We start from the raw sequence: 144179 nt of genomic DNA, 5'->3' as shown, positions 1-144179 counted from the left end.
CAGTTGTCATTTTTTTTAAGCCCTCTTTGCTGACAAAGCAAGGGTATATATGTGTGCACACTAATCCATATATGTATATATTTATAATCATCTGTATCTATATTAAGTAAAACACCAGTTCTTACTGATCTCTTCAAATCTTATCTATTACCCTATGAATAACTCCAGCCTTCTCCTATTGTTTTTCCCACACAGCAGTGAGAAACTTTATTCTTACCACCTGCCATTCATTTATTTAATAGTTCAGTTTCAGCATGCATGTATATCAGTGTCTGAGTTGTTAACCCACAAGACCTTTAGAAAAACTTTATCCAGTAAAGTAAGGTTCTTGTGTGCAGTTACATTTGTCTTTAATCTTACTCCACTTATTTCTAGAGTTTACTAGGTCAGCACATTTCCCCCAGCCCCTTCAATAAGGTTGTTTCTCATATTTATAACACAGTTAGATTCTGTCATCTTAGTGTGCATTCTTTCCTGGGGTCTTGTAGCCTTCTAAACAATTTTTTTAAGAAAATTCATATATTGAGTCATCCCTCATGTTATAAAGTTCAATTGGTTTTCAGAAATTAATATTTTTATAAGTCCATAATTATAGTATCATACAGAAGAGTTACATCACCTTAAAATCCCATGGGTTCCCTCTTTTCATCTCTTCCTTCCTCCCTTCCCCAAATCCCTTCCATCCACTGCTTTTATAGTTCTGCTGATTATTTTCCTTTTACTGATTCTATAATTTTGCTTTTTTTTAAGAATGTTATATAATGAGTCATACCTTAAGTATCATTTTAATACTGATGGCTTTTAATAGAAGTATGCATTTGAGATTTATCCATATTTTTTTACCTGTCTTTATAGCTCATTTCTTTTATTGCTGAATGTAGTTTTGTTGTATGAATGTAACATCATTCTTTTAAACCATTCATCTGTGGAGGACATCTGTCTATGGAGGTTGCTTCTAGTTTGGAGTACCTATGGAAAAAGTGGCTGCAAGCATTTATTTTAGGGTTTTTTTTTTGTGTGTGTGTGCGGACATAAGTTTTCAGCTCAATTGGGTAAATACCTAGGATTGTGTTTGTTGGATCATATGATGATGCTATATATAGCTTTGTAACTGTCAAACTGTCTTCCAGACTATTCAAGTTTGCATTCCTACTGGCAATGGATGAAAGTTCCTGTTGCTCTGCATGCTCACTAGCATTTGGATTGTCAGAGGATTTTTGGATTTTAGCCATTCTGACAGTTGTGTAGTGATATCTCTGGTTTAATTTTCAATTTCCTAATAACAAAAGATAAACATATTTTCATATACTTATTTGACATGTACATATATTTTAGGGGAAGTTTGGTTCATTTTTAAGTTTGGCTGTATGTTTTCTTATTGCTAAGTTTTTAGAGTTTTATGTAGACTTTGAATGCAAGTCCTTTATCTGATATGTGTCTTACAAAATTTTTTTTGTCTTATTATCCCATGATAAAGACTTCCTAGTACAGCAAAACATCTCTCTCTAACTTTACTTAAGTAACAGGAAGCCTCGGTACATTTTTTTTTTTTTTTCCTAAACAAAATGGTCTATTCCAGATGATTTATAACATCCATCACTCAACATAAAATAAGCAGCAACCATTTGATATAGAAACTAATAGAAGCGGAAGAAGAAAATGTTTAAAATGAATGTTGGTGTAAATCTTTATATTGAATGCACCATTTGAGTTTTTACTAAGGGAAAAAAAGCTTAGCCATTTGGGGGAAAATATTACAGGCTTCCCAGGTGGCACCACAGATAAAGAACATACCTGCCTATGTAGGAGACACAGAAATCATAGGTTAGATATTTGGGTTGGGAATATCCCCTGGAGCAGGGCACGGTAACTCATTCCAATATTCTTGCCTGGAGAATCCCATGGATAGAGGAGTGTGGCAGGCTACAGTCCACAGGGTCACACAGAGTCAGACTTGCCTGAAGTGTCTTAGCACACACTAAGGCTTAGTTTTTAAGAAGATAATAATAGCTCTCTGTGAATATATTTAGGTGGCATTTAAATATAGAAATGAAGCTCACAACATGATGATAATAGAAATGTACCTTAGGGTAATCATCTCTTTAAAGGTGAAATTTTTAAACTCTTCTTTTTAAATTTTTAAGCTCTTAGTTTACATCCTGTCTTAAATTTCTTTCTAAGATCTACTTAAAGAATCAACAATTAAAACTTCTCAAGTAGCTTTGTATCATTTATATTTTAAACTATTTTCCATAGACTGCAAGTTAAAAATCACAAAAAATGAGTTCATCTTTTCATAAAATCCTTTTGATAATTTTCTTATTATGAATCATAATAGAATTCTATTTTTAAATGTTTCTTTTTCACAAAATAATATTCATTTTATAAAGGCTTATATGTATACTGGCATATTCATTTGAGCCAAAAGGGAATTATGTCAATTTATGCTTAGCTTAGGTAATTACTTCACTTACTTTATAATTGTTATTTTGAGTATGAAATATTCATCCTCCAAGAAAAAGTTAAAGCCCATGAAATTCAATTATTATTTGAGCTTCAGATATGCTGCAGCTAGTGGATTGAAGCTGTTTTCTATTTCATGGGTTTGTGTGTGTCTAACTGAATTTTACAGAGAGGAAATACTAGCTTAGTATGTGTTGTTAATTCTCTTTGTCTCATTTTCCTAATGACAACAAATTAATATCCTCAAGGAAAGTGTATAGAAAAGTGCCAATATTTCAAAACATAAATAATAAATACAACAAATGTGAGGCATATAAAACCATACCAGTGTTTTTGAAAATGGATGTTACCTGTGTTTACTGGACCAAATTAAATAACATGGTAGTCTCTGATTTAAGAAAGAGAATTTTAATGCAGGAAGTACAGAAAGAATCATAATCAACCTCCTTTTCACTTCGTATAGGGGTTCTCAGATGCCTTCAGTTATGCTTTGTTTGGCCGGGAAAGTAATGTCTTGATTCTGTTATCACTATAAAATTATTAGATGTGTGCAACAAGATTTCCAATGGCTTGAGCATTCTTCTTATCTATGTGGCTTCTTCAGGCATAAACTTTGCCTTTTTGATGACTAGACACAACTGGGATAAATCTTACATAATCCCACATGAGAATTTTTCATCTTCCATTACCGCATTGTTTATTCCTCCTTTGCTTCCCAGGTGGTGCAGCTGGTAAAAATCTGCCTGCCAAAACAGGGAATGTAAGAGACACAGGTTCGATTCCTGGGTCAGGAAGATCCCCTAGAGTAGGAAGTGGCAACCCACTCTGGTATTCTTGCCTGTGAAAACCCATGGACAGAGGAGTCTGGTGGGCTACAGTTCATGAGGTCACAAAGAGTCAGACACAACTGAACATGCATCCATACCTCCTTTACATTCTATTTGAGGCTTCTTTTTTGTTTTAAAGGATGTCTTGGAGCAGAAAAGAAAATTATCTCTTCTAAAATTAAGATTTTATTCTTTAGTCTTCCACCGTTGAAGTGGTTTTCTTATTTTCTATTATTTCTGCATCTCCTCTTTCCTCTCAATTTCTTATGTTGAAATGAACCACAAACTTTTTTCTTACCAACTTCATACCCATCCTATCCTCTGTATTCTATTTCTCCTTGCTTTAATGAAATTGCCAAACCTTTGGATAAATTAAAAATCTGCTCTCATTTTCTTTGCATTCCATGGGTTTTCATGATCTACAGGTGCTTTCATAATACTAGCACAAATATTTAAAACTTGAAACATTAGCTACTTTAGTTTTTCATATAACTTGAATTATAATGAATACTTTTACTTAAAATCAGTAAGGAAAAAAGGTAGGAAAAAACAGTTCATAACTTATAAGTTGACTATTTCTCTGAGGTTGTTGGTATAGTATAAGCTTCTTACTTGTGTTTACTATTGAACGATCTCTTGCCATCCATAATGTACAATGAATATAACATAGCATTTTTCCTCTTACTCATTATTAATATCAGTGTATTGAATTAGAAAAAATGATCTCCTCTTACAACCATATCTCCCCTGGCACATCCACATTTTTTGTCAGGGGCAACCTGCACTTTATTGTGCAGAGGGCAGCTAAGATTGCACACATGACAGCACTCCACACCCTATTGTTTTGCTGCTGTTGTTCATAAGGAGAGGAGAGAGAGAGAGATGCCAGATTCAACCTGGGTGATTCCCTCTCACAGGAATATAAAGTCCACAGATGAAGAAAATGGGTTTGAATGCGGTAGGTTCTACACAGACAAAAATCATGCAGACTTAGGGTCTAAAGTTAACATTTTGGAGCATGCCTGGTGAATGTTTCCCCTCAAGTTGTCTATGAGACTTACTTGTCATTTCTTCCCTTATTTGGGTTGGATATTTCTTAATTACCACAAATCCTCAGGAAGAGGGGTATCTAGGAAAACAAAATTGTCTGAAATGGATTATCACAATGCTCACTTAGTTTAAAATTGAAACTGACAGTTATAAAATTGGAAATCACTGTTAAAATTTTGGAAAAAAATAATGTAGATGATACTTATATTAGAATTTATTCCCTATCTCTAGTCCTGAAATATGCCCTCCTTCTGAAAAAGTGGGCACTTTACTTAAATCAGTTAGGAGATGTTCTATGTCACTCCTAGAGGCTGTAGGATTGAAACAGACATGATGAGGGATCACCACCTGGGAAAACTCCCTTTGCCTTCAATCACCTCTGCCTTTTATTTCTTTGTATATCTCCTAACATTCAGGGAATTTTGAGTTGTAACAAACCACAACACTTGCCTAAACTGTACTCAGGAAAACTCCATTCTGATGCTTATTGAGATCCTAAGCAAATAGTAATAAAACAGTGATAATCCTAAACTGTGGTTTAAAGTCAAACATGGGTTCAGTTCAGTTCAGTTCAGTCGCTCAGTCATGTCCGACTCTTTGCGACCCCATGAATCACAGCACACCAGGCCTCCCTGTCCATCACCATCTCTTGGAGTTTACTCCGACCCACGTCCATCAAGTCCGTGATGCCATCCAGCTATCTCATCCTCGGTCGTCCCCTTCTCCTCCTGCCCCCAGTCCCTCCCAGCATCAGAGTCTTTTCCAATGAGTCAAATTTCGCATGAGGTGGCCAAAGTACTGGAGCTTCAGCTTTAGCATCATTCCTTCAAAGAAATCCCAGGGCTGATCTTCTTCAGAATGGACTAGTTGGATCTCCTTGCAGTCCAAGGGACTCTCAAGATGGGTACTTAAAGTAAAACTGCAAGGACATATACTCAACTCTTCCTCATCCTATGACGACCTCGCTAAATTCACTAGTTGTTCACATTTTAATGTCTTTTACTTCGTATGTACTTATGATTTCTAAGTAACAAATGTGTCATCCAAAAAATATATATATATATAAATGTTTTAGTTCTTTCCCAAATTGATGTGAGGCATGAAGATAGACATTTTAATGATGAAGGAAAAGGAGTTAAATGGTTTAACAGTAAAAGGGACCTTTCTTAGTAGAAATATATAAAATATAATGACATTTTATAAAAAATATATACTGCTCTAGGAGACAACACATAAAATAATTCTTGGTGGTTTAATCACTAAGTTGTATCTGACTCTTTGAAACCCCATGGACTAGTTTACCAGGTTCCTTTGTCCATGGGATTTTCCAGGCAACAATACAAGAGTGGGTTGCCATTTTCTTCTCTAGTGTATCTTCCCCACCCAGGGGTTGAACTTGGATCGCCTGCATTGCAGGCAGATTCTTTACCAACTGAGCCACCAGGGAAGCCTTTTTATTGACTCTTTATTGTGTTTATCAACCAGTGATATGCTGCTGATATCTACAAGGAGAATTCCTAGATCTATGTGGTAGTGTTTATTACTTTAAAAAGCAAACAAAAAATCATGAAATAGTAACTTCATTCAGAGCTTTTAATCTAAAAGCACTTGCAGAAGTTAAGGAATTTGAGAAATAGGAAGTTGCAAATAGATCTATTTCTCATATTGGGTCAGAGGTAAAAACATTCTCTTATCTATGATTCCACCATAGATAAGTTTCAAAGGGATGACTTGTTAGATAATTCTGATAGTTTTTAAGTAGACTTAAAGTTATTCCTTTTTATGGTACCACATTTGGTGGTGGAAAATGCAATTAAACTGAGAAGCAACAGGGAATGATAAGAACACTCCAAAGTCAATGAGTGATGGACTCTCCCTCCCTCACCCCATGGTATTATACTGCCCTGTTGTGAAAATATGAATTGTCTTTTCCCATTGTTGTTCAGTTGCTCAGTCATGTTTGACTCTCTGTGACTCCATGGATTACAGCACACCAGGCTTCCCTGTCCTTCACCATCTCCCAGAGATGTCTTTTCCCATGGGACCTTTTTTTTTTTAATAGGATTTCTCTGTGAGAAAATGATTCTCTTCCCTACTGGTGTCAGGCCTGGGCATGTTACATGCTTTAGGTAATAAAAAGTGAAGACAAGTCATCATGTAGTTCAGCCCTATTGTTCTCACATTGCCATTTCTCTTATATATGCTGCTCCCTGAACTCTAGGCCCAGCCTGAAGATGCTGTGAGGCAGAGCTAACCAAGAACTAGAATAACCCTTCAATGTAGAAAAGAAATACTTTTTTTATGGGTGCACCAGTAAGACTCTGAGTGTAAACTATAGCAGGTAGAGTAAATAGACAGAGACATGCCCACTTCAGTTAGTTAGCTTTGTCATAGCAGTGGTTAGTTTATGAATCCACATCTGAGTCCATTCAGAACCACTGCTGGAAGCCTCCTGGGGAAGATCCCCTTGTTTCAGGAAAAGACACTGAAGAGAAAGGAGTCAGCCCTCTGTCCTTTTGGTGTTTTTGGTGTAGTTCCTCAAACAGCTTTGACTGCCTCACATAAAATGGAGGATGGCAAAACCAGAACCAGAGCCCTAATTTGCTGGCCCTGAGGTCCATCTTATCTCTTGACATATTTAAAGTAAAATAATCAATCTTTTTATTTTTTAAGCCAATTCAAGTTTGATGTTTCTTTCTTAGAGTACAATATGAGAATTACATATATTCTAAGTCTACTAATAGAAATTTTTTATATATGCAACAGAATACATCTTTAAAATGTCACCTTTAGGTCTATTGTTATATGCTATAATGTAAAAATAACAACAACAACAAAAACACCAGTTTTTACAAAATACCACTTTACCTCAGTTCCTATGGTTGAGGGTTTCTTGTTTTCATTGTTGTTGGGTTCATAAAATCTAATAACTAAGAGAAAGCAGCTTTCAGAGAAGTTTTGCAGCATTGCCAGACCATTTATTTCTGAAAATAGTGGGCAAAGCCACTATGTCTTTCTTTTTTTTTTTTTTTCATTCTTTTTTGAGGTAAAACACTAAAGGTAAAACACTATTTCATAATCAGAGCATTATGGATTTTGTTGGTAGAACTGTTTGTGAGGGCTTTCAATTTTGCAGCAGCTTACAAGGTGTTGGCAATGAGTCTTTCAGAGCCCTACAACTCTGAGAAGAACATACAGCCTTGCACTTGGCAGAGGTTGACACCATACTTCAAATAAATTTCCTGAGTTAAAAATGCAAATTAGCATAATAGTTTTCTGACTTCAAATTAGTTTAAAAAGTTCTTGAATATTCAAAAAACAGATAAAATGAAGAACATAGTTTTGTCTTCAACTTTTAAGCACAGACTTCATCTAAATTATGGCTTTGTATATACCATCTAATTTGTTTTATATTTGTATAACACATGGTTGCTGGTGAAATTGGTGTTTGCATATAATATACACATTCATGCACATTCCCTATGGGAGAATGAATATGGGTAATTTGGGCATTGCTAAGACCCTGGAGAAATAAGATGTAGTTCTTTGTGAAAGGATGCTTGTTCCATTATATTTAGAAATGTGTTGCAAGGGATATTATGCTGGGAAATGCACCTTGGAGGGAATTAGCACCAGTCACCAGCAGGCTGGGGAACCATCAGAGAAAAGAAGCCCACTGCCAATGGAGAATAAACCATAGGTTATGTTTGTCTTAGTCCATAACCATGGGTCTTTAATGTCAGCTTCAAGGGCATGTGAGGTGTGCTGTCACACAGGTCTCGCACTCAGAAGACCCTGTGCTTGACTTACTGCCCCACAGTTACCACCTTGAAATTCTTTTTATCTTTTTAATTGTTGGCTGCACTGGGCCTTCATTGCTGTGCACAGGCTTTCTGTAGCTGCGGTGAGTGGGGCTGCTCTTCATTGCCTTGTCTAGGCTTCTCACTGCAGTGGCTTCTCTAGTTGAGCACAGGCTCTAGGAGCTCAGGGTTCATTAGCTATACTCCTAGCCACTGCAAGGCATGTGGGATCTTCCCAGACTAGGGATGGAACCCGCATCCCCTGCACCACAAGGTGGATTCCCACCCACTGGACCACTAGGGAAGTCCAATCTTGAAATTCTTGATGCTTTTTGTCCATGGAGCCCCACATTCTCACTTGCACTGGGCCTCTAAAACTTTGTAGCTAGAGCAGTCTGATTTTGACATGCTTCAGAGTCTTAAAATGTAATGTTCAAGCAAAACAGTCCAAGGTAATACTTTAAAGTCTAAAGGATAAAAAGATTAATGTATTCGGTGTTGTCCATTAGGTAAGACAGAGATTAAATGATGTTTGTATTATAATAAGTGACATGAACTTCTAAGAAAGCATATGCTCCAGGTTTTTAGATGCCATTCTAGTCAAGAGGAGTGATATATTTCTGAAAACTATCCTGATTTTGTTTTACTATTATGTACATTTCCAATAATAAGTTTATTTACTTTTTTTGCTGTAGATATCCTCTCAAGTAAGGAATTTTAGTAAGCATTTTATTAGCTAAATATTTATTAAATTATTTTTGAATTAATTTGGTAGAACTGCCATGACAAAATACAACAGATTGAATACTTTAAACATCATAAATTATTTTTTCACAGATTTGGAGGCTGAATGTCCAAGGTGAAGGTCGGGGCAGGTTTGATTTCTCCTGAGACTGCTCTCCTTGGCTTACAGAAGGCTGCCTTCTAGCTACATTCTCACATTATCTTCCCTCTCTGTGTGAGAGCCCCTTGTTTCTCTGCGTGTGTCCAAATACTTTTTGTTAAAAGGACTCTAGTCAGATTGAATTGGAACCCACACTACTGGCCTCTTAACACCTCTTTAAAGGCCTGATTCCCTAAAACAGTCACATTCTAAGATACAAAGATGATGGTTTCAATATATAAATTTTGGGGGAGGGGCACAGTCAGCTCATAACAACTTTTATGTGGCAAATACTTTTGTATGCCCTAAAAATAGAGAATAATAGTGGAAATTGACCTATAAGATAATCATGACTACAGAAAGCTTAAACACTCTGTAAATTGAGCATACAATGGAAGAAATAATTCTTTTTTCTTGGTGAATCTAAACAAAATAGTTCCTGAAGATGGATGAATACAGATACATTGAATAGGAAAATCATTCATGTAGTAGAATTTATAGGAGAAAAAGTAGTGTGTGAAAGCACTTGAGTTTTTAAAAGTGATACTAGATTCTCTTTGATTTAAAAAAAAAACACTGTAGAAATATGAATACAAATATGGTGAGATGAAAGCAAGGAAGAAATAAAATATAGGTTAGAATAATTTATTAAAAATTTACCTGGAAATATGAGATTACATACTGTAAAAATAAGAGCAAGTTTGTGTAGTCAGAGCTTCCTCTATTCAAAATGAATTGTTACCACTCAGTTGTGTAAAATTGCACAAATATTTGAATATCTATGAACTTTTGTTTCCTTACTTTAAGAGAACAAAAAGTACTGTGGCAGAGGTGCCACTCCTTTCAAACATTCATTCTCCTACTTCTGTATCAAGAATTTTATTTTTTAGATTAAAAAAATCACTGCCCAAGTGAAATACTGCTTTCTCTAGGTTCTCTTGCAGCTAGTTTGATCCATGTTTAATTTTCAGCAGCTCCCATGTAAGGGAAAGTGCTTTTTGCAATTTTCTGGAAGATCTCTTAAAGAAGGGCTTATGTTCTTCACCTCTGCTTCTAATTTTATAAGGCAGATGTAATGGCTGGCACTACAGCAGTCATATTGGACTATGAGGATAAAAGCCATATTTTCAAGATTATAGATTGGAGAATTGGAAGTGTAGGTGATCCTTGAATGATAGAGTTTGAATTATGTAGGTCCATTTATATGCAGATATTTTTCTCATAGTAAATACTACACTACTGCTTGATCTACAGTTGGTTGAATTTGTGAATGTGGAACTGTAGATTTGGAAGAAAGTTGGATACAGAGGGCCCACTATTAATTACGTGTGGATTTTTAACTGTGCAGAGGCTTGGTTCTCCTCAAGTTGTTCAAGAGTTAATCATAGTCTCAGTCCTGTAGAGTTTGTGGAGCCAAGCCAATATACCACACTTGTCTACATCTACATTTCTTTTTAGTGTAAGATATAATATGTTATTTGTGTTAAGGCTGTTTTTTGCATTTTCTAACACTTTCAGTAGTATTGACTCCTCTTTTGGGGTTCACAGTGTTGTTTTTAATACATGAGTATATTAACAACAAAAATGGCTAATACATAAAGTCTTTTTTAGGGTCCTTATTGGTAAAAGGAGCCATCAAATTCTGAGTTTTATTTTGCTTTTATATTTTTTAAGGTGGGATACCAGCATGATAGTAAATTAGTTAAAGAAAATTACTTTTGTAATTGTCAAATATATATCTAGATGGAAAAATAAGAGGCAGTGATTTATTTAAAATATCTCAAAGACATAAAAATATAGAATAACATTTCTAGATGGATCACTCAGGAGATGAATTATTGCAACCACATGATATAGAAATAAATAGGAAAATAAATCAAGCAAGCAACAACTAAACATATAAGGTAGGTGGATGAAGGAGGGAAGGAACCAGCAACACTCCAACTCCTGTGGCAGCAGGGATAAGGACCTAGCTAGGCGAACAGCAGCATTCAAGACTAGCTGCACCCATTTGGGATTCAGATTTTGTAATCACTTTTAGGTAAATTAGGAGGCTTGTTTTATTTAAGGAACAGTAAACATTTTTCTATTAACTCAAGAAACTCTTTTGAAATATTTACAGGTTTAATTTTCTATCTGAATAATAGTTCTTTTTTGATAATCCAATATTCTAGAAGCTGCCTAAGTATCATCCTTATTACCTCTGATTATTTAATATATGAGAAAAAGTAATACTCAATGTTTGATTGGAAACTCAAAATGAAATTTGTTGTACATTCATTTATTTAGATGCCTGGGTAATTTATTGCTACTCAAGAACCCTAAGATTGCCCTAGAAATTGAAATATTCCACAAATAACTTCACAAAATCAGTAATAGGATCAACAGAGACAGTCAGTGAAATTGCCTGGCAAACTGGAAAGTACTAAAGCAAATTAAAATATGTCTATCTATTGTCTATCTCTCTGAAATGCGGTTTCCTCATTGTAACCATTGATTAGTCCACTTTCCAATTGGAAATTCATGATTGTCAAATTATTCAATGCTTATGAAAGTGAGATGAAATAGTATGAGATGTCATGCAAGTACTTGGAATGCTTTTAGATATGTTGATTGTTATTCACTCTAGTAAAATACAAATTAATTATTTTGTTTTTCTTTAATGCAATATGCTATACTCAATAAGCTTGAAAAGGGAGAATGTCAGTTAATCTGTTCATTGGTAATCATTTACAATATTTAGGGTAAGATAAAAATATTAATACAATAGTACTTCTAGACCTTGGTCTAAAAGAAAGACATTTTATCAACCAGCAAAAATAAAAGGAATAGTTCTATCACTCCTCAAAGGAAACTACTGATTAATCTTTCTGTATTTACTGAAAGAAGAAAGAGTCATTGAGAAATTATTTGTAAAGCAAATAGAAAGATTACACTTTGCCTGTGGGATCCACATTCAAAAAACCTCTAGAAAAATAACATGAAAAAAATCAAGACATAATACTATTAGTAAACTTTGTAAACCTAAGATTCTGCACAACTTATATTAAAATAATTTTCAAAAGTACTGAAGGAAACATATCAGTTTTTCTTCAACAAAATCAAAGAGTCCTGTGCTTCAAAAAACGTAAAGAAAGTGAAAGGGCAATCTATAGATTTAGAGAAAATTTGTTTGTCATATATCTGATAAGGACCTTACATCCAGATTGTAAAAAGGACTTTTGCAACTGTCTTACAACTAAACACGAAAGAAAGAAAGAAACCTCAAAATTTTTAAATGGGTATATGATCCAGACAGATATTTCTCCAAATAAGATATCCAGATGACCAATAAGCATATGAAAAGAAACTCTACATCAGAAGCCTCAGGAAAACGCAAGTCAGAACTATGAGAAAACACCACACAGTCTAGAATGACTGCAATCAAAAAGGCAGATAATAACAAGTTCTACAGAGAATATGGAGAGATGGGAACCCTGGTTGGATTTTTTTAAGTGGGTGAGATTAAAATTCTAAGCATTCAGTGAAAATAAACCAAGAGAATCTTATTTAAGTGTGAAAGCATGAATAGGAACACCAGTTTTAAATGACTTTAAGACTAATTGGCAGCTAGTTTGAGTTACAAAAAAAAAAAAAAAAGGTTTTAATTTAGATAAATAATGGAAATGATATATATGAAGAATATTCAAGCTAAAGATATAGCCTCCTCTCCAAAAAGTGCAGGATTGAAAAGAAAACATATTTAAGAATACAGAAATTGGAGGTAGAATCATCTCAGATTTCTCCTATCTGTAGATGAAAGATTTGAAAATAATTAGTCAGGCAGCTGTTAAGAATTTTGTTTTCCTGAAACAAATTGTTGGTAACAGGGATATATCTGCATATTTGGTGAGGTTCTACAAGGTAAACTTCAGGAACATGGTAGCAAAGATAATGGCAGGGTACTGCTGTTTCTGTTTATTAAGAGGATGTTTTAAATAAAAAATTCCAGCCCTCATTTTCCATAAACTCTCATTTGCAAGAAAGCACTGTCTTTCTAAAACTCTTCCTTGGCCAGGCTGGAACTTTTGTGGATTCATAGCCTCACAAACTATCCAGTTTCTCTGCCTGGTTCTTGATTATATGTCATGGCTCAGAGCCAAAAAATGGAATAATAACTAATGAATCATCTTGACAAGTAGAAATGCATACAGTGATTTATAATGATATTTGTTTATGACAAATTCTTCCCAGATTTGTCCCTTACTCACTTGTTTTGATTGAGTGTCAAATTTCATGAAGAAAAACAGCACTGCTTAGAAACATTAAATTTCTTTGTAGAGAATGTTGATGTCATCCTGTACTTCATTATAAGACTGAAAAGATTTGGAATTTATGTTACTTATAACTTGATTAAGATGCACAGTTCAAGAAACTATCTTCAAAGGAAGGGCAACTAACAATTTTTAGTTTATTAATATATCAGGGTAATTAACAAAAACGGAGCATTTATTATGTTGCAACTCTTGTGTTATAATTAAATTTGAAGTATTTTGGACCTGAGTGTTACTAGTACTAAATAAAGATGCTTTCTTCACACTTCCCAGGTGCCAAGTGAAATTAAAAATGAGATATACACATAAGGGAAATCATAAAAATGTGTTTGTAGTAACTAGAAATACTTTTGCTTGAAAAATACATCTTGAACTAAATTAAGCAATAAAAAGGAAAATTGGGTGACTCAGCAAAACTAACCCATGAAAAGGCAGAGCTGAATGAATCTGATTCAGTTGGTTGAGAGGCTATGAATAGTTACAGAATTTCCCCTTCATTTTTTTTTTTAATTTTTAATTAATTTATTTTTTAATGGAAAGATAATTGCTTTACAGAATTTTGTTGGTTTCTGCCAAATATCAACCTGAATCAGCCATAGGTGTATATATGTCTCTCCCCTCTTGAACCTCCTCTCATCTCCCTCTATATCGCCTCTTCGTTTTTTGTCTGTGTTGTTCTATTTTATCACCTTTCTTTCCTGTTATTGAGAGATAGTCCAGTTTTTATTTTTATTAATAATATGTATAACAATGGCAAGTGATAGCTCTGGATTTTATTAACATAGCTTTTTGTTGTTCAGTTGCTCAGTAGTGTCTGACTCTTTGAGACCCCATAGACTGCAGCACACCCAGGCTTCCTTCATCATCTCCCATGTTTGAGTTGACATGCTCAAACTCATGTCAACTGAGTGGGAGATGCCATCCAACTATCTTGTCCTATGTTGTCTCCTTCTCCTCCTGCCTTGAACCTTTCCTGTAAGGCCTTTTCCAATTAGTCAGCTCTTTGTATCAAGTGGGCAAGTATTAGAGCTTCAGCTTCAGCATCAGTCCTTCCAGGGAATATTCAGGACTGACTTCTGTTAGGATGGACTGGTTGGATCTCCTTGCCATCCAAGGGACTCTCCAGAGTCTTCTCCAACACCATGGTTTGAAAGCATCATTTCTTCAGCACTTAGCCTTGTTTGCGGTCCAATTCTCACAACCATACATGACTACTGAAAACACCATAATCTTAATATACAGACCTTTGTTGGCAAAGTATTGTCTCTGCTTTTTAATATGTTATCTAGGTTTGTCATAGCTTTTCTTCCAAAAAGAAAGTATATTTTAGTTTCACGGGTGTAGTCACTGTCGACAGTGATTTCTGAGCCCCCCAAAATAGTCTGTCACTGTTTCCATTGTTTCTCCATCTATTTGCCATGAAGTGATGGGACTGGATGCCATGATTTTTTTCTGAATGTTGAGTTTTAAGACAGCTTTTTCGCTCTCTTCTTTAACTTTCATCAAGACACTTTTTAGTTCTTCACTTTCTGCTATAAGGGTGGTATCATCTGCATATCTGAGGTTATTGATATTTCTCTTTGCAATTTTGATTTCAGATTGTGATTAATCCAGCCCAGCATTTTGTATGATGTACTCTGAATATAAGTTAAGTAAGCAGGGTGACCTGATTAAGAGTAGGAAAGAATCTTCCATTTCTGTTCTCCCATCTACTTGTCTATATACAGTTGCTATCTTAAAATTATTTGCACTTATTTTTCTTTCATTTGCCCTGTGCTTAGCTATCTTTGTGGAGCTATTTGGTTGTCAAGCTTTTTAAATTCATATCTCAACTTACTTTTTCAGTCTGAAAAGTAGCCCAATAAAAGTTTGTTGAGAAAGAGAAAGCTGATTTAGGATTCCCAGCAGGAAAGTTTTAGATACAGAATACTGCTTGATTGTATTTCACATACTTTTGTTGAGATGATAGGAATCTGTGCAGAAAAATCTGGTGTCTTGAAAGGTGCCAAATATAGAAAAATTTGCTAGTTACTGTTAGGGTTATAAAGATGATACTGTAAATAATAGTTTCCTTCTTAATTCCTAGTGACATGCAAGAATTAAGCTGAGAGAGTTTCCAATACTTTTGGAAATTATATAAACCATATTATCTTACTTATTTGGCGAGAGCATATTAGCTCCCTTGTTAAGTATAAAAATTCAGGTGAACACTTAGGATGACTTTTTGAGGCTCTTAGCAGATTTGTCAGAGAAGGCAATGGCACCCCACTCTAGTACCCTTGCCTGGAAAATCCCATGGATAGAGGAGCCTGGTGGGCTGCAGTTCATGGGGTCGCTAAGAGTCAGACACGACTGAGCGACTTCAGTTTCAGTTTTCACTTTCATGCATTGGAGAAGGAAATGGCAACCTGCTCCAGTGTTCTTGCCTGGAGAATCCCAGGGATGGGGGAGCCTGGTGGGCCCCCATCTGTGGGGTCGCACAGAGTCGGACCTGACTGAAGTGACTTAGCAGCAGCAGCAGCAAGCAGGGTGACAATATACAGCCTTGACATACTCCTTTCCCAATTTTGAACCAGTCCATTTTTCCATGTCCAGTTCTAACTGTTGCTTCTTGACCTGCATACAGGTTTCTCAGCAGGCAGGTAAGGTGGTCTGGTATTCCTATCTCTTTAAGAATTTTCCAGACATCATTGTGATCCACACAGTGAAAGGCTTTAGCATAATCAATGAACCAAAGTAAATTTTTTTTGGAAGTATCTTGCTTTTTCTATGATCCAGCAGATGTTGGCAATTTGATCGCTGGTTCCTCTGCCTTTTCTAAGTCCAGCTTGTACATCTGGAAGTTCTAAGTTCATGTAATATTGAAGCGTTGCTTGGAAGATTTTGAGCATGTGAAATGAGTGCAATTGTGTAGTAGTTTGAACATTCTTTGGCATTGCCTTTCTTTGAGACTGGAATGAAAATTGACCTTTTCTAGTCTTGTGGCCACTGCTGAGATTTCCAAATTTGCTGGCCTATTGAGTGTAGCACTTTAACAGCCTCATCTTTTAGGATTTAAAATAGCTTAGCTAGAATTCTATCACCTTCACTTGCTTTGTTCATAGTGATGCTTCCTAAGGCCCACTTGACTTCACACTTCAGGATGTGTGGTCCTAGATAAGTGATCACACCATCTTGGCTATCTGGATCATGAAGATCTCTTCTGTATAGTTCTTCTGTGTATTCTTGCCAAGTCTTCTTAATCTCTTCTGCTTCTGTTAGGTCCATACCATTGCTTTTAGGTATGGACCATACCACCATTTTTGTGCCTGTCTTTGCATGAAATATTCCTCTGCTATATCTAATTTTATTGAAGAGATCTCTAGTTTTTCCCATTCTGTTGTTTTTATCTATTTCTTTGCACTGTTCACTTAGGAAGGCTTCTGTTTTTCTCCTTATTCTTCTTTGAAACTCTGCATTTTCTTAGATATATCTTTCCTTTTCTTCTTGCCTTTTGTGTCTCTTCTTTTCTCAGATAGTTGTACTGCCTCCTAAGGTAACCATTTTGCCTCTTGGCACTTCTTTTTCTTGGGATGGTTTTGATGATCACTGCCTAATGTACAGTGTTATAAACCTCCATCCATAGTTCTTTAGGCACTCTATCAGATCTAATTCCTTGAATTTGTTTGTCACTTCCACTGTCTAATAACAAGGGATTTTATTTAGGTCATACTTGAATGGTCTGGTGGTTTCCCCTACTTTCTTCAATTTAAGTTAGAATTTTTGCAATAAGAAGTTCATGATGTGAGCCAGTCAGCTCTTGATCTGTTTTTGCTGACTGTATAGAGCTTTTCCATCTTTGGCTGCAAAGAATATTATCAATCTGATTTTGGTATTGACCATCTGGTGATGTCCATGTGTAGAGTCCTCTCTTGTATTGTTGGAAGATGGTGACCAGTGTGTTCTCTTGGCAAAACTCTGTTAGCCTGTCTCTTGAAACATTGTAATAAAATCTGGGATAGACTCTGATTAGTTTTGTAGGAGTCATGCTACTCACCCTGTGCTGATCTCCACGGGTTGTATGTTTGTCTCAGACTAGATTAAATGGAATCCATCTGAAAAGGCAAGGAACTCAGAAGAAGAAAGGAAAACTAGAGGACTTATATTTCCTAGCTGCATCACTTACTACAAAGCTGCAGTAATGAAAGTAATATGGTCGTGGCATATGGACAGACATATGATCAATGATACAGAATTGAGAGCTGAAAAAGAAACCCTCACAATTATAGTCGGCTGACTTTCAACAAAGATGTTAACAGAATTCCGTGGAAAAGAATGTCTTTTCAACAAATTGTGCTAATGCAGTTGGCTATCCACAGGCAAAATATAGTAGAGATTGAAGCTGAACTTTACACTATACAAAAAAAGTTAACTCAAAGTGGATGTCAGATCTAAATATAAATGCTAAAATAATAAATCTCAGAAGAAAATATAGAAGTAAATATTTATGATCTTTGGTTTGGCAGTAGCTTCTTAACCTTGATGACAATAGTGTAAACAGTAACGGAAAAGAATGATAAAGGAGACTTCAGAAAAAAGAAATATGTTTTCCATTCTAAGCAACCATCCAGAAAGTGAAAAAATGACCCACAGGCTGGGAGAGAATAATTGTACCATAAATATATGTGTGTGTGTGCATATATATATACATATATATATATGTATATATATATATAACTATATATATATATATATATAGTTGTTGTTTTTGTTTTTCCTGAGGAGAAAAGAAAGAACTCTAGTTTTTTATTCTCAGTAGGAATACACCAAAATCACTAATTGGAGCTGTTGAGGTGAAATACAGATAAAATGGAAGATATTTTGTTGTCATAATCTCCCCCTTTTGAATACCACTTTACTATGGAGGCTATTTTGCTTGGACAAACACAAGATTAAATACTATATGTATAATTAATTTGGAGTCCCTAGCTTTTGTAAAATAGGGAGTACAAATTTTCTACTCAGTAAACAAACCAAAAAAAGCAGCAAAAATCCCCAGTAAATCTCTACATTACCAGGAAAAAAAAAAAAAAAAAGATAACTGTAAACAAAGTAAAGGGTGGCACCTTTGGTGCTTTTATGCAACTTTTTTCATAAAATAATTTTTCAGTATTTTTAGTATTTATAAACACTACTATAATTTTGCCTTATATCCCTAATTCATGTCTACTTTTCCATTTCTCTTCACTTCTGAGAAACACAAGCGAAGCATACTTATATCTGATATTTGTCATATAATATGTACATATATCACATATATATCAAGTATACAACTGAAGTATATCTAGATTTAGAAACCTCTTAAAATTTAGAAATAGTCACCTTAATTAAAAATGAGACATAAATATAATTCATTAAAGTACACTATAATTTCCATAGCCTGGCACTTCTCTTTTATCTTTTCCTCTGGTTTCTTTTACTCTATAACCCACTGTACTTTTTCTTCAGTGTCTTATCCCAAAAAAAGTTATAAAACATTTCTCACAAACTCAAAAGTTGAAAAATTTTTTTATGCCATTCCACATTCTCATTCCAAATTTTGGAAAAGCAATTTGCCTACATTCACTTCTTCAGAAATTTGCCTTGAAATTCACCATGAAAAATTCTTATGCAGAGAATTAAAGTGTGATTATCAGGAAGCACTAATCATCTTTATTACATATTTTGTCACCACCTAAAATTAAAAAATCTTAAATAAACCTATAAAATAATTGTATAATAATCTAATGTAAGTCAAAATTCAAACACAAAAATAAGAATTAAGGCCTTTAGAGGTTACAACACTATTATCTTCAATTATTGTTTTAAAATATTATATTCCAGTAAGCTATAAACACTAATTTCTGTGCATTGTTTTAGAGATTTCACTTTATATTTATAATGTTGTTGGGAAAACCTGATTTTAGTACCCCCAAAATAATGCAATTTTGTTTCCAAATGTTATATAAACCAACAAAACTTGTTAAAAATCCCTTCACATTGTGTTTATCCATTTCACTTTTAGTACTATCAGTAAACATAAAAAACTATTGTCTAGAAATAAATCTGCTAAAAACAGATGATGTAATAAAATATATTTATATTGACTATCTGTCCATCGAATTTCACTGCTCTATAAATCTGTAAATAAAAATCTTTTGTGTATTAGAGCATCTTCCTTTATGACAGCTATTTTTATCATGACTTTTATTAAATTTTACCAAGTACTTGATGCACATAAATATTAATATGAATTTTATGTACACTTTTTAGAGATTCTTATAGTGATTTATATTGATTTATATAGACTCTTTAAGACATTCATTTTATAGTATTTAATATGGCTAGATTTTGAGGCTAAGATGTTCTATTTGTAGAACAATTGTTGCTGAGAAGTGCTATCAAATAAATAAACTAAAGTGGATTTTTAAAGTATAACACATGTATTACACATAATATGGCTCTGAACTAAAAAGAGATGGAGAGGGAATAATCAAAAGAGAGAAAATATCATAGTATCCATATTTCTGTACATTCTTGAATACAAGGATGAAACTGAGCAGGACCCTATGGGGCTCCTGGGCACAAAAGCCTGTATGTGTCCCTGTTTCTTGTTTGTAGGAAATAGGCTTCAACCTCCATTGCCTTCCCAGAGTTCCAGAGATCAGAACCAAACATTTCCTAATCAGGGAAGGGAAGGGATGCAGAGACAATGGAGGAACAGTAAAGAAACTATAGTGCAAACTTGGGGTAATGTCCTGGTTCCCCCTTTAGGGAAACACATAACAATATGATTGAACTCCTTTCAGTTCAGTTCAGTCACTCACTCATGTCCAACTCTTTGTGACCCCATGGACTGCAGCACCCCAGACTTGCCTGTCTATCACCAACTCCCAGAGCTTCCTCAAACTCAAGACCATCAAGTCAGTGATGCCATCTGACAATCTCATCCTTTTTTGTCCCCTTCTCCCCATGCCTTCAATCATTCCCGGCATCAGGGTCTTTTTTAGGAAGTCAGTTCTTCACATGAAGTGCCCAAAATATTGGAGTTTCAGCTTCAGCATCAGTCCTTCCAATGAGGATTCAGGACTGATTCCTTTAGGATAGACTGGCTGAATCCTCTTCCAGTCCAAGGGACTCTCAAAAGACTCTGCTAACACTACAGTTCAAAAGCATCAATTCTTCAGTGCTAAGCTGTTGTTATAGTCCAACTTTCTTTTCATATCCATATGTGACTACTGGAAAAACCACAGCTTTGACTAGACATACCTTTACTGACAAACTAATGTCTCTGCTTTTTAATGTGCTATCTCAACTGATCATAGCTTTTCTTCCAAGGAGAAATGGTCTTTTAATTTCATGGCTGCAGTTACCATCTGCAGTGAATTTGGAGCCCAAGAAAATAGTCTCTAACTGTTTCTGTGTTTGCCCATCGATTTGCAATGAAGTGAAGGGACCAGATGCCACGATCTTAGTTTTCTGAATGTTGAGCTTTAAGCCAACTTTTTCATTCTCCTCTTTCACTTTCATCAATAGGCTATTTAGGTCTTCTTTTCTCTCTACCATAAGGGTGGTGTCACCTGCATATCTGAGGTTATTGATATTTCTCCTGGCAATCTTGATTCTGGCTTGTGCTTCATCCAGCCCAGCATTGTGCATGATGTACTCTGCATACAAGTTAAATAAGCAGGGTGACAATATATAGCCTTGGCATACTCCTTTTCTGATTTGGGGACAGTCTGTTGTTCTATGTCTAGTTCTAACTGTTGTTTCTTGACCTGCATACAGATTTCTCAGGAGGCAGGTCAGGTGGTCTGGTATTCCCAACTCTTGAAGAATTTTCCACAGTTTATTGTGATCCACACAGGCAAAGGTGTTGGCATAGTCAATAAAGCAGAAGTAGATGTTTTTCTGGAACTCTCTAGCTTTTTCTATGATCCAATGGATGTTGGCAATTTGATTTCTGGTTCCTCTGACTTTTCTAATTCCAACTTGAACATCTGGAAGTTCACAGTTCACATATTGTTAAAGCCTGGTTTGGAGAATTTTGAGCATTACTTTGCTAGTGTGCGAGATGAGTGCAATTGTGCAGCAGTTTGATCATTCTTTGGCATTGTTTTCTTTGGGACTGGAATGAAAAATGAAGTTTTCCAGTCCTGTGGCCACTGCTGAGTTTCCCAAATTTGATGGCATATTGAGTGGAACACTTTAACAGCATCATCTTTCAGTATTTGAAATAGCTCAACTGGAATTCCATCACCTCCACTAGCTTTGTTTGTAGTGATTTTTCCTAAGGCCCATTGACTTTCTTTCCCTGATATCTGGCTCTAGGTGAGTGACTCTTCACACAATTGCACTCATCTCATAAACTAGCAAAGTAATGCTCAAAATTATCCAAGCCAGTTATCAACAGTACGTGAAGTGTAAAATTCCAGATGTTACAGTTGGATTTAGGAAAGGCAGAGGAATCAGAGATCAAATTGCCAACCTCCATTGGATCATTGAAAAAGCTAGAGAGTTCCAGGAAAACATCTACTTCTGCTTTATTGACTACGCCAAAGTCTTTGACTGTGTGGATCATGGTTATCTGGGTTGTGAAGACCATTTTTGTATAGTTTTTCTGTGTATTCTTGCAACCTCTTCTTAATATCTTCTGCTTCTGTTAAGTCCATACAATTTCTGTCCTTTACCGTGCCCATCTTTCCGTGAAATGTTTCCTTGATATCTCTAATTTTCTGGAAGATCTCTAGTCTTTTCCATTCTATTGTTTCCTTCTATTTCTTTGCATCGATCACTGAGGAAGGCTCGCATCTCTCCTTGCTATTCTTTGGAACTCTGCATTCAAATGGGTTTGTCTTTCCTTTTCTCATTTGCCTTTAGCTTCTCCTCTTTTCTCAGGTATTTTTAACACCTCCTTTGACAGCCGTTTTGCATTTTTGCATTTCTTTTTCTTAGAGATGGTCTTGATCACTGCCTCCTGTACAATGTCACAAACCTCTGTCCATAATTCTTCAGCCACTCTGTCCTTGAATCTATTTGTCATTTTCACTGTATAATCATAAGGGACTTGATTTAGATCCTACCTTAATGGTCTCGTCATTTTCCCTACTTTCTTCAATTTAAGTCTGAATTTTGGCGATAAGTTCATGATCTGAGCCACAGTCAGCTCCCGGTCTTGTTTCTGCTTTCTGTATAGAGCTTCTCCATCTTTGGCTGCAAAGAATGCAATTAATCAAATTTAGGGATTGACCATCTGGTGATGTCCATGTGTAGAGTCTTCTCTTGTGTTGTTGGAAGAGGATGTTTGCTATGACCATTGCGTTCTCTTGGCAAAACTGTTAGCCTTTGCCCTGCTTTATTCTATACTCTGAGGCTATGTTTGCCTGTTACTCCAGGTATCTCTTGACTTTCTACTTTTTCATTCCAGTCCTCTCTAATGAAAAGGACATCTTTTGGGGATGTTAGTTCTAGAAGGTCTTGTAGGTCTTCATAGAACCGTTCAACTTCAGCTTCTTCAGCATTACTGGTAGGGGCATAGACTTGGATTACTGTGATATTGAACGGTTTGCCTTGGAAACAAACAGAGATCATTCTGTCATTTTTGAGACTGCATCCAAGTATTGCAGTTCAGACTCTTTTGTTGACTATTATGGCTACTCCATTTCTTCAAAGGATAGTAGTAGACTTAATGGGTATCTGAATTAAATTCACCCATTTCAGCCCATTTTAGTTCACTAATTTATAAAAGGTCGATATTCACTCTTGCCATCTCCTATTTGACCACTTCTAATTTGCCTTGATTCATGAACCTAACATTCCAGGTTCCTAGGCAATACTGCTCTTTACAGCATCAGACTTTTCTTTCATCTCCAATCACATCCACAACTTAATGTTGTTTTTGCTTTGACTCCATCTCTTCATTCTTCCTGGAATTATTTCTCCACTGATATCCAGTATCATATTGGGCACCTACCGACATGGGGAATTCATCTTTCAGTGTCCTATCTTCTTTCCTTTTCATACTTCTCATCAGGTTCTCAAGGCAAGAATATTGAAGTGGTTTGCCATTCCCTCCTCCAGTGGACACGTTTTGTCAGAACTCTCCACCATGACCCATTTGTCTTGGGTGGCCCTACATGGCATGGCTCATAGTTTCATTGAGTTAGACAGGGCTGTGTTCCATGTGATCAGTTTGGTTAGTTTTCTGTGATTGTGGTTTTTATTCTGTCTGCCCTCTGATGGATAAGGAGAAGAGGCCTATGGAAGTTTCCTGATGGAGAGACTGAGGAGGAAACCAGATCTTGTTCTGATGGACTGGGCTATCTTTGCTGAACAAAAACCCTGAACAAAGGAAGATGTTAACTATTTGATGGATTGTTCTTCATTCCAGAGAGAAGATCACAATTTGATAACCTGGAGAACCACAGAAGCTACTTCACTCAAAACTGTGTCTCTCAGATTTGCATTGGCACCAGTGCACAGAGGATGAGTTTCAGCACTAGGGAGAGGAAGAAGGAAATCTCATCTTAACTGGGATTTCTATTTGGAAATTACACTCACTGTCTTGGAGGAAATATAAAAAGAGTTCAGAGTGAATGAATATCCCTCTTAGAGATCAGGGCCATGAACATGCAGAGTATATCAGCAACAAGGGAAAACAAAACAAAACAAAACAAAAAACCAAAACACTTTACTGAAGCAATATAGCAAAATAACTGGTGGAGAGGAAGAAATATATTTCAAAGAGCATGTTAAAGAAAAGTAAAACCTGTTTAAAAATAATATTCATGAAGATACCCTGGTTGAAGTGTTCTATGGGGAATTTGAAACACCCAGAAAGAATTTTTCAGTCATAACTATGAATGTCCTACTTCAAGGTATCATTTTTTACAAAGATAATTTGGTATGAGGAAGAAAATGTGGGTAATATAGAAGAAGACTGACAAAAGTTGAGTAACACAAGATAAAGAAGAATCATGGCCACACTGGAACAGAAAGATTCTCTCAGCCTCACTGGCCTCAGACGTTTCATGATTTAAATGTGAGAAATATGTATCAAGACAATAATTCATCTGTCATTTGTAGTTGAATTTACACAATCATCTTAAGTTAAACAGATGAAAACATTTACAGATCTTTCTTCCCCAAAACACTAAGATTAAATTGATCATCTACTATGTCCCTGTTCAGCTCTCCCAGTAACAGAAGGCCCTCTCTGTTTCCCTCATTTCTTGTTTATAGAAAAAATATTTCAGCCTCCTAATCCTTCTCTGAGTTCCAAAGGTCAGATTCAAACAGTTACCAATTAGAGGAGTAAGGAGATGCAGAAACAAAGGAAAGTCTGTCAACAAACAGTGGGACAGAGACTTCCAGATGATCCATCAGTTAAGAATCTGCCTTGCAATGCAGGATTAAATCCTGGTTGGAAAACTAAGATCCCACATGCTGTAGGGGCAATTAAACCTGTGTGCTTAGTTGCCACAACTACTGAAGCCTCTGTGCTTTGGAGCCCACAAGCCACAACTACTAAGACTGTGTTCCACAGCTAAAGACTCTGCACTACAGCAAAAGATCCTGCATGATGCAACAAAAATCCTATGTGCTACAACAAAGACCAGATGCAGCCAAGTCAACACATATTAAAAAATAAAAAAGACCTATGGTGCAGTGATGGGGCAGGGTTCTCATTTCTTCTCCAGGGATGTGGATAAATATCTGATATATATCTCTTCTACAGGAGCAAAAGCCCCCACCCAGGGAGAAGATGGTAACTTCTGGCTGAGCATAAGCACATAGAATCCAAAAAGCTTGGAACCAGAAGGTTGATGATTGAGATTACTTGAACACCATGCTGTTAGTCATAAAGCCATCAGTCAGTGCAACATTCTCCCAATAATACCCTCCCCCAAAGTGTGTGTCTGAGAGTAATTCAGGCTGGAGAAAAACATGTTACTGGACCTAGATAGTTCAGATGCATATCAAAGAAATAAAATCATTAGCCGACTCTTGCATTCTTACATCTTCCCACACAGAAAAACGCTAAAATCACTAACTTGAGATGTCTATGTTTTATGATTAGCAATAATATTTTGATGTTCAACTATGTGTGCTTTATTTATTTATTTTTACAAAAACCCCTATATATTCTGGTTTCTCCCTTGCCTCATAGCTATATAAGAGGCTGTTTCCAGGCTACAGACTTCAGCAGCACCCTCAGTAAAATGTAATTATCAAATTTTAAGTTGTACATTTTTTCACAGTTCATTTCAGTTTATATATGTATACACACAAACATATACACTATACATTTTACTATCAGTTCAGTTCAGTTCAATTGCTCAGTCATGTCCGACTTTTTGCGATCCCTTGAATTGCAGCATGCCAGGCCTCCCTGTCCATCACCAACTCCCAGCGGTCACTCAAACTCATGTCCATTGAGTCGGCAATACCATCCAGCCACCTCATACTCTGTCATCCCCTTCTCCTCCTACCCCCAATCCCTCCCATCATCAGAGTCTTCTCCAATAAGTCTACTCTTCACATGAGGTGGCCAAAGTTCTGGGGTTTCAGTTTTAGCATCATTCCTTCCAAAGAACACCCAGGGATGATCCCCTTTAGGATGGACTGGTTGGATCTCTTTGCAGTCCAAGGAACTCTCAAGAGTCTTCTCCAACGCCACAGTTCAAAAACATCAGTTCTTCGGTGCTCAGTTTTCTTCACAGTCCAACTCTCACATCCATACATGACCACTGGATAAAACCTAGACTTGACTAGATGGACCTTTGTTGGCAAAGTAATGTCTCTGAATTTTAATATGTTATCTAGGTTGGTAATAACTTTCCCTCCAAGGAGTAAACGTCTTTTAATTTCATGGCTGCAATCACAATCTATAGTGATTTTGGAGCCCCCAAAATTAAAGTCTGACACTGTTTCCACTGTTTCCCCATCTATTTGCCATGAGTAAGGCAGTAGGTTTTGCAAGAGGGCATCAGAGGGCAGACACACTGAAGCCATAATCACAGAAAACTAGTCAACCTAATCACACTAGGACCACAGCCTTGTCTAACTCAATGAAACTAAGCCATGCCCTGTGTGGCCACCCAAGATGGGCGGGTCATAGTGGATAGGTCTGACAGAATGTGGTCCACTGGAAAAGGGAATGGCAAACAATTTCAGTATTCTTGCCTTGAGAACCCCATGAACAGTATGAAAAGGCAAAACGATAGGATACTGAAAGAGGAACTCCCCAGGTTAGTAGGTGCCCAATATGCTACTGGAAATCAGTGGAGAAATAACTCCAGAAAGAATGAAGGCATGGAGCCAAAGCAAAAACAATACCCAGCTGTGGATGTGACTGGTGATAGAAGCAAGGTCCGATGCTGTAAAGAGCAATACTGCATAGGAACCTGGAATGTTAGGTCCATGAATCAAAGCAAATTGGAAGTGGCCAAACAGGAGATGGCAAGAGTGAACGCCAACATTCTAGGGATCAGCAAATTAAAATGGACTGGAATGGGTGAATTTAACTCAGATGACCATTATATCTACTACTGTGGGCAGGAGTCCCTCAGAAGAAATGGAGTAGCCATCAAGGTCAACAAAAGAGTCCGAAATGCAGTACTTGGATGCAATCTCAAAAATGACAGAATGATCTCTGTTCGTTTCCAAGGCAAACCATTCAGTATCACAGTAATCCAAATCTATGCCCCAACCAGTAATGCTGAAGAAGCTGATGTTGAACGGTTCTATGAAGACCTACAAGACCTTTTAGAACTAACACCCAAAAGAGATGTCCTTTCATTAGAGGGGACTGGAATGCAAAAGTAGGAAGTCAAGAAATACCTGGAGTAACAGGCAACTTTGGCCTTGGAGTACTGAATGAAGCTCAGCAAAGGCTAATAGAATTTTGGCAAGAGAACACACTGGTCATAGCAAACACCCTCTTCCAACAACACAAGAGAAGACTTTACACATGGACATCACCAGATGGTCAACACCAAAATCAGATTGATTATATCCTTGCAGCCAAAGATGGAGAAGCTCTAACAGTCAGCAAAAACAAGACTGGGAGCTGACTGTGCCTTGAATCATGAACTCCTTATTGCCAAATTCAGAGTTAAATTGAAGAAAGTAGGGAAAACCACAGGACCATTCAGGTATGATCTAAATCAAATCCCTTATGATTATACATTGGAACGAGGAATATATTTAAGGGACTAGATCTAATAGACAGAGTGTCTGATAAACTATGGACAGAGGTTCGTGACATTGTACAGGAGACAGGGATCAAGACCATTCTCAAGAAAAAGAAATGCAATCAAGCAAAATGGCTGTCTGAGGAGGCCTTACAATACACTATACATACATACATTTGAATGTTTGTGTGGGTGAGCTTGAATAAGCATTGTGACAACATAAAATGCTTTCCTTACTATGGATAGTATTATAATTTTTTAAATGTTTGAAAATCATTTATCAAAGCCAATAACATTGTCTTTGACCACAGACAGAAAATAAAATAATCTATGTCATATTGACAGATAATTGTGTATTGACTTCAAAGATAATTTACAACAGTTCAGAATGAGCCAGTAATAACTACTATAAGTTTAGAAAAAAGGAAGAAAAAGGCAGGAAGACACAAAGCAGAAGACTAGGAAAACAAGAAAAAAACAATCTTAGATCTTGATTCTTTTGCCTGGGAAAGAGGTGTGGATTCATCAAATATAAAAATGAATAGCATGTAAATATGTGTAGGTCTCCGTCAACATTCTCATACTCTGTACAAATATCCTGAAGGTATTTCTGCATGTCTCCATCATGCCCAAGTGACTGGGCACATGATTAGAAGATGTTTTCTGGCAGCTTCTGGCCAACACCTAGAAAATTTAATCTCCAAGAGACTTAGACTAACAGAGGGACTAATGAGATTCAAGAGGAGGAAGGAACTTGGTTGAGGAAAGGGGGAGAGAATAAAGACATAAGAGGTGTTCATAATCAGAAAGGGTCTCACTCTGTGTGACAGCCTCTTCAGTAACTGCTGTCCCATCAGCTATGCTGAAAGCTATCTGGCCCTTCAGTAAAGAGCTCTGAATAATTCCCTTTGCTGTCATGTTATTCTCAGGGGGAACATGGTAAGACAAATAGGCCCAACAACAGACATTCATTGGAGATAAGGGTAAAGGGATTCTAGGAAACAGAAAGCCAGAGTCACATGCACCTGTTTGGTTCATGAGCAGAGAAGAAACTCCAGACAAGAAAAATAATAAAAACATATTCCTGAATTCTTTATGGTTTAGTGAGTTCCATCTTTTGAAAAAAATTAGTCTATCTGTGATTAAATACTCATTCTTTATTATCTTTACATAATAAATAATTGTGAAAACAATATTTCTCAAAGATGAGGAAAATGAGAAGAGGCTATATTCATGTTATCATATATAAAATAAAGTCTAGGATATTGAGATACTGTTTTACATTGAATAACTCTATTGCAAAAGCATCTGCATACATCATTTAATATAGTTAGTGTAAATAACTATACTTGAGTGAGTGCTCAGTTGCTTAGTAATGTTAAACTCTTTGTGACCTCATGGACTGTAGCCTGCCAGCTCCTCTGTCCATGGGAGTTTCCAGGCAAGAATACTGGAGTGGGTTGCAATGCCTTCTTCCAGGAGATCTTCCCAACACAGGGTTCAAACCCACATCTCTTGCATTGGCAGGTGGATTCTTTCCATGGAGCCACCTGAGAAGCTCTAAATCACTATACTTCAGTTCAGTTCAGTCGGTCGGTCATGTCCCCATGAACATGTGGCCTCATGAACTGCAACACACCAGGCTTCCCTGTCCTTCACCAACTCCTGGAGCCTACCCAAACTCATGTCCATTGAACTGGTGATGCTATCCAACCATCTCATCTTCTGTCATCCCCTTCTCCTCCTGCCCTCAATCTTTCCTAGCATCAGGGTCTTTTCCAATGAGTCAGCTCTTTGCATGAGGTGGCCAAAGTATTGGAGTTTCAGCTTCAACATCAGTCCTTCCTTATATACTTATATATTTGAATGATACATTAATAAGGATTTACTAACACCTCTTCTTTACATTTTTTTTTGTAATTATAAAGTATCAGGGTTCAATTCTATTTTTGGAAATTGTATATATAATACATTTTTACTGACTGTTTAAAAAGCTTTATTTTTAACATTTTAATAAATAATATTGCAAGTATTATATAACCAAGCAGTTAGTTGAGAAATTATGTAAACATTACAAAAATGCAAAGTCTTGAAGGCAGGGGAAGGTTACTGAGAGACCCAACTAATATTTTCCACTCAAGCTGCAGAAGAAACCATGAAGAGAAACTGTGTGGAAACTTGACAAATGGTAACCAAGCACCATAAATCTGTGATCTTGTGTCCAAAGGGGAGGCATGGATGCTTCCAGTAAAAGTTGGTCTATCTTTGATGAACAAAAGCAAATGCTTATTCAGGGCATACTTTTTGCAAAAAGTTTTTCTAAATACTTTACATATATTAAGCCATTAACATTAATAATATTTCTCTAAAATATTTCTATTATTGTTTTCATTACAAAAATTATGGAATTAAGGCACAGAGAGGTAAAAGAAGTTGCCCAGGATCACATAGCTAATAAATGATGGAACTACTAAGGCATTAAACATATTAAAAGAAGCACAGCACTAAATTAAAAACAAGATGTTCATCTCTAATTCACCTTGATTTATAAAACACAATATTCCTGTTTAATTGTAATAGAAAAGAGAGCAACTCCACATATATATGATTAAAAATTCTAACAATCTAGGTCATATAAGCTAAGAGATTTAATTTAGAAGGATAAACAACTGCATTTTTTTTCTTGGACCCAAATGTCATGGAATAATTCATATACATGAGTGATATAATCCAACAAAATTTGTTATTTTAAGTGTTAAATTTGTATATTTATACAATTGACTTACAGTGAGATATCTTTTTAAGGACAGAATCAGGGCAAAGATTTGTTTCTTAGTCAGTAAGTCCTGTCCAACTCTTTTGTGACCCCCATGGACTTCAGCCTGCCAGGCTTCTCTGTCCATGGGAATTCTCCAAGCAAAAATACTGGAGTGGATTGCCATTTCCTTCTCCAGGGGATCTTCCCAAACCATGGGTTAAGCCTGTATCTCCTGCACTACAGGCAGATTCTTTACAGCTGAGTCACCAGAGAAGCCCCAGAGGGAGGCAACCTCACAATAAAATGAATGCTCATTGAGCCTAATGAAAAACTCTAGGGGATATTAGAATCCTTCACCCCCATACCCAGTGCTGTGAAAACGATCACTCCCAACAGGTTTTCTCCAAATCAAATATTCTGTAGATTTATTTACCACTATAGGACTTTTCTACTTAAGAATCTTATTGCAAGTTAATATATCATATGATAGAAACTTGCTGTAAGGTAGTGATTATAAATCTTTTGGATTTCTGTTCATAAATAAAGATATATGAGCAAGAGTTACATTTTTCTTTTCTTTCATGTATAAATTAGCCTCAGGATTTTATGAATAATTCAGTATGAAAAATACATCTTTCAAAGTTATGGTAAATAGTAAAGTTGTGTGTGATTTTGTGCAAGGGTTTCTATGTGTATACATCTAAATAAAACAAGGTAAAACACATATAAAAATTAGTAAATCTTACTTTAATGCTTCCTGAATTTTTGAGTATTTTCTTAAAATATTATATGTCAAAATACATCTTCTGGTCTTAGAAAACTACCTATAGGGTAGGATGATTTGTGAAGTAAGTATTTTAAGATATTGAAACAGTCATTTATGTGGTATGTTTCTGTTTGACATATTTTACAATCTAAAAACATTAAGCATAAACATCTTTAAAATAATATTTTTAGTTTCAGTTAAGACTGCATTTTTTGAGGTATTGATGTCAATTCTCTTGAAACAGAAAGAATATTAAGGAAAACAAAGCAGAATTAGTCCAATCAATCAAATACTTTCTTTAAAATATCTTTTGATTTGATAGAAAACATTTATGAATCTAGGTCAGATCTGGAATACATTAAAAGATTTATATAATAAATTCCTTATCCTTTGGTAAATGTGCACTAATACACTATACTAAGTTCTAACTATACTGAATATTTTTTACCCACAAACTTAAGATCTTTTAATAGAAGGTGAAAAATACTAGAGAACATTGTTAATTTCAGTTAATTCTCCACTCTAATTAACTCCAATAATAAATATTTCTAATTATTTTAAGAATTATTACTAAGTACTGTTGCAACTTAATTTCTGAGCCAGCATTGCATGTAGACTATGAGAGCACAGGATTTGAAATCCCTCAGGACTGTGTTGGGAGTTTCACTCTGGATATGGACTTAACATTTACAAGGTCAATATCTTCATCTTTAAAATGAAGATAACAATAATGCTTATTTTGTTGGTGTTTATAGGAATTAAATGAATTAAATGATTTAATGGAAGTAAATCGCTCTGCCTGGTTGCTGTTGGGCTGCATTCTACATGCCTGCGTGACCTGTGCTTTCTCAGTGTTAAGATAGCCCAAATAGGAAAAGAAGTACTTCAAGGCTGTATATTGTCACCCTGGTTATTTAACTTATATGCAGAGTACATCATGAGAAACGCTGGACTGGAAGAAACACAAGCTGGTATCAAGATTGCCGGGAGAAATATTAATAACCTCAGATATGCAGATGACACCACCCTTATGGCAGAAAGTGAAGAGGAACTAAAAAAGCCTCTTGATGAAAGTAAAAGAGGAGAGTGAAAAAGTTGGGTGAAAGCTCAACATTCAGAAAACGAAGATCATGGCATCCGGTCCCATCAACTCCATGCCAAATAGATGGAGAAACAGTGGAAACAGTGTCAGACTTTATTTTTTTGGGCTCCAAAATCACTGCAGATGTTGATTGCAGCCATGAAATTAAGAGATGCTTACTCCTTGGAAGAAGTTATGACCAACATAGATAGTATATTCAAAAGCAGAGACATTACTTTGCTGACTAAGGTCCATCTACTCAAGGCTACGGTTTTTCCTGTGGTCATGTATGGATGTGAGAGTTGGACTGTGAAGAAGGCTGAGCACTGAAGAATTGACGGTTTTGAACTGTGGTGTTGGAGAAGACTCTTGAGAGTCCCTTGGACTGCAAGGAGATCCAACCAGTCCATTCTGAAGGAGATCAGCCCTGGGATTTCTTTGGAAGGAATGATGCTAAAGCTGAAACTCCAGTACTCTGGCCACCTCGTGAGAAGAGTTGACTCATTGGAAAAGACTCTGATTCTGGGAGGGATTGGGGGCAGGAGGGGAAGGGGACGACCGAGGATGAGATAGCTGGATGGCATCACTGACTCGATGGACGTGAGTCTGAGTGAACTCTGGGAGTTGGTGATGGACAGGGAGGCCTGGCGTGCTGCGATTCATGGGGTCGCAAAAACAGACACGACTGAGTGACTGAACTGAACTGAACTGAATAGCCTAGAATCAGCAACAGAGGTATCAGTGGTTTAATGGATGGGGGAAGCTTACATGTCTGAAAATGTCCTGGGGCAACACCCCACCATGTGCTGTTGCTAGCAGGCAGGACATGGTGTCAGTCTTCTCTTCCCATGTCAGAAGAGGGGGAATTGACATCAGGTTGGTTCATGGATTGCCAGGGAAACCAGCAGAGGCACTGGCCTCCTACCATCCCTTTGATAAGCTGGGGCAGAGGCAAGTATGTAGGAAGGTCAGCCCTGTGAGTGGGACGTAGGTGAAGCAGGCACTGGTCAAGGAGAGGCTGTACAGAAAGCAGGAGAACAGGAACCTTGAGAGACCTGAAAATACAGTGCACCATCATTACAAAAGTATTAATTATTAAAATTAAATATTCATATTATATTTAGTCTGGAAAAATTATTAAGTAAATTTTGTAACTATTGGCAGATAGAAAAATAAATTATATCCTTTAATTGTTTTGCTATTTTGTCCAGCTTTATTAAAATATAATTGTCATATAACATTGTATTAATTTAAGGTATTCAAATATTAATTAGAGAGGAAAATGCTTACCACAGTAAGTTTATTTACTCACATACTTACAATATTTTTTGTGTGATAAGAAGCTTTAATATATACTCTGGTAGCAAATTATAAACATACAATTGTTTGCTTGCTATTAATATATAATTAGAATAATAATAACATTAATAATGAAAATATTAACTTTTATTAAATAGCTACCTATCTCATTTCACTAAATCATTACAAGCCAACTTTGCAGATTATATTAATATTCCCATTTCACAGATAAGACTATAGGAATTTAGAGACAAATAGTAAAACAGAAAGAAATTTGAATTAAAATCTTTAGAAAGCCTTTCTTCAGGATTTGGTTTTAACAACTATATTATTCTTCCTCATTCACCAGTTATATATGCCAGCGTGCGCACACACACACACATACACGGAGCAGTACTGAAAATAAATGATTATATGAGATTGAGGAGAATTTTATTAAGAATGCCTACATGGCTCCCTCTATTCATTTAATATCCATCCCTGCCTAGTACATCTGATTCCAGTGGTAAATGTTTAACAGCCTTCAGGGACTTCCCTGGTGGCTCATTTGGTAAAGAATCTTCCTGCAATGCTGGAAATCTGGGTTTGATCCTTGGATTGAGAAGATTCCCTAGAGGAGAACATGGCAACCACTCCACTATTTTTGCCTGGAGAATCCCCATGCAGAGAAGCCTAGTGGGCTACAGTCCATGGGGTTGCAAAGAGTCAGAAACTACTGAGAGAGTAAGCACACAACACACAGGGAACACTAGAGGAAAGAGAAGTCCCTGATTTGTAGTTTTGCCAATTTCCAGATCTGCAAGGTGTAAAATAGTTTCACTATAACTGACTTTAAGCTACAGGTGGTTGAAATTGAAATACCTTGCAAAATTCCTGAAAACATAATAATTAATTAATAATCAATTCTAGAGAGCTGTCACAAACCACCTCCAGATTAGCACAATTCTATTTTATTTTTCATTAAAATATTTTATATCATCTAACAGATATCATACTTACTGATTAATTTTAAAATATTTTATCTCCACACTTGCCCCTAAGTAAAATGTATGTTCTACAGAATAATGAGAATAGAGATGTAATCTGTTTTGTTGACTGTTCAATCCTTAGATATATCTAGAAAACTGTATAGCATATAATAGGCTCTCAAAAATATTTTTGAATGAATGAATAAATTTTCAGTTATTTTAAAATTTAATTATGTAAAAATCATCACTTATCCTGATTTTCCTACTCAAACTTCCTGATGTATTTAGACTGGCATCATAATTTTATTCAAGTTATATGTGTTTCTAATGTAATTTATTAGAATTATTAACTAATTATGCTAACATTAAAGCTAATTTATTTTCTGTACCTATTATATAGAATCCTAGAAATTAAAAATTTAATATGGGCAATTAATGTCAGATGACTATACTTACCTCTGAATATTTGTAATATTTACATGTGTCAAACTACAGGGAAGGAACATACCCCCATCCATCAGCAAAAACTTGGATTAAAGATTTACTGAGCATGGCTAACCTGCACAACCAGAGCAAGACCTAGTTTTCTCCACAGCCAGGCTCTCCCATCAGGAAGTTTCCACAAGCCTGTTATCTTCATCCATCACAGGGCAGACAGAATGAAAAACACAGTCACAGGAAACTTACCAAACTAATCACATGGATCACAGCCATGTCTAACTTAATGAAACTATGAACCAGGCCATGGAGGGACACCCAAGATGGATGGGTCATGGTGGAGAATTCTGACAAAATATGGCCCACTGGAGAAGGGAATGGCAAATCACATCAGCATTCTTGATTGAGAACCTATGAACAGTATGAAAAAGGTAAAAAGATATGACACTGAAAGGTGAATTCTCCAGGTTGGTAGGTGTCCAATATGCTACTGGAGGAGAGTAAAGAAATAGCTACATAAGGAAGGAAGAGGCTGAGCAAAAGCAAAAACGATACCCAGCTGAGGATGTGTCTGGTGGTGAAAGTAAAGTCTGATGCTGAAAAGAACAATATTGCATAGGAACCTGGAATGTTAGGTCCATGAATCAAGGTAAGTTGGAAGTGGTCAAACAGGAGACGGCAAGAGGGAACATCGACATTTTAGGAATTAGTGAACTAAAATGAAGAGGAATAGGCAAATTTAATACAGATGACCCTTATATCTACCACTGTGGGCAAGAATCCCTTAGAAGAAATGAAGTAGGCATCATAGTCAACAAAAGAGTGTGAAGCACAATACATGGGTGCAGTCTCAAAAATGACAGAATGATCTCTGTTCGTTTCTGAGGTAAACCATTCAGTATCACAGTAATCCAAGTCTATGCCCCAATCACTAATGCCAAAGAAGTTGAAGCTGAATGGGTGCCATGAAGACCTACAAGATCTTCTAGAAGCAACACCAAAAAAGCATATACTTTTCATCATAGGGGACTGGAATCCAAAGTAGGAAATCAAGAGATATCTGGAGTAACAGGCAAGTTTGGCCTTGGAGTACAAAATGAAGCAGAGCAAAGGCTAACAAAGTTTTGCCAAGAGAACACACTGGTCATAGCAAACACACTCTACCAACCACACAAGTGATGACTTTATACACATGGGCATCACCAGATGGTCAATATCAAAATTAGACTGATTATATTCTTTGCCAAAGATGGAGAAGTTCTATACACTCAGTAAAAACAAGACCTGCAGCTGACTGTGGCTCAGATCATGAGTTCCTTATTGCAAAATTCAGACTTAAATTGAAGAAAGTAGGTAAAAACACGATGCCATTCAGGTATGACCTAAATCAAATCCCTTATAATTATACAATGTCAAGTGAAGTCGCTCAGTCGTGTCTGACTCTTTGTGACCCCATCGACTGTAGCCTATCAGGTTCCTCCATCCATGGGATTTTCCAGGCAAGAGTGCTGGAGTGGATTGCTGTTTCCTTCTCCAGCGGATCTTCCCAACCCAGGAATCGAACCCGGGTCTCCTACATTGCAGGCAGATGCTTTACCATCTGAGCCACCAGGGAAGCCCAATTATACAATGGAAGTGACAAATAGATTCCAAGGATTAGATCTGGTAGATTGCCTTGAAGAACTATGAACAGAGGTTCATAACACTGTTCAGGAGGTGGGGATCAAAATCATCCCCAATAACAAGAAATGCAAAAAAGCAAAATGATTATCTGAGGGGCGCTTCTGTATAGCAGAGAAAAGTGAAAAACAAAGGAGAAAAGGAAAGATATATCCATCTGAATGTCGAGTTCCATTCAGGAAACATAAGAAAGCCTTCCTAAGTGATCAATGCAAAGAAACAGAGGAAAACAATAGAATGGGAAAGACTACAGATCTCTTTAAGAGAATTAGAGATACCAAGGGAACATTTCATATACAAATGGGCACAATTAAGGACAGAAATGGTATACACCTAACAGAAGCAGAAGATCTTAAAAAGAGGTGGCAAGAATACACAGAAGAACTATACAAAAAAGATCTTCATGACTCAGATAACCACGATGGTGTACTCTCTCACCTAGAGCCAGACATCTTGGAATGCAGAGCCAAGTGGGCATTAGGAAGCATCACTAAGGACAAAGCTAGTGGAGGAGATGGAATTCCAGTTGAGCTATTTCAAATTCTAAAGATGATGCTGATAAAGTGCTGCACTCAATATGCCAGCAAACTGGAAAACTCAGCAGTGACAATAGGACTGGAAAAGTCGGTTTTGTTTCCAATCCCAAAGGACAATGTCAAAAGTGTTCAAACTACTGCATACTTGCAATCATTTCACATGCTATCAAAGTAATGCTCAAAATTCTCCAAGCTAAGTTTTAATAGTATGTGAACAGAGAACATCTAGATGTTCAAGCTGGGTTTAAAAAATGCAGAGAAACCAAAATCAAATTATCAATAACCGTTTGATCACAGAAAAAGCAAGGGAATTCCAAAATAAATTCTACTTCTGCTTCATTGACTATGCTAAAGCCTTTGACTGTGTGGGTCACAACAAACTGTGGGAAATTCTTAAAGAGATGGGAATACCAGACCACCTTACCTGCCTCCTGTGAAATGTTTATGCAGGTCAAGAAAGAACAGTTAGAACAAACATGGAACAATGGACTGGTTCTAAATTGGGAAAGTACATCAACATTTATTTATATGTTACAAAGGAATTGTTCAAAGCAGAAAAATGGATTATACTACCATAAACTTTGGGGCTTCTATGGTGGCTCCGACAGTAGAAAATTTGCCTGCAATGCAAGAGACCTAGGTTTGATCCGTGGTTTGGGAAGATCCCCTGGAGAAGGAAATGGCACCCAGCATCATTTTTGTAGTACTGCATTAAGGAGAACATATTTATTACTGGAGACATTTATTTACAGTTTAAAAAATTAATGTTTGCTTATTTGGGGGGTACATTATATTACTTTTTTTGATTCCATAACATTTCACCTAAGAATTACTTCAGTTCTTGTAACTGAATGGTGTGTTAATAAAGTCATTAGGTAAATGTTATATGTATTTGCATCTTGGTGATATAGATAATATTTATATAAATAATTTTACTTTCATCCTTGATGTTATTATGTAAATATATTCAAGTGAATTGAATAGGGACCAAATAATGCCTGCATCGGTACTTTAATGAGCAGATGATCTTTTTGAAATCATTTTTCTTGGTGAATTGCTATAGTATAATATGTATGTTTGGGTTTCTTTAATGAGGATTAATTGGATAACATATAAATGAATAAATGACTCAATGCCTGGCTCACTGTAAATTTTCAGTGAGTGTTAGTTCATCCATATGCTTTTTATACTTCATATCAGTCATAGATTTTGCTATTCACAATTATGATAGAAAATATTTCTTTCAATTTCTCAGTATTTGCAAGACATTTCTGGAATTTAAAATAGTGAAAGAATTTAAAATCTCATACTCTTTTGGTTGAAACAATAAATCAAATGAATAAAACAATAAGTAAATAATGAATCAAGATGAATTCAAATTGGTACTTATGTGTGGCTTCTTGCTCAATATTTGCTTGGTATAACTCTAAGAATATAAAGGAAAACTGGCTATGCATGTTTGCAAATACTTTTTAGCTACTCATATGTTTGCACATAACTGTTAGTTTAATTTTCTGTGCATATTAAATGAAATGAAGGTGAAGGTGGGATCTATAGAAGGACGATAAATCTTGAAAAGAGAAACATGCAGAGTGTAAGCTCCTACACCAAGCACCATCACAAAATGCAAGAAACTGGCCCAAATGCTGTATTTGACTTTTCTTCATAGTGAGTGCTTATTTGCTGAAATTCCTAAGTACACCTTCACACATATAGCACTTATAGGAGTAGTTTCAACAGGACTGGAAAGGGTCAGTTTTCATTCCAATCCCAAAGAAAGACAATGCCAAAGAAACGTTCAAACTACTGCAGAAATGCACTCATCTCACACACTAGCAAAGTAATGCTCAAAGTTCTCCAAGCCAGGGTTCAACAATACAGGAACCATGAACTTCCAGATGTTTAAGCTGGATTTACAGAGGAACCAGAAATCAAATTGCCAACCTCTGTTGGATCATCAACAAAGCAAGAGTGTTCCAGAAAAACGTCTACTTCTGCTACATCAGAGCCTTGGACTGTGTGGATCACAACTAACTGTGGAAAATTCTTAAAGAGATGGGAATACTAGACCGCCTGACCTGCTTCCTGAAAAATCTGTATGCAGGTCAAGCAGCAACAGTTATAACTGGACATGGAACAACAGTTCAGTTCAGTCGCTCAGTCGTGTCCAACTCTTTGCGACCCCATGAATCGCAGAACGCCAGGCCTCCCTGTCCATCACCAACTCCCGGAGTTCACTCAGACTCACATCCATTGAGTCAGTGATGCCGTCCAGCCATCTCATCCTCTGTCATCCCCTTCTTTTCCAGTCCCCAATGCCCCCCAGCATCAGAGTCTTTTCCAATGAGTCAACTCTTCACATGAGGTGCCAAAGTACTGGAGTTTCAGCTTTAGCATCATTCCTTCCAAAGAAATCCCAGGGTTGATTTCCTTCAGAATGGACTGGTTGGATCTCCTTGCAGTCCAAGGGACTCTCAAGAGTCTTCTCCAACACAGACTGGCTCCAAATCAGAAAAGGAGTACGTCAAGGCTGTATATTGTCACCTTGCTTATTTAGCTTATATGCAGAGTACATCATGTGAATCATCGGGCTGGATGAAGCACAAGCTAGAATCAAGATTGCCAGGAGAAATATCAGTAAACTCAGATACGCAGATGACACCCATTCCATGGCAGAAAGCAAAGAACTAAAGAGCCTCTTGATGAAAGTGAAAGAGGAGAGTGTAAGTGTTGGCTTAAAACTCAATATTCAGAAAACAAAGATCATGGCATCTGGTCCCATCACTTCATGGCAAATAGATGGGGAAACAATGGAAACAGAAAGATACTTTATTTTTGGAGGCTCCAAAATCAGTGCAGATGGTGACTACAGCCATGAAATTCAAAGACACTTGCTCCTTGGAAGAAAAGCTATGACCAACCTAGACAGCATATTAAAAAACAAAGACATTAGATTACCAACAAAGGTCCATCTAGTCAAAGTTATGATTTTTCCAGTAGTCACATATGGATGTGAGAGTTGGACTATACAGAAAGTTGAGCACCAAAATACTGACACTTTTGAACTGTGGTGTTGGGGAAGACTCTTGAGAGTCCCTTGGACTGCAAGGATATCTAACCAGTCCATCCTAAAGGAAATCAGCCTGAATATTCATTGGAAGGACTGATGCTGAAGCTGACACTTCAATACTTTGGTTACCCAATGCAAAGAACCAACTTATTGGAAAAAACCCTGTTGCTGGGAAAGATTGAAGGCAGGAAGAGAAGGGGACAACAGAGAATGAGATGGTTTGATGGCATCACTGACCCGATGGACATGAGTTTGAGTAAGCTCCAGGAGATGTTGATGGACAGGGAAGCCTGGGCGTGCTGCAATTCATGGTGTCACAAAGAATTGAGGATGACTGAGCAACTGAACTGAACTTAGGGGTGGTTTCATCATAGATAAAAAAATAAATGATAAAGAAAATCAAAGAGTTTTCTTCCTTTAGTGAATAATTTAAAAATGGTATGTTAAAATATTATCTTTGGTTACTCAAATATGGAAATTATCAAAATTGTACTGCTATCTTAGCTGAGACAAAATGATTAAATTATTCTATGCTATTACTCTATTATAGATGATATGGCAAAAAAAAAAAAAAAATGTTGTTGGCAGTTGAACCAAACATGAAGTCTGTAATATTCCTTATTATTCAGTAGAATACTTCTTCCCTTTCTCCAAAGTTTACAATAATACTAATTAATTCACCAATTAAACTACTCCCCTGAAATGTCAAGTTTGTAGTGAATTTCTATAATACAAACATCTTATATTTAACACTTGTATCACTATATATTCTCAGAGGTGATATGAACAAGAAACAGGTCATTTAAGTTATGACTGTTTCATCTGCACTGGATTCACAAATAAACAAAATATTATAACATTTTAGCATTATTGGTGCCATGTAACCAACTGATTAAATAAATGAGTATTTTGAAAATCCCATTTAATTGACCATCTAAGCACTGAATTCGGACCTTATATCAGTGGCTTTCAACCTGTCTTGGCAAAACATTTATTTGGGCTGCTGGCTTAAAATGATTTCTAGGTTGGACCTTGAATCTCTTCTTAGTACATGTGAAGTCACTTCAAGAAACCTGCATTTTTAAGAAGACCACCCCTCCCCCCACCACCACACATAGGAGATTATGGCACAGGAGATTATGTACTCACAGCTCACACTTTGGAAAACACTGTCCTTCTCCATTGAAACTAGAGTTGTAGCAGAATAAAGATGATTGTCATGGATGAGTGACCAAATCACATTATGAGAAATTTCCCTGGAGATTTTGTGCTTGTATCAGTGTGAAGACCATTGCATGTGTCACCACAGACATAAAGAAGATGACAAAAATATGTGAAATCTCAATATAAATGAACCTCGAGGCTTAGGAATTTGTTTTAATATGTGCAAATTAGCATCTAAAAGTGGCTTGAAAGATGACCAATTCATTCACATTCTGCAGAGCTGGAAAGATAGCACTATAAATTTACTCCAGAATCTTTTTGTAAGCTTGTATACTACACACAAGACAAATCATTTTGTAGCTTAAAATCACTAATTTATATAGGGTATAATAAGTTTTCATAATGCAAAAGAAAATGATAGATTGTTAATATAAATGCATAAATGGTATTTTGGATAATTTAAACCTTAAAATATAGACTTTTTTCTTTGCAAATCTATTTTTCTCTTAATTTGCCTCGTATTGTGTTAGTTTATCCTTAGGTAGCAATCAGGTATTCTTTTAAGAAAGAGTATAGCCTTTTCCTGAGAAACTGGTTAAATATAGCTACTATCGGACAGTCTGATTCAAGGGCTTGAAGATTCTGCATGGGTGAATAGCATTGCGATGGTAGGAACATAATGACTGTTCCCACCAGAAGAGCAAATTTTAGCTACTAGATAAAAGATATAAATTCAGGTCAGTGCTTCAGTACATACACACAAATGGTTATTAGCAAGCTACCAAGTTTTCCCTTCCCTACTTGAGATAATCGCTTCTCTCTTTTGGTAAATTTATAGTTTTAAAGGACAGAATTTATCAATTTTAATTCAACACAATTATACATTAAACTTTATATATTTTTCAAATCAACATAATGAAAACAAGTGGAAAGCATATCCATGAATCAGAAAATTAAGATCATTCCTTTTATATTTTTGAAAACAGAGCCTCATTAAATTATGATCAATTATAATAATATTTACATTATTTACAATTTTTAAAAGCAGAATAGGCAAAACTCTGGAATCAAAATCATTTAAAAATCCCCAAAGATAACATAATTCTATTTAAATATGCAGTTTTTTAAGTGAAGGAGATTCCCCAATGTAAATATATATCAGCCTCCACAATTTTACATCATGTCGACACATCTTATGACAGTTTACATTGTTTTATTCTAGACAGGAATATTCAGGGAATTTTAACGAGCCCTTCAAAAAAGTCCCCAGTCCTTCTACTGTTAGACTTTCATACATTTACAGCCTAAAAAAACCACAAAATCAAAATGCAAGCAGAGAGGTATTTAAACATTCACAAAGTATTGATTTATTTAACTATTTTAAGGCTATTTTCTGCTTATGAATTTTCTTATTCATAAGTAGTAAATGTAGATGAGGATTTCTAGAAGATTACAAAATAAAAATTTTATCTAAAAGATTTTACCAAATGTAGTGGCTATGAGAATGTTCTTCTTTCATCTCTGAAACCAGGTAAGTAAACTGATCAGGCCCTTCTGCTGCTTTCTGTGATCTATGTTGGCCCTGAAGGCTGGGGCCAAACTTCCCACAGTGTGTTCCCCATTGACACCCAGCCAGCAGGGCTGCTGTGGCAAGACTGTGCCTGGAAGAAGCAGGAGTCCTCTGATGGATGACTTTGTCTCATAGACTTCCTAATGGTTTTGCTAAATTACTTTAGAGCTGAGGGCAGTCTAAGATGCTTTCAATCAATCTTTCCCCTTCCCTTCCTCCCTCTCTCTCTCCCTCCCTCCTTTTTCTCCCTTACTTGGTGACCAGCTTGAATTGTGGCCTCATGGCTCCCCAGTATTCCTAGGCTCCCTTTCTATTCTCTCTTACAGATATTTCCCTTAAAACTCTTTCTGCATATTTAATCCCAAAGTGACATCTATTTTTAAGAGGGCCTGAAATAACACTCATAAAATAACAGTTGGTTTTGGATAATATGGACAAATAACTGTCCATGCTTTCCCAGTGTTTCACCCTAAAGGAAGCCAAAATTAACCTGAGAAGTAACAAAGCAAGCTTATCCAGATAGGCACATAAAATATGCAGTGATACTGAACGTGTAAACAACATTTTTTTTCATCTGTTAGTAATTCTGCTCCCAGATTTGAAACAAGGCACCCAGGTTCTTTAAAACAGTACTATGATATTTAGAGATATTTGCTGTAGTGATCTAGCCATCAAGAGTGTCTGCTAGATTTTACTGATTAATTTTATTGTGTGTCACACACTAATAGCCTAACAAAACACACAAAAATTCTGGTCTTGTTAATCTTGCCTTCTGTAGTGCAAATAGTAACAGGCAATAATAAGTAAAAGTAAAGTACACAGAGTAAGTGCTCTGGAGAGAATTAAAGTATAGAGAGCCCTGACAAGGGAGTGAGATGAGGTGGGATTTTTAATAGTCGGGGAAGATCTCACTGAAAAGGTGAAATTTGAACAAAGAACTAGAAGAAGTGAAAGAGGAAGTCATGTGGATATCTCACAGAACATTCAGGGAAAAGAAAACAAGTACAAAGACTGAGACAGAAGTAAATATGCAGTGCTGTAGGCAAACAAAGAACTGACTGGAGGGGTGTGAGAAAGGGGAAGTGTGGTGTAGCTTAGAGATCTGGAGCTTCAGAAATGTCTTTTCGAGGTTTCTTACTTTCTCTAAATGGGATGGAAAGCCATTGGAATGTTTGAGTAGAGATTATAGATGTGTTCTAAAGATAAAATATTAATTCCTGTATATTATATAAGCATTAAGTATTAGTCACTCAGTTGTGTTTGACTGTTTGTGACCCTATGGACTGTAGATAGTGAAGTCGCTCAGTCGTGTCCGACTCTTTGCTACACCATGGACAGTAGCCAACCAGACTCCTCCATCCATTGGATTTTCCAGGCAAGAATACTGAAGTGGATTGCCATTTCCTTCTCCAGGGGATCTTCCCATCCCAGGGATTGAACCCAGGTCTCCCACATTGTAGGCAGACGCTTTACCACCTGAGCCTCCAGGGAAGTATGGACTGTAGCTCACCAGGAATTCCATGGGCTACCTGGAATTCTCCAGGTAAGAATACTGGAGATGGTAGCCATTCCCTTCACTGGGGGATCTTTCCAACCAAGGGATCAAACCTGGGTCTCCTGCACTGGCAGGCAGATACTTTACCATCTGAACATTAGAGGGTAAAAAATGAAAGAAACAGAGCATAGGAAGCTACTTTTAAAACAGAGGTGAGGAGATGGAAACCTGGAGATATGTGAAAGTGGTGTTAATGATGAGAGGTTGTATTGCTATATGTGTTTTGTTAGTAGAGATGACAGGATTTGTAGACCAGTAGGATATGGAATATGAAAGAAAGAGTAGAGTTAAGGATCACTCTGTTTCTGGCCTGCCCAACTATAAGACAGCATGGCCATTTATTAGGGTGGGGTAGGAGTAGGCATCTGTGTATGGGGGATGAAGGGTTAAGATAAGCAGATAAGGGTTTAGGATATTAAGTTTCATTATATGAAACATCAAAATGAAGTTTTTTAAACCAGTGAAACAAAATTTTGGGGTTATTCCTGGACAGACAACACTTAATCCTTAAGACAACCAAGCAAGATAAGTGTGAACAAAAGACAGAAGTTCAAAGTATGAGAAGTAAAGAATCCCAATCTTTAAATATTGTAAATGGAAGAGAAACCTTTAAAAGACACTGCAAATGAGTGTATGCTGAATTAAGCCAGGAAAATGAGGCATCTTGAATTTCAAATAAAGTAACTGTTTTGAGAAAGTGAACAACTGCAATAAACAATAAAGGGTAAATTAAGATGAGAATTGCAGTGTATTCAGCTCTATGGATAGTGGCATAGATTTTTTTTTAGGAAAAGACTTTGTTAGAAAACACATGAAACCACAAGGGTTGACAAGTCTTTCAAACTTTTTTTTTTTTTCTCTTTGAAAGAAAGAGGAGAAATGGGTGAAACTGGATTGCTAGGAAATAAAGAGAAGCTCTTTTTATTTATGAATGAGGAACTAAAACTCAATTTATGGAAAAGGTCAGTTTTCATTCCAATCCCAAAGAAAGGCAATGGAAAAGAATGCTCAAACTACTGCACAATTGCACTCATCTCACATGCTAGTAAAGTAATGATCAAAATTCTCCAAGCCAGGCTTCAGCAATACGTGAACCGTGAACTTCCTAATGTTCAATCTGGTTTTAGAAAAGGCAGAGGAACCAGAGATCAAATTGCCAACATCCGCTGGATCATCAAAAAAGCAAGAGAATTCCAGGAAAGATTGCAGCCATGGAATTAAAAGATGCTTACTCCTTGGAAGAAAAGTTATGACCAACCTAGATAGCATATTCAAAAGCAGAGACATTACTTTGCCAACTACTGTCCGTCTAGTCAAGGCTATGGTTTTTCCTGTGGTCATGTATGGATGTAAGAGTTGGACTGTGAAGAAGGCTGAGCGCCAAAGAATTGATGCTTTTGAACTGTGGTGTTGGAGAAGACTCTTGAGAGTCCCTTGGACTGTAAGGAGATCCAACCAGTCCGTTCTGAAGGAGATCAGCCCTGGGATTTCTTTGGAAGGAATGATGCTAAAGCTGAAACTCCAGTTTTTGGCCACCTCATGTGAAGAGTTGACTCATTGGAAAAGACTTTGATGGTGGGAGGGATTGGGGGCAGAAGGAGAAGGGGACAACAGAGGATGAGATGGCTGGATGGCATCACTGACTCGATGAACGTGAATCTGAGTGAACTCTGGGAGTTGATGATGGACAGGGAGGCCTGGCATGCTGCGACTCATGGGGTCGCAAAGAGTCAGACACAACTGAGTGACTGAACTGAACTAAACTGAAGGAAGATCTAACAGAAAGGAAAAAAGGTGTCTAAGAAAGAGAATATAGGGAGGATTGGAGAGACTCCTCTAGATACAAAGTATAAGGAAGGGAGTGGGCTTGTAGCAGACTTTGTCAGGTCTCAACCCATATACCTCAGAATAACCCACCTCTATATTCAGAAGCAGAGACATTACTTTGCCGACTAAGTTCCATCTAGTCAAGGCTATGGTTTTTCCAGTGGTCATGTATTGATGTGAGAGTTGGACTGTGAAGAATGCAGAGCACTGAAGAATTGATGCTTTTGAACTGTGGTGTTGGAGAAGACTCTTGAGAGTCCCTTGGACTGCAAGGGAATCCAACCAGTCCATTCTAAAGGAGACCAGTCCTGGGTGTTCTTTGGAAGGAATGATGCTAAAGCTGAAACTCCAGTAGTACTTTGGCCACCTCATGCAAAGAGTTGATTCATTGAAAAAGATTGATGCTGGGAGGGATTGGGGGTAGGAGGAGAAGGGGACAACAGAGGATGAGACGGCTGGATGGCATCACCAAATCGATGGACGTGAGTTTGGGTGAGCTCTGGGAGTTGGTGATGGACAGGGAGGCCTGGCATGCTACGATTCATGGGGTCGCAAAGAGTTGGACACAACTGAGCTACTGAGCCAAACTGAACTGATGCCCCCACTAAACAACTTTCATCTCTCCTGATATTTGTGTCTATGCCTAAAGACTTTCTCCTATGGTTACATCCAGATACTTTCATTACCAATAACTTCCCTTCCACCTTAATCTCAACTCCAAAGTATCTCATTCTCAGACTAACATCCTTAATTCCCACTCCCACCTCACTCTAGTCAGTATTCTTACTTCTGCAAGTTATTCAACACCAAAGACTATCAATCTTACCACTTTTTTTCTTTTACTATCCATCACACTTTGTTTGTCATTGTTCCTTTTCTATTTTTCTGAAATCCTATGATTCTTTACTATAATCAATTCTTTATTTGCAGCCTAAATTCTATTCTCTCTGGCAATTAGTCATGCTTAGCTTACAGGATTAGTCAAGGTAAAGAATAATAAAGAAATCCACAGATATTTTATGTGTAGGTTGATAAAGGTAAAACTATAGAAAATAGTTTTCTCTGTATTAACCTGTCTACCTATATTTTAAAGAATGATTGGGTGCATGCACTATCCTAAACTCTGTGAAAAGTAATAAATACAAGAGGTAAATCTTCTAAGGAGAAGCTTGCCTTTGGTTTGTGTGTAGGTATGGGTTATTGACATATTTAAAAAATATTTTTATGAAAAACTACCTATTTACAAAATTATTCTTATGAAAATGTAAAATATGAATATCTGTAATTTAGTCTGTGTATATAAGAAATGACTTTTTGAAAGTTTATAGTTGGGACAAGACTGTGAATACAGAATATCACCAATATTAAGGAAAAAGCAGAGGATGAGGAATATTTTCAGTAGGCTGAGAAATTTTCATCAGGGAAACAAGAGGAAAACAGATGAAAAAGAATGGAAAAGGGAGAAAAAGCAGGGGACAGTTTTAAGAGTGAGAGAGTATTAGACATAGATGAAATGATGCACATAAATAAAGAAGAATGTGTATACATTTTAATTTTGCAGTAGGAGATCATTGATGAGTTCTGCAGAAAACTCTGTTGAAAGCTAATGTTGGAAGCAAAATTGTATTGAGTGATGAAAAAAAATGGAAAGAAATGGGACTTGCAAACATAAACTATTTTATCAATATATTTGATCATGAGGAGGAGGATCGTATTTATGGGCAGGTAAAGAAGGATGAAGTATATTTTATGATTGGCAGGAGTGTCGGCTCAGTTTCACCAAGTAGGAGCCTTGGTAAAAAGCAAGAGATTAAAGTGTAAATGTTTTTTGCTTTGCTCATTCCCTGGAAGCCAGATGATGACACTTAGTCATTTAATGTTGCTAGGGACTGCATTGTGAGACAACATTTTTTTTTTTAATATGCAGACAATCCTTAAATCCCAGTACTTTCACATTGCCAATGTTGAGGTTTTTAATCTTCTCCTGGGAAGACACGTGTTTGGTAGGCTGTCACAGTATTTCTAGATCTTGCCACAGCAAAATCCTTACAGTATTATCGCAAGAGATGATTTATATAAGTTACCACAAGGGAAAATAGTAAGTAGAAACTTATAATATGCCTCAAAAATTTCTTGCCTTATTTTCTGCGTGGGAGGAGGGATACACATGGTTATTTGTAACAGCTCTTTCAGTTAAAAGATAAAGTTGACCAATTGTATCCCAATGGGGAGAAAAGTTTCACTGATATGTCATAACTTCAGTCATCTACGTTATAAAGGAGAGTATCAGAGCATTCTTCAGTTTAGGAGGAATTACTAATCACATCCATATAATATGGAACTACTCATATAACACAAGCAAAATAAAGTTTTGCTTTCTTCCCCACTCCAGGTTGTATGACACAGAATTTTTATTTTGAGATTAAAAAAAATAATAAACCTGTTTAGGTGATACCTATCATTTAATATTACATTTGCTTTTACTGTTTAGTTGCTAAGCCATTTCTAACTCTTGAAACCCCATGAACTATAGCCTGCCAGTCTCCTCTGCCCATGGGATTTCCCGGGGAAGAATTCTTGAGTGGGTTACCATTTCCTTCTCCAGGGGATCTTCCTGACCCAGGGATTGAACTCAGGTCTTCTGCATTGGCAGGTGAGCCACCACAGAAGTCCCAATATTATGTTTAATAGAAAATTAAAAAAGAGATTTGTCAAGTAAAATCTAATGGAAACTAAAATCTGTTTGAACTGGTCTCTGTTTCTTTTTGTTGTGGATGTCCACATCATGCTTTATATACCAACTTGTTAAATAGGTCTTAGCAAAGTAAAAGGATCTATTCTGGTACTTGAGCAAAGTTTCTAAAAATAAAATTTAGTGTGTATCAGAAGCAAACAAAAATAATGTAAGTGGTCTACCAAGTGAACTAACAGCATAACTTTTTAGACAACTCTTCAGCTGATGCCTTCTTTCTTTCTTCATTGTTTCATCAAGTGTGTGACTTTAAGGAAAGAAAACTCTCAGAAGCACCATTTTCTCATCTTAAAATAAGGACTATTACAATACCTATATCTTAGATACTATATACAACATCACCAGCTCATGGTAGGTATTTATAAATAGTTGTTCCTATCATATTTCTTCCATCTTTTAAAATAATTTTATAGACTTTCTTCATACATTATATATTACATTATACATTGACAAAAAACAAAATAAAATGTCCATTCAGCCAAGAAAAAAAGATGAAAGTACCATGTAGAGCAGCATGAGGAAGAATTAATAACAGCTTTCAGATCTAAGAGCTTACCCTAAGAGAACCTAAACTTGTTTCTTTTCTTCAGGTTAATAGTGTTTTCATGGAGACAAAGAAGAATGCTCTAATTTAAATTCTTAGCATGCTATTCTGTATTAGATCACTAATGGTGTGGTTTGCCAATTTAGCATTTTTATTTCATAGCTTCCTTGAATAATTAAAAAGTGAGACATTGAAGACATATAAACATTTTGTTAATACACATCCTAATAGCATCTGCTGATTCTAATTGCCAAGCAACATCTTTACATACCTACTACATTTCAGAGCTCATCATCTTCAGGAAGTTTTCTGCAATTATACTCACCCACAATTTCAGTCACCAGACACATAAATCTCCAAGTTGATTTAATAAACTAACATCATTCATATGCTCTTTCATTTCATAAAAGTAAACAAAAAATTACTAGAAAAAAATGTAAAGAAGTAAATTAATACACTGGAAAAGAAAAAAAAAAAAAAGGTTACAAAGAAAAAGAAAATAGTCAGATTTTCCCTTGTCTTACCCCAGTGAATGTAGACAAGGAGCAGGTAAAAGGGGATGGAGAGGATGGACCTTTATGTAACAACCACTAAATGCGAAGCTTTTTATGAAGGGCATTTCACTTTAGCATCGCCACTCTGCTGGAAGGTATCACTTAAGTCACTCCCTGTTTTAAAGATGTCAAATGTAGTGTTAGTGAGATTAAGCAGATCAAAGGGGTAAGCTTTAAGTAGTGGAGCTGAGAGTCAAACCTCAAGCTATCTGACCTTGGTGAATCTAAAGTACAATCTATTTTACTAAACTGGAAAGTGGTCATAGGAGCAGTAATATGTCACTAATGTAGGACTTACAGATAGTATACAGTCCCCAACTATTACTGCTTTATTGTGAGGGAAAAAATCATGAATAAGTGGTCAGGAATAAATACATTTTAGCAGCACATTACTGAGAACAAATTATTGATCATATTTTAATGGATCTAATGTTCATTCTTCTTTTTTCTACAGGAAACTTTGCATCACTTACAAAACCACTCTACATATCACCATTTTGTAATTATTTTTTTATCTTATTTGTCTTAAGATAAGGGATGAAAATTTGACCTCTTTATATAACTTAACACTTGGAAATTAATATACCTTAACTTATTTCAAGTTACACTTTAATTATGTTTAACCAGGTAAATCACACTAACACTTTTTGTGTGAAACAGTATATAGCGATTTGTAATCTTATGCTCTTCAGGCAATAATATCATAGGTGACAAGCATCCTAATAACTCTTTGAGTGCAGGTATATTTTTTGTTTTAAAATATGTTTCATTCCAGCAATATAAGAGGACTAAGAAGTTCCAAACCTGTAGTCAACAGAAAAGACTGAGAAAAAAGGACCATGAAGTTCTACTGTAGTAGGTCTTTCATTACAAAATTCAGAATACCCAAGAGAGTTAAATTCCACCTGAGATTCCATAGGTATGATTCAAATCAGATCCACATTTCAGTACAAAACAGACAACATTTTAAAATATTTTTAAAGCTTTCAGAATGGAAAAAAAAGCAAGACAAAAAAAAAAATTCAGCCTAATTTCATAGGAAAAATAGGTTGATTTTAAGCTTCTCATCTGCAATGGAATATCCTGAGATGTAAAGGAAAAGTAGCTTCAAATAAGAAGGAAGAAAATTACATACGAAGCCTAAAAGTTATATAAGTGTGAGACCAAAATAAAGCATATTGGCCTTTAAAGCATTTAAATATCTACATACATAGTTGGAAAAAAAATTTTAATTATTTCAACAAAGTAAAAAGGTAAAAGAGGATGATGCAGGAGATGAGAAACCATTTTAGATGATTATTGTCCACATAAAGTAAAGCAATATTAATAAAGACTTTGTTTTCTGCAGAGCTTCCTTTAAGAAAAGATATAATTACACATGATAATATATAACAAATATAGTAAATAATAATCATACAATAATACATAAATATTGCTTTTATATTCAATATATAGAATCAAGCTATAGTAATAAACTACTATATTGTGCATAACTAACACAAAGTAAATAAAGTTGACAAGGCAAGGCAATAATACAGGTAACAAACTTTGTTAGTAAGAATGGATGAATTCTGGAAGAATAATCACCATGTGTTTCATATTATGTCTGTTAGAGAGCAAGATATTGACATAGTTTCCAATACAGGAAATGTCAAAAAAATTTAAACACTCTTTTTTTTTGTAAAATAAAATTGCATGGTTCAAATTTTAAAATTGAGAACTCCTTAATATTCAGCAGTTTTATTACCCATTAACCCCACTAAAGTACAAGAAATGTTATCATCACCTTTTCAATTCAGTCAGTTCAGTCGCTCATTTGTGTCCAACTCTTTGCGACTCCATAGACTGCAGCATGCTAAGCTTCTCTGTCCTTCACCAACTTCCAGAGCTTACTCAGATTCAAGTCCATCCAGTTGGTGATGCCATCCAACCATCTCATCCTCTGTCATCCCCTTCGCTTCCTGCCTTCAATCTTTCCCAGCATCAGGGTCTTTTCTAATGAGTCAGTTCTTTGCATCAGGTGGCCAAAGTATTGGAGCTTCAGCTTCAGCACCAGTCCTTCCAATGAATATTCAGGACTGATTTCCTTTAGGATGGACTGGTTGGATATCCTTGCAGTCCAAGGGACTCTCAAGAGTTTTCTCCAACACCACAGTTCAAATGCATCCCCTTTTACTTTTTAATAATAAAAATTAACAGGAGTTGAGACCTTTCTATGGACCAGGTACTGTTCTCAGTACTGTACATGTATAAACTCATTTAGTCTTCACATCATACTAGTACTATTAGAAATAAGTACTAGTACTTATTAGTACTAGTAGAAATAAGTACTATTATCATTCCTATTTTGGAGATGAGGAAACTGAAGCACAGACAGGTATATTAACTTTCTCAAAACTGCACAGATGCCATCTGAAAGTCAATGTTTTGAACACAAGCAGTTTAGATTCCAAAGCTCATACCTCTAATCAAGATATCAATGTCTGCTATATATGGTAATTAAACTTATCTATTCAAGTAACTAGATAAAAATGGAAGAAACTGCACTGAATTTGGCTAGGAAGAATACATAAATGAGGGAACCAATGTGAATCTCCACAAAAGGTAAGTGGAATCAGCGAGTGCTGGCCAGTCTTGTAATTGTGCTATAAATAGTCTTAGGATGTTTCACTAAAAATTTTAATAGCTGGGCAAAGAACTGAAGGAAAGAGGGAGTTATTCACGTGATATATGTGAGAAAACCTTTGTGGGCAGAAAGGAAAGCTGAAATGTGGGCCTCCAATTGGAGGATGGAACCTTCTAGACATGTTTATGAATATGGATGTCAACCTTTGGTTAGGATGAGTGGATGTGAGCTTTTATTATTATTATTATTAAAAATAGTCCATTACAAGAATTTGGAAAGAGTTGCAACATGACTTACACATTTATTTCTTAAAGACCGCTCTTGTCAAATGCTTTGAAAATAGACCATACAGAGGCAAAGATCTCAGTGAGGAACTAACACATTAATCCAGATAGGGAAGGATGGCAACTCAGAGCTAGGATACAGAGGTGAAATGCTTGAATTCTAGACAAATTTTAAAGATAGCTAATAAGAATTGCTGCTAGATTGGATGTCAAGTAAGACAAGAAGTACCTAATCAATAAAATCGCAAGGATTTTGTTCTCAGGAAACAATAGGATGGAGATGCCACTTACTGAGATGTGGAACTGGGTAAAGCAGATTTGGAAAGGATGAATGCAAGGTTTTGTATATATATATATATATATATATATATATATATATATATATATATCAAACCAGTCAATCCTAAAGGAAATCAACCGTCAAAATTCCTTGGAAGGACTGATGCTGAAGCTGAAGCTCCAATACTTTGGCCACCTAATGAGAAGAACTGACTCTTTGGAAAATATCCTGATGCTGGGAAAGATTGAGGGCAGAAAGAGAAGGAGGTGCAGAGGATGAGATGGTTACATGGCATCACCAACTCAATGGACATGAATTTGAGCAAACTCCGGGAAATTAGTGAAGGACAGGAAAGCCTGGCATGCTGCAGTCCATGGGCTCACAAAGTCAGACGTAATTTAGCCACTGAACAACATGTGTGTGTATGCATGTATATATACATATGAATATATATGTATAATATATATGTGTGTATATATACTCACACTTACAGACATTCATAGATGTTTATTGTATCTACACTGTAGTTGGCTGTAGATAAAAAATCTAGAATAGAGGTAGAAGTACTAGTGTCATATCTTTATCTAGCACTATCTAATGTGTTTGAAGATGATCTGGCCTAACTAAGATGGAGATGATAGCAATGGAGAGAAAGAGAAAGGAGAAAATATTTAGAAGATATAATTGATGAGGTCTTATAGATAGCATATTGGAGAAGGAAATGGCAACCCACTCCAGTATTCTTGCCTGGAAAATCCCAGGGACGGGAGAGTCGGGTGGGCTGCCATCTATGGGGTTGCACAGAGTCAGACACGACTGAAGCGATTTAGCAGCAGCAGCATAGATAGCATACTGAAAAGCAGAGACATTACTTTGCCAACAAAGGTCCATCTAGCCAAGGCTATGGTTCTTCCAGTGTTCATGTATGGATGCGAGAGTTGGACTGTGAAGAAAGCTGAGCATCGAAGAATTGATGATTTTGAACTGTGGTGTTGGAGAAGACTCTTGAGAGTCTCTTGGACTGCAAGGGAATCCAACCAGTCCATTTTAAAGAAGATCAGCCTTGGGTGTTCTTTGAAAGGAATGATGCTAAAGCTGAAACTCTAGTACTTTGGCCACCTCATGCGAAGAGTTGACTCATTGGAAAAGACTCTGATGCTGGTAGAGATTGGGGGCGGGAGGAGAAGGGGACGACAGAGGATGAGATGGCTGGATGGCATCACTGACTCGATGAACATGAGTTTGAGTGAACTCTGGGAGTTGGTGATGGACAGGGAGGCCTGGTGTGCTGCGATTCATGGGGTCGCAAAGAGTCGGTCAAGACTGAGCAACTAAACTGAACTGAACTGAACTGATCATTGATACTAAGAGGAGGAGGAAGGGATGAAAAAGAAATGAGGAATCGTAAGTTGGATTAATTTGAGAAACATTTTTATGGCAGGTTCATAAAGGACCACAAATTTTTTAGGGTGAGATCAAGTTCTGTTGGTTTAATAATTTTCTTAATTTTAGTCCCAGAATACTTTGAAGAGCATAAGTAGTTCTGAGACTTTGATTGCCTCAGGGAGCAGCATCTCTCACTTATGAAGCCTTCACAGAAAATGTATACTGCTTACTTGTTTTATAGTATTCTGAGTAAGAAAATCATGTTCTTCTGTAATATAGATACTTATTTTTAACAGAATACAATAGAATTTATAAAATGTTAAGGTTAAGTTTTTTGATTTCAGCACATGGAGTACAATCAAACTTTCTTGTGTTTAACACAAGAAAACTAATAATTTAATCTGTATGAGTTTATTAGTATGACATATTTTATAGTTGGGATTCTCCAGGCAAGAGTACTGGAGTGGGCTGCCATTGCCTTCTCCATTTTATAGTTATAAAATGCTATATTTAGATTACTCAGTATTTGTAGCCTATTTTACTCACTCTGACACTTGTTTTTATGCTGATTGTTTGTTTGTTTGGTTGGTTGGTTGGTTGGTTTGTACTTGCTACTATTCTGTTGATTGCTTATTTTGAAACTTTTCATTAAATTTTTTTTTCATGGATGTATATTTCTGTTAAATACAGAATTTGGATTGCTTCTTTTCAAGTTAGTTAATGTTCTTTATGTTTACAAAGGTAATTTATGCTTGTTACAATAGCTATTTTAGCTTATGACTGAATTCAAATATATTTATAGTGATTCAAATTAAAAACAGTCAATATTTATATTCCACATCTGACACAGGAGATCACATGTGCTGTCAAGTTTTTAGCTTTTCTAGTTTGAAAGATTTACAAATATACACAACTTCCCCAGTAAGTGAAAAATATGTATTGTAGTACTTAGATGACAGGGAAGGAAGATCATTAAAATCCAAGAAAGGGTGCATATTTAATGTTATGCTGCTAGAAAAGTAAATAATTTTTATATATTCCAGCAAAAATGAACAGTAAACTTAAGTTAATTTTTATATTAACTCATTTAATTCACCCAGTAGTCCCATGAGGAAGTGTGTGTGCTTAGTCACTCAGTCATGTCCGAATCTTTGCAACTTCATGGACTATAGCCCAACAGACTCCTCTGTCCATGAGGATTCTCCAGGAAAGCATACTGGAATGGGTTGCCATGCCCTCCTCCAGGGGATCTTCCCCACCCAGGGACTGAACCCAGGTCTCCTGCATTGCAGGTGGATTCTTTACTGTCTGAGCCACCAGGGAAGCCCATGAATACTATAGTGGGTAGCCTATCCCTTCTCCAGGGGATCTTCCCAGTGCAGGAGTTGAACTGGGGTCTCTTGCATTGCAGGTGGATTCTTTACCAGCTGAGCTACCAGAGAAACCCCTTATAAGGATAGTAGTATTAAATTTGCATTTAACGACCAAAGAAAGGAGAAACTAAGTGATAGCCAAGAGCACAAAACTGAAAGATGAAAGAGCCAGGATTCAGCCCATGGCCCATGTAGGACACTACTGAGCAATTCTGTCTCCAAGTAAAGGATGACAGTAAATGACCTAAAAAATGTGATTTTTCCTCTGAAGCGGATGAACTTCTCCCATGAAAGTTTATGACTGGTGTTTGAGCTTCTCAGAATCCTTAATTACTATGTCTGTGTTCTTATTTTGTCTCCTGGTTAAGACAGTCAAATATCTTTTACCAGTATAGGTAAATTATATATATATATTTATTTATTTATTTATTTATTTATTTATATATGAAGGAAATGGCAACCCACTCCAGTATTCTTGCCTGGAGAATCCCATAGACAGAAGAGCCTGGCAGGCTATAGTCCATGCAGTCACAAGAGTCGGACACAACTTAGTGCACTGTCTCATATATATGTTCAACTTCATATTTTAAAGATTTTTGTTTAGCACTTTGACTTTTAAATCATATTGCCAATTTTTGCTACTTCTTACATATATCAAACTTTTCCATTTTAAAATAGTGAGTTAGAATTCCTGAGTCATTTGTTATTATACCATAAATATAGTATGTGTTTGTTGACATGAAAATTATTTAACCTAATGATGCACTGGGTAAAACTTATCTTCTCAGGTACAACGTTCATTTTATTTCTCCTGACATTAGTACTAACTTAGTGCTTCATCTTATTGAGTTTTTGTGCTGTAAATGGAGCAATACTTATTGTGGGTTTGGTAACCTTAAACACTTTGCTATAAGCCAAATGATTATTGTTACAATTGAAATGAGAGAGTAGGATGATTTGTATAAAACCCTAATGATATACAATTATTCACTCACAACAGGCATTCTTTGTCTTTCTATAGATTCATTCATCATCAAGAATCATCTGCATCAGCACAACACTTCAGACTGTCAGTGTTCAAGTAATTTATGATGCTTAGAATTACATGCATTCGCAGACTATTTTTACAAGTTTTCTACAGATGGTTTTATAAAAAAATTTATAAAGACATAGAACAAAAATAAGTTCTTTATAGCCAAACTGTTTTTCAGTATATGAATTTCTGCATACTCAAGCATATTGAGTGTAGATCTCTCTGAAATTGTATTTCACAACTTATAAATGTGTATATGTCAGTTTCAAAGACTGCAGTTGCATTGCACATTTTCAAATGTTTATTTTTATGATAACCTTATTTGTTAAAATATATTTCATGAATTTTCAGGATAATTACTCTGTTAAAAATAGGTTGCAAGAATTTTCCTTGCAGAGAATCTATGTGCAAGCCTTACTTTTCTGACTGAATTGTAGAAAATGGATTATACTAAACCTGTGTCTTCAGTTCTGATGCTGAATGAACAGCATCTAGATGTAACCTGTCCTGGGAAATCCTACCCTACAATGGGAAAACTGTGTATATACAGAGCATTATAATGTGATAACACACTAAATAAGTAAATCAGGAAAGCTAAGGTCAATCTACATCATAGTTAAACAAAAATATTTACAAATCTACAATCTTACTCATCTCTAAAATATAAGAACTGAGCTCAAAATATTTTAAGCTGTTATCCAGCTGTAATATCCTATGATTCCTAAAGAATAAGTGTTCATAGAAAAGCTATCTGCTTCTTAGGAGCCACTCACCTTGCCTTATAAAATGCTTCACCTCCCCCCAAAAATTTTTAAGCAATTTTAGAATGTATCCAAAATCATGCTTTGAAATATTGTTCTCATGGAAGCCTGTTTGAAGCATAATGATAAAAGGCTTTCTGTCATAAAAAAGGAGAGAGTTTATAAACAAATAAAAACTTCAAAGCTTTTAAGTCATATCTACATAAAAATGAGTCACAAATAACATACTGTATGGAAATGTCTTAGATTTCTATCACCTATTCAGTATCATAAGCTTTTTATACATTAATCTGGTAAAAATATAAGGAAACACACATGCAAACATGAAAAATCATTTATGCAGGCTTTCCATATAACATTGATTTCCACTAATATGCATTTAGAGGCAAATATATGTGTGGGTGTTTGTGTATATTTTTTCACTCTTAACAGGTGCATTATATCTTTTGAATTAGAATTGTTTGTTCCATAAATTCTAAAGCCTGTCAAACAACTGGTAAATAGAAAGGAACTAAATTTGTTTCCCCATCTTAGGTAGCATTGGGGCAGAGCAGCTGAGATGGGTATGGAATTAAGTTCTAGGATAAGTTATTGTAACATGGAGGATGGTGGTTTGTGTTAAAAGCATAAGGATGTTTATAGGAGAATCTCAGGAGATGTTTGACTGTGTGTATGAAAAAGCAATGGCAATATCAGGATCACAAGTAAATCTTCAGAATGAGACAGGGCTCTCCTAATTTGTGATTTTAATTTGACACCAAGGATATAATTCATCTAGTATACTTTATAGTTCAAAAATTAATTGTTCTATTTAACATCATATTTTCAGATATTGCCAATTGATGAAAAGTTTTACTTTAAGAATTTAGTTTTAATATATCAATTACTATTGTTCACAATTCACTTTTCCCTTTAAAAGTCCCCCCTTTTTTGTATTGTCCACATATGGCTGAATAAAACATGGGATACAAACTTATAGATCCACACACAAAATGCGGCCCCAAACCATTTAGTAAGCATTGACTTTCATGAAGCTCTGTCAGTCAGTATATTAAACAAAGATGATATGAATCCTGCCATCTACATGTTTTTCCAGAAAAGTTCCCAAATGATTAAAATAATAAATTTCAATTTGTTTGCAGATAAACACTAAATATATGTGGGTTTGCAGAATTGTTCATTTGGAGAAGAAAGAATAAGTATGGGTGGTTTGAAACATTCACAATTAGTGTTCCCATGTATGGACATTTATTGATGCTGCAACACATGACATTTAAGTATGTTTACTATTTAAATATGTGGTATATTCTGAAGTAACTATTATTTTAAACAAAAGTACATCCCAGAATATGGGACATTCCTTAGTTGAAGAAACCTCTAATACCTAGGGATATATTAATTTTGTATAAAATATTTGACATTGTATTTGCAAATCACATGTTTAGAACACCTCACTTTACCTCATATAAGCACTATTTTTATAAAGTTGACAAATGAGTAAAACTTGATGAGTACAAATGCCAAACTTGTGTGTTAGAGTTCACTCTAGAAAGGTGGCAGAAAATTATTAAGAAAGCAAAGTCATGACACGGTAACCAAGCAGGTAACAGTAAACGTTTACAATCCATACTGAAATTCAGAAAAGCTGAGAATCACAGTATATAGTTTTCATGAAATTGCACATCATACAGTCATTCTTTTAACTCTCCTCCACGTTAAAATATTTAAAAAATAATGTTGGTTTCATCGTTAGTGTCATAAATGAGGAAAATGTGGTTACTGTAGGAAATCAGTGTAGGTAAGTGAAAAAGTTCACTAGAAGCAATATCATAAATATATACATGTTAAATAATGAAATTTTGTAAAAAATTGAATTTATATTCCTAAGGAGACTAGTGTACTAAACCAGAATTTATTGTAGTAAGTTAGAATTTAGTGTATCAAACGAGAATTGTTGAATGATGTAGGTTTAAAATAGTATTAATAATCTTATAGGATAAACAAGGTAAAGATATTTGTGAAATGAAAGTCAGTATCTTATTGCTAATTGTTAATAACATAAGTGAAGGCGTTAGTCCTTAGTCATGTATGATTCTTTGAGACCTCATGGACTGTTCCCTGCCAGCCTCCTCTGTTCATGAAATTATTCAGGCAAGAATGCTGGATTGGGTGCTATTCCCTTCTCCAGGGTATCTTCCTGACCCAGGGATTGATCCAGGTCTCCTGCATTGCAGGCAGGTTCTTTACCATCTGAACCACGAGGGAAGCCCCAATAACATATTGCTGCTAAGTTACTTCAGTCATGTCCGACTCTGTGTGACCCCATAAATGGCAGCCCACCATGATCCCCCATCCCTGGGATTCTCCAGGCAAGAACACCAGAGTGGGTTGCCATTTCCTTCTCCAATGCATGAAAGTGAAAAGTGAAAGTGAAGTCCCTCGGTCATGTCCGACTCTCAGCAACCCCATGAACGGCAGCCTACCAGGTTCCTCTGTTCCTGGGATTTTCCAGGCAAGAGTACTGGAGTGGGGTGCCATTGCCCACAATGGCAATAACGTAAGGTGAAGTTTATAAAATGTGTTGTGGGTAATATAATGGGATTTTGAAAATAAAAATCAACACATTTTGCTTAGACTTCTACTCAGGAAATTACATGAATGTGAAATCTCTATTGTTAGAGCAAATTAATTCCCAAATTTATATATATTGCATGACATGGAGAGGTTATAAGGAATAAAAACATCGATACAAAGATATTATCGGACATAAGCATTTGTAATATGAGATATCTTGCATGCCATTGTTTTTGTTTTTTTTTTTTTTTAAATCAAGCCATGCAAGGAACTCTGAGAAGTAGGCCACCATCTAAGCACAAGGAGAATAGTATATAGTAGAACTGTAACCAGCACAGCCTTTCATTCAAGAAGACTGCTTCAGGACTTCATTTAAAATTATCAGGGGCACATTATCTGGGTACACAACAAGAATCAATTATTGGTTTAATTAGCCAGCATTCACCACATCATCCTCTTTCTCTTTGTTTGATTGCCAGGCAATTTTCTATAATCATTAAGCAAGGGAACTATAATTCCGCAATGACCTAATCTGCATCTCCTCTTGCCACGCTGGAATATTTTAAAGTTATTTATGACTGTCCTCAATAAGAACTAAGCCCATTGGACAGACAACACTTTAGGCTTAAAAATTCAATATTCACTGATATATTTTAAACTTGATTATATTTAATGAGTTACTATGTTTTATTTGGGATAAATATTTGCCATGAATTAGGTTAAGAATACTTGACTGAGAAGGAACATATACTATCTCTATTAAAATTTGTTAAAATTCTGCAAGTAATTAATTTCCAAGTATACATGTATAAGAATGAAAATGAGGAACTAAATTTTAAGAAGTTATAACATAGTACTGTAAGCAATAAAATAAACAAATAGACATTCTAATATATTTCTACAAGTCAGACTCTTGCAGATGATCAAGTGAAATTATTTGTTCACAATGTTAACCACTGATACAGGTGATTTTCTCTAAAATTTGAATCTTTATGAGAAATTTCTAGTCTGGTCTTACAAAACAAGACTATGTTTCCTCTATTAGGCTGTAGCTAATACAGGTGTCTCTGGTGGGAGAACACCAAATGGAGGATCTAGAAGTAGTAAAACGAGGTTTTATATGAAATCATTCTTAAAGCAGGGAATGGGCCAAGAACTGTATTGCCCGTAATAGGTGATGAAGGGTTTGTCATCCATTTAGCCAGTGCTCTAATTCTTATCTCACTGTGCCTCACGCTCCATAAACATTTTTTACAAGGTTCTCTAACACATACAGGCAATACTCAAAAGGTAACCACTATCTAGAATCCCACTGTTACAGAAGCACAAATTTTGCTACATTCATCCATCTACAAAGTTGAAATGTTCTAGTTTGAGGACTGATTCTATATCCCAGTTTCTCCTCTTCTGCCACAAAGTAAAGAGAATACCTCTTCCTAGTTCTCTCCACACTACTCCTGTCTTGAGGATAACAATTCTGATCCTGCAAATCCTCCTGGAAGCTCAAATCATAGCCTATCTTTCTCACGTGATGCTTTAGATTTCTATCATCTTTTACAGCAGTAATGAGCAACATATTTAGATCTGCTTCTCTTTGAATTTAAATAAAAATAGGAAAAGGGAGCAGTGAAGTGATAACGGTGTAAAAGTAAATATACTTCCCCCCCCAAAGTCAGGTTTTTGTTACAATAAATTATGTGATTTCCAAATATGAGTTGAGAGAACCATTTAGTAACTCTGGTGTTGTCAGTCCCTACCCAGTAGCTGGAAATTACATATCTATGTGGTGCATGTGTGGTGTGTTTTACCTTTTTAATTACTGATTAATACACAAAGGAGTTTTGTTGTGAGATTAAAGCAATGTAGAAATATAGCAAAATAAATGTGAAAGTTCCCTTTCCAAGGACTTCTCTTCCACTGCCTTCTCTCTTCCCCAGGGATAACTACTATGAACTCTGGTAACTGTGCATTCTTCTAATTCTGCTTCAGTGTGCTTTTTTACTGATAATCAAAAAATATATATCAATGTCCATTAATAAAAGCTTTACATAAAAAGCACTATACATATTTATCTGTGACATTTTTTAATATTTGCTTTGGAGATCTCTCTAAATCTGTTTACGTCTAGCCAACTGTTTTAAATGGTAAAACTGTATTCTATAAATTAGATTTTATATCTATAGTCTAAATGGAATATAATTTATTCCAGCTCTCCCATATGACAAACATTTGGGTTGTTTTCACTGCTGCACTAAGCCTACTAAAACATAATTTTTAGACACAAGTATAATAAATTATTCAAGAAATCTTACTTAATACTTAGAAACAGCCTCAAAGTTGTTCATCACTGCATATATATTTTTCAATATTTTTCTGTTAAATCCTAATTTACAGTATTATTAGAATATAAGTATTGTATTGAAACTATTTAGCATTAATTAAAGTTGAAGTTAATCAATTTTTAAATGTTTGAAAAATGTGTTTTCAGTTTGCTGAGTAATACATAATATATGTGGTTGGGTTTGTTAATTATGAACACAGATTTTAAATTATTCACATAATTTAAGTTCTTATTCACTTTTGATCTACAAAATATATTTGAGGGAGATTAAAAGTAAACCACTATGTGTTGGATTTATTAAATCTCGCCTACATTCTGACAATAATTTATCAGTAAATTATCATTTATTAATTTATCATTTCTTACTTTGAGGTTTGGGACTTTTAAATAACATACGCATTTTGTTTTACTCTTAAGAATTTTGGTTACTAATGAGTTATGACATTCTTGCCACTCCTATAATAGTTTTTCATAGTTTCTATTTGCCACAGTTTCTTGATTTTTCCCCCTCCTTCTTCAACCATTCATCCCTCCCTTTCTTTCTTCCTTTCTTCCTTCTTTGTTCTTTCACTCTTTTAATACAGAATGGATGTATTGTTTTCTTGATTGCCAGCTTCATTCATTCAATAGTTGTGTATCTCACTTGTGATCTTCTAATTGTCATCCTCAATTTTTATTATTTATATTTGGAAACAATAGGTTGGTATCTAGTGTTAACAAGTATCATTGAGAACTAAGTAAGACATTTGAAAATAAATTTATAAATGTCCTTCTATTTTTAGAGTTACAAAGAAATCTTTACAGAACTTCTATTCCTTTGTTAATTTAACCTTTAGAAGTTTGGATTCTTCTCTGTGATATGGGAATAATTATACTTCTATTATAGGATTATTATAACAATTGAGATAGTAAGTGCCTATGTTAATCACCAAAAACTGACAGATGGCTAACCAAGGACATTTCTCTTATCTCTGTTTCTTTTTAAATCAATATATGTATTTTATGATTACAGAGTTATAAGACATAATTGTTTTTTAATGGGGTATAGGATTATAACTGCATGATAAAAATGAGTTTTACTGTTCAAATCAAATCATTTCAGCCTCTATTGTACAGGATGACAAGGCCATGTAAAGAAAACAGGATGATGATACACCATTGATCTTTCATAAGGATAACACCAGATTAAATGCATCAACCAAAAGACAGACTGGCTAAGCAGAAGAAAACATGTGCATGTATGTACTTCCACTTACCACATCACTCTGCTTGACCGCTCAAATTGTAATTATTTTATACCATTTGGTTAATCCTGTTCCCATTATGGCTTGCAATTGTAATTATCTTTTTTTTTTTTTGGTCTGTCTATTGATTGCAAAAACTAATAAGCATCTTTTACTCTTCTGACTATGTAACTATTACTCAATACCGTTGTATCCTGATTGGTCAACAGAAAAATTATAGAATTCTACATCACCAAAACTACCATATAATAGAAAAACCTGCAATCATTTTTTAAAATCCAGATGCATATCAAAATTATCTTGGATTTTTTTTTTTAAATGCCTGGTATTGCTTTTTTTTTTTCTTCAGAGCTCCTGATATGTTTCTAATGAGCAATCATGTTTAAAAACAACTGGATTATATGATAATCTTTTACTTTTATCTAATTTATTTCACTCTTTTTGTTTCGTATTCAGTGCTCTTGTTTCATCTAGTTTATGTTTTCCAATTTCTCCATCTCTTCTTTTTTTTTTGATGTTCTTTCTTAAGCCTTTATCAAGCATACTGGAAAAGCCTTTGTACACACATATATAATAATATATATAATATACATATATTAGAAAACATGAATTTTTGCCTAACTAAACAATTTATAATATTTGATTCTACTTGTTTGACTCAGTATGAATAAAATTCTATATTTCTAATTAAAAAATAGATTTGCAACAATCAATAAAATTTACTATATAGCACATGGAACTATAGTCAATATCTTGTAATAACCTATAATTGAAAATAATTTTAAAAATAACATGTGTATATGTATAACTGAATCACACACACAAAAAAAGAATTCTATTTTTTGAAATTTAGTAATGTTTATCTTTCTGCCAGTTTTTCTAAACATCCTATGGACATCTAAGAACAATGCATGAGATACAAAATTTTAAATGTATTTCTGTGGAATATGATTAATATAAATCAGATATAAATATATTATATTTAAATTATTAATGACATCATTCAAGATGCTCCTATTGTTTTTTTTTACACTTGATAAAATATTTTCAGAGAAATGTTAATATGTCTCGCTGTGATTAAACACTTTTTCTTTACCTTTATATTTCTTCTGATTTTTGCTTTATGTATCCTTCTTTCTTTGTTGTTAAGGTGTCTATTGGTTTATGATGTCTATCTTCTTTGTGAATTCTAACTGTTATCATTAAGGATATTCAGACTTGCGTTCAAAATATTAAATAAAATTTATTCTGAAAATAAAAGAATAACACCAAATTATGGAGTTATTAAAAGATGATATCAGCTACTTTGTGTGTAAACACATAGTATACAGTATATACTTGAAATTATTAAGAATAATAATATTTTATTATCATTTAATTATCTGAAATTCTGCCTTATCACCTGTTTTGGTCAGGTTTCTGAGTTGTAGATATTACCAAACATAGGATAATAATTCTCACTCTATTTTCTTACACTATAAAGTTTTGAAAGTATATAATGGAAGAATTATGAAAAAAAATCAACACAAAAATGCAGTTTATGTTCAAAATGTGATGCTCCTATTAAATAATCAAGGAGAAAATAATATAAGAATGGGAGAAAAAAAGAGACAGCCAAGTCTGGAGAAGTATGGGATGAAAATAACAAATTCTCTCCTTTCATCCAGACAACTGGATTTCTTTCATCTTATTTTCATGTTTGGTACATGACACTGATATCCTGGAGCAGAATTTTCCTTCTTAATGGCACTAGAAATGAAGGTGCCCCATGAGGCCGGTGTTCAGGGATACATAAAGTTTTGCACTGAAGAAAAATGCATTTCCACTGAGCAGTATGAAGATATTAAAATAAAAAATCCCCCAAATGAGGAAACTTTCTTGAGAACAGGATATTCTCGTCGGCATTATATTTGGATACAAATATGGTTAAAACGTAGCATCTTAAATCAGTATGGCCTGGGGAACTTAATGTGAGAACATTTCAAAATTATGTCTTCATTTAAAGTCTCTTAATTACAATGTCTGCTTTTTAAAATGTCTCTTTTTCATTTTTCACTCATTCATGTGATAATTTTCTTGTGCATTTATTTGTTAACTTGATGCCAAGTACAGAATTGTACACTATGGGGAATCCTGTTATTTATTGTGTACTGCTGCTGCTACTGCTGCTAAGTCACTTATCCGACTCTGTGTGACCCCATAGATGGCAGTTCACCAGGCTCCCCCATCCCTGGGATTCTCCAGGCAAGAACACTGGAGTGGCTTGCCACTTCCTTCTCCAATGCATGAAAGTGAAAAGTGAAAATGAAGTCGCTCAGTTGTGTCCAACTCCTAACGACCCCATGGACTGCAGCCCACCAGCCTCCTCTGTCCATGGGATTTTCCAGGCAAGAGTACTGGAGTGGGTTGCCATTGCCTTCTCCGTACTAGATAAGTGAAATTGAAAGCTTTTCTGAGTCTCAATTTTTTTTTTCTTTTAAATAGGTAGAGTAGGGTCCTAAAGGTTACAGTGAAATGAAGTAATTTGTCCAGTAGCATACCTGGCACACATTTCTCCCAGTCCACCTGTGCTCGGCTTCTCAGTCATGTATGACTCTTTGCGACCCCGTGGACTGTAGCCTGCCAGGCTTCTCTCTCCATGGGATTTCCCAAGCAAGAATACTGGAGTGGGTTTGCCATTTCCTTCTCCAGGGAATCTTCCTGACCCAGGGATCCAACCCGTGTCTCCTGGTTGACAGGCAGATTCTTTTACCTCTGAGCCACCAGGGAAACACAAATTTGGTTCACTATAAACCATAGTTTCTGCATTTCCCACTTAGAACTAGAATCTAATTAGTCACAACAATATTCACAACAAGTATGATTAGGCAGTTACTATTAAAAATGTGCAAACTCAAAATTATTTTATTTTCATAGTTACATATGTCATTCTTGGTATTGGACCAACCTGCATTTTCCTGATGCAGTCATCTTATTCTTTGCTAGATCCTATGCAAAATATGCCGGCAGCACCTCACCCACAGCCTCAGCACTCCACTGCACACTAGCCTAATTTCCAAATGTCAGCAGTATTGTTTTGCATCTGTGCTCTCTTGCCTCTAGATTTCATCTTAACACCTGTGCAACAATGCATGTTACAGAATTAACGGCTCCCCCCCACACTCAGAGAGAACCAACAGGGTTGGTGTGTGAAAACCCCAGCTTTTTAACCCACTGGATGAAATAATTCTGATCTGTGTTTCTTCACTGTCTCCAGGAGTGTCTCCAGTGAGATGGGACTCCAGTGGTCCCCACTGGCAGCTGGCTGGATAAAGTAGCCTTCTCCCAGATAAATTCCTTCCACTGAATTTAGTCTTGGGGCCTGCTTCTGGAGAAAAACAGGCTTTCTCAGTCCAGGCTAGTGACTGCAAAGCCTAACCTTGTATTAAACTTACAGTTGCTGTCAAATGTTTTAGTTGCCCAATTATTTCAACATCAAGGCTTTTCTTCAAATATAGTTAGCTTCCTCTTAAACCAGTCACCTATCCTGCATCTTTTCAAAAGGGTGTGACTCTGCCTGGCAGTAGGAACAAAAATGAAGAGTCTGATTACATGATTTAGGTCTGCTTAAGATAATTAGAGCAGTGCCAACCTGCAGTCTCAGCCTGATTTAGAACTAATCAGGCGGTGTTGACACTGAGGTCTGTGCACAGTAACAGCTTGGTGTTCTACAGTACCCTCCTGCAGCTGGCTCATTATTGCTGAGGATTTCAAGCAGCAATCTTGTGTCCCTTTATATCTCTCTTGTGTCATACCAATGCTCAACTGGCCACTCCCCCGCTGCATATACTGCTGCTGTCTGTGTCCATCACTGACTACCAGGGTCCTTCAAAGAGTCTCAGGAAAGGAAGACTTTCCTTTGGTGCCTGTGATTACCATTTGGCCTATGTGCATTGGATATTGGACATTCCAGTAAGCCTTCGTCTACAAATATTTCTATTTGAGAGGAAATAGGCAGCTGTCTTTTCTTTCCCCTCTTTAGGTAAAACTTTGAATTCTGAAGGACACATGTATCCTCCCTGCTTTCAGTTCCAAGAAAATGATGGGGCAGGTGGAAGGTAAGCGAGAGGTGCTCACTAATTCAGTTCTTTCCATAACTGACTTCTATCCACTTCTGAATCTTTGTTTTCTTACACAGACAACTTTGTGTGGATTGCCATTTACAGTCCAGTAATACACAGCCCCTCAGAAACTCAGGCAATGAAATATGTAAAACCACAGCCAGTGTTGCAATTCACTGAGTGAAGGGCATTATTATTCTGAGATATGGAAAACCTGTTTTTTGGTAAATCTCTTGAAATCATTTTGATGAAATGATACACATACATACTTATCTATATATTTATATAGCATATATTATTTAGTACATATACATATGGTGTATCCTTGTATGAAGTCAGTCACAAGTAAAAGTCAAGATATAGTAATAAACAGAAAATATGAAAGTGATAAATTGATTATGGAAGTGACACAGAGTGAGATCAGGAACAAGAAGTTACTTGCTGCCCACAGATATCTTATTTAGACGGTGTTCACAATAGCAGCCCACTCCTGTACTCTTGCCTGGAAAATGCCATGGACAGAGCAGCCTGGTAGGCTGCAGTCAATGGGGTCGCTAGGAGTTGGATACGACTGAGCAACTTCACTTTCACTTTTCACTTTCATGTATTGGAGAAGGAAATGGCAACACACTCCAGTGTTCTTGCCTGGAGAATGAATCCCAGGGACAGGGGAGCGTGGTGGGCTGCTGTCTGTGGGGTTGCACAGAGTTGGGCACAACTGAAGTGATTTAGCAGCAGGATCATGCTTTAGGAGAGCTTGTCTCCACTCCTCAGTCCCACATCACTTAACATCTTCCTGCTTGAATTACCCTCTCCAACCTCACTGTTCTTTCTGTCCTTACAAAGAGCTGAATTCTTTCTTCCTTTGCCCTTTTTCCATGTGAAAGATTTTGAATTTGCTATTGTCTCTACTTATAGTTCTCTTCCAAGATGTCTAGATAACCTTTCAATGGTCTTCTGATTCTCATCTATTAGATCTGCTTAATATTGAAGTGCAGCCAATATCACTCCACTTGGTTTATTTCATACCACTCATAATGGTCAAATATCATTCATTTGTTTATTATATTTATTTTCTCATGATAAAAAAATCTACTTGCTGAATTACTAGTGTCTAAGATAGTGTTTGACACATAATGGAGTTTAATAACTATTTGATAAATGGAAAAAAAGAGCATAAGTGAAGTAAAGTTAAACTACAAGTCTTGTTAGAATTATTTTTGTACATTAGAATCATGCAGGGTTATCATCATTGTTTTAATGTGTCACTATAAGCAAGCAAGGGCTTCCCTTGTATCTCAGTAAAGAATTTGCCTGCAGTGCAGGAGACCTGGGTTCGAACCCTGGGTTGGGAAGATCCCCTGGAGAAGGAAATGGCAACTCACTCCACTATCCTTGCCTGGAAAATCTCATGGACAGAGACGCCTGGTGGGCTGCAGTCCATGGGGTCACAAAAAATCGGGCACGACTGGCGACTAACATTTTCTGACTAACGCTTATAAGCAAGCACAAAAAGACTGAGCTTGAACAGACTAACTTTCTTAAATATGTAATAAAAATAACATAATTTATATATCCTAAATAAGAATTTACATAGGAATTTAACGTTTTCACTAGGCCTAGTATAAAAATAAAACAATTCAAAATCAGATTTGGTATTGATAAATGGTTAATGATAAGAATTATAGTATTTTTTAACAATTTTGAAATGAGATGTCTGTCAAAATACAAATCTTTATTTCGCCAAATCTCTAAATAATCAGGTATTATTAAATAAAGTTAATAATTCTCATAAACATATAAGTTCAGTTTCCAACTTTAAGCCCCAAGAAAAATGTTTGCTTAATTTTCTGGGTTATTAAAGTAAAACTAATATGTTGAAATTAAGCCAACTTTAGCATTATGCTTTTCATGTTACTACTTAGAAAATGCTAAATGTAATAAATTTTATTTGAACAACTTATTATATGTGAAAAAATTTGGAATGAGTCTAAATCTTCCAGGAATAAAAGTAAATTTTACTCTTTGTCCTACCAATCTGCATAATGTTCAAGGTGGAGGCAAAACAGCATTGAATTGCTTTAGTATTTGTTAATTTTTGTCTTGTACCAAGAGGAAACTTTTATCATACAAAGGGCAGGGATCAATAAATACATCTTTGAATGTAAAAAAGTAAATAAAATAATTTCTTGGAAAATTAGTATTCTTCTCATTCATTCATTCACCAGATTTTTTTTTAAACATTAATAGCTGAAACTCTTCTAGAGACTAAGATACAATAGTGAATAGACCAGACAAAAATCTCTTATGAAACTCACAGGTTAGAGGGGAAATCAAAGAAATATGTAGTGTTAGGTGATGGTAAGCACTACAGAAAGAAGTTATAAAGGAAGGATGAAATGTATAACTTGTTGGCGAGATGAAATTGTGGCAAGGGTAATTTGGCAGGTGCAGAACACATGAAATGATCAAACTTCCAGATTACACTGACCTAGGTTGCAGTCAAAAATTAGAATCATCGATAATATATTAGAATACCTTTCAGATCAAGTGAATATATAGGCTTCTATTTATAATTTAAAATCAGGAATTCAGAATATGAGATTTTTATAAGAATGACCATCTCCCCAACCCAGTGCAATCAACACAAAAAACATGTTATGGAATGCTAATATCTCATGAGTCTACAGAGGCTTTGTGATTAAAACAGTCTATGTAATAAATAATTATTTTTATAATTTATATATATGCTAGAAAAATATTTTTAAATTTAAATTTATTAAACATGAAAATATGTTTTTAAAATTTTGTACTTATAAATTGCTACTAATGACCAAGTAGTGATCATATCTAAGTGATATATATATTAATCACCTTGAAATATTATATAGAAATAAATCAATATATCATATTAATATTATTTCAATATGGGCCATACTAAACATACTGGGTTGTATAAATTAAATTTTGATAATTCCCTGTACCAACTATAATAAATTTTTCTGTTTGTCTAAAGTATTAGCTGTTATCTTGAAGGTCTTGTTAATGCAATATAATTTGAAATAAACCAAACTTCACAAAAATTACAGGGCTCAAAAAGAAAGCTACTAAATATTAAGTGTAAAACTTGATTCTAACCACTCATTTTTTGTAAGAAATATTTCTGTACTTTTAACTGGTATACACCAGGAAAACTGAGGATGTTAAGAATGGTTGAAAAAAAGACTTTAACTACTGTGATTCAAATGAACACTGACTCCATTTTCCCCATTAATTTCTATCAACTAAACGTGAAGTATGTGTTTGCATTCTCTAGAGTTTCTTTCACTAGGCCTTATTTAGACAAGTTAAGGATTACTTTGAGTCACAAACTTATAGCTGACTAAACAAAGCACAAGACACAAAAGTAGACGGTGCATCAGTTTCAGTTCAGCTCAGTCCTTCAGTCATGTCTGACTCTTTGCGATGCATGAACTGCAGCACGCCAGGCCTACCTGTCCATCACCAACTCCTGGAGTTTAGCCAAACTCATGTCCATTGAGTCGGTGATGCCATCCAACTATCTCATCCTCTATCGTCCCCTTCTCCTCCTGGCCTCAATCTTTCCCAACATCAGGATCTTTTTTTTTCTTTTGCTTTCTTTCTTTTTTTTAATTATAAATTTATTTATTTTAATTGGAGGCTTCAAATGAGTCAGCTCTTCACATCAGGTGGCCGAAATATTGGAGTTTCAGCTTCAATATCAGTCCTTCCAATGAACATTCAGGACTGATCTCCTTTAGGATGGACTGGTTGGATCTCCTTGCAGTCCAAGGGACTCTCAAGAGTCTTTTCCAACGCCACAGTTCAAAAGCATCAATTCTTCGGCGCTCAGCCTTCTTCACAGTCCAACTCTCACATCCATACATGACCAGAGGAAAAACCATAGCCTTGACTAGACGGACCTTAGTCAGCAGAGTAATGTCTCTGCTTTTGAATATGCTATCTAGTTGCTCATAACTTTTCTTCCAAGGAGTAAGCGTCTTTTAATTTCATGGCTGCAGTTACCATCTGCAGTGATTTTGGAGACCACCAAAATAAAGTCAGCCACTGTTTCCACTGTTCCCCCATCTATTTCCCATGAAGTGATGGGACCAGATGCCATGATCTTAATTTTCTGAATGTTGAGCTTTAAGCCAACTTTCTCAGTCTCCTCTTTGACTTTCATCAAGAGGCTTTTTAAGTTCTTCTTCACTTTCTGCCATAAGAGTGGTGTCATCTGCATATCTGAGGTTATTGATATTTCTCCCAGCAATCTTGTTTCCAGCTTGTTCTTCATCCAGCCCATCACTGACTAAACAAAGCACAAGACACAAAGGTAGAAGATGCACCAGTTTATATACCTGCATATGGTCAAGAATATTGTAAGCCTAGAAGCATGTTTCTCTCTTAACCTCTATCACATTTTTTTTTTTTTCTAGAAAAGGCCTTTTTGTTTCCCTGTAGTATTATAAGGACAAGAGCTGCAAAGGTGTATAAGTTGGTGTAGAAAATGTTTCTATACATATTTCTAGAACTTTAGTAAATATAAATTCATGATAAGAGTAAAAATGTTTAAATTTGTGCAAACCTTATAATTGGGGAAGTGGTTACATATGGAATGTCTTCTTTAATCTTCATAAAATCCTTTTCTGTAAGAAGCTTTGCTATAGGTTACAGAACTAATAAATGAAAAAGAGTGATGAATATTTGGTTCATCTCAAAATGCTTGTCTTGTCTTTCACCTATTTTTCCAATCAGTGTGCAAACTTCTGACCCCAGTACCTGAAGTCCCAACCATGCCACTCAATAAGATGATCAAAATACAATCTCATAGAGTGGATCATTCTTTTTTATGACTGTGTCTTTTACATGGAAATCTCTATGATTAGAAAAGAATTACTTAATTAAAATTTTTGGTGATGTATCACATTTCCTATTATATAAGAATAAATGAACATTATTTAATCATAAATCATAAAATCTCAGTGTTTGATGGACATAAAGGTCAACTAATCCTATCAACCAGTAAGACTTAAGACATATGTGCAAGTAAATCCAACTTATATTAACAAACCTGCCCTTTTATTTAAGAAACAGAATGCTTTTATTTGACAAGAAACTGTTTAACCTTTACGAGAAGGAAGTGGATGGCTTAAATTTTTTTTCATAAATTAAATTAATATTGCTCCAGGAAGAAAGATTAGCATTTAAAAGTAATATATAAAATGAAATATTTATCATTTATTATATTTGAGAAACTGTCAGCAGTTGGACCCTCATATATGCATGCAAAATTTGCTTTTGCCTTTCCCCTGACATTTGCTCTTTAGTGATAGATGTCAGAGCAAGGTCTGAACCTGCTATGGAACTTAGACATGGCATCAATAGACTGGCAAAGTATGTAAAACATGTACTAAGTCCCCCTTATCCAGTTTGTGTCCATTTTATTTCCCCATCAGCATACTTCAAGCTGTACAATGTTTTGAAACTTATTCTGCCTCAGTCTAACTCACCTTGTTTCTGCATCTTCCATAAGGTATTAATTAACCATCACACCTTCTCTTAACTTTCAAAACCAGCAACTTCCTAATAAACCAATCTGAGGTGCTTTGTTACATGGAATAAGATTAGCTCACTATTCGTTCCTTCTCCAACTTAAATTATAATTTTAAAGGTGAGTTTTGGTGTTTGTTTTTTTTTTTTTTTCCCCACTTAAAAAAAGGTTTTAAAATGCGCAAAAATTTAGCTGATAAGGAAGCAGGTAATGCTTTTAGTCCTCTTTAAATCATATTTTTTAGGTAACTTTGCTCTACTTCTTTGTTGTCATAATTCCAACAGAGGTTTTGTCAGGACATATGGTATATGAAGTGAAAAAAAAAACCAAAACAGGTAAATTGTGTTTAGGACAGATGCTTAAGTATTTATTTGTTCTGCTTTTCATGTATTATTTGCTTTTCAACAAAATATTCAAAACAACAAGTCCTATCCATTCCTAATCTGAGGCTTTTTTTGTTATTATTAATGTGGTATGAAAATGTAAACATTTAGGCTAATTGTGATATTTCACAGTTGTGCAATGCAGGAGGCATAAGATAGCTGGGTTCAATCCCTGGGTTGGGAAGATCCCCTGGAGGAAGGCATGGCAACCCACTCTAGTATTCTTGTTTGAAGAATCCCATGGACAGAAGAGCCTGGCAGGTTTCCAGTCCATAGGGTCACAAAGACTTGGACACAACTGAAGCAACTTAGTACACACTCATAATTAGCTGGTGCTGCCATTCTAATTGCTCAGTTGTGTTCAACTCTTTGTGACCCTATGGACTATAGCTCACCAGGTTCCTCTGTCAATAGAATTATCTAGGCAAGAATACTGGAGTGGGAAGCCATGCCCTTATCCAGGGATCTTCCTGACCGAGGGATCTAACCCAGGTCTCCTGCATTGTGGGAAGATTCTTTACCATCTAAGCCACCAGGGAAGCCCCACCTAGGTGAAGTATCAAATATAATTTTGAAATTATTTTGAAAGTTTGCTTTGTCCTATGTCTTACCTATTTTAATGATGCTGTTAGCTCTGAAAGTCATTAGCTTTTTATCGTAATCCTTTGATTCATTTCAGAAGTTTATACATTTTTCAGTGTGATTTAAATTTACATTAACATGAATTAGATAATGTCATTTTAAAAAATTCAGTTTAATGTAAAATTTGCTGAATATACTGACTTGGATTTATTATATTTCTGGATAGAAAGGTTACACATGCAATGTATAATTTTGTATGAATTAGTGGATGGTGATTTAAGTTCTGTAGAGACTTTGTTAAATATATTTGTATAGGTCTTAATTCAATATTTGATACAGAAAGTAATAGAGATTTTGGTAGTTAAAATACTCATGGGAGTAGATATTCATGAAAGGATAACTGATGTATATATCTCAGTAATAGAAACTGCATTAAAACTGAAAACCACTTTTAGCTAAAATAATTGCGTTATGTAATACTTTGCTATATACAAATATATTTTGATATCTTCACAATATTTATTATAGAACTCTGAATATAGTAGAGGCATCAGAGATTTGGTTCAATCTGGAGAATATTATGTCTCTTACATATCATTTTTATTTTATTATTTTTTTTAATTTTAATTTTTACTTTATTTTACTTTACAATACTGTATTGGTTTTGCCATACATTGACATGAATCCACCATGGGTGTACATGTGATCCCAAACATGAACCCCCTCCCACCTCCCTCCCCACAACATCCCTCTGGTCATCCCCTTGCACCAGCACCAAGCATGCTGTATCCTGCATCGGACATAGACTGGTGATTCGATTCTTACATGATAGTATACATGTTTCAATGTCATTCTCCCAAATCATCCCACCCTCTCCCTCTCCCTCTGAGTCCAAAAGTTTTAAAAAATTCTAAAAAGGGTACTTGATAGCAACTAAGAATTTTTTCAGAGTAATATATATTAGATAATCTGTAATTTTGGAAAAGACCAAGAATTATCTTTAAAAAGGAACTGATCTTAAATAAGTAATAATCCAGCCATCAATGTTGAGTTTTCTAATTACTTGTACTCTGATTTTGAAGTTCCTTGATACCGTCTTCTCTGCCCTCAGTTCAGTTCAGTTCAGTTGCTCAGTCCTGTCCGACCCTTTGCAACCCCATGAATTGCAGCACGCCAGGCCTCCCTGTCCATCACCAACTCCCGGAGTTCACTCAGACTCACGTCCATCGAGTCAGTGATGCCATCCAGCCATCTCATCCTCTGTCGTCCCCTTCTCCTCCTGCCCCAAATCCCTCCCAGCATCAAAGTCTTTTCCAATGAGTCAACTCTTCGCATGAGATGCCCCAAGTACTGGAGCTTCAGCTTTAGCATCATTGCTTCCAAAGAAATCCCAGGGCTGATCTCCTTCAGAATGGACTGGTTGGATCTCCTTGCAGTCCAAGGGACTCTCAAGAGTCTTCTCCAACACCACACTTCAAAAGCATCAATTCTTCAGTGCTCAGCCTTCTTCACAGTCCAATTCTCGCATCCATACGTGACTACTGGAAAAACCATAGCCTTGACTAGACAGACCTTAGTCAGCAAAGTAATGTCTCTGCTTTTGAATACGCTATCTATGTTGGTCATAACTTTTCTTCCAAGGAGTAAGCGTCTTTTAATTTCATGGCTGCAGTCACCATCTGCAGTGATTTTGGAGCCCCAAAAAATAAAGTCTGACACTGTTTCCACTGTTTCCCCATCTATTTCCCATGAAGTGATGGGACCGGATGCCATGATCTTCGTTTTCTGAATGTTGAGCTTTAAGCCAACTTTTTCACTCTCCTCTTTCACTTTCATCAAGAGGCTTCTCTGCCCTAAATTGGATCAAAAAGTTTACATATACTATCTTCTGCCAGATTCTCTAATAAAAGTTGGCACCTGTGCTACTTTGTATTACTATATAATCTGACTATTGTTAGAAAAATAGAAGTATAGGTCTTTAAAATACTCAAAACTTTTCACTTTTTCTCCAATTCTGGTTGAAGTCTGAGTTCTTGGTAGTGTATCTAATTACCAGAAAATATAGGCAAGATGAAGAAATTCATTCATGAATTAAGAAATGTGTGAGGAAATAAAACACATGAGATACTCTTTGGAACTATACTCTTTTGACTATCATAGGAATCCTAACTCATTTAAAATACTTTCAAGTAAAATGAAATGGTAGTGCAGATGTCAGAAAAAGCCATATGTCTGTATCAGTATGTATCAGTCAGGGTTCAGAGTATTTGAGCCAGCAAAATTTTATCTGAGGTTCTGCATCTGCATATTTAACCCATTTGCAGATGTAGTACTCTAGTGTTTATTGGAAAAAACAAAAATCAGTGTGTAAGTGAACCCACACAGTTCAAATTCTTGTTGTTCAAGGATCAACTGTATGTAGATTTATTGTAAGAAACTGACATGCAATTGTGCAGCTGGCTAAGCAAATCAACAGGTAAAGAATCCACCTGCAATAAAGAGTACACAAGAGACATGGGTTCAATCCCTGGGTCAGAAAGATCCCCTGGAGGAAGAAAATGACAACTCTCTAGTTGTATTTTATTCTTGTATTGAATTCTTGCCTAAAAAATCCCAAGGATGGAGGAACCTGGTGGGCTACAGTTTAAACGGTCGCAAAGAGTCAGACACATCTGAGTGACTATACATACAAGCACAAGCAAGTCAGAAATTTATAGGGCAGAATATCATGAAGAGAAGATTGATTGTATAGCTGATTATGCTGTCTAGACAAAAGCAGTTACATGTTTCCAATCTGGCTGGCTTTATTTATTTCATTTTACTGCCTGATTGCAATGGGCAAAATCTCAGTACAATGTTGACTAGAACTCATAGAAGTGGACATCTTTGTCTTGTTTCTGACCTTAAGGAGAAATAACTCATTTCTTAACTTTCAGTATGATGTTAGCTATGGGTAGTTTTTCTAACTGTTCTTTTTAAGGCACTTTAATAAGTGCCTTTCTATTTCTATCTTGATGAGAGTTTCTTTGTTTTTTAACCTGAATGGGTGCTGAATTTTGTTGAATGTCTTTCAACAAATGAGATCATCATATATATATATATATATATATATATATATATATATATGTTTAGTTCACTAATACAATTTACAATGAATAGTTGTATAATTTGATTTAAAAACAGAAAGCTTCATTTTTGCAAAAGTATAGATACATAGTTAGTATCCATTTTTCCCGAACAAAACTTCCAGGAGTAAACATAAGAAATTATTTTGAAGAGGTTGGTGGGTTAGTCAAAGATTTATTATACAGAACACAAAAAAAGCATCAAACACCTTGATATGTGCAACAACATGGATAGACCTGGAGGTATGATGCCTAGTAAAAAAGCCAGACAAGAATAAATGTCATGTGTTTTCACTTATCTGTGAAGTCTCAAAGACAAAACAGATGAACACAGAAATGTGAAAACAGAAAAAGGTGACACATACAGAAAACAGACTAGTGGTTACTAGAGGGTAAAACGTTGGTAAGAAGAATGAAGGAGGTGAAGGGAAATAAAAAGTATGAACTACCAGTTATAAAATTAGTAAGTTAAAGGGATGTAATATACAGTACAAGGAATATATTCAATATTATAAGTTTGCATGATATACAATCTACAAAAATACCAAATCACAATGTTGTACGGCTGAAATTAATGCAATATTGTAAGTCAACTATACTTCAACAAATAAATTAAAATTTCAATGCTAATCAATAGTAAGAAACTCAATTTTAAATGACTAAAAAAATCTAATGGGCACTTCTATTAAGAAATATCAAGTGGCTAGTTTGAAAATTAAAATCACAAGATATAAACTAAAAAACTAAAAGGTATAATAATATCAAGTATTGGCAAGAATGCCTAGCATCTGTAAAATTATACCTCTTTGGTGAGTATAAGAATTGCTTTAAAAAAACTCTTTGGAAAACTTTTTATAATTAATATCCACAGAAACTAAGCTTCTTCCTCTTTACTCTTCACTCTGCTTATTAACTTTTATGCAGAGTATATCATGAGAAATGCCAGACTGGATGAAACACAAGCTGAATCAAGACTGCCAGGAGAAATATCAGTAATCTCAGATATGCAGATGACACCTCCCTAATGGCAGAAAGCAAAGAGGAACTAAAGAACCTATTGATGAATGTGAAAGAGGAGAGTGAAAAAGTAGGCTTAAAACTCAACCTTTAAAAATCTAAGATTGTGGCATCACTTCATGGCAAAGAGATGGGTAAAAAGTAGAAACAGAGAGACTTTATTTTCCTGGGCTCCAAAATCACTGACGATGGTGACTGCAGCCATGAAATTAAAAGATGCTTGCTACTTGGAAAAAAGCTATCACAAATATAGACAGCATATTAAAAAGCAAAGACATCACTTTGCCAACAAAAGCCTGTCTAGTCAAAGCTATGCTTTTTCCAGTAGTCATGTATGAGTGTAAGAGTTGGATCATAAAGAAGGCTCAGTGCCGAATAATTGAGGCTTTCAAATTGCAGTTCTGGAGAAGGTTCTTGAAAGTCCTTTGGCCAGCAAGGAGATCAAAAGAGTCAATTCTTTTTTTTTTTTAATTTTTATTTTTACTTTATTTTACTTTACAATACTGTATTGGTTTTGTCATACATTGACATGAATCCATCAGGGGTGTACATGCGTTCCCAAACATGAACCCTCCTCCCACCTCCCTCCCCATAACAAAAAGAGTCAATTCTAAAGGAAATCAATCCTGAATAATCACTGAAAAGAACTGTGCTGAAGCTGAAGCTCCAATACTTAGGTCACCTGATGCAAAGAGCCAACTCATTGGAAAAGACCCAGATGCTGGAAAAGATTGTGGGCAGGGGTAGAAGAGGGCAAGAATGGAGGAAATGGCTGGATGGCATTACCAATTTAATGGACATGAGTTTGAGCAAACTTTGGGTGATAGTGAAGGATAGGGAACCTGGTATGCTGCAGTTCATGGGGTCACAAACAGTCAGACTGATTGAGAGACTGAACAACAGCAATTCCTCACTAAGAAATTCCATATATATATATATATATATATATATATATATATATATATATATATATAATTTAGTGTATGTATTTATTATAACTCTATCATCCTATCATCTATCTACAGAAATAAGCACAAATATTTACCAAAAAATGTAGAAGACTGTTCAAAGCAACCAAATTTAAAAGATTCCCTAGAACAACTGAATCACTCTTTAAAAGTAGGATCAATAATAGAACCATAATGTAGTTATACAATCAAATATGACATATCAATAAAACAGAAACAACTACTGATACACTGAACAAGGCGAATGAAGGCTATATGCATAACAATGAAGAAAATAAGTCAACTCCAAAGAGAACATATTGTTTAACCCTGCTTTACGAAGTTCAAGAGACAAAGCTATTATAAACGATAGAAACCAGAATAGTGATTAACAAATAATTACATCTCAAAAAATTATATAGCTTCTCAAACTATAGATTCATATTTTTCAAACTCTTTGCATAATCAATACTATATTTTTTCTAAAAATGCAAAGTTCCAAAGAGATAAAACAGCATGAAAGAAAAATTATGTCTCAGCACTAAATATAAAATATGGAAAAAAAATACAAGTCAATAAGGCACTTTTTGTAAACTAGTAAAGTACAACATTAACTAAATCATGTTAACTTAGGCAAAGGTAGAATTTACTTGGTATTTACCACAGAGTCTCAGATGGGTGCACAGGCTTGTGAAAATGTAAGAATTAAGAATGCTCCAAAATCTGGGCAGCAGGAGCTGTATCCAAGGCCAGGCACAGATACATTTGCTTGGAGCCTTTAAGGTTCACCATACTTTCTTCACTAAGTCCTGACATATGTGGGCACATGTGGGAGAGCGCAGTTCTGAGAAACATCAGATGGTTAACCCCAGTCATGTATCTGGCCCTCAGGTAGTGGCAGGTGGGGCTGTGGGAATTAATCTGGTCCCTTATGCTTTAGACAGTGGATATATTCTCCCTCCAAGATAATATACATATATATATATATATATATATATATATATATATGCACAGAAAATTTGAACCTGAGGGAGAGGATGGGGTGCTAGATGCTTGACATTAACAAATGATTAAATTAGGAAACCATATAAAATTTGAGAGAATAAGAGAAAAGGTAAAATGCATTTTCTGTGTTTGAATTTCCTTTATCTCTTAAAATGTTGAGTGGCTGAGAATACCTTGTATGTTTCTGGGTGGAGCTAAATCAAACTATTTAGTAAGTTTACTTTGATGAGCACAATAGCCTTTGAAAAATGGAAAAAATTACCCACTAATATAAATTGCTAGAATGATTATAAACCACTGAAGGAGAAATGATTCACCATTGAGTGAATTAACATCTGTCTCCTTAGTTTGCCTTTATAAACCATCATTTAGTTTTATGTAGTGCTGTATTTCCTGAAATAAATAATTTCAGCTGACATTAAGATAGATAGTGTTCAATGCCACAGAAAAAACATATTCATTATCTCATTTATGAAGGATAAGTATGAAAGACCTAGTAATTAAGGTAAAATATAAGTAAACAATTTGGGTGAATTTATGAGTAATAACAACATTTAAAAAATTATAAATTTTCTTTAATACAAATCAACTGCATTTTGTATAAAAATACATGCATCAGTCACTAGGAAGCAAATTAAGGCATAAAATCTTTAAGAATTGCAAACGTGCCATTAAAACATAAGATTGTAGCCAATTTGTTTTATTACAAAAATATGTGAATATGGTTTACAAAAATCCTGAAAACATTAATATTATTGAGAAAAAGCCACTAAAATAGAATTGTGGTTACAGAGTTGGAATATATGTTTTACCTCATTTAAATATAATTTCTATTTTTTTTTTTTTTGGTTAAAATATTGTGACCAATTCAGATGTTTTCAACATTTTCAAGTTATTAAACACTTAAGACCAAAATTTAAAATCTCACCTGTTTTTCTTCCTAAGTAGGTAATTAAGATGTAAAAGTTAGCTTAATATATGAGCCAGAATACTGGGTACTGGTATAAACCTCCCTTAACCTTTCACTGTGCTATGCTGTGCTGTGCTTAGTCACTCAGTCGTGTCCAACTCTTTGTGACCCCATGGAGCCCAGCAGGCTCCTCTGTCTATGGGGATTCTCCATGCAAGAATATTGGAGTGAGTTGCCATTACCTACTCTTCCATTATAGAAATAACAATGAAGTGATCCTTTCTTCATTTATAGAAAAAGGTCATTTTTTCTATGCTTCTTCTGTAGTTGAATTCAACTTAGAAATTTGAGGGTAAAAAGGAAACATTTTTATCCCTTGACTATTATTTAGTACAAATTAGAAATTAGGGTGACATGGGCAATACATTCAATATAGCCCTACTGTTCTCAAAAATTGATAAACTACTAAATGAATGAAAATATCCTAAAGCTGATCATAACCCACTATTAAGGCAAACTTAAAATAGACAGTATCGTGCTGGTTCTCACAGGTACCTTCTAGTAATTCTGAGTAAGAGATTTGGTTGAATTGCTAATGGCATATATGAAACTAGGTCATATTATTTGCCACTGACTTAATTATATAAAGAAAAATGGATCGTGTTACACTTTGTATTTCAGCAAGCTAGCATCTTGCTTATGAAAGTTTGAACTTTCAAAGATTATTTTATTTTTACCTAGAGGAAGATTTACCAAAAATTTCAAATATTAGTTTTCAAACCAAAATTCTAAAAGATGTCCTTTCACATACACAGTTTATACCTCTTCATTTTCCTTTTTAAAAATAATACAAATTGTGATGTGTGGATTTATCTCTGGGCTTTCTATTTTGTTCCATTGATCTATATTTCTATCTTTGTCCCAGTACCATACTGTCTTGATTACTGTGGCTTTGTAGTAGAGCCTGAAGTCAGGCAGATTGATTCCTCCAGTTCCATTCTTCTTTCTCAAGATTGCTTTGGCTATTTGAGGTTTTTTGTATTTCCATACAAATTGTGAAATTATTTGTTCTAGCTCTGTGAAAAATACTGCTGGTAGCTTGATAAGGATTGCATTGAATCTGTAGATTGCTTTGGGTAGTATATTCATTTTCACTATATCGATTCTTCCGATCCATGAACATGGTATATTTCTCCATCTATTAGAGTCCTCTTTGATTTCTTTCATCAGTGTTTTATAGTTTTCTATATATAGGTCTTTAGTTTATTTAGGTAGATATATTCCTAAGTATTTTATTCTTCTCATTGCAATGGTGAATGGAATTGTTTCCTTAATTTCTTTTTCTACTTTCTCATTATTAGTGTATAGGAGTACAAGGGATTTCTGAGTGTTGATTTTATATCCTGCAATTTTACTATATTCATTGATTAGCTCTAGCAATTTTCTGGTGGAGTCTTCAGGGTTTTCTATGTAGAGGATCATGTCATCTGCAAACAGTGAGAGTTTTACTTCTTCTTTTCTAATTTGGATTCCTTTTATTTCTTTTTCTGCTCTGATTGCTGTGGCCAAAACTTCCAGAACTATGTTGAATAGTAGCAGTGAAAGTTGGCACCCTTGTCTTGTTCCTGACTTTAGGGGAAATGCTTTCAATTTCTCACCATTGAGGATAATGTTTGCTGTGGGTTTGTCATATATAGCTTTTATTATGTTGAGGTATGTTCCTTCTATTCCTGCTTTCTGGAGAGTTTTTATCATAAACGGATGTTGAATTTTGTCAAAGGCCTTCTCTGCATCTATTGAGATAATTATATTGCTTTTATTTTCAATTTGTTAATGTGGTGAATTACATTGATTGATTTGTGGATATTGATATCCTTGCATCCCTGGGATAAAGCCCAGTTGGTCATGATGTATGATCTTTTAAATGTGTTGTTGGATTCTGATTGCTAGGATTTTGTTAAGGATTTTTGCATCCATGTTCATCAGTGATATTGGCCTGTAGTTTTCTTTTTTTGTGGCATCTTTGTCAGATTTTGGTATTAAGGTGATGGTGGCCTCATAGAATGAGTTTGGAAGTTTACCTTCCTCTGCAATTTTCTGGAAGAGTTTGAGTAGGATAGGTGTTCTTCTCGAAATTTTTGGTAGAATTCAGCTATGAAGCCGTCTGGACCTGGGCTTCTGTTTGCTGGAAGATTTCTGATTATAGTTTCAATTTCTGTGCTTGTGATGGGTCTGTTAAGATTTTCTATTTCTTCCTGGTTCAGTTTTGGGAAGTTGTACTTTTCTAAGAATTTTTCCATTTCTTCCATGTTGTCCATTTTATTGGCATATAACTGCTGATAGTAGTCTCTTATGATCCTTTGTATTTCTGTGTTTTCTGCTGTGATCTCTCCATTTTCATTTCTAATTTTATTGATTTGATTTTTCTCCCTTTGTTTCCTGATGAGTCTGGCTAAGGTTTGTCAATTTTATTTATCCTTTCAAAGAACTAGCTTTTGGCTTTGTTGATTTTTGCTATGGTCTCTTTTGTTTCTTTTGCATTTATTTCTGCCCTAATTTTTAAGATTTCTTTCCTTCTACTAACCCTGGGGCTCTCCATTACTTCCTTTTCTAGTTGCTTTAGGTGTAGAGTTAGGTTATTTATTTGACTTTTTTCTTGTTTCTTGAGGTATGCCTGTATTGCTATGAACTTACCTCAAATTGTGATGTGAAGGGTAAAGTTAAATTTTAGTCAGTATTAGAGAAGATGGAGAAGTGATGTGTTAAAAACTAAGATGGTTTTAAGGTCATAAGATATATCATTATTATAAACCAATTTTCACTCTCAACTTGAGAAATAAATTTTATATATACATGTAGATAAGACAGTTAACATTGATCAAAAATAAATAAATATAGAAGATTATTCAGGACTGTCAGAAAGTCTGTACTATGTGCTCTTTATGTCATACTCTATCAGTACCTGATCCACATGGATAAGGTTTGCTCAATTCAACCTTGACAAACCAATATCCTAACTTTGAATTTAAATGCTTTTTGAGTAATGCCATAGAATTTAAAAATAGGATATTATTCATATTTGAAACACATGCATTTCAGTAATTTAATGCTCAAGCATCTCACAAAGTTAAAAAATATTTTAATTCCAATGTGGAATTCCAGTTCTGTATTTTGTTGTAGAAATATGTTTTATTTTTGCCAGAGTACATTATATTCTGATAAAGAATGATAGCATTTATATTTCACATCTATAAAATGGTTACTTAAATTTTATTTTTTTTTCTATTTTAACATTTGAAAGGCATAAAAAGCATGCAAAACATAGTGATTTAAGTTTCCATGGTTAGAGCACATATTATTATTTATTTTACAAATATAATCACAAAAAATTAAAATATTTAAAAACAGATTAAGTGAAGGATATTTAAACAAATATATAGAGATTCAGATTATTAATGATTTTAAAAATTGAAATGCAATTCCTCAGTAGATATTTGAAGACAAAGATGGAAGTAAGAAAGCAAAGAGTGTATATATGTATATGTATTTGTCTCATTAAATATGAATGGTCCTCAGAAGCAGTGATTGGTTTATTATTTTGAATAAGTAAATAAAGCTAGATATTTAGTGGTCAAAATATAGTTATATTTTATGAATATTAATATAAATTAAAGTTGCTTTTAGGTAGGTCAGTTTTCATTACAATCCCAAACAAAGACAATGCCAAAGAATGGGCAAACTACCACACATTGCACTCACCTCACACGCTCGCAAAGTAATGCTCAAAGTTCTCCAAGTGAGGCCTCAACACTATGTGAATTGAGAACTTCCAGATGGTCAAGCTGGATTTAGGAAAGGCAGAGGAACTAGAAATCAAATTACCAACATCTGTTGGATCATCGAAAAAGCAAGAGAATTTAAGAAAAACGTCTGCTTCTGCTTCAATGACTATGCCAAAGCTCTTGACTGTGTGGATCACAATAAACTGGAAAATTCTTCAAGAGATGGGAATGCCAGATCACCTTACCTGCCTTCTGCGAAACGTGTATGTAGATCAAGAAGCAACAGTAAGAAAGGGACATAGCACAATGAACTGGTTTAAAGTGAGAAAGGAGTATGTTGAGGCTGTACATTGTCAACCTGCTTATTTAACTTATATGCAGAGTACATCATGCAAATTGCAGGGCTGGATAAAACACAAGCTGGAATCAATATTGCCAGGAGAAATATCAATAACCTCAGATACACAGATGACACCACCCTTATGGCAGAAAGTGAAGAGGAACTGAAGAGCCTCTTGGTATAAGTGAAAGAGGAGAGTGAAAAAGCAGGCTTAAAACTCAACATTCAAAAAATGAAGAACATGGCATCCAGTCCCATCATTAAATGGCAAATCAATGAGGAAAAAATAAAAACAGTGACAGACTTTACTTCCTTGGGCTCCAAAATCACTGCAGATGGTGACTGCAGTGATAAAATTAAAAGACACTTGCTCCTTGGAAGAAAAGTTATGACAAACCTAGACAACATATTAAAAAGCAGAGACATTACTTTGTTGATAAATGTCCATCTAGTCAAAGCTATGGTTTTTCCAGTAGTCATGTATGGATGTGAGAGTTGGACTATAAAGAAAGCTAAGCACTGAAGAACTGATATTTTTGAACTGTGGTGTTAGAGAAGACTCTTGAGAATCCCTTGGACTGCAAGGAGATCCAACCAGTCCATCTTAAAAGGAAATCAGTTCTGAATATTCATTGGAAGAACTGATGCTGAAGCTGAAACTCCAGTACTTTGGCCACCTGATGCAAAGAACCGAAAAGACCCTGATGTTGGGAAAGATTAAAGTCAGGAGGAGAAGGGCATGACAGGATGAGATGTTTGGATTTCATCACTGACTCAATGAACATGAGTTTGAGTAAGCCCTGGGAGTTGGCAATGGACAGGGAGGCCTGGCATGCTGCAGTCCATGGGGTCTCAAAGAGTCGGACACTACTGAGCAATTGAACTGAACTGAAATGATGCTGAAGCTCCAACATTTTGGTCACCTGATGTGAAGAACTGACTCATTGGAAAAAACCCTGGGAAAGACTGAAGGCAGGAGAAGTGACGACAGAGGATGAGATGGTTGGATGGCATCACCAACTTGATAGAAATGAGTCTGAGCAAATTCCTGGAGTTGGTGATTGACAGGGAAGCCTGGCATGCTGCAGTCCATGGAGTTGCAAATAGTCAGACATGACTGAGTGACTGAACTGAGCAATCTCCATATCTTATATAATTTGACATATATCCATATATCTTCATATATGTGTATACATTTATATATCACTTTGTAATTTTCATATAAAACTGAAAAATTAGAAATTCAAATTTTTAAGATTGAAAATAATTACAGGAAAGCTACTTCACTACGATTGTAGTTATCCAGCACTAAAACCTCCCATCAGGATTAATCCTTGCTATAATTTGAAATATTACAGATAGTGGGGGCAAAATTAAAGAAAAAAATTATTATATAGATATAAAAGAACTATTAAAGTCTATAAAATAAAATATACATATGTAAATGGAGTAGATAAAGTATTTTTTAAACTTATGCAAAATTTTATAAAGAAACCAAATCTCATCACATGGATGGCTCTTATTTGTGACTTAACACTGAGGGTTTAAATGAGATTATATAACATCCACTGCAACACAATTTCTACCATTAATTTACTGTATGATCCTGAACAAATCAACTAATTTCTATGAGTATATACTCTCTCAAAAAATAACTGAAATATTATCATATAATAAAGTAACACTTAATGCATTGATATACTGAATTTAATAAAGGCTCAGTGCAATAAGGATTATGTAAACCTTTTCTTAAACAACTTATTCTCCAATTTTAACAATAATAACAAGAAAATAAAATTGCTTATAACCATCTCTCTTTTGTGCTCTCTCTACTTAGCATTTGGTAATTTAGAAAACAAAATATGCAAGATAATTCTTGCCATCACTTTTTTTCCTTTAAAGAAAATCCTATGGAAAATTATTGTTTGGAATGATCTCCTTCCACATAAATAGCTCTGATTTAAAATTTAAAATTACTAAATACTATTTTTAGGAGTCTGCAAGAATCTGATTTAGTAGATACTTTTATAAGAATCCTATTTATTTAGCTGGATGGATAAAACACCTCTTTTCAAAATCTGCTGCTGACAGAAACACTATGGTCCAGATCTCAATGAATAGCAATAGTGATGATGATATGGATGATTATAAACAGTTACCATTTTCTGGGAAGTTTAATATAAAACAGTATCTATACTGTTATCTTTACATTTGTTAGCTCTTCAAATCCTCTAAACCACACAGATAATAAACTGAGGCTTCAAAAGGTTAGGAAATGTGTGAAATACATAGTGGCAAATGACAGACATGGCTATCCTAACTCCAGAGTTCATGCTATTTCCAGTGTATGAAACATTCTTAATCTTTTTATGAATTAACAGGAAAAAAATAAAAATGATGTTATATAATGTAAAGACCATAGTATTAAGAAGATTGCTTTTAAGCTGCAGAAAAATTATTGCATCTGATGCTGGGAGGGATTGGGGGCAGGAGGTGAAGGGGACGACAGAGGATGAGATGGCTGGATGGCATCACTGACTCAATGGACATGAGTTTGCGTGAATTCCGGGAGTTGGTGATGGACAGGGAGGCCTGGCATGATGCAATTCATGGGGTCGCAAAGAGTCGGACACGACTGAGCGACTGACCTAAACTGAATGGAAGATAAACTTTGTTAACTTTGAGTACATAACTTGCTAACATATTTTAGTTTGGTAAATAATACCTACAATTGAAATATATATACATATACAAATACACACACTCACACACATACAAATATTTATTCCATTTCTAAAGTAAATTTATTGCCTGCTCCTTTCAAAGATTCTTAACAATTCCAAATCTGCATATAATTTGCAGTAGCCTGATTAGCCAACTTCTTTCTCTTGAATGGCCACCCGGGCCTCTGAATTGGTCTTAATATCTCTTCTCCTGCTACATATGCAGGTCTTTTTCTACATGTCCAGTTCCAGAGTATAAAATAAATGGATGAAACAGGGACAGATGTGGTCTAAATCAGCACACATCAACCTATATAAACATTCATAGTTTTTTGTGTTTTTTTTTTTTTAATCACACTTAGGGTAAAATACAAATTCCATATCTTGTCTATAGTCAGTGCAACATTTTGACATGGAAAACCTAGGACAGCTATGATTTATGCCTATTGTTAAAAATTGTCTCTGTATAGCTTTGATTTCTGTGGACAGTTAACCCAAAAGCCCATATGATCTGACCCTTGCCTTTTTCTCCATGCTTAGTATTCACCATTTTCTCCAGTGATCTCTCATGCCAACCACACTGCCAATGTCAAGATCGTTTGAACATATCAGTCAAATTCTGGTCTCATTTTTGTATCTTTAGAACATTTCTTCCCCAGATTTCATAATGGCTTTCTCCTTGACATCATCATGCCTTTGCTAAAATAACACCTCCCAAAAAGGCTTTCCTTGGTTTTAAACATTGCTCTTATCCCTCTGGCTCACTGGCTGCTTACTCTGCTTATTCTCCCTAGCACTTACCACTACATGAGTTTTATTTATATTTTTATTAGCTGATTTTCAGCTTTGTTCATATAACATAGGCAAGCTTTATGAGGGAATATATTTTGTCTCTTCACTTATTGCTGTATCTCAAGAATTAAATTAGGCATGTATAGTAAAAGGAGCAAACGAAAAACATTTTAAATGAGTAATGAGTGACCTGGTTTAAAAAAAAGTCACTAATCTTTTATTTTATTCTACAAGGTAAATATCCAAAGAAAAATGTGAATTACGCACCTCTAAAATTACCTCTGAGTCTTTGATTGTAATAATATCTTCTAATTTTTCTTTTCTTTTGATTTTGTGTTTTATAGAATCATTTCTTATGTTATGGTTATAATCAAATATCATTTAAATACTGTATCTTCTGAAATTATGAAAGCTTTTCATTTTTGAAGCTCAAAGTATGTAAAAATATAAACATTCCTTAATAATTAGATCATTCAAAATGAAATAATATAACAATTATGCTATATTGTTAACAGATGTAAAACAAACATGGTGAAAGCTTCTGAAATAGCTGTAAAATACTTTTCCCTCATTTAATCTTTAAAATATTTTCAAAATGTTCTTTACAATTACATTTATGAATCTTTAACATTACATTCCAGCTCTCTTTATAACAGTAGCAAAAATTAAATGTCTGAGTAAATCCCCCACAACAAAAAACCTAAAGTTGTTACATAAACATAAACATTTTAATTCAATGTTTATAAGCAAAATTCTCAAGGCTGAAAAGGAGAACGATATAAAATCTGGGATGAGTGAGCAAGCAAGGACCCTGTGGCTCTCCTGGTAGTATCTACTGACAGACAGACCCAGAGTCTAAAATTTTAAGCAGCTGAGGGACAGGAGTCTTTGTGTTAACACACAGAGTGGGATAGAGGATATGGAACTGAGACCCTTGCACGTTGTAAGGCCCCTTGAGGAAACACCCTCAGGGAAGAGTAGTACTCTGTAGAAAAATCTATCAGTCAGAAAAAATAAGCCAAGAGAAAATATGCCAAGACTAGGTTTCAAAATGGGTTCTACACTGGAGAAAAAAAAATCTCCACTAAGAACTTATAGAGTTTACTCATCAAATTCATTGGTGTATGGTTTCGTACTATGCCATGGAAGATAACAGGAAAGACTTGAAAGATCCCATTTCCCAATAATACTTATGAGGGTAATATACTTGCTTATTAAAAATCAGATAAAGGTATTAAAGAAAAGTAGATTATCAGCTAGTGTTATTTATAACATGTAGTTACAACTGACAGTAAGTTCTTTTATACACACACATAGAAGCACACACATGGACATACATACACATTATTGTAAAGTTCAGTTCAGTCGCTCAGTTGTGTCCAATTCTTTGCAACCCCATGAATCGCAGCACGCCAGGCCTCCCTGTCCATCACCAACTCCCAGAGTTCACTCAGACTCACGTCCATCGAGTCAGTGATGCCATCCAGCCATCTCATCTTCTGTCGTCCCCTTCTCCTCCTGCCCCCAATCCCTCCTAGCATCAGAGTTTTTTCCAATGAGTCAACAGGACGTAAATAAAAATGAATACTCAAGCCAGACATGCAGAAACATGTTTTTTGATAACATTCAAAACTGCTACATAGTTAAAATAAATAGCTGGAATCCTTAGCAAACTAGAAACCAAGGGTACTTTTCAACCTAATAAAAAGGCATTTCAGGAGAAGTCGCCTCACCGAAACAGTGATACAGGCAGTTCTTGACTTTGCTCCACTTTATAAGAACATACCTTCGCCTCATGAAAACAGCAACTGACAACTATTCAAGACCAAGACAGTGCTGAGAGGATTCTAAAACATGGGGGTAAAGCTGGAACACTCCCTGCACTACAGAAACCAAGACAGAACATATTAGAAGGTAAGTTAAGCAGCTACATATTGACTGCATTGCCCCTTTCCCCGGCCAGTGCAACACCCTGCGGTGAGGTCTCCCTAGCCTCCATTCCTCCAGTAAGAAAGAACCCAGAGGGGACAACCAGTCCCTCTCCATTCTTTTGTGTCACTTTGCAGGAGCATCTACTCTGATCCTGCACAACTGGGACTGCAGGGGAATTTGCGGGACCCAACTGAGCATCTGATTGTGATGGAAAAGGGGGAGGGGCATGTGGAAACCAGCAAGATTAAGTTCACATCTGCAGTACCCAGCTAGTAATGCCAACCAGAGGCTTTGCTCATCTGCAGAACAAGTTGAGGGTACACTCTACCCAGATAACTCAGTGGGGTGTAGATCTGTCTTATTAGAGTCTTCAAATGATTGCTTTTGCTAGCCCAGTTTGGCCACGTTCAAGCAAGAAGCTGAATCACAGCCCCATCCTTTGTGAAGTGTCTTCCAGTCCCATCTTACCAGAAGGGTTGTCAACAGCTCTAAAGCTGTGCTGTCCAGTGGTATTTGAGCCAAGAGCTGCTGAGCAGAGCTAAACATCCCCATGGCAAAGCCAGTACAAGAGTGTGGAACATTCCTTTGCTACAAACAGGCAAGGGGATTCATTCATTCATAGCCAAGGCGGAGGATGACTCCTTGCCCTGCTTAACTTGAGAATCTGTTGGGAAATTGAGAGCAGCCTAAAGTGACCAACAAGAGAGCTGAGCACCACCCACTGTAGAGAGTATCTTCAGACCCATCTGACCAGGAAGGATGCAGAAAACTCCTGGAAACTGTGGAACGGCAACACTGAAAAATGAGGCAGGCAGATCTGAAAGTCTACAGTACAAAGCTAATGGGTCTGTTCAGTCAGGAAACTTGGGGTGCAGGTGAGCTTGAGTTAAGGTAACAAAAAAGCTCTGTTTGAACTGCTTTTATTGTTGTTCCTGGGTAGGGAATCTAATTCACAGTCTTGTTCTTCTGAAAATTAATTGTCAATTTATAAAATAAATCTGATCAGAGAACCTAACCAGAGACACAGGAAGCTACAAGTCCCAATCAACACCTTTAGGTACAGTGGCACTAGCAGAGTATAGCCTGGATCTTCCCTGATCTGTAGAGCAAAACTGCTAACATCACCTGACCAGTGGACTCTCCTGACTAACGTTGGTTCGCAAACAATGAGCTATGCAGGCCCTGGATCTCATTCTGTTACCCAGTCAAAGCAAGGAAACTAATTCATAGTCCCATCAACTACTGACCATATACCTCACCCCAACCATCTAGGAAGCCTGACCAGAGATCTCAGGCAGCTATAGAGTCCATTCTACAGCCTGACCTGGGAGAAGAAAATGGCACCCCACTCCAGTACTCTTGCCTGGAAAATCCCATGGATGGAAGAGCCTGGTGGGCTGCAGTCCATGGGGTCGCCAAGAGTCAGACACGACTGAGCGACTTCCCTTTCACTTTTCACTTTCATGCATTGGAGAAGAAAATGGCAACCCACTCCACTGTTCTTGCCTGGAGAATCCCAGGGATGGGCGAGCCTGGTGGGCTGCCCATCTATGGAGTCACACAGAGTCAGACCGACTGAAGCTACTTAGCAGCAGCAGCAGCTACAGCCTGACCTGAGGATGTAACCAAGTCAGCAGCCCTATCTGAATGTTTTCATCCAGTGGCACACCCTTCCCATACCCATCCTCAGAATTTAAACAGTTGCTTCCCTCCAAAATAGACCATAATAGCAGGTCCCACCTTCCAAGGAACATTATCAGCAAACATATCCAGAAACCCAAACTAAGCTGACTGGTTAAGAATTCTCTCTGCCAACACAAACTTTTGAAGTTTGGAAGAGAATCTCGGTTCCCCTGAAGAGCTACAGTAATAGAGGACATGGTGCTGCTTCACTGATAAACAGATCAGCAGAACAGAAGAGAGAACACACAAACCGAGGCCTAATCAGCGCTTAATACACAAGTGAAGTAGCACTGCACAGAAATGGGTAAGAGATAACTAATCAACAACTTAGAAACATTTAATTATCCATGGGGGGAAAAAATCCCTATCTCACACTGTACAGAAAAATCAGTTTCTATTGGATATATGCCTTGATATAGAAAAGCATAATATTACAAAAGTACAAATAAATTACAAGGGAACATCTTTATAAAAAGCATTACAGAAAGATATCTAAACTTTGGCAACATTAATTTATAAACCCTGAGTATCAAAAGACATCATAGAAGAGTAAAGATAGTTATGCTTAGGAAGAATATATTGTGAACAATTGGTGCTAATAATAATGATTATCAGTTCAGTTCAGTTCAGTTGTTCAGTTGTGTCCAGCTTTTGCAACCCCATGGGCTGCAGCACGCCAGGCCAGCCTGTCCATCACCAACACCCAGAGCTTACTCAAACTGATGTCCATTGCATCACTGACGCCATCCAATAATCTCATCCTCTTGTCTTCCCCTTCTCCTCCTGCCTTCAATCTTTCCCAGCATTGGGGTCTTTTCTAGTAAGTCAGTTCTTTGCATGAGGTGGCCAAAGTACTGGAGTTTCAGCTTCAACATCAGAACTTCCAATGAATATTCAGGACTGATTTCCTTCAGAATGGACTGGTTGGATCTCCTTGCAGTCCAAGAGACTTTCAAGAGTCTTCTCCAACACCACAGTTCAAAAGCATCAATTCTTCGAGGCTCAGCTTTCTTAATAGTCCAAATCTCACATCCATACATGACCACTGGAAAAAAAAATAAGTTTGACTAGATGGACCTTGGTTGGCAAAGCAATGTCTCCGCTTTTTAATATGCTGTCTAGGTTGGTCTTAACTTTTCTTCCAAGGAGAAAGTGTCTTTTAATTTCATGGCTGCAGTCACCATCTTCTGTAATTTTGGAGCCCCCCAATATAAAGTCTGTCACCGTTTCCATTGTTTCCCCATCGATTTGCCATGAACTGATGGGACCAGATGTCATGATCTTAGTTTTCTGAATGTTGAGTTTTAAGCCAACCATTTCATTTTCCTCTTTCACTTTCATCAAGAGGATCCTTAGTTCTTAGCTTTCTGCCATAAGGGTGGTGTCATCTGTGTATCTGAGGTTACTGATATTTCTCCCAGCAAAATTGATTCCAGCTTGTGTTTCATCTAGCCCACCATTTCTCATGATATACTCTGCATATAATTCAAATAAATATATAAATTAAATGATAAGTTAAATGATTATACATGCATATATTTAATTCACCTAATAATACATAAAGAACTATAAATCAGCAGGTTAACTATGATAGAAAAACAGGTAAAAGATATGACAAAGCTATGCATAAAAAACCCCAAATAACCAATAAATAAGTGAAATGAATCACAATATCACATTAACAAAATAGAAACTAGCATTACAGAGATAAAATTTTGTACCCAAGATATGGGTGGCTTTTAAAAATTCAAAATAGTCTATGTGGCACTGCTTGCACAATAACGAGAAAGCTCAGTAACTGCCAGTGTAAATGTCATTTAATATAGCCATCTTTGAAAACTCCTGGACAGGATGGATTGAATCTGAAAGCACTATTTATTCTATTACCACTGAATTCTTACTCCTAAGAGTAAACACTTGGAAATGTTCACAGGTGTGCAACAGCAGAGGAATGTACACAATAGAATTCAAAATAAGTGAAATAGAATCACATATATCTATATATATAGATATATGTAGCTCAAATCAGTTTTAAATGGGAAGGGGGACACAATCTCCAGAAGGATTCACACATGGGGGATTTGAAGATTCAGCCAGTGACTATTTCTCTTCTTCACCAAAATATTTCAGTAATATATCAATTGGCACAGCTGTGCCAAAGCCTACTGGCTAAATATAAACTCGATATAACAACAGCTAAGATTCTTGAATTCCAGTTTTCTCAGGCCTTCAATCTTTCAGCTAATATTTTATAAATTGCCAATTAATTTTCAGAAAGAAAGTGCATATCTGTAGAATTTGTGTGCAAGAGGACATTTTAAATTATTATTCTAAGCTGTATATGTGTGTGAGTGTATAGGTGAAAAGCATTTTTGTTGATTAAAGTATTTGGGTGTTGTTTTAAATTTTAAACTGCTTATAAAATAAGTATGTGAGTTCAAAAAATAGCTGCAAGTCTCAAATGCTATAAATGAAAAATATGCACCATATCTACTTAAATCTAATTTATATGATACTTGAGTAAGAACAAACTACTTATTAAAACTAGATTGAAATCTTCAGAGCCCTTGGGAAGACACAACTAAGCATAATTAGCATTTGTGGGGGCTGTTCTTTATTATTTTCTAAAATGCAATTGAAGCTTCATTAAGATACATTCAATTATAAAATGTATTTTATTACCAAATACTGCATAAGTCTTACGCCTTGGGGAAGAAAAAAAACCTTGAAGATGTCCCTAAAGACAACTCCAAATTCTTTAGAGAATGTGTGTTATATCCAAAGGAGCATAAAGCTGCTACTTTCAACCTGATATTACTATTTTCTTACATGAGAAAAAAATCTATATTTTTGACATGTGATAGTCTTTCTGTCTTGGCAGTGACTTTCCACATCACATATTTTAATTCCCTTGGCTACCATGTAACCCATTTTATTATTCATGTTCACAACTGAGATATTCTGGCTTACTGTACAAATATTAAATGATTAGGGAAAATAATTCAATAAATTCAATAGACATTTTAAAAAACAGTTATAAACTAGTTACTGCATGGACAAAGGACATACGACATGCAACAGGGTGACGTGCAACAGGGTGATCTGAAATGAAATTAACATTGATTGACTAACAAAATTAATTTTCTTTCTTCATAATCATGCTAGGAAGCCAGGGTAAAGATGCAGTTGAGAGAAAATTCAAGAATGTCCCAGAAAAAAAAAAAAAAAGCTTAAGGGTAGGAGGTGGAAACGATTGGATTTAAAAGTTGGAAAATTTTCGTCAACACTAGAAGGAGACGGTAGTTCGGCAGGATGTTATGAGCACTGTTTCCACAGCAGGCCTCTGGACATCTCTGCGATAGACTCCACCTGTTATCACTGCTCAGGCTTCATGTGCCCCCAAAAAAGGCACACTCAGAATTTTTATCAACAAACTCCACAGAGGCTGTAATGGCAATGCCTTCTCAGTCCCCACTCCATTTTCTGTTTTCACCATCCCAAGTCCAAACCTCTCAAGTGAGGGCTGACTATCTATAATCATGTGCTGTGCTTAGTCACTCAGTCATGTCCAGTTCTCTGCGACCCCATGGACTGTAGCCAGCCAATCATATTATCCCACAAATCTGCATGTGTCATCATCCAATTCAAGTTGTCAGCCCCAAATGTTTCATGTGTACACTTTGTAATTTGCAATTTGTCATTAACAATATCATCTTTTACTTCTCTTACTGTTTCCTTTACTTTCTCAGTCTTAGTGAGGTTACCTCTCCTGAGTATATGACTTGCCCTGAAACCCCTTTGGAATTAACTCTTCTCATTTCCCTATAGATAAATTAAGGCCTGGGATAAAGGTAGACATCCTCATTGCTCATAATAGCTGGTTCCATCTTTTCTTCCCTCCTCCATCAAAAAAAAAAAAAAATCCAGTTCCATTGAAAGGCATGCCACTGAACCATGCATGGGATTGACCTTCACTTACCAGGTACCTACCAATCCCCAGGGCATTTACCATTAGCTGCAAGTTTCTGCTCTTACTTGTCTTTCTTTCTACTTCTGCTGCCTGGTCCCAACTGCAATTCAAGCTTCTGCAACAAAATACCACAGATTGGGTGGTTTACAAACAACAGATATTTATTTCTCACAGTTCCAGAGGCAGGAAGTTCAAGATCTTGATGTTAACATGATTCAGTCAGGCTCTCTTCTGCATGACAGGCTTCTGACTGTATCCTCTTTTGGAGGAATAGACTAAGGAGCTCAGTGAAATTGTTTTTATAATGAGACTAAAGCACTAACCCCATTCATGAGGGCTCTACTCTCAGGATAAAATCATTTCCCAAAAGCCCTGTTTTTGTATACTAAGAAAAGTTATGACCAACCTAGATAGCATATTCAAAAGCAGAGACATTACTTTGCCGACTAAGGTCCATCTAGTCAAGGCTATGGTTTTTCCAGTGGTCTTGTATGGATGTGAGAGTTGAACTGTAAAGAACACTGAGCGTTGAAGAATTGATGCTTTTGAACTGTGGCCTTGGAGAAGACTCTTGAGAGTCCCTTGGACTGCAAGGAGATCTAACCAGTCCATTCTGAAGGAGATCAACCCTGGGATTTCTTTGGAATGAATGATACTAAAGCTGAAACTCCAGTACTTTGGCCACCTCATGCGAAGAGTTGACTCATTGGAAAAGACTTTGATGCTGGGAGGGACTGAGGACAGGAGGAGAAGGGGATGACAGAGGATGAGATGGCTGGATGGCATCACTGACTCGATGAACATGAATCTGAGCAAACTCCAGGAGTTGGTGATGGACAGGGAGGCCTGGCGTGCTGTGATTCTTGGGGTCACAAAGAGTCGCACACTACTGAGCAACTGAATTGAACTGAACCAGCACCTTTGGGACATAGAATTTCAATGTATAAACTTTAGAGGACACAAACATTCAAACTATAGCAACTACTATAGCAACTAAAGTCAACATTTTCCAACGTCCTTTCTAACAATAAAAGTGACTTTACTATCCTCCTTATGAAGAATGATATTCAATATTTTGGCCTCCCAGTTCCCTGAACTATTTTCTTCTGCCCTTCCTCAATAAAACTGGGTATTTTATACTCTAGACATGGTTGTTACTAATGGACCATAAATCTTTTGATCATTTTTCTCTTTCCCTTGTCTCCCTATAACTCACTTCTCTTTGTTCAACCAAGATATACTGTCTACTTATAACTATTCACTTGGAACATTCTTGATTCCTTTTTCCCTCCTTCCTTCACTCAGTGTTCTTAATAAATCTGAACATTACTTAGATTATATTTTGTTCCTATTCTACTTTTGGCCTAACATGGGTAAATATGGGTGGAACACAAAGTATTAGTTTCAACCAAAGATCACAGTATGAAGGTGGGCCATCTATACTGTCTAGGTTTCCTTGTTAACTTACTCTCCCATTCCGAAATGACTGTTCCATAATTTTCTTCTCTGTTGAACCTGATAGCAACAATTTCCCACATTTTTAATTTGTTCATATACCTTTAAAAACTTTTACTTAAACAGATAACCACAATGGCGTGGTCCCTCACCTAGAGCCAGACATCTTGGAATATGAAGTCAAGTGGGCCTTAGGAAGTATCATTATGAAAAAAGCTAGTGGAGGAGATGGAATTCTAACTGAGCTATTTCAAATCCTAAGTGATTATACTATTACAGTGCTGCACTCAATATGCCAGCAAACTTGGAAAATTCAGAGTGGCCACAGGATTGGAAAAAGTGAGGTGTCATTCCAATTCCAAAGAAGAACAATGTCAAACAATGTTCAAACTACCATATAATTGCACCCATTTCACATACTAGCAAGGTAATACTTACATTCCTTCAAGTCAGGCTTCAACAGAACAGGAACCAAGAACTTCCAGATGTACAAGCTAGATTTAGAAAAGGCAGAAGACCAAAGATAAAATTGCCAATATGTGTTTGATCATAGAAAAAGCGAAGAGAATTCAAAAAAAAATCTACTTCTGCTTCACTGACTATGCTAAAGCCTTTGGCTTTGTGGATAACAACAAACTGTGGAGAATTATAAAAGAAGTGGAAATACCAGATCATCTTACCTGCCTCCTGAGAAACCTGGACAAGAAGCAATAGTTAGAACCAGACATGGAACAATGGACTGGTTTAAAATTGGGGAAAGGGGACGTCAAGGCTGTATACTGTCACTCTGCTTATTTTCAGAGTACATCATGCAAAATGTGGGGCTAGATGAATCATAAGCTGGAATCAAGTTTGCCTGGGAAATATCAACAGTCTCAGATATGCAGATAATATGACTCTAATGACAGAAAGTGAAGAGAGGAGGAACTAAAGAGCCTCTTGATGCAGGTGAAAGAGGAGAGTGAAAAGTGTTATTATGGCTAAAACTCAAACATTCAAAGAACTAACATCATGACATCCAGTCCCATCATTTCATGGCAAATAAATGGGGGAAAGTGGAAAAAGTGACAAATTTTATTTTCTTGGGCTTCAAAATAACTGTGGACAGTATCTGCAGCCATGAAATTAAAAGACACTTGCTCCTGGAGGGAAAGCTATGACTAACCTAGACAGTGTACTAAAAAGCAGAAACATCACTTTGCTGACCAACATCTGGATAGTCAAAGCTATGGTTTTTCCGGTAGTCATGTAGAGATGTGAGAGTTGGACTATAAAGAACGCTGAGTGCTGAAGAACTGATGCTTTCAAACTGTGGTTCTGGAGAAGACTCTTGAGAATCAAATCAGTCAATCCTAAAGGAAATCAACTCTGAATATTTATTGGAATGACTGATGCTGAAGCTGAAGCTCCAATACTTTGGCCACCTGCTGTGAAGAGCCAACTCACAGGAAAAGATCCTGATGTTGGGAAAGACTGAAGCAAGAGGAAAAGGTTGGGGAGACAGAGGATGAAATGGTTGGATGCCATCACTAACTCAATGGATATGAGTTTAAGCAAACCCCAGGAGATAGAGAAGCCCAGTGTGCTATAAATCATGGGGTTGCAGAGTCAGACAGGACTTACTGAATGAAGAACAACAAATAAAAATACAATCTAAAATACATTAATTTTAACCTACCTACAACTTTATTCATATATTTGGCATTCCTTCTTATTATATAGGTGACTTTTCTGCTTTATCCTAAAACTAATCTCTCCAACTCTGTACTAGTTATCCTCTCTCTCTTATTCAAGTTTATAAATTACTGCAATTATCTTATCCTTATCATAAATAACTCAATGTTTATTCTCTATTGCCATTCCTACCTGGAACTTTTGAAGTTCTTTTCCTACTCCTTCATAAATTTTTCTCCAAGGTCCTTGCTGCTTCACTCCTCCAGTATTCTGCTCAAATGCCATATCTCCACAAAAGCAATCTCTGTAATACCACAAGGTCACATCATTCATTAGTCCTTTGTCTTATTTTATTTTCCTTTATGAAATATATTACTGCATATATGTAAGTAAGTCTATGTGCACATGTACATGTGTGGATGTGAGTGTGCATATGTGTGTGTGTATGTGCTTCTTTCTTATCTATCGCCAACACTAGATTATAAACTCCATGAAAGATTTTTTTCTCTGTTCACAATTTTATCTCTGGAACTAAAATAGTACTCAGAACACAGGTGGGTGCTTAGTAAATATTTGCTGAATGAATAAACAAATCTCAATATCATTATTCTATATTCATTCTCAAGTAATAAAATAGGGTTGCAGAATAATCCAAACAAATTTGGCTAAACCTTTGAAGTTATTACTTCTATCTGAAACCATAAATAGCTGTTATTTTTTTCTATGAATTTAAATGAGAATCTCGAAATGCTGGGATTTCACAGTTTCTTAAATAATAGATTGTCTGTTCTTTCTGTTTGCTACCTAACTACATAAAGAGTTCTAAGCAAGCAGAGAAAATGATTCAGCTAAGATATTTACACTGCATTAGTTATTTATGCACATGATATATTATTAAAATAATGTTATGTGCTTTTGAAATCACCACCATCATGCTTACCTATGCCAAAACACCTTTACAGAATTAGAATTAATAATTTATGTGAAATAAATTCAGGAAAAATTGAAAGTAGGAGAACTGTATTTTTTCACATTTTTCTGATAAAAGGGTTAATATATTTTGCACATTTACTATTTTAACGACTTAAAAAGGTGAAATGATTATGCTCTTTTTACCTCCACGCATGAGTATATTCTTAATCAATTGAGACTGCAGATGGTTTTATCAAGGTACAAACTCCCTATCCATGGATGCTGCCGCTACTGCTAAGTCGCTTCAGTTGTGTCCGACTCTGCGCGATCCCAGAGACCGCAGCCCACCAGGCTCCCCCGTCCCTGGGATTCTCCAGGCAAGAACACCGGAGTGGGTTGCCATTTCCTTCTCTAATGCATGAAAGTGAAAAGTGAAAGGGAAGTCGCTCAGTCGTGTCCGACTCTTAGCGACCCCATGGACTGCAGCCTACCAGGCTCCTCCATCCATGGGATTTTCCAGGCAAGAGTACTGGAGTGGGTTGCCATTGCCTTCTTGGCTAAACTAGTGTAAATACTCCCAAGTTTTCACACTGGTGATCCTGCTGACTATTTGCTAATGAGGGAATGGCAACCCACTCCAGTACTCTTTCTGGCAAATTCCATGGACAGAGGAGCCTGGTGAGCTACACTCCATGGGGTTGCAAAAAATGGGACATGACTGGGACACAGCTTTCTTTTATATTATCCCTTTGACTTTTCTAATATTTTCCATGCTTTCTCTCCAACTATTTCCACGAGTTCCACTATTTCTTCTTTTTTCAGCTGAGAAATATTTTTTGTTCCTCAGTGTCCTTTCCCCCATTTGTTTGTCTGTCCTTCTGCTCTTATCATAAACATTCACTTTAGTTACCCTTGGCAATCTATACAAATACCATAAATTTACTTACACCAACAAAGGTCCGTCTAGTCAAGGCTATGGTTTTTCCAATAGTCATGTATGGATGTGAGAGTTGGACTGTCAAGAAAGCTGAGCACCAAATAATTGAAACTTTTGAACTGTGGTGTTGGAGAAGACTCTTGAGAGTCCCTTGGACTGCAAGGAGATCCAAACAGTCCATCCTTAAAGGAGATCCAACCAGTCCATCCTGAGGGAGATCAGTCCTGGGTGTTCATTGGAAGGCCTGATGCTAAAGATGAAACTCCAGTACTTTGACCACCTCATGCGAAGAGTTGACTCGGAAAAGACTCTGATGCTGGGAGGGATTAGGGGTAGGAGAAGAAGGGGACAACAGAGGATGAGGTGGCTGGATGGTATCACCAACTCAATGGACGTGAGTTTGGGTGAATTCTGGGAGTTGGTGATGGACAGGGAGGCCTGGCGTGCTGCAATTCATGGGGTCGCCAAGAGTCGGACACGACTGAGTGACTGAACTGAACTGAACTGATAGAGCAGCCCACATATCAATAGTAAATTCCATCTTATCCAAATATGATCCAGCATGTTCACTAAATTGCCCTATAGTCTTTAGAAAAATCATTGAATCTAAAATTAAACCTATTCTCTTCTCTCTAAAACCATCTTCTCTTCCTTTCATTGCATTATCTGTAAATTCCATCAATAGGCATCAACTCCACCCTTTCTTTGTTTTAACGTCCCATACACAATAGTAATAATTCGAGCCTTTCATCCCATAAGTGTGTTATTAATTCAATCTGTGGTCAAGAATTTTAATGTATCACATCAGTCTGTTTTTCTTCCATTTAACTTTCTTTAATTTACATAAAGGCTCTTACACTTAACTTTCCCAACACCCATTAAAGATACTTCAGGGAGTCTTTCCAATAGTCTTAATATACATGCTTTGTTAATTGCATACCTGGAAAATATCATCTCCTAGTTTGTAGCTTATCTTTTCATTTTTACATTTTACTTATTTTAAGTGATTTGGTAAACAGAATTTCTCATTCTTCATGCAATCAATTTATCTAATTTTCTTTATTAATGCTTCTGTTATGTATTTATAAAATATATTGTCACACCAAAGTATAAACTACTCATGAACATTATTCACATATATAACCTACAAATAATTCATATCAAGAATATCAGACTCTTATCATACTAATAGAACAATGGACAAAAACATGAACTGTCATCACAAGAAAGAGAAAAAAAGCACCCAGAATAAGTGTTCTACCTTCGTATTTTCATAATAAGGACAACGTACCTGCAATAATAAAACATCTTATATCCATTACATTTGTCAAAATTCAATAATCTGAAAATACTCAATGTTAGAATGTGAATCAATGAGATCTCTTTCTATAACCATTATGGAAAGCAATGTGTCATTGTCATTGTACCATTGAAATATTTCCTGCCACATGACTCAACAGTTTCTACTTACAGATACCTAGAGACATAACTGCACATGCATGCATTTTAATCTTTGTGAATGTGCTTTTGTCAACACAATTTGTACCTAAAAAATGTAAATGAAACAAAGTGTAACTGACATGAGAATAAACAAATATGTGGTAGTATATTCACCTAGCAAACCATGTATAGTAATGATTTTATAAGCTAACACCATGTAAAATATACAAATCGGTTGAGTAAGACAATAAGTTCTGGAAATCTGATGTATAATATTCTACTTATAGTCAATAATAATGTGTTGCATACTTAAAAACCTGTTAGGAGGGTAGATTTACAGTATTCTTATCACAATAAAATAATATTAGATAGATTGAAATTTGCAATATAAGGTTGAATCAGTTCAGTTCAGTTCAGTTCAGTTGCTCAGTCGTGTCCGACTCTGTGTGAATCCATGAATCGCAGCATGCCAGGCCTCCCTGTCCATCACCAACTCCCGGAGTTCACTCAGACTCATGTCCATAGAGTCAGTGATGCCATCCAGCCATCTCATCCTCTGTCATCCCCTTCACCTCCTACCCCCAATCCCTCCCAGCATCAGAGTCTTTTTTCAGCGAGTCAACTCTTCTCATAAGGTGGCCAAAGTACTAGAGCTTCAGCTTCAGCATCATTCCCTCCAAAGAAATCCCAGGGCTGATCTCCTTCAGAATGGATGGGTTGGATCTCCTTGCAGTCCAAGGGACTCTCAAGAGTCTTCTTCAACACCACAGTTCAAAAGCGTCAATACTTCGGCACTCAGCTTTCTTCACAGTCCAATTCTCACATCCATACATGACCACAGGAAAAACCATAGCCTTGACTAGACGGACTTTGTTGGCAAAGTAATGTCTCTGCTTTTCAATATGCTATCTAGGTTGATAATAACTTTTCTTCCAAGGAGTAAGCGTCTTTTAATTTCATGGCTGCAGTCACCATCTGCAGTGAATTTGGAGCCTCCAAAAATAAAGTCTGACACTGTTTCCACTGTTTCCCCATCTATTTCCCATGAAGTGATGGGACCAGATGCCATGATCTTCATTTTCTGAATGTTGAGCTTTAAGGTTGAATATGAAAAGTAAATCACAAATGATTACACAAAATAAAGAATTATTTGAATACTGTCCACTTGCTAGCAAAACTAAATAATATAATCTTTAATCAGATGGAAAGTAAATAGATGATAGATACTCAAATCTTACAGATAAATCAGGGAAACAAATACTCGATAATTCAGGACAGAAGTTAAATCCCATTAGGTAGGTGGAATTTAGGGGGAAAGCACAGGTTAACACAAGCGATTGGTAATAATTACAGCTTTTGTTTGAATCTTGAGTTCAGAGGTATCCATTACCTTATTAGAAATGAATGAATATATGAATCATATTTAAAAGATAGGATATAACACGGCTATGCATAGAACTATGAGAGCACTACATCACGAATCAAGGACTGACCACTTTGTTTGTTTCTGAGATAACATTTGTAAAATAGTATATTCTGTGATATATTAGCATGTGTTACTATGATGGCTTAGATGGTAAAGCATCTGCCCACAATGTGGGAGACCTGGGTTCGATCCCCAGGTTGGGAAGATCCCCTGGATAAGGAAATGGCAACCCACTCCAGTATTCTGCCTAGAAAATCCCATGGATGGAGGAGCCTGGTGGGCTACAGTCCACGGGGTCACAAAGAGTCGGACACGACTGAGCTACTTCACCTCACTTTCACTATGAGGCATAGTATGCATTCTTGCCTTGTCAATCATATTAATATTTACTTTCTTAAGGACAATATGTTTTTTTCATATACTATTTCACTACCCCATCCATACACACACACACACACACACAAGCACTTATACCAACTTGCTTAAAAAATAAACAGATACAGTCTAATTCCATATATATGCTTATATATGCTTTCTTCATACCCTCTTCCTTGAAAGAACTGTTTTAGTACTTAATTTTTCTTAAATATTTTAATTAACTTGATCAAGTGTTTTCATGTTGTTAGTACTATTTAAAAAGTTTAAACTATGAATGGCTAATTTTTATAATCAGTATTTATTTAAAATATTTTAAAACATATCTCATTTTACCTAAGATGTTTTATTGAAAAACACTTCTAAGAAAAAACATAAAATTAGCAAATATCTGGGAAGCCATGAATTTTCATGCTTACATGGAGTACCTCTTTAAGAGGAAGCAATAATTTCATAGGTAGGAATTATAAATTAGTAATGTTATCACCATATTTTCTGATATATATGTGCTTAGATAATTAAAGCATGTTATTTAATAAGCTTGCAATTTAGTAATACATTTTAGTATGTATATAATATTGCTGATAAAATACTTGTACTATTTGTGATTTACTGAATAAGGATAAGTGAAAACAATTTTTTATTTTTTTAAATTACTGAATTTTTAAAAAATACTGAATTCTATTTAATAAACTTCACAAAACCAAACTTATGTAAATCATGAATTGAACATAGATATGTTTTTAAATGAAATTTAGACTATAAGCCTTCCATTTGTACCAGAATAATTCAGGAAAAATCTCTTTTTAAATTAGAATTCTATACTGAATAAGGAATCTTGCAATAATTTTTATTGAAACAGTATTTTACTGTCATAGGTGAGATCCAAATGAGTTGAAAATAGCTCAGTAATAAAATTTTGACTTCTTTTGTAAGCATTAAAGCCTCATTTACTTGCAGAAGATTAAAAATATAATTATTATAGATATTATTGTAAGGGATTTATGTTGAAATATATGGCAGTGCAGTGTGTTCCCTCAAGAGAAAGTTCTTAAAAGCCAATAGTCAAAGGAAATTTGTCAGAGAAAAACTAAAAACAGAGAAAGCCTCTGAATTGGTGAGCGATCAAGATGTCCAAAAACTTATTGTGTATTTTGTCTACATTTTATTGCATTCAGAAGTTTAATCATGTAATTGTTATTTTTCAAAAATAAAGATTTTATAGAAATACAAGCTAACTGGCCAGAAATTACAATGCAACAATAGCTAAAATTTGATAGAGTTCAAACATCAGTCTGTAGTACTCTTTGTCTCTGAGACCTCCATACTAATATATTTTCTACTAGATGTCTAACTCAATCTCTACTATATCACATGGCAACACGATTGTTTTAATCTATACTATATATGATGATTTTAAATAATGCTTTTTAATAGTTCATGTTGCCCAGAGAAAATCCTGTTCAGTTTGTGGGTGTGAGAGTTTATGTTGTTTGTATGGATGGATGGTGGAAAATGAGTTAGTTCAGAAAATGTATTTGCAAGCAATAGAAACAGACTAACCTGGTAGGAAAAAGAATGGCACATTTAGCTCAGAATCAACAGAAGAGAAAAACCAGCAATCTTTGGGGAAATCAAGAGTTAGGAAACCTCTTGGGAATCTTAAATACAAGACTTTTGTTTGATTGTTAAGGTCTAACTCCTTCGGGTCCCTTTGCCTCTTCACACAAGACTCACATTATAGTACATATTGTATAATAGCTTCAGCTTTTTACTTCACTGCCCCTACTGTGCATGGGACAAGAGCAAGGCTAAGGCAGACCGCTAAGGAAAGGATAACAGACAATCTGGATCAAGATAACTACTAAAAACAAGGCAAAACTCAAGATATTTACCAACATTTTCATGTCCCTATGCCTGAATTTATGCCTATCCTGAAACTGTTGTGAAATAACATTGCGAAACTGGCAGATGTCCTTCCCTGCTCTTGGCTGAAAGACTCTTCACTGAGGATTCTGGGTATTTTCTCTTTTATATTTCACTGGTTTCATCTACAGTAACTAATAACAACAATGATGTTGATGATATAAAGTGTGGTATCTCTTGAGAATCCAAATTTTTTTTTTAATGTACAACAATTAGTTTTTATAATAAATTTTGAAATTTATCAAAATGATAGCTATTCTTCTCTTCTTCAGAATGATATGCTACTATTAACTTACAGATAAAGGCTAAAGCTTTGTGTAGGCTTTTTAGAAGTGTTTTCTAAGGACTGAGGCATCAAGGTCTTTTCCTCCAGACATATTTGCAATGGAATCACATGGCATGGCTAGCCAATACCATAGTTACAGCCTGAAAGTTAATGAAATAATTCACGGAATTTCAGCTATTTGGTCCCATATGTGATCATGATTTTCTAACCAGCATTCACTTAATTGTATTCAGAGCATGGTACACTTAAGGATTTTTTTTTCCCAATTTGGAGCTAAAAATCGATTATAAAATTAACAATAATCCAAGGCCGACAGTTATGATGAATTACAGAGAAAAGAAAATCATGATACATATGATATTTTTTAAGCATGCTTATTTTAATGATTACATATAGTAACACATGCTCATTGCAGTTTGAAAAAAATACTCTAATGGCATATAAAAGGATAATGAAAATTATCCATAAGTCATCACATTAAGATATAATTAGTACGGGATGAAACAGAGATCAGAAGAAAGATGTTTTTGAATCTACAGTATAAGCTCCTGCTCTTCTAACTATATACTTGTATGTATTATATTCTATTTATAATTTAGTACTTTATATTTTATTGTGATAGTTCCCAGGTTCTATGATATCTTTGAAATACATTTGCATTTTAAAAGTTTTTTATTTGTACATGTAGTCTTTTATATCTTAGGTGACATGGAAAAGTCTCAAAGATTCATGATGTCTCAGTTACTTTCTCTGTAAAATGGGTATAATAATACCTTCCCCACAGAGTTCTTATGATGATTTCAACTAACATTTAAGAAAAAATTTTATAGTAACAGACACACAGCATCAAATATTATGAAATACTAATTGTATATATAATAGTTTTGTTTGTAAGACCTCTCCAGACAGCCATTTTGCCTTTTTGCATTTCATTTCCATGGGGATGGTCTTGATCCCTGTCTCCTGTACGATGTCACTAACCACCATCCATGGTTCATCAGGTACTCTATCAGATCAAGTCCACTAAATCTATTTCTCACTTCCACTGTATAATCATAAGGGATTTGATTTAGATCATACCTGAATGGCCTAGTGATTTTCCATACTTTCTTCAATTTCAGTCTGAATATGGCAATAAGGAGCTCATGATCTGAGCCACAGTCAACTCCTGGTCCTGGTTTTGCTGACTGTATAGAGCTTCTCCATCTTTGGCTGAAAAGAATATAATCAATCTGATTTCGGTGTTGACCATCTGGTTTAGTCCATGTGTAGAGTCTTCTGTTGTGTTGTTGGATGAGGGTGTTTGCTATGACCAGTGCATTTTCTTGGCAAAACTCTAATAGTCTTTGTCCTGCTTCATTCCTTATTCTAAGGCCAAATTTGCCTATTACTCCAGGTGTTTCTTGACTTCCTACTTTTGCATTCCAGTCCCCTATAAGGAAAAGGACATCTTTTTTGGGCGTTAGTTCTAAAAAATCTTGTAGGTCTTCATAAAACCGTTCAGCTTCTTCAGCGTTACTGGTTGGGGCATAGATTTGGATTACTGTGATATTGAATGGTTTGCGTTGGAAACAAACAGAGATCATTCCATCGTTTCTGAGATTGCATCCAAGTACTGCATTTCAGACTCTTTTGTTGACCATCATGGCTACTCCATTTCTTCTAAGGGATTCCTGCCCACAGTAATACATATAATGGTCATCTGAGTTAAATTTACCCATTCCAGTCCATTTTAGTTCGCTGATTCCTAGAATGTCGGCGTTCACTCTTGCCATCTCCTGTTTGGCCACTTCCAATTTGCCTTGATTCATGGACCTAACATTCCAGGTTCCTATGCAATATTGCTCTTTAGAGCATTGGACCTTGCTTCCATCACCAGTCACATCCACACCTGGGTGTTGTTTTTGCTTTGGCTCCATGCCTTCATTCTTTCTGGAGTTATTTCTCCACTGATCTTCAGGAGCATATTGGGCACCTACCAACCTGGGGAGTTCCTCTTTCAGTATCTTATCATTTTGCCTTTTCATACTGTTCATGGGGTTCTCAAGGCAAGAATACTGAAGTGGTTTGCCATTCCTTTCTCCAGTGGACCACATTCTTTCAGACCTGTCCACCATGACCTGCCCATCTTGGGTGACCCCACAGGGCATGGCTCAGTTTCATTGAGTTAGACAAGGCTGTGGTTTGTATGATTAGATTGGCTAGTTTTCTGTGATTATGGTTTCAGTGTACCTGCCCTCTGATGCCCTATTGCAACACCTACCATCTTACTTGGGTTTCTCTTAAACTTGGACATGGGTATCACTTCACAGCTGCTCCAGCAAAGCGCAGCCACTGCCCTTTACCTTGGATGAGGGGTATTTCCTCACTGCTGCCCCTCCTGGCCTTGAACGTGGAGTAGCTTCTCTCGGCCCTCCTGCGCCTGTGCAGCCACTGCTCTTGGACATGGAGTTGCTCCTCTCGGCCACTGCCCCTGGCCTTGGGCGGGGGGTTGTGGGGTGGAGGGGGTGCAGAGCTCCTCCCGGCCGCCACCCCTTACAAATAGCTGTGAAAAGAAGAGAAGCAAAAAGCAAAGGAGAAAAGGGAAGATGTAAGTGTCTGAATGCAGAGTTCCAAAGAATAGCAAGAAGAAATAAGAAAGCCTTCCTCAGGGATCAATGCAAAGAAATAAAGGAAATCAAAAGATTGGGAAAGACTAGAGAACTCTTCAAGAAAATTAGAGATACCAGGGGAACATTTCATGCAAAGATGGGCTTGATGAAGGACAGAAATGATATGGACCTAACAGAAGCAGAAGATATTAAGAAGAGGTGGTAAGAATACACAGAAGAACTGTACAAAAAAGATCTTCACAACCCAGATAATCATAATGGTGTGATCACTCACCTAGTGCCAGATATCCTGGAATGTGAAATCAAGTGGGCCTTAGAAAACATCACTACATACAAAGCTAGTGGAGGTGATGGCATTCCAGGCATGCTATTTCAAATCCTGACAGATGATACTGTCAAAGTGCTGCACTCAATATGCCAGCAAATTTGGAAAACTCAGCAGTGGCTACAGGACTGGAAAATGTCAGTTTTAATTCCAATTCCGAAGAAAAGCAATGCCAAAGAATGCTCAAACTACCACACAATTGCACCCATCTCACATGCTAGTAAAGTAATGCTCAAAATTCTCCAAGCCAGGCCTCAGCAATACATGAACCGTGAACTTCCAGATGTTCAAGCTGGTTTTAGAAAACACAGAGGAACCAGAGATCAAATTGTCAACATTCGCTGGATCATGGAAAAAGCCAGAGAGTTCCAGAAAAGCATCTATTTCTGCTTTATTGACTATGCCAAAGCCTTTGACTGTGTGGATCACAATAAACTGTGGAAAATTCTGAGAGAGATGGGAATACCAGACCACCTGACCTGCCTCTTGAGAAACCTGTATGCAGGTCAGGAAGCAACAGTTAGAACTGGACATGGAACAACAGACTGGTTCCAAATAGGAACAGGAGTATGTCAAGGCTGTGTATTGTCACCCTGCTTATTTAACTTCTATGTAGAGTACATCATGAGAAACACTGGGCTGGAAGAAGCCCAAGTTGGAATCAAGTTTGTTGGGAGAAATACCAATAACCTCAGATATGCAGAGGACACCACCCTTATGGCAGAAAGTGAAGAGGAACTAAAAAGCCTCTTGATGAAAGTGAAAGAGGAGAGTGAAAAAGTTGGCTTAAAGCTCAACATTCAGAAAACGAAGATCATGGCATCTTGTCCCATCACTTCATGGGAAATAGATGGGGAAACAGTGGAAACAGTGTCAGACTTTATTTTTTGGGCTCCAAAATCACTGCAGATGGTGACTGCAGCCATGAAATTAAAAGACGCTTACTCCTTGGAAGGAAAGTTATGACCAACCTAGACAGCATATTCAACAGCAGAGACATTGCCAACAAAGGTCTGTCTCGTCGAGGCTATGGTTTTTCCAGTAGTCACGTATGGATGTGAGAGTTGAACTGTGAAGAAAGCTGAGAGCCGAAGAATTGATGCTTTCGAACAAGGAGATCCAACCAGTCCATCCTAAAGGAGATCAGTCCTGGATGTTCTTTGGAAGGAATGATGCTAACCTGAAACTCCAGTACTTTGGCCACCTCATGCGAAGAGTTAACTTATTGGAAAAGACTCTGAGTCTGGGAAGGATTGGGGGCAGGAGGAGAAGGGGACGACAGAGGATGAGGTGGCTGGATGGCATTACTGACTCTATGGACGTGAGTTTGAGTGAACTCTGGGTTAGGTGAGGGATATGGAGGCCTGGCATGCTGCAATTCACGGGGTCTCAATGAGTTGTACACGACTGAGTCACTGAACTGAACTGATCTATTTTTATATACTAACTTTATATTTTAATAAATTATATTGAAGGATTTTTAATTTTTGGATATGATAACACATCTTTTACAAAGCTTTGAATATTTGATATTCTTAGAAAAGTTTATGCATCATGGATTATTCACCGTGAAATAGTTAAGGTTGTATTACAGTTACAAAGGTAATAGAAAGTTAACTTTTAAAATATGGAAAATGTTTTCAAAGTGCATACAATATTGAAATTTGAGAAGCATCATTCATCAATTTCTATTTTTACAAATATATCTTTTTCTTCATTAAAAAATATAATAAATGTTCTATTACTTGGGAAAGTATCTAAATAGTATACTTAAAATTACAATATGTGTTTTATCATGTAATAATAACAGCATCATTAGTGGGAGATTTTAATATGTAAATATCTGCGACATAATGGGAATAGGACTCCTTTTTTATATCTGTGGTGGTGATTCTAGATTGTTATTGAGGATTGGCCCTATTGGGAACCACAAAATTTTAGCTAAGTAATGTGAACAAACAAAGTAAGTTATACTACATCTGAGGCCCTCTTTATACTACTACAGAATCCTCTTGTGCTCTAGAGCCCATCTTAAATCCAGAAAGGACTAATTCCCCTTCTAAACATGGGCAGCCATGTCCATAACATCCTAATGTGAAGTGATTCAAAGTTGTACAAATTTAGCATGTCTGTCTTTTGGAAAATTATTTTTGGAACTGTTTTTGTGGTTGTTAACTGTACAAATTTGTAAGCGTTAGTGGAAAATATTGTCCAAAATGCTACACAAATATTACCAAAAGGGAGAGGGAAGGGAGAAGGAACAAATTAGAAGCATAGGATTAATAGATATAAACCACTACATATATGGTAGATAACCAATAAGGATGTATTGTATACATAGGGAATTACAGCCATTATCTTGTAATATTTCATAATGGAGTACAATCTGCAAAAATACTGAATTGTTACACTATATACATAAAACTAATATAACTCAACCATATTTAAATTAACAAATAATTTTAAGAAAAGGAAAAAATATTCCTTGAGATTGTCTACAATAATGCATTTACCCTAAGGTACACATTTAAACTTAAAAAGATAATTTTTTTCATAGAATGTTAGACAGAGTGAAGTGAAGTCACTCAGTCGTGTCTGACTCTTTGCGATCCCATGGACTCTAGCCTACCAGGCTCCTCTGTCCATGGGATTTTCCAGGCAGTAGTACTGGAGTGGATTGCCATTTCCTTCTCCAAGGGATCTTCCTGACCCGGGATCGAACCCAGGTGTCCCGCATTGTAGACAGACGCTTAACCGTCTGAGCCACCAGGGAAGTCTTAGACAAATAGAAGGGGAGCAGAATTACTATTTTAGAGGTAAAACCAGGAATTGAATCCTTTGTTTGCCAGAGTTGGAGGCCATGTCCCTGTTGTACCTTTTAAAGCTTAAATTAATTTAGCTTCAATCTTTAATTTGTATAACAGAATTTATGCTATCAGTGTAATCTGCTACTTTATGGATTTTATATGATACTATGAGTAATTGCTTCTTGAACATATTATAAAGTACATATTAAAAATTTGTTTTAGTAAATTTATAAGAAAATATGCTAGTAACAGATTACATAGATTTATATTTTCCTAGCAGCTATACTACCTTCTCTCTGATACAGGCTCAATTTCCAGTAACTACTGAAATCATTGAAGGTAATTTAACTTCAGAAAAATATTATTATAAATCTCTCTTTTGAGCAATTTGTACTTTTTAGAAAAAACTATAAGATTTATTTAACTAACGTAACTTTTAGGTAATAAGACATCTGTAAACTCTTTCATTTTGGATACGATTTTTATAATTATGATTCTTATTGATTTTCTCTGTGATACAGCTTTTTTTTCTATCCTCCTTTAATATATGTTTTATTAATTTAGATTTTAAGTACTTAATATATAGTAAGTGTCAACATGTGTGTCTGTATGTGTTCTGTTGGTATTTATCCAGCTTGGTTTTCTCTGACCTTTTTGAATTTGTGTGGCTGGCGTTTTTTGCATTGTTTGGAAAACTCCAGCCATAATCTGTTCAATGTTTTCATCTGCCCATTCATTGTCTCCTTTCCCTGGATTTTTCTGTCTCTCTGGAAATCCAAATACACACTTGTTAAGTTATTAAGATTCATTCTGCAGTCCATGAGCCCTCTAATTTTTGTTTTTCATTTGTTTAACTCTTATTTCTGTTTCAGTTTTGGCAGTATATATTGACCTATCTTTATTTTTTTTACTTTAGCCGCACTGTGCAGCTTGTGGGATTTTATTATAGTTCCCCAACGAGGGGTTGAGAGCTCAGAGTCCTAACCACTGGACCACCAGGGAATCCCCCTATGGAGCTACCTTTAAATTCAGTGATTCTCTCCTTGGCTCTTAGAGGTCTACTGGTGAATACATCAAAGTTACTCTTCTCTGTTAATGCACTATTTTTTTTTTTTAACATTTCAATTTCACTCTTCCTTAAGGGTTCCAACTCTGCTTGAAATCCACCATCAGTTCGTACAGAGCTTTTAACATATTAATCATAGTTTTAAATTTTCTCTCAGATATTTCCAAAATCTGGGTTACATGTGGCTTTGTTCTGTGGATTATTTGATCCCTTTGGACAGCATTTTCATCTTATGGGTGTGTATGTACATTTTTGCTTCTTAATTTTTAGCTGAGAAGAAGATACCAGGTGGAGGGTACTTGAGACAAAGGTAAACAGTGTTTTTCTTGAAAACTATTATTACTTTTCTTCTGTTAAGCCATAAGTATGTGAGAGTCTAACTGCGTTTCTGTTTTATTGTCTGTGTTGTTAGTTTCATTTCCATGCTTCCAATTAAAATCTTTTCAGTGTTTCCTTATGCTCAGGCTGAAGACTTGTTTTCCAGTAAGTTTTACACCTTCCTATATATCTTTTCCATAGAAGAGGTCTCTTTTCACTCTCTAGCCTCTCCCCCTGTGTTATTTTCTCACTTTTTACTCTATGCTTGCTAGCTTGGTAAGGTAATGGGAGGGGGTGTCCTTTGTTATCTTGCAGAGTCTCAGTCTTAAACAGCCACTGGGTCTCAGCAGTCAATCCTTTCCCCTCCGCAGTGATGGAATATCTCCTATATGCCTGGGCTCAGTATGGTTTCCTGTTCCTCCCTTAGTACTAGGGGTTACATTCCTTTTCTTTCCATGGTGAGTATTCCCTTGCTCTGCATGTGTGAGTTTGCTGCTCTCCAACACTTTCTTAAGTCTTTAGTTTCAAAGAGGAAAAGTATCAGGTAGGGCTTTGTGCCTTTTCTATGACTGCTACTGCACACCTCTTGTTTGAACTATACTATGTACATCTCTATAAAATTCAGAAATGGAAGCTTTTTCTTGTGTCTTGTTTTACCTTCAGTCTTTCTTATAAGCAAATTCTAAATGACTGTGGAAAAGAAGCTACAATTAGATGCACACTCCTCTTGAGTCTGTGGCAATGAAGGCATAAAAACTCGTTCTAATGATACACTCTGCTGCTGCTAAGTCGCTTCAGTTGTGTCTGACTCTGTGCGACCCCATAGACAGCAGCCCGCCAGGCTCCCTCATCCTTGGGATTCTCCAGGCAAGAACACTGGAGTGGGTTGCCATTTCCTTCTCCAATGCACGAAAGTGAAAAGTGAAAGTGAAGTCACTCTGTCATGCCCAACTCTTAGCGACCCCATGGACTGCAGCTCACCAGGCTCCTCCGTCCATGGGATGATACACTCAGCCTTTAGCAATTTGTTGAAAAATTTAGTTGAATTTCACTACTTCTATGGTAGTCCTATCTTCCTCTTGCTCTTTGTCTTACTTCCACTCTTGCTTTGAAGGCACTTGTCATTTCTTAGATTTCAGGCTGACTGGCCTGTGACCTGAGGCCATTGATGGATTAAAGAAAAGTTATGATTTCACAGATATTTTTCTCTTATTGTCAGTGTGGGGTGACACTCATTCCAACTTTTTCCTTACTAAATAGAAGTTGAAAGTCTTTTGTGTGCATGTAATAACATTACTAGTATTGAGTATTGTTAACTATATGTAAATGAAAGATACATTATAAATAAAAAGGTGAATAGCTAATTCTAGTCAGGACAGTTTTATTATTATTCTAACATTAAAAGATAACAAGAGTTGAAGAATTATTTAGCAAGTGCAAATGGATTTTCAAAAATAACAGTCTTAATTAAAAGGAAGACTAAAACAAAATGTGAGTAAATTTGCCAAAGGTGTTAGTAAAGTAAACTCACAGCTTTTTTGTTTTTCAATTCACATTCCCTCTATATTATTTAGGAAAAAAATCAGTATGTATGATTTAATTTTTGTGAATCAAACAGCATATTTGCACATAATGCAATAGAAGTCAAGCAACAGCATCATGTAAGTAAAATAAAGAGATATGATGCTTGTCATTGGTATTGATACTCCTCTTAGAATTATTACCATTATATGTCTTTGTGATAATCACTTGTTGTTGCTGTTTTTCAGTCACTAAGTCTTGGCTGACTTTGTGACTCCGTGGACTGCAGCAATGCCAGGCTTCCCTGTCCTTTACTATCTCCAAGTTTGCTAAAACTCATGCCCATTGAGTTGGTGATGCCATCCAACCATCTCATTTTCTGTCTTCCCCTTCTCCTGCCCTTAATCTTTTCCATCATCAGGATATTTTCCAATGAGCTGGCTCTTCACATCAGGTGGCCGAATTATTGGAGCTTCAGTATCAGTCCTTCTAATGAACACCCAGGACTGGTCTCCTTTAGGATGGACTGGTTGGATCTCTGTGCTGTTCAAGGGACTCTCAAGAGTCTTCTCCTGCATCACAGTTTAAAAGCATCAATTCTTTGGTGCTCAGCATTCTTTAAGGTTCAACTCATATCTGTTCATGACTACTGGAAAAATCATAGCTTTGACTATATGGATCTTTGTTGGCGAAGTGATGTCTCTACTTTTTAATATACTTTCTAGGTTTGTCATAGATATCCTTCCAATAAGCAAGCACATATAATTTCTGGGTTAATGCTACAAACTTAGTGGCCTAAAGCAATCCCCATTTATCGTCTATAGTTTCTGTGAATCATGAATCTGGATATATATATTATTGGTTGGTTTCTCTGCTTAGGGTCTCACAAAGGTATAGTCAAAGTGATAATAGGTATGCAGTCCCATTTGAGGCTCAGAGTCCTCTTCTAAGCATATTGGTTGTTGACAGAATTAAGTTCCTTGTGCTTATAGAACTGAGATCTTCCCTCTCTTTCCTGGCTATCAACCAAGGGCTGTTATCAGCTCCTATAGGCTGCCTCTAACTCTGAGGTGGCCTTCTGCATGACAAGAACTTTGTTACTTCAAGGCTAGCGATAAAACTTCTCTCCTTTCATATTTCTTTAATCTCTTTTAAGGGTTCTTGTTAGGACAGGCTCACTCAGGTTAATCTTCTCTAATTCACTCAAAGTCAACTGAGGAATCATAGTAGTCATATTTCATCATATCCACAAATCACACTCACATATCCAGATGGAGGAATTATGCAGGGCTCATACATGCAGTGGGTCAGAATTTTGAAGGCTATCTTAAAATGCTTTCCATCATAGCAATCTTATTTTCTAAATGGAATAACAATTATATAGAAGTCAAAACATGATTTATAATGTATTATTTTTATTATGTAAGACTTTTGTTGGTATGATGTTTATGATTGTTCAAATATTTATTGCCTGTCTCTGGGAGAGGATAATGGAATATGAGCTGATGTGACCTGTATCTGTTCTGAGCAGAATCTGTAAGAGTAGCATGTAGTTTCCCATGGTTCTTTTCCAAATTCAGCATCACTAGAGATATTACCTCTTATCATTTTATAATCCAACCATATTTTCAGGGAGTAAAAATGTGTCACAATATCATTTCTGTATGTTTATTTAATTGCATAAGAATATCATAGTTTATTCAGTAGTCTTTAATGTTTGAATATTTATCCTTAGACTATAATACTACATGAAATGTAATTTGAGTTAAATTGCATTATACTTTAGACTTTTTGTCACACTGCCAGTGGTTCTTGCAGGGATTATCACACTAATTACTGCCTTAAACAATAATGCCACTGTCTGTATCAGTTTACCACTGCCAGGTCATGGGCCTGATGTAGCATAAGTACATTGGTACAATTTATTTTCTCCTATTCCAAATCCTCTGTCAGGCTGAGTTTGCATTGTACTAATACTGCTGGATTTTAAATCTAGTTCAATAATTGTTAAGTATTTTAGTGAATTGCATTTTAAGGCTGTTTCATAATTATCTTTACAATTTATATTTCTTTGCATAAATGTTTGAAGTTCTCTGCATGTATTCTCTAATAACATTATTATTTATTCTACATCTTAGAATATGTTGATTAATCAATCATTGTTGTATAGTCTTCATCTGAAATATTTGTTCAAGAATCACTAAATAGATGCCTATTCTTTCTGAGTGGTTGTTTATGTCGTGATAACTTTCTATGCACTCACAAATAAATAATATTTGGGGGCATATTATTTGGTACATTGCTTAGTATAATGATTTGAACACAAAGTAGACAACATTCCTTTATATCTTGATTTTGGAAATGTCATGAAGAACTTTTTGATTTTGTTCCTTCTGTGGAAAGTAGTTCATATTTGCTTTCTGATTGTAGGTAAGATTCTCTCTTTCATTTTTATATTGTAAAAACAAAACACAATTTTCAGACAATATGTAATAAGCATTGTATTATATAGTCCCATACTCATTCTACCTACTTTCATGTTGTAACACCTATGCCATCTGTAGGGTTCTCTTAGTTGTAAGAGAAGACCTAGATAAATCCATGCTGACCATGATAACCCCTGAGTTTAACTATTCATTGAAATATAGTCACTCGACTTATATAATTGGTTCAATAATACACATGAGATTTTTTTCAGAATTTTTTTCCCTCCCTTTTAGGACTTATTGATGAACTAACTGATATCAGTTTAAGTATGTTTGTATTCCTGGTTTTGATGTTTTGAAAAACAAATATCCTGAAGGCCCCAAATTACCAAATATCAAGATAGCTTTAAATCCATATCTGAATCTTAAGAAATTAAAACTACTCTCCAGAAACAAAAACCTAGGGAAAAAGTGTAGGAATTTATACTGCATTTATAGTTTTGATCTTGAAAGCTGTTAACCTAAAAATTGGGATTCAACATCCATATGACACACATGGGTCTGAAATTCTTCAGCCAAAACAACATAAAATGGGGCCCCAGTCCATTGGTATGCCTGGAACTCAAAAGCAACCTGGCTCTGGAGAGGCAGAGACAGAGAGACAGAGACTAATCTTATCTTTCCACAGATCTCTGGAAAGATAAGATTAGTTCATAATCCTAAACTACAAAACAGGCAAGAAAGCACATCTACAGTAAGAGAAAAACAGGAAACATAACAAGCAAGAGTATTAGATCTTCTGATCTTCCCATACTGCAATTATTAAACAGAGATAAAGAGAACATGACTATAGAGAACATGACTCTATTTGACAAGTGCCCTACAGGACTACCAGGTTACAATTTTTGCTTTAGAAAATATTTCATTGTATGAAAATAGCAAGTTGTGAGACTTCCTTATTTAGCTATGAATTAAAAGCTTCATAACTAAGTTCTCAACTGTTATTTTCTTGCACCACATTTATAGATATACTAGGTGAAATATAGTTGTACCTGGATTATTGATTTCTAAGTATCAGTGAAAATAATTTATGTAATTATCACCACAACACACAACTCAAACTGGCTACCTTAAGGTGGTCAAACAACTCATTTTGAACTGGAAAGTCCAAGTTTAGGCAAACATTTAATAGTAGCGACACTACCACTTTTAAAACTTCCTCAATTTTGAGTGATATATCTTATGGCCTCCATTTTTAAATTAAAACAGGAATACAGTCTCCCATTCAGTTGAAAAAGCCTATAATGTGAGCTTCAGGGAGTGATATGCTGGAACTAGCTCTTATCAGCTACTGAGAACCATGTGTTTTCATCTGTTTCCAACTCCATGTTCAGGGACATCAAGTTGGTATCTTAAAAGCAGCAATGAGAGTATTTACACTCAGGACAAAGTAAAAAATTTAAGGCTCTTTACTTTCCCCACCCTGACCGCTGGCTTTAGGAATGGTTCTATGTTTCTTGGCTGTTTTTGTTGCTGTTGTTATTGTTGTTCTGCAGCGTTGCTGCATTTTTTTTTTCTTTTGTTCTCTTCAGTTCAGTTCAGTTCAGTTGCTCAGTCGTGTCCGACTCTTTGCGACCCCATGAATCGCAGCACACCAAGCCTCCCTGTCCATCACCAACTCCCGGAGTTCACCCAAACTTATGTCCATTGAGTTGGTGATGCCATCCAACCATCTCATCCTCTGTTGTCCCCTTCTCCTCCTGCCCTCAATCTTTCCCAGCATCAGGGTCTTTTCCAATGAGTCAACTTTTTGCGTGAGGTGGCCAAAGAATTGGAGTTTCAGCTTTGGCATCAGTCCTTCCAATGAACACCCAGGACTGATCTCCTTTCAGATGGACGGGTTAGATCTCCTTGCAGTCCAAGGGATTCTTGAGTCTTCTCCACCACCACGGTTCAAAATCATCAATTCTTTGCCACTCAGCTTTCTTCACAGTCCAACTCTCACGTCCATACATGACCACTGGATAAACCATAGCCTTGACTAGATGGACCTTTGTTGGCAAAGTAATGTCTCTGCTTTTGAATATGCTATCTAGATTGGTCATAACTTTCCTTCCAAGGAGTAAGCGTCTTTTAATTTCATAGCTACAGTCACCATCTGCAGTGATTTTGGAGCCCAAAAAAATAAAGTCTGACACTGTTTCCACTGTTTCCCCATCTATTTCCCATGAAGTGATGGGACCGGATGCCATGATCTTTGTTTTCTGAATGTTGGGCTTTAAGCCAACTTTTTTACTCTCCTCTTTCACTTTCATCAAGAGGCTTTTTAGTTCCTCTTCACTTTCTGCCATAAGGGTGGTGTCATCTGCATAGATGTTTTCAAAATTTTAGCTTCATTCTCCTACTGTCCATCTTCATGGTGCAAAATGGCTGCAGCTATTCCAGGCCCATGTTTCTTTTAATAAACTATCCAGAGAAGATTCAGGGGATTCTGACTGTATAACTGTCTGATACAAAAGAAGTGTTTTCAATCTTCCTAAGCATATCTTTATCATTTACAGCTTCTAATGGTGACCTTGCTCATTTGATATCTATATCATGCTGTTTATCTGCTAACAATATTTTCTTTCCCTGATGCCTATTTCCTATGTCCTAAAATGTCTTATATGGTATCTTTCATATCCCTAAATAAGCATAGAGAAAATCCTCAAGCAGCTATTGCTCACACAGATAGCAGCTAAGGCTTGTCACGACAGTTTCTTTTTCCTGATGAAAACTTCCATCTTTAAAATTGACTCTCTGAGAGTTTTTTTTCTTAATTTGTTATCTACAATAAGGGGTATGATGAAGAAGAGGATGAAAAGCCAGAGGAGAATCCCTACCTAATGAATGTGAGCCAGTGACTTATAATTCCTAGAACAATCATTGTATTTCCTCAAATACACTGACTGAGCATCTTTGGACAAAATAATATGGACAGATATGTCACCTTTTGGTAACATCTAAAATGCAAAGTTATTTAGCTTCCAAGATTTTTAGCTTTGGATCTTTGAAATTTTTAGACAATCAATTTTTAACCACTAATAATACATCCAGCAGTTTCTTACACATGACAAAATAAAGTTCTGTCAAATTTCACAGATTCAATTACACACAGATGGTAACTACCAAATGTTTTCTGTGTTGAACCCACATTCTTTTAACTCTTCTTGCCTTGCCCCTAAAGTTTCCCTGATATAGCTTCATGTCCACATCTGTGGATTTTGACAATACAAGAAGCATATCTCTACTATTGCACACTGGTTTTAAAAGAAATCCCAGAGCCTTGCAAGAGTATAAATGTCTGATTTTTTTTTTAAGTCTGAATTATTCTCTTCAGGCATGGTTGTATTACCATTTCTGCTCCAAATGTTACTATTGCTTCCTTGGGTAACTAATGTGTTTAGCAGTCTAAACTTGTAGGGATACACACTTGAAACAGTTTTATATTTCTCCAATGACTACTTTCAAGCATGCTCTCCAGAATGTTAATTGCTGACCCCTAGGGCTATTTTAGTCAGATGGCACACATTTTGATTATGTTTAGAGACAAAACTTCCATCTACTTTAAAATGCCAAATTTATGACCTATTCAAAATAATCCATCTTTCTCCCCCTCCCAAGCCCCAGGTCCACTTACAACCTTGGGGACTTGGAGTTATGGAGGAGTTTGTCTCCCCTTCTCGATCCTCCTTGCCATGCAATCCCTTTGAGTGTGGGGTGGAGGTGTGTATAGACTGCCTCAGGAATACCTGTAATTCCTCCTTTCTCAAGGTCTTAATTATAAAAGCAAATGCTGCTTCACTTAGCAACTGGTTTTTGTTACATCCTTGATTGTTATGCTTGATTTTGTAGCTAAACATTAGCTGTCAGTCAATGTCTTCTGAGTATCATGTATTCAAATTCTGCTTCTCTCATGTGCCACCACAGGGTCACATAACAACACAATTCCCTGAAAAAGAAAATAGGTCTAATTCCACCATTTATTCTCCTCTTTCACCAAACAGGCCATCTTCTTGAATTGGGTAACAAGCAAGACAACTCAATTAGACTATCTTTTGCACTATCTCTACATCCACAGGGCAACTGTACATCTTTGCAGTGATAATAAGTAAGCAGGACATTCCAATGCAAATAAGTCTCTCTATCATGTTACCAGTCTTCAATTATCCTTCCAAACTTTCAGATAGGTAAAGAGCAGCTAATCAATGATATTGGGTAAGTAGGCTTCCAGCTGTGAAATGAAATTTCAGACTTTCATTCCTCAAGCCAACTTTAATCTCTTCAAATGGCTCTTTTTGAGAGTGGCCAGCTTCACCTGACTTGAAATTGTATCTGAAAAGTAAGCTCCTTTTACAGAAACCACAACTTTCCCAACTAGGCCAAAGAAACAGTTTAAAATTGGCTCCCCCAACACCCACCACTGCAGGGTCCTGTATATATAGAAGATGGTGATGATGACTTGGGAAGTCAATGCAAGAAACTGTGGTCCTCTAATACCTGATACTTTGCAGCTTCTTGGTGGCTTTCTCATAGATATGAGATAAGTAATGAATTTTCACCTTCAGTTTTGAATCCACATTATTAATTTCAAGACAAAAGGTAAAATTTTATATAATTAGTTACAATTATGAATGTCCACAAATTATAGTTTATATTTCTAGTTTCTACCTTCAACATCAGTTATTTTTCATCTTTTCCATCTCTTTGCTTTTTTCTGAGATTTTTAAAATAATATGAAATTGTATCCTTTTTGTTCCTCCTATAATATCTTACACTATTAATTTGTTCTATAATGCTCTAGTAAGGTGTCAATTCTTCTGTAACTATTTTTCTTTTCTTGACCATTGTTTTACATAATTTTATTCTCCCTTATTTCAGCATGTCATCTTCTCATCTTTGCATTTTTGAAGATAATTTCAATAAAAAGCTGTGTGAGAATATATATATTGAATAGAGAAAATATTTACAAGTTCAAAAATTAGGAATTACAGAAAAAGAGAGTGAAAAGACTTCCCCTAACTATTGCCTAAAAGTCACTGAGTCTCTCTTTTTGGAGGTTACACAGGTATATTTTGTACACAAACAGGAAGCTATATCAATATTTTCACAAAATAGCAGCATATCATTACACTTCTACTTCACTGTCCCATTTAATAATGTATCTTGGAGATCCTTCTTTATCAATATATGAAATGGTTTTAAATTTCTTTTATGATTGCGTTATATTCCATTATATAAAATAACAAGTTGAATTAACTCCAGTTTTACAGACAGGAAAAGGATATGTGCATTTGTTATCTTACTAGACATGAATAAAGTATCCTCATTTGAGGTTACTAATACATTGCTTGCAATTCTTATGTTTTATAACATTAATAATTTAGCAATGTGATAAAAGTGCTATCAGAACATATGAATTTAATAATATATATGCACACACTTGCACACACTCTCTATACATCAACAAACAGAATCCTTATTAATTTTTTTAACAACTGGAAAATCCATATGATACAGAAAAATAAGAAAATGAAATGTAAAAACTTTATATCAAATACATATTTTCCTATAATTGAAAGTCAGTTTTTAAAAAAAGATTTTGATAAATAGAAATAAATAGAAATGTATCTTTAGGAAGAGTAATATTATTATATTAGTTTTTTTCTCAATTTGATGAGTAAATCAATATAATTTCAAATAAAATCACAACTCTAGGGAGCAAGATAAATGTATTATGAAAGTATAAAAGCCAAAATATCCCAAGGTAAAAAACAACAATATATTGGGGGCTTCTGGGGAGTGATGATATAACCTTGATCTGGATTCTATGTATGTTTATTTATTAGTGTGCTTTAAAATCTTTCAGGTGTTTGTTATGGTCGCCTTATATTTCAGTACTGATTAAAGGTGCTTTTCTCATCTATAGCTGAAAGGAAACTTGTAGTGAATAATTCCTAGACTCATTTCCACTATCTAACAAAAAATCCATTCAATAAGTTCCTTTAGGACTCATGTTCCAATTTTTTCATATACCAAATGTTTTAACGACTGCCCCTTTGAACTGGCCAAACACTTGTCAATCCATAACTCTAAGGAACATTCCTCTGTGGGCTCAGGGCTCTTGGTCTTAAAATTTTACCCCTAGAAATTTCAAGTCCAAAGCTTATTTTTCCACAACATTTTAAGTCATTGCTGTCTCTGAATTCTGAATAGATATAAAAATAACAACACAGGTTAAGTATGTGGAGAGGGTGACATGCAATAATGCAGTCTAAACTGAAGCAGTGTCCACAGATTAGAAATATGACAGTCTACATTTTTGGCAGCCATATGGCCAACAATGAAAGCATTAAGTTCACATTGTATTGCCTATGGAAAAAAAGTCATCAAACAGTAAAACAACTACCCATTGAATTCTCTTATATGTTTATTTCTGATTGTGAGGACTATCTCTACATAGTCTAAAACATTAAAGATTTCTATGGATTGACATTGTTTGTCTTCTTTTATTAATATTTTAGTGAAAAGCTCTGATAAAAACAATATTAGGTAATTAAATAAAGGATAGTCTAAACCAGAGCCTTCATGAAAATTCTAAGGTTACATTTTCATGTTTCTGCTCCATCTTCCATAAACCATATCATCTACATTGACATGTTTTAAATTACACTTGAATCTTAGTGTTAAGTATTTTAATATCATGAGTTTGTTAGATATACCTTATCTGTTGTTATACTGCAATCATTAATTTCCCTAATTACCTATATTTGATTCTGTCTTCTTTAAAAAACAATCTTATTTTTCTTATATATTATCCTTCCATTAAAGATACATATTTAAAATTTAGAGATTTTAATATTTTACATTCTCATTAACCTAAATGGAGTGAGAGTTCTTATTTACATATGTATGTACATATGTATGTATTTACAACCATGTGTTTCTTCTCCTTCCAGTATCTTTTGATCCTTATTTGGTTATAAAAGTTCAAATTCAATATGAGACAATAAGGAAGTTTTCACGTAAAAGAACTAAAGCCCAAGCACCATGCAAGTTGGGGAAGGGGGAAAGTGATTGATTTTTGCATTTTAAAGGGCACAGTTTGAAAGAAGAGCATTTGTCTGGATTTTTATAATTATTAAATTCAGTAGTTAAATCTACCACATTTTCTGCACTACTTTATTAAACAGAGAAAAAATAATTAATGAAAAGTATGTGTGAGTGTGCATTAGGTAGTTATCACTCTAATGTCTTTTTGAAGTAAAACTTAATTTTAAAACTATATGTATTTTGATCTTACTTGAGAAAAAATTCAAAGAAAGAACACATGGTTTTATAAATTAGAGTACTTGACTCTACTTGAAAGGTACTCTCACAATGCATAATGAATTCCAGCAATATCTTAAGCTTGTAGCTATGAATAATATTGGTAATTTTATGATAAAAAGGTTAGATGGCAAAATAAAATTAATTTGGTAGCTTTTTAAAAAATCACTTCAAGGTAATTTCAATTGAAATTTACCTCTGAATAATTTCTGGTTAGAATTAAAATATCACAATGGAATGAGTAAGAATTAATTGAAGTGGACAAATGAAACTGAAAACACCATTAATTACTTAACTTCTTCACCTCATTCTAGTCCTAGTTTAAATATAAAAATATGATTTTCACAAGGAAGCCTATTTGTACCTCCCTTTTAAGAAATGCAAACTGCTCTACTGTTTTTTTTGTGTGCGCTTTTTTAGAATTTATGTTAATTTTGAATATTATTGATATATAACCCCCCTTTATTTTCTTGTGTCCACCAACTAAAATGTAAACTCCACACATTCAGAAATTTTGGACTATTTCTTTGGATAGATTATTTCAGGAACTTAAAATGTTGCTTAATTTATGAATGGAATTTGGTCAATATTTGCTGAATAAACAAAAGATTGGAAAGAAAGGAAATGAAGAAAGGGAAAGGAAGGGAGGGAGGGAAGAAGAGAGAGAGAAGAAAGGAAAAGATTGAGAGAAAAGAGGGAGGGCAGATGAGGAAAAACAAAAGAGCATTGAAGGGGAAGAAGGTGGGGGGGGGAGGGAGGGAAGGACATCTCTTGTTCTACTGCAGAGTGTGTGAGTGAGTGAATGAAACTTGCTCAGTTATGTCTGACTCTTTGTGACCCCATACAGTCCATGGAGTTGTCCAGGCCAGAATACTGGAGTGGGTAGCCATTTCTTCTCCAGGGTATCTTCCCAACCCACGGATTGAACACAGGTCTCCCACATTGCAGGCAGATTCTTTACCAGCTGAGCCACAAGGGCAGAAAACAAACTCAATTTTGGTAGATTGCTCTTTCAGCATAGGCAATATGTCAGTCTGACAGTCTGTCTCAGCATGGTTGTCCAACCTCCAGAGATATGTCCAACTTTAGTCTATTGACAGATTTGAGGCTTTTTTTTTTTTTTTTTTAAGAATTGGAGGAAGGCACCTGAATGGTAAATGCTTAATCTATTTCTAAATGATCTTTTAGGAATCTCAGAGAAACCACATGTGCCAGCAGAGTCAACCAAGGTTAAGCTTCCTACTTTCATTGGCTATCTTCTATTTGTCCTGCCTTCCAAAGTCTAAGGGTACATTTAAATTAAGTATTTTCACAATCTGCTGAGATATCTAACATCAACAGTGCCTTCTGAGATTCCACAATCATATGTTATCTGCAGGTAATTCACTGACAGGGGCCTGATGATGACTTGAGAAAGTGCACACTCCAATACCAGGTTAATAGTCCATAATAGAAAATTTCTAGCAATCACAGGTAAGTTCTCCAACTATGTCTTGATGTCAGAATCACAGGAAATTCAAAGATTTAAGGAAGGGCCCTACCGTCATCACTTAGTAATCTGAACTGTTCATCTTTGCAACTCACAGATCCATCATGTCCAGGAACTCACCTGCATCCCCAATTCTCAAGCTTGCTTACAAGAGCACCCTTTGTAATCAGACTGCTTAGTCAGTTCCCTGAATCTTTCCCTTGTTCAAAACTACTGGACATTTTGGGAGTGCATACAATACTGATTGCACTAAGATCTTTGCTAAGTTTCCTAGTTTTTACCTACTGTGAGGATGAAGGATACAATGAACATGTGGCTTTAAAAAATGCTTCACAGGATAAAAGTGTTTATGAATTTTCAATACTGCTATTATCGAATTTGGAATATGTAATTCTTTGCTGAAAGAACTCTCAGTAGTCTAGGATTGAATTTCCAAAGGGAGGTATGATCTGTTTGCCAGGTAAAACACAAGACATCCAGATATATTTGAATTTTACTGAACAACAGATGAGATTGTATTATAAGGATGTCCCAGTATAAGGACTGGGGCATCCTTATACTAAAGATATCATCTGCTATGTATTTTGAATTCAAGTTTAATTAAAGTGTCTTGAATTAAAGAGTGTCTTGTATTTTACCTACGAAGTAGCAGGATCTCCTGCTACTTCCATGTCACTGGGATTCACAGATCTTTCTTCCTCTCCTAAGATCCTGAAATGCTCCATGTGTGTCCAAGTCACTGTGAGATATACGAGAAAGCATCCCTCTATTTGGACACTGGCTGTTACTCAACATATGAAAAGTTTTCACTTCAGATAATTGAAACTTTGTGCTTGTACAAATCTCCAAAGAGTTAAATTAGAAAGAGTGGCTAGAGCTTGAAATCACAGGCAGGGGAAAATATCAAATAGACAAAAAATTATTTTAGTGCACAGTTTCCTTTTTCCCTGTATTCATGACTCTTTGCTATCACTTTTTAAAAAAAGCATTTTTACTGACTAAACATGAAAATTTTATACTTATTTTACAAATAATCTGGATAAAATTTAACAATTGTATTATTCAAATTAGAGAATTAGAAAATTATCTTTACATAATAAGTTCTCATTAAAAGACCATAAACTACATGTTTTTGATAATTTAAAAAATGATCACAATATATCAAATAATAAGTTTATGGAGGATGAATCCTTCATTTGTTTTATATTCTTTTAATATATTATAGTTTATGGCACATACTGATTATTTTATGTTAACTAAATAAATAAATGAATGTTTATATTGCTCAGTCACCCACTGTGAAAATTACTATGGTTTTTTTCAAATCAATCATTAAATATCTTACTGACAGTTGAAATTAATTTTTATACAAATAAACAGTTACACTTGTTGAAAACTGGAAAAATAAAGTGTGATAAATTCTGTTGTCATTCTTACTTAATGTAGATTAAGCACAACACCACTTAACCCAGAACATGAGTAATTCAGTCCCTTTTCCCTTCATTCTGCCCCTAACAGCAAGGATTGGTAGTTGAGTTTATTACATTTATTATATTTTTATTTGCATTTAATAAATTATAGCAATGTTCTTCATTCAAATTTCTTTATATAAAATACCTAAGTGTCTTTAGAGTATCACAGAGCCTCTTTTCCTAATGTTTAAATGAAGAGGAGCACAGGAACTTATATCGAGGTATGAACATCTTACCTAAATTCAAGAAAAAATTATCCATCATGTCATTAGGCCAGAATATGTTGGTCATTGATGACACAGTGCATGAGCCACAGTCCCTGAGATATAGTGGATGAGCTAACTCTGACTTCCTTGACAGCAGGCCTAATAGGAGAGACCTTCTACTGGGGCTGGTTCAGAGACATACAGGGAGACAGAGATGGAGAATCACACAAGAGATCAGCATTTTGAGAACTTCTTATGCCATATTAAAACTCTGGATACTTATCCTAAATATATTGGGAAGCTGTTGAATTTTTTAAAAGAGAAAGGCATCAGTCATTTATTCCGCAAAGTCCTTGCCTGGCTATAATTTGAGGACGGGGTTTGATGAGAGCAGTTCTGTAGGAATGAGAACCATTTAACAGTTGTTCTAGAAATCTAGGTCACAAACCAGTTTGGTAGCAGTGAAAATGGAAATAACTTGGTGCATTTAAAATAAATATTGGATATAGAAATGATAGGACTTTTCTGTGAATACCTGGAGGCTCAAAACACTCTGGATTCAGCTATTAGGATTTATAATTCTTTTGCTGTTATCTAGGCAAGAACTTACAGGTTTCCTTTGATGAAAAAAGAAATCTCTTGTTGCCTTGAAATTTTTTAGTCTCATCCTCTAGGACTCAGCGTATAATAATTTCCTTTGTGAAACAGTCTCTGGTACCAGAAACTAAGTTAGGTTTCCCTGATGTGCAATTCATATGTATCCTATAATTCTCATAAATCTTTTGGTGGGTACTAATTTTGTCCCTAAAGTTAAGGGTAAGTAGATTTTATTTATATAATGAATTGAATTTTTTAAGACTTCATTCCATACAAATACTAGAAACTTTAGTTTGGTATAGGGGCTTCCCTTCTCTTTCACTTAAGGCCATATCTTTATTTACAAGAGTACAGGAGGGGGATAGGGATCTTTACCAATGGTTGTGTATCCATGAATCATCTTCTGAGCTATTTTACTGTGTTTTGTTTGCCATCTTTAGCCACAAGGTTAATTATGGACCTAATAACAACTAATACAGAATGTTTGCATGAGATAAGTAATGGTACTAAGCTGATTTGTTCCCTTAATTTCAAATATTAATCACTGAATCCTCATAACATCCCTATGAGCTTGTTGCTAAAGAGACTTTTGATGAAAGTGAAAGAAAAGAATAAAAAGGCTGGCTTAAAACTCAACATTCAAAAAACTAAGATCATGGCATCCAGTCTTATCACTTCATGGCAAACATATGGAGAAACAATGGAAACAGTGACAGACTTTCTCAAGCAAGAGAAAAGCAATGCAGATAGTGACTGCAGCCTTGAAATTAGAAGATGCTTGCTCCTTAGAAGAAAATCCAGACATTGTATTAAAAAGCAGAGACATTAGTTTGCCAACAAATGTCCGTGTAGTATAAGCTATTGTTCTTCTAGCAGTCATGTGGATATGAGAGTTGGACCATGAAGAAGGCTAAGCACCAAAGAATTGATGTTTTCAAATTGTGGTGCTGAAGAAGACTCTTGAGAATCCCTTGGGCAGCAAGGAAATCAAACAGTCAATTCTAAAAGATATCAACCCTGAATATTCACTGGAAGGACTGATGCTCAAGTTGAAGCATCTAATGTGGAGAACCAACTCATTGGAAAAAACCCTGATGCAGAGAAAGACTGAAGGAAGGAGAAGGGAGTGACAGAGGATAAGATGGTTGGATGGCATCACCGACTCAATGGACATGAGTTTGAGCAAGCTCCGGGAGATAGTGAAGGACAGGGAAACTTGGCGTGCTGCAGTGCATGGCATCACAAATAGTCGGCTACAACTGAGCAACTGAACAGCAAGGTTGGTACTATTAATGACTCCATTTTAGAGTGAGAATACTGACACACAAATCTAAAGAAACTTGCTAAAATCTCAATGATTTTGAGCAGGACAACCAGGTTTGAATCACAGTCTAGAATCAGAATCTGTGATCTCAGCCTCTCCAGTGCAATGTTTCAAATTCCCATTCATGTCTCCTTTCTGCTAATTTAATGCTACCTTAGGTACCTGGAAATTCATACATTTCCAAGATAATCTGTGAGTTTTCTAAACTCTAAATTTTTGCTTCAACTTCTTTTCCTCTCTTTTGCTGCTATCAAATAGTCAATTGGGCCTGTTTAGCAAAGTATTTTCCTTGGAATCTGGAAAATCAGGCAAAGTCCACAGTTTGTTTCACTTGCATCTTCCCCCTGGTGGGCATATGTAGAAACTGGCTGTTTGTTGGCAGCCCTAAGCTTGGTACTCTTGCTTGGAAAATCCCATGGACAGAGGAGCCTAGTAGGCTGCATTCCATGGGGTTGTGAAGAGTCAGACACGACTGAGCAACTTCACTTTCACTTTTCACTTTCATGCATTGGAGAAGGAAATGGCAACCCACTTCAGTGTTCTTGCCTTGAGAATCCCAGAGATGTTGGAGCCTGGTGGGCTGCTGTCTCTCGGGTGGCACAGTCTCTGGGATCACACAGAGTCAGACACGACTGAAGCGACTTAGCAGCAGCAAGCTTAGGAACACTTCAGGAAAAGAACCTTCTAGCTGCCCATTATTTTCCAGGGTTCAAAGCATTCAGAGTGTTTTAAAGTAATTATTATAAAATATGATTATATAAAAAAAAGCTTTGAAAGGCCAACAATTTCCTTTTGTGTATAGAGAGACTCTCCACCTATCTAATGAAGGACAAATAAACATATATTATCCTTCTTTGAGTTGGTTCTATTTCTAGCAGTGAACGATTTCTCACCAGTTGTTAGCAAAGAACTATTGTTCTTCAGTTGTTAAAAACATGATTTAGGACCCTTGAAGCTTTTATAACAACAAAATTTTGAACTTGACTTCCAACCTAGGGTAGGGTAGGGTAGGGCAGGAATGAATGGGTATCCTCTTGAATTAGTCCTCTCAAGTGCACATTCTGAAGAGAGGAATCACAGTGAGCTGAATGCCTGCCATCATTGAACTGTGATCACCATTTAGAACCTGACAAAAAGGGACACAATCCCAGGCACATTTCAACAGCAGGTGAAATGAGAAGTGGCACTGAACAGAAGGTATGTACTGTCATTTAGAGAACCTCTTCTCTTGACAGATACCAGTGAGCTCTCTGTTTTACATACATATATTACCTTATGTAACTGTCGCAAAACAACCCACTGATGATAATTAAAACAATTGAAGGCTAATTAAAACAAATCCTGTCTCATTCAAACTGAGGCTTGGACAGATCATATATAGCATCAATCATCCATTGCTCTGAAGGAATTAGGAGCTGAACCAATATTTAAACTTGACACTGTTTTATTTTCACCTACATTTATTCCCAGGTATATATTCTTTGACAGTTTAATGATAAGACAAAGATTTTCTGATATTTTCTATAAAGTGAAGACAGAAAAAAGAGACTACTTGTTTACCTCTACCACTTAATTTGAAATTTGTTTTTTTATTAAATGGCTATCTTCATCACTCTTTTTTGTTTTCATAAGTTGCAACTGGTAAATGTTTAGTAATATTGTCAACTTTAGGAAAACTTAAGCTCCTTTTACATGCCTGGTTTAAGATTTCAGCAATTTCAAGTTTACTTATGCAATCAGTTCAGTTCAGTCACTCAGTCGTATCCGACTTTTTACGGCCTCATGAACTGCAGCACACCAGGCTTTCCTGTCCATCACCAACTCCTGAAGCTTGCTCAAATTCATATCCAATCAGTCGGTGATGCCATCCAACTATCTCATCCTCTGTCATCCCCTTCTCTTCCTGCCTTCAATCTGCCTTCAATCTTTCCCAATGAGTCAGTTCTTTGAATCAGGTGGCCAAAGTATTGGAGTTTCAGCTTCAGCATCAGTCTTTCTAATGAATATTCAGGACTGATTTCCTTTAGGATGGACTGGTTGGATCTCGTTGCAGTCCAAGGGACTCTCAAGTGTCTTCTCCAATGCCATAGTTCAAAATCAATTCTTCAGTGCTCAGCTTTCTTTATAGTCCAACATTCACATCCATACATGACTACTGGAAAAACCATAGCTTTGACTAGACGGACCTCTGTGAGCAAAGTAATGCCTCTGCTTTTTAATATGCTATTTAGCTTGGTCATAGCTGTTGTGCCAAGGAGCAAGTGTCTTTTAATTTCATGGCTGTAGTCACCATCTTCAGTGATTTTGGAGCCTAAGAATCTCACTGTTTCCATTGTTTCCCCATTTACTTGCCATGAAGTGATGGGTCCAGATGCCATAATCTTAAATTTTTTGAATGTTGAGTTTTAATCCAGCTTTTTCACTCTCCTCTTTCACTTCCATGAAGTGCCTCTTAAGTTTCTCTTTGCTGTCTGCCCTAAAGGTGGTATCACCTGAATATCTGAGGTTATTGATACTTCTCCAGGCAATCTTGATTCTAGCTTGTGCTTCATCCAGTCTGGCATTTTGCATGATGTACTCTGCATATAGCTTAATAAGCAAAGTGACAATATACAGTATTCTTTTCCCAATTTGGAACCAGTACAGTGCTTCATGTCTCGTTCTAACTGTTTCTTCTTTACCTGCATACAGGTTTCTCAGGAGGCAGGTCAGGTGGTCTGGTATTCCCAACTATTGAACAATTTTCCACAGTTTGCTGTGATCTACAGAATCAAAGGTTCTGGCATAATCAATGAACAACAAGTTGATATTTTTTCTGGAACTCTCTTGCTTTTTCTATGATCCAATGGATGTTGACAATTTGATCTCTGGTTCCTCTGACTTTTCTAAATCCAGCTTGAACATCTTAAAGTTCACAGTTCACATACTGTTGAAGCCTGGTAGGATATTTTCATATGTTGGATTCATATATACAAACATATATACTCATATGTTGGAATATATGAAATGCATTCACATACATTTAAATATATTTTATATTTATATATACTATATTATACATGAGTTCCCTACCTGTATCTCTTATCTTTAACTATGATATATATACAATACTATTTGGCACAGTTTTATACATAAATAGTTTGCAGACTCAATAATTTTAAAAATATAAATAACTTATTTTGGATATTTGTCTATGACACTTACATTGATACCACCAGAACAACTATACTTTATGCAGCAACTATGAATAAACAGTAAAATGAAAGTTTAAGTTTCAGATTCTTCGAGTTTGTTTATGATGTCTCTCTATACTGCAGCACTTTGAAGTTTATTACTAAATCCAGTGATAAACTTTTATACCTTTGAGGAAACCTATACTAAAACCAAATTTATGTACCCTTTTTTTTTATTATTTGATTAATAAAATACTTAGGAGAAATGGGAAATACAGTTGGTCAGTTTACAACTTACTTCATGAATTTGAGAATGACATTTCTACCAAGAGTGTAGACAATTCATTTTGAAATTTGGGACTCTTTAAGTTGTATTCAACTAATCAAACTTGATAGTGGATCAATTACATACACCTTTTTTTCTTAATGTGCCACACCACTATGATATAGTATTAAAATACAGTTTAGAACTGCCATGTATTTATTTCTCTACTTAAATGCTCAAGATAATGTTATCTAAGAAAAATGTAATTTGTATTGATACTCAAACACTTAATTTCCCAAAAAATAATACTTAAAATTTTGAATTCTAGTACTCTAACTATAGTACAATGTATGGATAAAAAGTAATGGATACTATTTTTTACTCAAATATTGCCCAAAATGTGAAAATTTTTAATTTACATATATGGAAATGGCACTGCTCTATTTACTTCTATCTAATTATATAGACAATTAAGATATATGTTACATCATATTATAAAATATTTACTAATAACTTCAAGTAGTTATAAAAACCTGAATATTTTTGGAGCAGCATAAATTTAGCAATCCTACATTTAAAAATTATATTTTATATTCTTTTTACTAGAAAAAAGCATGAACAAGCATATTGTTTTAGATGTAGAAGCCTTAACCTCTATATTATTAACCATGCTATTTTTAAAAAATCTGAACTAGTACTTGATGCTTATTTAGTCTGCCTTTTTTATTCAGAATAAAAAAATTATTTCTTGATTCTTCACTATATTATTTAGTCTTTATTAGCTTTCAGATCTTTACAATTGAATGTATCTAATTTTAGATGTAACATAATATTTTTCATTTCCAAAATAAAAATGCCACAGATTACAGATGAAACATACTTTTAATATGCTGGACACAAAGCTTTGCAGATTTGAAGGTTTAATATTATTCTTTAACTTTATACCAGTGGGGTGTACTTTTCCACAATAATACATTTGATACAGTTATAACAATCAAACTGTTTCACTAAACTAATAGATACAATGAAACTATATTTGTATCTAGAGATTTCTGAAATTGAAAAAAGGCTTTGAATTAATCCTCAGATCTCTAGCACACAGAGAAACTAAAGCTATTTCTGCACAGGTAAATTGAAGAGATGAAGCAATTACATGAATGATTTAGGCTAAAGAAATTACCTTGTCATTTTGCAATAGAGTTTTAAGCCTAAATTTAGATATTCCTATTATTTACTTTTATCAAATCTAACATCTTGCTAAACTAAAATCAATTGTGTTTAACATTTTAACATTCTTAATAAAAAATACACATTGTCAAGCAAAATCTACTTAAAATTCAGTGTATATTTGGTAAATACACACTGTGTTTTTAGTGTAAACAGGTGTGCGAACATTCATGTATGACTCTTTGTGAGCCCATAGAGTGTGGCCTGGAGGCTCCTCTTTCCAAGGAATTTCCCAGGCAAGAGTACTGAAGTGGGTTGCCATTTACTTCTACAGGGAATCTTCCTGACCCAGGGACTGAATCTGCATCTCTTGTGACTCCGGCATTGGCAAGTGGATTCTTTATCACTAGGCCATCTGGGAAGCCCATAAAAAGGGCTTATTAATAACTGTGGGACTATGTGCCTATCAGTACTAGCATAAAATTATAAGTTTGAATTCATACTTGAATGTCAACAATATAATCTCTTATGTTTGCAATTATGCTTTAAACAAACTGTATGGAAAAATCAAATATAAATATTGGTGTTTTATGAATTATATCCTGATTTTTACTGTCTATTATTCTCTATAGCACCCATACAGAAATATACCTACATTCCCAGATGACCCTGCCAGTGTAGGAAATGCAGGAGATCTGGGTTTGATTCTTTGGTCAGGAAGATCCTCTGGAGTAGGAAATAGCAACCCACTCTGGTATTCTTACCTGGAAAATTCCACAAACAGAGGGGCCTGGTGGGCTACAGTCCATGTGGTCACAAAAGTAGGATGTGACTGAGAACACACACACATCAGTATGCTAGGGTGAAATATCTAAGCACCTCAACATAAACGATCAAGACCTCAGCGTGAATGATCACAAAATTCTTCATCCCAGTATATACAAATCATAAGTTGACATGCTCTTTAAATAGGCTTTCTTCTAAATTCTCTATCTCAATAAATGGCACCCATGAATTACACGCAATTGCTTAAATAAGAAATGCATGCATTATTCATGATCCCTCCTTTTCCCCCCCTTACATCCTTAGTCTGGTTCCTACTTATCTCTAGCATGTACTGCCCATACTTTCTACTTCATCCAGGTAAAATGCTGAGTTTCCTTATAATTTCTGCTTTTGCTATGATTTTTATTGTGTTATGGTTAATATACAATAATATATATTCAGTTCATATGTTACAAGGGTATAAATCCAGTGATTCACCATTTTGAAAAGTTATACTTCATTTACAGGTATTATAAAATATTAACCATATTCCCTGTGTTGTATAGTGTATCCTGGTAGCTTATTTTATACATGAGAATTCATACAACTTAATCGCCTAACCCTATGGGGCCCCTCCCCACTTTCCTCTCCCCACTGGTAATCACTAGTTTGTATTCTGTATCTGTGAGTCTGCTGCTTTTTGTTGCTGTTATATTCACTAGTTATCCTTATATTTTAGATTCCACATACAAGCAATATTGCTCTGACTCTTCTGGTAGAAATATTCTGATCTTCTCCTAACCTATCAGCTAACCCTACTCATCTTAGATTGATCTTATTTTAGACACCACTTCCTCCCAAATGTCATTATTAACCACCAAATGGGCTTCTTGGGAGCTATGAGCCCTAGCACTGTCCTGTATTGTAATTGCCTTTTTACTTCAAAACTAGACACAATTCCCCAAGTAGTTTCTAAGTTCCTTTTTGCAGGCCACACATCTAGTGTGTTGAATCTAGAAATTCCCAGTACAACACCCACAGCTCACCAGAACAATTCTTTGCTGAATAAATGAAATCCAAATCTATAAAAGGTTCAGGATACAGAGGAACACTTCAAGCATACATGAAACATGCATTGGAGATAAGATCTAATGATCTCATGAAATGTATTGGCAATAAAATATTTATAGGAAGATTTTAGATCTTTAACTTAAGATGACTAGATATAGAAAAATCACCATAGATATCCTGTTCTTTTTCTAGCTTTGTGTCTAAAGGCCCTGGTCAATTAAGGCATATGAATTCAAGTAGTGCGTGCTTAGTCACATCAGTCATATCCGACTCTCCAACCCCATGGACCATGGCCCGCCAGGCTCCTCTGTCCACAGGATTCTCATACTGGAGTGGGTTGCCATTTCCTTCTCTGGTGATAAAGTATGAAGTGAGTGAAGTGAAGTGGCTCAGTCATGTCTGACTGTTTGCAACCCCATGGACTATAGCCTACCAGGCTCCTCCATCTATGGGATTTTCCAGGTAAGAATACTGGAGTGAGTTCCCATTTCCTTCTCCAGAATTCAAGTAGTATGAAGATTTATTTTTTTTAATCTCTTAAAGATATTGTTGAAGGAATCAGATCATTTCCACAAAGTTACAGTAATATGTTATAAGTGATTTTTAATCTATTATAATGTAACCAAAGAATCAGCAAATTGACATCTTGAATCTGCAATTGGATTTATAATTTATGGTTCACTAAAAATTGGTCTAAGGTTTTCTCTTATTTTCAGTTACACTGAGATTCTAGTCAAGTTGTCTAACTTCTGTTGAAGCCTTGTGCTTATTTGTTTCTCCCTTAAACCAAATATCTAAATCTGTTTGATGCTATGATTGAAATCTACTCGATTAATAAGCTCTTCCCTAGACCCCTGACTTCAGAAATATAGTCTTATAAACAATGTGTGCAGTCTTTAAGGCCAACAGAGGCTTCCTCCATCTCAGCTGTTTCGGTAGTGAATTGGTAAGTTATCCATTTCCTCCTTTTCAGCTTCTTTTATATTTTTCTATATTTTATGACACAATCATACCTTGCTGTTCAGCTTTATGATTTTCTTCCCCTCCAACACACACATACATATTTTAGCTCTTTTTTCCAGTAACCCTGAAGAGGAATGACTTGCAAACTCTGTCTACTGCAATGAAAATTCTCAAAGTTTTGAGATTGATTTATATAAATAAAAATTTCCATTGAATAATATCACAAAGGTAAAATCATAATTGTGAAGGCAGAATGTTTTCCAACATGGAAATAGCATGTGGCTCATTTCACTTCTGACAATAGATTCAGCATGATTCCCCCTTTTGAAGAAAACAAAATATAATAATATAATAACATATTTACACTGTATCCCTTACAGAGACTTTCATTATGTGTGTACTGTAAGAAAGGGAGCTATTCATAAACTTAGGCTAAAAGAGCTTGACAGAACAGAGTCTGTTCTCACCAAGAATGTTTAATATTTAGAGATTGAGAACAATGATACTATTTGCTTGAAGAAGCTCAGAGGAGATAGAACTAACATACAGAAAAGAAACTGAGGAAGAAGCAGGCGATAGAAAGAGAAGACTCAGAAGGAAGCTTTGCTTATAGACATGCTGTACTTTAGAGCAGACTTCCTTCCCTGACTGTATTATTTTAACAGGCTAACCTACCCTGAAATTATGTCCCTATATAAAAGTACACTGGGTATCTTTTCTGATCTGTCCAAGAAAAAAATAATCCAGCTCTTTATCATCTGTATTCTGCCTTTAATCATATGTATTTTATTCTATTTGTCTTTGGATTGCATTCATGTTTTGAAAGCCAGGATAAATTCTCTGGCTCATCAAATTCAGCCAAATGGGATTCAGACCAGGTGAAAGATAAATGCGTTGTTCTTATCATAGATGTACTAATAAGGTGCAACCTTGATCATGTGTTCAGTTCAGTCGCTCAGGTGTGTCCGAGTCTTTGCAACCCCATGAATCGCAGCACTCCAGGCCTCCCTGTCCATCACCATCTCCCGGAGTTCACTCAGATTCACATCCATCGAGTCCGTGATGCCATCCAGCCATCTCATCCTGGGTCATCCCCTTCTCCTCCTGCCCCCAATCTCTCCCAGCATCAGAGTCTTTTCCAATAAGTCAACTCTTCACATGAGGTGGCCAAAGTACTGGAGTTTCAGCTTGAGCATCATTCCTTCCAAGGAAATCCCAGGGCTGATCTCCTTCAGAATGGACTGGTTGGATCTCCTCGCAGTCCTTGGGACTCTCAAGAGTCTTCTCCAACACCACAGTTCAAAAGCATCAATTCTTCTGCACTCAGCCTTCTTCACAGTCCAACTCTCACATCCGTACATGACCACAGGAAAAACCATAGCCTTGACCAGACGGACCTTAGTCGGCAAAGTAATGTCTCTGCTTTTGAATATACTCTCTAGATTGGTCATAACTTTTCTTCCAAGGAGTAAGCGTCTTTTAATTTCATGGCTGCAGTCACCATCTGCAATGATTTTGGAGCCCAAAAAAACAAAGTCTGACACTGTTTCTACTGTTTCCCCATCTATTTCCCACGAAGTGATGGGACCGGATGCCATGATCTTCGTTTTCTGAATGTTGAGCTTTAAGCCAACTTTTTCACTCTCCTCTTTCACTCTCATCAAGAGGCTTTTTATTTCCTCTTCACTTTCTGCCATAAGGATGGTGTCATCTGCATATCTGAGGTTATTGATATTTCTGACGGCGATCTTGATTCCAGCTTGTGTTTCTTCCAGTCCAGCGCTTCTCATGATGTACTCTGCATATAGGTTAAATAAGCAGGGTGTAACTGAGCAGAATGCTAAGTGAAAAGCCATATCAACCTAAAAAGTGAAAATACAATCTCCTTCACTATATTCCTATATTTCTCATGTTTCATACATATTCATATATATATGTTTGTATAACTATATATGCATATATGTATAAGCTTGAATTATATTATTTAATTTCATTTATTTACACAGATATTATACATTTCATGACTGTGTATACAAAATATACCCACCAACACATACATACCCTAAGCAAATAGGTCAAAATTAATTTGTTGCAAATATTTTTAAAATGTATACTTAATTATACCGTGTTTATTTAATAGAAATAATTATAGCTTTAGTTTTGTAAAGGAATACATTTTGGTAATGAAGTTCTGATATCACTAAGTTCTTTTGACATCTCCCCAAAGCTAAATTTCATCGCCTGACTGAAATGAATCATGCCCTAGAAAACATCCTGTAAATCCTACAAGGATTTAAACCAATTTGTAAACATTTTAGGTTTTGTTTTGTGGCAACACATAAAGGAGAGTTTTAAAAACTATTAATTCCTTTTAACCATACGTGCCAAAAACACCCCAAAGAGTACCCAGAAAGGTTGTTTAAAAAAGAGAGTATAACATTTCAGTAAGAGTTACAGCTGTAGAGAGCTATTCCACCAACATCCCCTTCACCTAAGTGTTTGGGTTCTACACTGATCAACCAGTGTGCCAGGATCAGATTTATAAAATCAGACCCAAGGAATCAAAACAGATATACTGATATAAGCTTTTGACACAACATATGCCACAGTCCCATAGATACAGAGCATAGACACACTAAGCAAACAGCTTTACTCCTAGTACAGATTTGGTCAAGTAATCTCCTTTATTTTTTTCATTGGTAAAATGAGGATGCTGCCCAGAACTTAGAGAAATGGGCCTAATGTTCGACCACTACAGAACCCTGAGTGCACTTTCTTCAAGTTGTGGACTTTAAAATACAGGAGAAAAAATTTGTATTTCTGGTAAGTTCTATATTAAAAATAAACTAATCTTTTCAACATTTAATACACAGATTTGCACTGATGTCCTCACATGACCTGTATTTCAGACAATTGTGTCTCAGGTAAGGTACGCAAGGAGCTTTGAGAGGAGAATGAGAGTTCTCCAAAGGGAATATTTATAATGGCATCTCTAGTATTAATATATATTATATTACTTATTTTAAATTTATGAAAGCAAACAAAAAAAAGGAAAAATTCTTATAAATAAACTCTGGGCTGAAGATAATAATATTTAAGTAAACAAGGCAATGTGGGTTGCCTTGTTTCTAAACTGTGGGTTTGTAATCAGTCTTTACAAGGTAAAAGCACTGGTGATCTACTGGGATCTGAAATGAGGGAATTAAGGAAATTTTTGATATAGAGACATATCCACTATTATTCCTGAACCTCATTCCAAGTGTATTTTGCCTTGATAATTAGTTTATAATGACTTTAAACTTCACAACCCCCAAGTCATTTAAACATATTTTTGTTAAGAATTTCAACTTTATCTGTCTTTGAAAATGATTGGGTTTGCACGATAGTCTTAACACATATATAATTTATCATAAGCAAATACATTTTAGCTGGGTGTGCTCAAACTTTATATTATTATACTGATAGGAAAAATCTTTGAAAAAGTTCAGTCCTCTTGGAGAACTATGTACTTTGACACAAACCACTAGAGGCCTTTGGGACAAAAAAGAAATGTCATCTTACAAGGGAGCCTGTGTCACTGCCCAGAACTAGATAATTCATTTCACAGATAAAACATTAAGAAAAACAAATATATTTCACTCATTTTGATAATATTTATTGAACCTACAATATAAAGAATGTGAATGATTGTGCCGAAAATAAAAGTAGAATAACTCCAGGCAGAAGGAAAGACATTAAAAATTGGTGAAAAGTTTGTTTCATGTGAGACCATTGAGAATTTGTGCCATCTCAGCCCGGTTCCCCTCTTTACTATTTCCTGGCTCTAGGGTACCAGCTTACTGAATTTACTTTATCTCGGCTGTAAAATAACAGTGATAGTAGCATACAACTCAGAGGCTTGTTACAATGACGCCTGAATTACTGTATGCGAAGCACTTAACACAAAGCCTGCCATTTTCTAATTGCTGGCTAGAATTATTTTATCATAGACGTTGCTTTTCAGTAGGAATCTCTCTGTTTTTACTCAGTATTGCATTAACAGCAGCTAGCATTGTGTTTTAACATGGCAGTGACTGCTGAGAGAATAGAAGAAAAGTGAAACATTGAGTACACACAGTGTCAGCAGGAAATGGCTAGAAAGGCAAATCTAGGAGAACAGTCATAGCTTGGCTTACCTACTTATTAAGGGTAATCTCACAGTGGCATGAAGACAGTCAGGAAACAGCATGCCTGTGCCTCTGTGTGTATATACATATATATATAGATAGATAGATAGACAGATAGATTTAACTTCATTTGATGCTAAATATTTGTACATATACTCTGCCGTGGAGACAGAACTTCACTAGAAAACATATTACACAAATAGAAAATTAAATATCAAATATTTTGCTCAGGGACTGAAATGTACAAGTGTTTATATATTTAATATTATTTCTATAGATAGAGTACTCAAGTCTTTGTATACTTTAAGTTATTTATTTCCATAATATGATAAATACTTTGTGGAAAAATTATGCATCAATTCATACATCAACATATTACCCTGCTAGCCATTTTCAATACTATCTGCACATGATGCATAATAAGAAATTTGTGTGATAAAATTAAGGATATCCTACAGGTGGTGCAGTGGTAAAAAATCCACCTGCCAGTGCAGGAGATACAGGTTCAATCCCTGGGTCGGAAAATTCCCCTGGAGAAGGAAATGGCAAACCACTCCAGTATTCTTGCCTGAAAAATCTCATGGACAGAGGAGTCTAGTGGGCCACATCCCATGGGGTCAGCGAGATTTCAAGGTGGTAAAACTCAGTTTTAAAGAAACTTGATTTTACTTCCCTGGTGGTTCAGCGGCAAAGAATCCACCTGCCAATACAGAAGATTCAGGTTCAAACTCTGGGTCAGGAAGAGCCTCTGGAGATGGAATTGGCAAATTGCCTGGAAAATCCTATGAACAGAGGAGCCTGCTGGGCTACAGTCCATGGGTCAAAAAAGAGTCAGATATGATTTAGCGACTAAACAACAAATGACAATTCTACAGAAAGTTTATAATCTGATATTCTCTATTTTGCTTTCTGACAACATATTTTTAAAGTTATAATAAACCTCAGTTAATGATAAGTATCTTTATTATCATGCTGTATATGTTCAATTTATTAGATATAAATTTGCTTAGTGTTATATATATTAAAGAATTAAAAAAAACTTTAAAGTTAAAAACCACTCATAAGATGAGAAATTAAAACTAATCTATGTTAGGGTATCATTTTTCTCCTATTAAATATGCAAATGCTGAAGATGTTTATGATAATATTTTGACCAGGATGTGGATATGGATGTGAACTGGAGACAAAGTAAGTATATTTATTAAAATTTAATTGTACTTCAAAAAAATCATTTAAAAATATCTTTCTTTTTAATATCTCCAAAAATATATATTACAATGTGAATCTATTCCCTTACCATAACTAAACACATTATTATAAAGCTAAAACTTCAAATGCTTCATTCTGCAAGGTTAATTTTTAATTCCATCTTGTTAAAATATGTTACTGAACATTAAGAAACTAAGATGTGTTTAGTTCAGTAATATGGCAGAATGTAGAGACTGAATGATAGAGTAAATGAAGAGATACCGTATAAGATGAAAAAGATATCATTTGCATAAAAACCTACAAATTACTGAAAATGACAGCCTTCTTGTTTAATAATACATTTAGTCTATTTTTTTGTTGTTGTTTCTCACTGAATATTCTTATAAGATTAACACTATAGTTCTCTGGAAGGATACTAGCAAAAGATAACAAAACGAGGCTGATTGATTTCATTACACATTCATTGCTATTCAATCCAGTTTTTATTCTTAACAAATGACAATGAACTCTAATTGGCTCCCACAGATATTTTTCAAATTTTACTTATAAACTATTCTCC

Source organism: Budorcas taxicolor, chromosome 17 (genome assembly GCF_023091745.1).
Source record: "Budorcas taxicolor isolate Tak-1 chromosome 17, Takin1.1, whole genome shotgun sequence".
In the NCBI taxonomy this organism is placed as follows: domain Eukaryota; kingdom Metazoa; phylum Chordata; class Mammalia; order Artiodactyla; family Bovidae; genus Budorcas; species Budorcas taxicolor.
This window is presented reverse-complemented; position numbering follows the sequence as displayed.